A 144,179-nucleotide genomic window follows, 5' to 3' on the forward strand; every position below is an offset into this window, starting at 1 on the left:
GCCCTGTCCTGGCACCCATGTCCCTGCTCCCAGCCCATCAGCCCCCGGCACAGCGTGGCTTGTTCCCGGAAGTGACCCATCCTAGAGCACTGTGGCTGCGAGCATCTGTGCTGTTCTCCAAGAATACGTGCATCTTCATCAGAGAGTTCTAGGATCTTCCCATTCCTTGGGTCAAGCTCCCAGCACGTAAGGAAGAGTCGGGTCTGGAGTGGTCCCATCTCATCCGTGGGTGGGAATTCTGCCTCTTCCCGATCTTTAAGATATCCTTCCCACCCCCCACTAGCTCAACTGTCCTCTCCCTTCCATGCCTCCAGACAGCAGCCATATAGGGATGTTGGCCAAAGTCATGCAAGGAAAGGACCCGTAATTCACAGGTATCCAAATGCCTGGTCAAATCCGATTGCTTATGGGACACCCGGTTCTGACAGTGTTGCTGTGCCGACACCATTTCTAGGCCTGAGGCCCTTTTCCTGGGTGTGGGAGGTGATTTTCTACTGGTCCCCTCGCAGGGCCGCATCACTGAATGCGCCTCTCTGGGATTAACACCGCTTAGAGTTTACACCCTATTGTTTTTGCAAAATCCCTTTGGTGTGGGAGATTTGGTATGGGGGAGGACAAGAAGATTCTGCCTGAGTGAAGGTTTGCCAAAGGGCTGAATGATCTGTGTCGAGCTGTGCCTCATGCCAGGGGAGAGGTCGAGAGGGAGAATGGCACGTGACATAGGAGAGGAAGCAGGCTTCATGTCTGAGGTGGGCGCAGATCCCTGGAGAACACCCAGCATTAAGAGTTTACGTATCTGACCTGCCCAAAGAAGTTTTGCAGGCAAAGTCTGCAAAGGATTCTGAGAGGATTCTGGCGGCAGAGACGACATCTGCTTTCTGGGGGGGCTGCCCCTGTGTGCCCCCACCCCTCAGACAAGCCAACAGCAGGGGAGCCAGACTCTTCTGCTTCCCTTCTTTTGCCTCACGGATGTGGCAGAGACTAGAAATACTGGTTTGGCAATGCAAAACGTGTTCATCTAACCACAAGCGAACCGGATTTCAGATGACCTTGAGCTTCTTTCCCTTCTCTATGGTCTTGTTTGAATGCATGTTATCTTTCTAATCAGATAAAAAAAGCAAAGCTACATTTGGAGGAGAAATTGGGAAGGCATCACCCAAAGAGGAATGTGTGGGGGACTCTGGTCATATCGGGCTCTCTGCTCAGTGGGGAGCCTGCTTCCCCCTCTCTCTGCCTGCCTCTTTGCCTACTTGTGATCTGTCAAATAAATGCATAAAAATCTTAAAAAAAAAAGAAAGAAATGTCTTGAGGCACTTGCCCAAAAGGGTGATGGGAGGCCTGACCTGAGTGAGTGGCAAGAAGTCTTTACGAGAGGCCCTGGGGACACTGAGCCCCCCGGAGACCTGGGCCTCCTGTTTGAGGTCGCCCAGCAACCTCACCTGTGTGGGGCCTGGTAAGCCCAGCGAAAGGTACGGAGAAGGGCTTGTGCTACTGAAATGGAAGCCTCAGCCCCTTTGCTCCTCTGCCCTAGTCTTCAGTTTGACTCTGGAGTGGTTTTCTGGGCCAGAGCTGAGGCCTGGGACCAAGCGTGTGTGACGGTGCCCGGGAGCTCAGGGCTGTGGTCCAGCTGATCCTTCCTCAAGGCCACAAGGGACTGCTCCTGCCATTGCCTGGGCCACTCCCACTGGTGCTGCTGCTCCTGGCACCTACCACCGGGGGATGGCCCGGGGACATCTCAGAAGAGCTCTTCAGCGTTTGGTCCCTGTCCCCTGACCAGGTGGGCGTCCACAGGGTCTGAGTTGGCTGGTGTGTGGGGCAGACCCTCGGTAGGGTGTTCAGCCCCCCTTCCACGTGGCTCTGACCCACTCCTCGTTAGCCGTTGGTGTTTACCGCAGCTTGTTCTTCCCTTCGGATGAGTGTTTCCCCGGCAACACAGGCCCCACTGGGCCCACCCCAGCAGCTCCTTCCTCACTCTGGGACCAAAGAAGTCCTGGTTTCAGGAATGACCCAGTTCAAGCATCCAGGTGGGACGCCTGTCACCCCACAGTGTCCTCAGCAGCATTCTATGAGCAGAATTCAGGTTCTCTGCAGAACAGGAGGATCTCCTTGGTAGAACTGTTGTGAGGAAAACACGAGTTCATGTCAAGGGCCTAGAACAATGCAATTGATGTTCCCGCCGTGGGTTAGTGCCCCGCAGATCGGCGCTCACACGGCCCTCACTTTGGATCACAGCCTTGCAGGGGAGCTGGGTGGGGGTTTCCACATTCTGAGGGGCATCCAAGGGCCACACCCCTGCCACTTCGCGGGCTCACCCTGACATCGCTGCAACTTAATGAAGAGGAAGAAGAGCTCCCAGTCCATGGGGGCACTGGGATTGGATGACCCTTTGACCAAAGTTCTAGTAAGAACTCTGGAGAGTGCTCAAGGTTTGTGAGCCACACGGCACACAGATAGGACGTTTGCAGAAGTCCCTTCCGGGAACCGTGTGAAAAGGCAAACTTTAAATGGAGAGTTGGTGTCTGTTCACTCATCACATTTGCTGTGAGAAACAGCATGGAACCACTTAGCAGGGAGTATTTGTCTTTTTCGGGCAAATATCCACAGACAGAGAGATGTGAAGAAGCAAAGTGATAACTTTCAGCTGTTGCTCGGCTGTCGGCCAGTCTTACTTTTTATTTCCTCCTTCGATGGGAGATCGCTACTCCCCCTTCATAAAGGAGAACGTGGCGGCCCAGGGAGAGAATGGGAAAGGACATGCTCTTGGCTGGTGCAGGGAGGCCTGAGAGGCAGGCTGCGTGGATGGCTCACAGACCCTGCCCCAGGACACGGCATGCGGTGGGGCTTGCCTCAGCCTCAGGAGGGGAAGGTGGTGACGGGGACAGTTCTGTAAGTGCAGCTCTTTCCCTGAGCACCTCTGGCTCCTGTGCCACCAGTCTCAGTCGGGCAGGGAATGAAGCTCACTGATCACTATGGGGAAAGTGGGAAGGAGGACATTCCGAGCAGGGTTTACCTTCCTTCTTGGAAAATAGTCTTGAGCCGTGATTTCAAATAAGAAATGCTCTTTGAGGATTAGTTGTAAATTTCAAAAACTGTACCAGATGGGAAACCCACAACCACAGAAACTCTGGGCTTAGCTTTGAGTTGAAAGATGTTGCAATGACGTGAAGCAACGGTGACCCAACAGGAGGTGGCAGAGGGTGTCACCTGAGCCCCCAAGGGGAGGCCAGAGAGGGGACACCAGACACCCAAAGGCTCAGCCTGACTCCCAAGTCCATGAGTCCCCCGAACTCAGGAAGTTCTCACACATGCCTCTTTGGAAGGTAGGCTGGCATGAACCTGGAACCGGAAACTTACAAACTGGCTTGACTCAGAGCACCTAAGGGCAGCTTAGAACCCTACACTGGTACTGATGGGATTTTAAGGAATAGTTTTCTGCTATTTGACTTGGTTTTATAATTTATCAGAAGGACGCATGGGTGTGGAGGGACAGGCCGTTTCTATCATCTGATGGCAAATCAGGGTTGCTTGCCTCGCCGCAAGGATGCTTTGGGAAGGCAACGGGCTCTCTGGAGTCTGAAAGGTGAGGATGAGAGCTCTGGAGACAGGTGAACCCCAAGGGGGCTCTGTCCAGTGCCACACTTAGTAGCATGGACCCGTGGGATGGGTCTACACATTCATGATGTCCTCCTATAGACAAAGTGACCCCATGGCCTGTTCCTCCACCATCCTAGGGGGTGGTGATCCTTACACTTGCCCATGTGGTCTCTGAAGCACTTTGCTTGCATCCTCCCAGACTCTGACCACCTAGAGGAAAGTGAAACAGCACATGGATGGTGCGTTACCTACTACGGTTGGACATCTGCGTACTCACGGCCCTGTGATCCCTGCGTGGGGAGAAGTCTGTCTCCGCCTGCTCTGTTAGGCTTTGCCGGGCCGAGGGAAGTTGAGATACCCCAGGCTGGCATGGCTCAGAGAAGATGGGGGTGTAAGGTCCAGATCAGCAGGAAAGGAAGGAAGGAGGCCCAGCCAGAGCTGGCTGGCGGGAGGGAGTTTTCTTTGGCAGCAGAAGGGAGAGGAGGGATAAAGATGGCGGTCACTCCATGCCTGGCCAGGGACACCGAATGATGGGCCACAGAATCCTAAAAGTTTTGCTCTCAGTCATGAATGAGACCTCCCTTTGCCGTTTTCCCTAAGATTGCCATGAAGCTTGAAATTGCTTGCTGGAGCCTGTTTTGTTGGTGGTGTTTGTTCTGAATAGGATGGCGAGCAGAGTCTGGCTCCAGGACGGGGCAAGCAAGAGTCACCGTGCAGCATCCGCCTCTGCAGTGATGGAAGATTCCAGAAGGAAGTTGCCCCTCACCGCTGCATTCTAAAAGGGGCTACATGGTCTGGTTTGCCCGCTCTAGATGTGCATGCCTTAGCAAACGATTGTGAGCCAAGGCCACTTGGGCTGTTTAGTATGTAAAACAATATTTTAATAAAGGCTGTTTAACTCAGGCCTGATTCTTCTCTCTCTCTTTTAATTGTGGTAAAATACACAGAACATAAAGTCACCATCTTAGCCGTCTACAGGTCCGTAGTGGTAAATTCCATTCATGCTATTGTACACCATCACGACCAGTCATCTCCAGAATTCTTTTCATCTTGCAAAACGGGAACTCTGTACTCATTAAATAACAACTTCCCATTCCCTCCTCCCCAGCCCCCAGCGACCATCATTCTGCTTTTTGTTTTTATGAATCTGGCTACTCAAGGGATCTCACAGAAGGTTTTTTTTTTTTTTTTTTTTAATTATTTATTTATGTTAGGGGAGAGGGAGAGAGGGAGGGAGAGAATCTCAAGCAGACTCCCCACTGAGCGAGGAGCTGGACATGGGGCTGGATCCCATGACCCTGAGGTTGTGACCTGAGCTGAAATCAAGAGTCAGATGTTTAATCCCCTGAGCCACCCAGATGCCCCTCCATTCATCTTTTGATGGACACTGGGTTGATTCTATCCTTTGGCTAATTGTGAGTAATGCTGCTGTGAACATCGGTGTGAAAATCTCTCTTCAAGTCCCCGCTTTTAATTCTTTTGCATTTATTCCCGGAAGCAGAATTGTTGGATCCTATGGTAATTTTGTTTTTAATTCTTTTTGAGGAGCTGCCGTACTGTTTTCCATAGTGGCTGTACCAGTTTATATTCCCACCAACAGTGAACAAGGATTCAAATTTCTCCACATCCTGGCCAACACTTGTTATTTTGTTTCTGTTCCCTGCCCTCACCCCCACCCCCCAATGATGGCAGCCATTTTAAAGGGTGTGAGATGCTTATCTTATAGTCTCTTAGTCTCTTTGGACAGAAAGTCAGATCATGCTGTTTCTCCACTGAAAACCTCTAACCGGTAAAAGCCACAGTCCTCCTTATGACCTGGTGACCCCTGCCTCGTGTCCTACTGATGCCTCCCTTACCTCCGATACTGATTTTCCCACCCTCCAGTGGGACCCCAATGCCCTCCCCTGCTTCCTCTCCCCTGGTATCTGCTGGAGATAATTCGTCTGCCTGGCTGGGTCGAGGGAAATGGAAGCAGCCCAGATTTCAGTTTCAAAGATTGGTGCCCCCACTTCTTTCAGGATGTCACCTAAGATCAGTTCTGCAGAGAGGGTGTCTCTTTTTCTCCTAAAAACCAGCAGCCTCTTGACATGTCCCTCACATGGCCTTACTTTCAGCACCGACTGTCTTACCGCTGGGTTGTTTCGTATCTATCGATGTCCCTTATCCTGTCCATCCCTCCAGGAGGTAAGCTGCAGGATGGAGGGGTACACGGCTCTGTTCTCTGCTGGCTCTCAGGCACCTGGACCCCCGCTAGCATATGAGAGGAGCTCAGTGGTTGTCAAAGGAATGAAGAAAACTGCTTACATTGAACCATAAATTAAGATCTCATAGAGTTACTGGCTTTTAGGTACCAATATATGGCCAGGTCTTTACTTCGTTCTATCAGTTCCTAATGGATTTTTCTGGGTTTTCCTGTAGAGAATCAGAGTCTCCACAAACAACGACCATTTTGCTTTCTCTCTCTCTTCTTTCTCTCTCTCCCTCTTTTCTAGCACGATTCCCGAGCATTCCACTACTGGAGAGCCGAGGCCAGCTTTGGCTCTGCAGTAGGCATTTTGTCACATTCAAGAAGGACCATCTGTTCGATTTCACTAAGGACTTCGGTTAAAGTCAGGATCGAAGGGTTAATGCTCTGCAAAGCTTCTTCGGCATCTGGTGGGCATTACGTTTTCTCTTGGGCTCCTTGATGTGGCAGTCATGTTTAAGGGCGTCCTAAAAATCGGCCCATTCGTTCTCTCTAGGTCTGCACCCCCAAAATGCTCCTGGGTGGGGCGGCGGTGCCAAGCCCCGCCCGATGCGCCTGGGAACAGGGCCTGCCGAGGCCGTGGCAGGCTTCCCGGGGAGGGCTCAGGATGGCTTATTGTTTCTGAATTAAACAAATGAAGAATGTGATTCAATTAGAGGCAGCATAATGTAAACCAAGACGGATTTATATTTAGCCGGGCAGAGACATGTGGGAAAGAATGGAACTTCCCTCGGCACGGGCTTGGAAAGTTGGCTTTGAAGGGAGGGAGCTCCGCTCTTCACGCTGTCTTCGCCTCCCCCGGACTCGCCCCCAGATGTTTCCCTCTAGATAGTTCCACGTCTTGGGAAAGCATCATGCTTCAGTGGAAAGCAAAGCTCTAAGATGTTCATCTAGGAGCCTGGCTGTCTCTGCCGGAGCCTCCTGCAAGGACAGAGGCCACTTTGTCCTGGTTTTCCCTGTTCCCAAATGGGAGGACGCACCTCCAAGTCATCCAATGAGACTTTCAAGAATAGATTAAAACATGGCGAAGGTGTTAATACCCTGCATTTACGATTCCTAGAGAGCATTAGACAGAGAAGCAAAATCCTCTTTGTTACAATTCTCCGTGGGTTTCCTTTTGGCAGGAAAATGAGATGGGAGGAAAGTTTGGTGAATTTCTCTTCGGTGAGGCGGGTGAATGAGTGTGGAACCAACCACAGAGTGAGGACCACCGTCCTATGCCTGTCTGCATCTGATTCAGCGCTAAGCTTTACGTGCTTTATTCTGATCCCTGCCATAGACTCTGCTCCTGGGGGTGGGTGTTGTCACTGTATAAGGTTGTGTGGCTACTATGTTCCCAGCTGGGGTGGGCCAGGAGTCCAGATCTCTCTCTTACCAATGGGAGGGAGACAGGCAGACTTGGTTCTTTCTTTTCCACACCTGTTTCTTTGGGGTGGTGCATAATGTCCTGGTTTGCTTGTGAAAGGGTCGCCCCCGCCTTCAAACTATTGAGAACACTTTGTGTTTATTCTAGGACAGAGCAAAGAAGTGAATATATTGTAGATAATGAGAGCCACGTTTTTCACTTTTGGAGAACAGAGTTATAAATAAGCTAAGGGGGCAGGCCGGAATGCACCCTAGGGTGTTGGACTGGAATTGAAGGTCCCAGAAGGAACTCCTGTCTTTAATATGCATATATGTAGACAGATGCACGTGTGTGGAAACTTGATAAATGACAGATTTCGTTGCACACCACTGAGAAAAGGATGGACTATGGCATAAATGCAGCTGAGACAAATAGTTATCTGTATGAAAACAAAAAGGATGTCCTACCTCACGTCATAACAAAGACCTCATTGTAATTGCATTAAAAACTTAAATACAAAATTAAAAGAATATTAAGACACCGGAAAACATTATAACACTGTATCATTATGCCATTTGGGCAGGGGAAGAAGATTTTTTTTTTATAAACGAAGACACAAAAAAGCACAAGCAAGAAATAAATAATGCTAGATTTGACTCCCATTAAAATGAGAAATTTGGTTTATCAAAAGACACTAAAAAAAAAGTGAAGATTAAGTCACCAAAACTGGAGGAAAATGATTGTACTACATTCAAGTCCCAAAAGACTTGTGTCTAGAATATGTACAGATCACTGGGTCTGACCTTTCTGAAGAGGCAGTTTGTTCCTGGAACAGCCCTTCGTCTTGCGGGAGCTGCTCTAGGGGAAATGAATCAGGAGGGATTATTGACACAGAGCCGCAGGGTGACTTTACCGAGCGAGGGGCACCTCAGAGTTTACATTAGCAGGAAAGCAAATGCAAGTTCAGGGCCTTGGTCGCTTAAGAAACATGAAGACTGGTTCGTGCTTCCGGACTCGTGGGAAGTGGCCAAGCGGTGACAGGAAGGTCTCCTCTGAAACAGGGAGCAGCCGTGTGGGAGGGAGGGAGCCCAGCCCACGAAGATGCCCGGACACTTTCCTGGAGGGAAGCCAGATACGGAGACCACCTTCTAGGTAAAAAGAAAGTTTTGGATGGGGTGAGATAGTTAAGTCTTCCTGGAAAAATACTTCGGTCTCAGGACTCTGGATTTTTATCATTCCTTTCCTGCAAGAACAAACATTATGTTACTTCCGAAAAGAAGAAACTTGTTGAAATATATATGATTTTCCCTACTAATTTTGCTTTTCTAAAAACAAAAAAAGACAGCATCCTCCCTTTGCTTCCATTTCCCCTCTGTTTCCCCCCTTCTGGTTTCCCCCTTCCCTCTCTTCCAGAAGGCGCACCCAGGAGGGCTCGGCAGCTTCCACTGGGCACTGCTCACAGGGGCAGCTGCGTGAGAACACAGGTTGTCTCAAGGGGCTTCCGCGACCACCCTGTTTCGTGAAGATTAGGAAAAATGAATAACTTCCTTTAAAAAAATTGGCACCGAGGCTTGTTTTCTTTTCTAGACCTCTGGAAAAAACTCGGTGGTACTATGTGAAGGAAAAATGAGTTAATAAAACTCTTCCTAGCTTGTCCTTATTTTTGTACCCAGGAGTGAGTGGAAAAATCAGACCTTTTCAAGATCACGGACCCCGTGGCAGCTCGGGCGTGCTCTTGTCTGTGTATACAAAGCATGTCAAGACTGATTAAATTATCTAATTAAAATAATGATCTCCAAGAGCCTGCTTGTTTTGGCCAGAGGAAGGTCAGCTCAGCCAGCCCCTTCTCTGTGCTGCTGGGGAACCCCTTCCCTGTCGCAGGCTCACACAAGCCCCGCAAGGGCTGGGGGCCCCAAGCCTGTTCCCGGAAGAGTAAGGGTGGGACCCACGCTCGCCAGTGGGGATAGGACTCCCTCTAGCTGGGACCGAAGAACACTCAGACCCTTTCTTTGTCAATATCTATTCACTACAGAGACTTCAAATATGACAAATTTAGGCAATGAGTGATTTTAGTTTGTGCACAGCTTGACAATTTGATGGACTTGAGCTCATTGTCATTTTGTTTGGGTGCTCTTTGCATTGGGAAGATACAACCCAAGATCCAGAGAGTGTCCACAAGTAATAAGTAAAGGAAAATGCCAGAAAAGTTTCTGTTGTTTTGAGACGACTAAGGGGACTGTTGGACTATTGGGCATGAAGTCGCTGGGTAGCCTTGACATTTTGTGGTACCAGCCCAAAGAGAGACATTACTGGAGGCTGTGGTTGTTCCTTTGACCCCCAGGCTCCCAGGAGAGGGCATAAAGATGGCTCGTTATATTCAAGTCAGAGCAGTTTTTTTTTTTTTTTTTTTTTTTTTTGGCTAGGAGTAAACTTTGGGGCACGGAATATAAATCTGCTATGCATAATTTAATTCAAATTTAAGTGCATCAAGGAATGCATTGAGCCCGTCCTCTGCTCTACTCTAAGCTCTGCACAAGATATACAAACAGATCTGTGGACATTAGCAACATTCTGTTTGTCTTGCTGTTAAGGAGTCAAGGGCTTCCTTTGGGGGAGTTGGTCTAGTAGCCTGCAAGTCCTTAGAATGGGGGTCATGACCTTTGAAAACTAGAGTGCTGGTCTTTTTTTTTTTTTTTTTTAAGATTTTATTTATTTATTTGAGAGAGAGAGAGATTGTGTGAGAGAGAGGCAGAAAGAGAGGGAGGAGTAGACTCCCTGCTGAGCAGGGAGCCTGATTTGGGTCTCGTCCTGGGATCATGACCTGAGCCAAAGGCAGAGGCTTAACTGACTGAGCCACCCAAGCATCCTGCTAAGGCTTATTCTTATTTCTTCCCATCGTACCCAGGAGACAAGGGACTGGTGAGGGAACCCTTTGCAGAAGGAAAGCCAGGTTTCTGCTGGGCCCTGAAGGGCATGGTAGTTCTTACAAGCCAAGGGGAGATGTTATAACAGCCGTCATATCACATGATGGAAGCAACTACCTCCAATGCTAAGTGGGTGTTTCTTCCTTCTCCCTCCCCCACGTCTCGATCCATTTTCCTTCCTCCAACATTCGGTAAGTTCCGTCTATGAGGGATCCGTGATGGCTCACTAAATATATGTTTTTAATATTCAGTAATAATAGTTGGTTAATATTTTCATGAAATTTCTTAAAGCTCTGTGTGCAACCATCTTACTTGGAGATATGAGAAGAGAGAAAAGAGCAAAATGTCAGCGTCTGCTGGGAAATTGTTTACAAAATGTTATCATGATTATCTTTCCATTCTGGGTGCTCTTCATTCCTTCGTGTAGATCTAGATTTCCATCTGGTATCATTTTTCCCCTGCCCAAAGGATTTCCTTTAACATTTCTTGCTGTGCCGTTCTGCTGGGAATGAATTCATTCAGCCTTTATATGTCTGAAAAAAAAATTATTTTGTCTTTATTTCTAAAAGATTTTTTTTTTTTTCTTTTTTTACTCTGGCTACAGAGCTCCAGGTTGACGGTTTTCCCCCAGTATTTTCAGGATGCCGAACCGCTGACTTGTGTTGTTTCTGAAGAGAATGGGGCAGTAATATTTATAATTTTTCCTCTGTATGTAATGTGTCCATTTTCTCTGTTATTAAGATTTTTCTTTTTTTTTACCACTGGTTTTAGGCAATTTGATGATGATGTGCTTTGTTTTCTTCATATTTCTTGTGTTTGGGGTTTGTTGGATTTCTTGGATCTGTGGATATAGAGTTTTCATCAGATTTGGAAAAAAGTGGGGCCAGCAGATCTTTGATATTTTTTCCATGCCTACCATTGAGGATTCCAATTATGTATATTAAGACTCTGGGCTTCACAACATAGTGATGTTCTAGTCTTTATTTTTTAGCTTTTTTTTAAAGTCATCATTCCATGTTAGATTTTATTGCTAGAGTTCAACTTCCCTGCAGTCGGGCTCCTAATTTCAACCAGTGTATTTTTCACAGCAGATAATATATGTTTTACTTCTAGGCGTTTGATTTGAGTCTTTATTATATAGTCCATGTCTTTCTTGAACACATTCATACCTTCCTCCACCTTTTGGAATTATAATAGGAAATTACAATAATTGCTTTATTGTTCTTGCCTGCTAATTTTATCCTTTGTGTCAATTTTTTTTTCTTTTCTGTTCTTTCTTCCTTTTTTTTTCCTAGAAAGAGAGAGAGAGAGAGCGAGCAAGATGTTAGCAGGGGTGGGGGAGAGGGAGAGAGAGAATCTTAAGCAGGTTTCATACCCATTATGTAGCCTGATCAGGGCTTGATCCCAGGACCTTGAGATTGTGGCCTGTGCCCAAATTAAGAGTCAGATGCTTAACTGACTGAGCCACCCAGGCTCCCCAATCCGTTGGGTTGTTCCTTAGTCTGGGTATACTGTTTGATTTTTTTTCACTATGGGTTTTATTTTCTTGCTTATTTGCATGGGTGGTAATTTTTGGTTGGATGCTAGACATTTTATCTGTATATTTTACCTTATAAAGTGCTAGAGTTTTGGTATTCATTTCAGTAGTTCAGGGTTTGGCTCTGGGATAAGTTATGCTACTTGCTTGGAAGTCATTTGACCATAATGAAAACTGCTTTTAAGCTTTGTTAGATGGTGTCAGAGTAGTCCCTGGTCTAAGACTTACTTTTCCTTCCTCTTCACATGCCTTACCTGATGGTCTGTATCATATGACATGGCCCACTCTGGCTGGAGTCTCTCCAGGAGTCTCTCTGCTACTCTGCCTTGTGAACTACGGCTGTTGTCATGGCTTTCCTGATTCCTCAGCTCTCTCTTCTTAGCTCCATGAAACCACAGGGCTCTCTTTGGGCTTCCCACCCATGCCTTGAAGCCTGGAAGCTCTCTCTAGGCAGGAAGCTGGAACAATCAATCATAGGGCTCATTTGTTGGTTTCCCTCATCTCCGGGATCATTATCTTGTCTGTTGTCCAATGTCTGGAAACCCTTGTTTTTGCTATGTTGTCAAGGGTTTCAGGTTTTTAAGATGAGAAGGTAAATCTGGTTCTTTTTATTCCATTGTGGCAGGCTAAGCATTGTTTTAGGCCCTGGAATATAAGAAACACTAAGACTGAATTAGCTTCTGCTCATACAGAACTTATAAGGAAGTACAAAGGAATTTTTATATATTCACTCATTCATTCATTCACCAAACTTGCTTGGTTCCTTACTATGTGCTATTCTAGGTTCTTAAATTGTAATGGGAGAAGGAGGCAGACAGAAGTTGAGTATAATGTGCTTTAAAGAAAGGTAAGGGGGGTTGTGATGATGATGGGGTGGGTGGATATCGGTATTTTAAACGGAGCAATAAAGGATAGCATCTCGGTGGAGGTGGAAATTGACTGGAGACATGAATTAGGTGAGATTTCTGGCCAGAGGAAGATGCTTTCAGGCTGAGGGAAGAACAAGTATAAAGATCCTTAAGCAAGAGTTTGCTTAGCCTGTTTTAGAAACAGAGAGGAGGTCAGTGTGGCTGGGACTAAGTGAGCAAATGGGTGGGGTTTGGGGTCAAAAAGATCAGGGGCTTGATCTTGCAGGCTGTGTAATAACAACAAATACGGGAGCATTGTGAAAGGGGACCAGCCACGTAGTGGGGGTCCTGACTTTGTTGTCTGCCAGCTCTTTCTTAAGTGAACCACTTGATTTTTTTAAAAGATATTATTTATTTTTTGAGAGAGAGAGCGAGCAAGCACATTGGGGTGGAGGGGCAGAAGAAAAGAGAAAAACAGACTTCCTGCTGAGCAAGGAGTTCAGTCCCAGGATCCTGAGATCATGACCTGAGCCGAAGGCAGATGCTTAACCGACTGAGCCACCTAGGCGCCCCTTTAGTGAGCCACTTTTAAGGATAACTCAGTAAACTGAATTTATAATCTCCTGGTTCTGTTAATTAATTAATATTTTGTGATTTTTTTACTATTGTTTATTACTATGTTTCTCCATCCTTTATTCTGACAGAGACTCTTGATAATCCTTACTTTTTTGAAAGGTGTAACTGGTTCGTAGGGAGGGTATGTGATATAAGGCCAAATACCAAAGCAATATGGCCTTGTTAGAATTATACATCAGATCCCCTGAATTTCAGAGGATCTGCTATGCCTGCCATACTAGGATGCTCCCAGGTAATATGTGAGTGGTATTTGAGCTAGTTTTCTTTATGGTAGGAGTATTCTTTATTCATTAAAAAAATAAAACTAGGAGCACCTGGGTGGCTCAGTGGGTTAAGCCTCTACCTTCAGCTCAGGTCATGATCTCAGAGTCCTGTGATCGAGCCCCGGATCAGGCTCTCTGCTCAGCAGGGAGTCTGCTTCCTCCTCTCTCTCTCTGCCTGCTGCCCTGCCTACTGATCTCTCTCTCTTTCTCTGTCAAATAAATAAAAAAAAGCTTAAAAAAATAAAACTAATATATTTTCATGGTAAAAAATGTAATGGAAGTTCCATTCCGCAAAGATAACCACTGTGAGCCGTTTTTTTATCTTTCCAGAAACTTTCATTGCATTTGAAAGCGCAGACTTGAATCTGTATAAGTTTTTTGTTAAACAAATATGAGCTGACATTTGCTCTCCACTATGTATTTTTTTTTTTTTTTTGCAAAGCTTTTTATAGGGATCTTTGCATTTCAGTGCAGAAATAGAACAAATAAAATTTGTATGGACTTTCAAAAACCCTGAATATCCAAAGTGATCTGGAGAAAGAAGAACAAAGCTGGAGGCATCCTACTTCCTGATTTTAAATGATACAATAAAGCTACAATAATCAAAACAGTATGGTACTGGCATAAAAATAGGTCAATAGCATGGAATAGTGAGCCCAGAAAGAAACACACACATATATGGTCAGTTAATCTATGACAAAGGAGGCAAGACTGTACAATGGGTGAAGGACAGTCTCCAATAAATGGTGTTGGGAAAACTGGATGTCTACACACAAAAGAATGAGGCTGGACCACTATCCTAGCTTGTAGACAAAAATAGACTCAGAACAGATTAAGAACTTAAATAGAAGACTTGAAACCACAAAGGGTCAATATCCAAAACACATAAAGAACTTATAAAACTCAGTGTAAGAAAAAACCAACAATCCAAGTAAAAATGTGCAGAGACTTTGAACATTTTTCCCCCCCAAAAAGATATACGTATGGCCAAAAAGTGCACACAAAAGATGTGCAGCTTCAGTAACCATCAGGCAAATGCAGATCAAAATCACAATGAGATATCACCTCCTACCTGTTGGAATGGCTATTATCAAAAAGACAGAAAATAAGAAGCGTTGGTGAAGATGTAGAGAACAGGGAACCCTTGTGCACTGTTGGTGGGAATGTAGATTGGGGAAACCACTGTGGAAAACAGTATAGATGTTCCTCAAAAAATTAACAGTGGAAAATAAACAGTGGAATAATCATACAAGCCAGCAATTCTGCTTCTAGGCACTTGTCCCCTCCCAAAAATGAAAACATGAATTTGCAAAGACATATGTACCCCTATGTTCACCACTGCATTATTTACAATAGGTAAGATATGGCAGCCACCTGAATGTCCATCACTAGATAAGAGGATAAAGAAAATGTGGTGTGTATGTACAAAGGAATATTACTCAGTTGTGAAAAAGAATGAGGTTTGTCATGTGCAATGATGCAGATAAATCTAGAAGGTATTATGCTAAGTGAAATAAGTCAGACAGAGAAAGACAAATACCTTATGACTTTCCTTAGGTGATATCTGGAAAACAAAACAGGTGAACAAAACAGAAACAGACTCATAGACACAAAGAACAAACTGATGGTTACCAGAGGGGAAGAGGTGAGGGGGAGGGACAAAATAGGTGAAAGGTATTAAGAGGTACAATCCTCCAGCTACAAAATAATTAAGACATGGGAGGTACTATACAGCGTAGGGAAAATAGATGATAATATGTAACAACTTTGTATGGTGACAAATGGTAACTATTCTTACTGAGGTGAGCATTTTGTAACCGTTATAAATATGGAATAATTATTGTACCTCTGAAATGAATACAATATTGTGTGTCAATTATTCTTCAATAAGGAAATTAAAAAGTGAGCTAATTTCATTCCATTATGTCTTTTTTCTTTTCTTTTTTTCCCTAATTCTGTTTTAGGGATCTTTGCGTATCACGGCTGAAGAGACTTCTCTAAAATGGCTCCCATGTGCGCATTTTCTTGGTTTCATCCCCTGAACCCACTCTTGGTGGAGAATTAGCTATCTTTTTCAGCTTTTTTGGACAGCAATATTCTTGTTGGTGTATCTTTATGAGTGTGTTTCCTGAAGAGCTTCATCACTTCTTTGTGGGAGCAGACCTGCGTTGACTCTCTCCTGGCCTAGAGTTGACTACTTCTCCAGGCTCCTCCTTGTGTCCAGCCTTTCTTCTCAAGTGTCCACCTCCTTCACCGTATGCTCTGCTCTGTGGAGATACCCATAGTATCTTCCGTGTTGCCTCAGTGAATAATCGAGTGAGGGAATGAAGAGTGAGCTGAGGAAAATGCAAGGCATTTCTCATGGTGGCTCTTGCTCAGGTTCCTGTCCTTGGAATACGAGGGGACCAGCTGAAGGAAGTAGGCCTGCCAGAAAACTGAGGGGGCTTCAGCAAAGCCACATCCCAAGCTGCGTTCCACCATTTTTTGGTTTTTACACTCAATAGCTGTCTTCTGAAGGTGAAATCATTCTTAGAGTCGATTTAGAGTAACTAACTAATAGAATTAACTAATTCTAACTAATAAAGTTAGTATTAAGATGCTAACCAGTTCTCTAGGGAGCCCTGGTTGGTCTTAGCATGGTGCCTGCTGCTAAAGGGGGTGGGGAGAGAGGCACGGGACAGGCCAACTGTAGAAAGAGATAAAACTGTTAGGAAACCCGTCCTACTTTGCACTGTCAGCTTCTGAAATGATAGCGTATCACTGTGCGCACCAAAAGAGGGACAAAATCAACAGTGTTAATGGAAAACTTGTGTCTATTATGTACAAAGGAGTATCCCGTACTTCAGGCTTTCAGTCCTTTGTGCCGAAGAGAAGTCTGGTGAAGCACTGTTGTCAGAACAAAGATCAAAGCATGGCCACCCTGCCTTTCTACCTCACATTCCTCTCCTGCTTGGCTGTCTGCAAAGAGAGAATGTAGCATGAGCTAGAGAGCAAGCCCTTCAGGCTGTTTCTTCTCCACCTGTGGGCTCTGCCCCAGGGTCTGGCTCCCTGCTGGGCAAGTGGTCCAACCAAGATCCTTGTGTAATTAATTCAGTGATGGCTTTATCATTTAGCCTCCAATGGTTGGAGGGGCTTGACAGAATGCCACAGAGTGGGAAGCTGGGAGAAAGGAAACACCAAGCTACTTGGTTGACCTCGTCAGTTTTTATTAGGATGCTTGGGGATCATCTTGGTGGAATTTGTGTATGTAAAACACATGTGCACACACACACATTTGTGTGTGTGTGTGTGTGTGTGTACACAGAAAGTGGAGCAATGTTTCTTGCCTAAAAGTAGATGTGAACAAAATAGCTTTCTTTGGATTTCTTAACCTCTATAGCCAATTTAACCTCTATGATTTTTTTTTTTTTTTTCATTTTGGAAAGGAGGAAAGATGACTTTCTTTCAATTTTTTATTTTTATTTTTTAAAGATTTTATTTATTTATTTGACAGAGATTAGAAGTAGGCAGAGAGAGAGAGAGGAGGAAGCAGGCTCTCCGCAGAGCAGACAGCCCTATGCGGGGCTCGATCCCAGGACCCTGGGATCATGACCTGAGCCGAAGGCAGAGGCTTTAACCCACTGAGCCACCCAGGCGCCCCTCTTTCCATTTTTTAAAAAAGGTTTTATTTATTCATTTGAGAGAGAGAGAAAGAGAGAGAACACAAGCAGGGGGAGAGGCAGTAGGAGGGAGAAACAGACCACCAAGCAGGGAACCTGATGTGGGGCTCGATCCCAGGACTCTGGGATCATGACCTGAGTGGAAAATAGACATTTAACTGATTGAGCCACCCGGGCGTCCCAAAAGATGGCTTGCTTCTCTATATGCAGGGCGTGTATCTTTTGGTTGATCTGCAGATGCCACTGAACGCTGTTTAATGGGATGTTCTTTTTTTTTTTTTTTTTAAAGATTTTATTTATTTATTTGACAGAGAGAGATCACAAGTAGGCAGAGAGGCAGGCAGAGAGAGAGGAGGAAGCAGGCTCCCTGCTGAGCAGAGAGCCCGATGCGGGACTCGATCCCAGGACCCTGAGATCATGACCTGAGCCGAAGGCAGTGGCTTAACCCACTGAGCCACCCAGGCGCCCTTAATGGGATGTTCTATTGAGAGAGGCCGAGATGGTGGGTTGGTGGCATTAGCATTTGGGGTGAAAAGAAAAGATGGGATGATTGTCACAGAGGTTTCAGTATGTTTGTGTGTGTCAAGGGCATTCAAGCACCAGTCTTTCTCTTGGCATGGGACTGGTTGGTTTGGGTAATCCGGGGCTCTGATCTCAGCTGGTCCTGCAGCTAACAGAGATCTAACTCAGTTTACCCTACGGTTCTTGTCATTGACGGGATGAGGGAATGAAGTTGGCCAGGCATTGCATGACAAGCCAAGTTCTCTTTGTTTGACCTGGGATTCTCTAATCATATTTGTCCATAAAACTTTTTTTTTCCCTTTTCTTTTTAACATAAAACATATCAACAGCCCATGGAACCCTGTGTCCAGTGCCAGGCTCCCAAGGAACGATCCCTATTGCCCCAAGGGCACCAGGAAGTTTCTTGCAGATGGAGGCTTTATTGCACAGCTGTTGGGAACCCATTGCCTACAGAGCAGCTGTATGGAAACGTTCACTCAGTGTGGTAGTGGCTCATTTTTATGTCCTATACTTCTGAGTAGTGGGTACATAGTACATAGCGCTGTGATCACAAATTTCCATCAGGTAGCCTCCAAGATGAGTATATTCAGTTAGATACGAATATATATATGATGTTACAATGTTTCATGTTTACTTGTTGCTACCTTTATAAATGTTCTATAACTTGTAGTTATTCTAAAAATTAGATTGATAGTTAATTTCATTTTCAAGTGACTTGAGATGATTTTTTTAAAAAAATCCCTTACCAAGTTAGAATGAGAAGAAAGAACATGTACAACTGGGAGTCCCTGACTCACTCATTCACTCAGATTGGTTGGTCTAAATGGACTTCCAGATGATCGAGAAGACTGATCAGCATCTGCCTATTGGGTCTAAAATCACACAGACATTTGTATTTTCTGTGGATCAAGACACACAAATCCATGCACTCTACAAATTCCGTGGAGGTTAAGCTCTGCCTCATAAATAGAGGTAGCCTTTTAAAACAGACAATCAGACATTCCAGCTACGCGCCGATAAAACTGCCATTTCTCCCTATTTTTCTTAGAATCTTGTGGGTATTAAAAAATAATAATGTCCTGCCTTCTTGAGCTATCAAGTCAGAAAATCTGTCTCACCCGGGTGAGGGTGAGGTGCCTGAGCTCCAGGCATCCAGGCAGTAGCCTGTAAATCTTATAACCTCATGCAGCTGGAGGTCCCGAAGGAAATACAATCCTCTTGGCTGGCGTCCACCGTCAGGGATAAGGGACACCTGCAGCACAGTCACTGTGGTCCCTTTCAGCCTGAGGTCCTGAGACAGACATAGGATGCTGGGATAGTTTGATGTGGAGAACAAGACCTTCAACCCTTGTCCCTAACTTACCATTCATTTCTCATGGATGGTGAAATTAACCAACCCGGAAGTGTCACAATCCTTTTGTTTTCATGCTCCTTATATATGTTCTGTGTGGTCCAGGCTGGGACCTGCGTCCCGCCACCCCTCCTCCTGAACCCTTCTGCTCGGACCCTTTACACCTGTGCCCCTCCTCCTGTACCCTTTTTTATACATGTACCCCTCCTGCATCCGCCTCCCACACCCTTCCTGCTGCATTTCCTTCTCTGGTACCTCTCCTGTACTTAATCACACACCCCTCACTCATGTAGGTCTTGCCAGTGAGATGGAGGTACTGCTTGGGATATGTGGGGGACAGTCAGTGAAGCAGAGGTCCCCCTCCCCCCTCCCCCACCATTTGTACGATGGAGAGAAGAAGGTGGAGAGGAGACAAGAGAGAGGAAGCCAGGGTGCATCATCAGGAGAAATGATAAGGTTATGGAAGGACAACCCCCAAGGGTTGAAACAGGACTGACAAAGCATTGGTTTGCACTCACTTTTTCTATTGATGGTTGAAGATACTACATGTTTGCAGATCAGAAACGCAAATACTTGAGTCCTGGTCTCAGCTCTGCCAACACCTTCCAGGGGGATCTTAGGCTGATCACTTCCCTCCCCCTGCCTTCAGGGTCCTTCTCTATAAAATGATGGAACATGCCAGATAACCTTCAAGGTTTCTGCTGGTTCTGGAACTCTGTGCATCCCTTCCTTACCCAGGGCCCCCAAGGAAGAGCCTTCCTTAGCTTTTGCCAAAATGTGATCTGCAAGGGCCAGCCCAGACTTATGCTGATAGCTGCAGTTGTAACCACACAGGGGAGCGAACCTCTGTTCCAGATACAGCTAGTACGTGACCAAGGTGCGAGGAGGCCACGCCCCCTCCTCCCAGCACCCACCCTGGTATTCTTTATGGGAGGGCACGGGAGTATGTTATGAGATGGCTTCATTCATAAACACAGGCTCCCTTCCCATTCCCCACTAACCTTCAAATTCTGGCTCGTCTGGGCTGCACACCTTTGTTCTTTCTATGGGGGGATTTCCATTTGTTGGATATGCTCAAATCTTTTTTTTTTTTTTTAAAGGGGTTGCCCTTCTTAATATTTTGGTTTTAACTTTTGAGGGTGTTTCTGCTTTTAATAAGGTGGTTTCCTTTTTCCTTGCCCGACTCTTTTGCTGGGAAAGATCAGAGTAACGACCTGAGCCTGTGGGATTTCAGGTCTTCCCCCGATAATGAAAGCCACAGTCGTAGCTGGGGAAAAAAAGTACTGCAAAAAACCCCATCAGTCCCCTTTCCCTGCCCTGTTCTTATAAACAGAGGGCAAATGTTACTGTGGAAACCATAATATTGCCCAACTAATAAAACCATCTGGGGTTTGACTCCTTTTTTTTCTGTCTTCAGACGGCATTTATTACTGTCTTGGGATTCAACATACCTATTTTTGCCAGGCAAGCGGTGTGCCAGTAGCGAGCAAGGTCTTTACTACTCTTCTCCCCCCTTGAACTTCTGTTGAACCTCAGTCCACATGAGTCAGGCCAACGAGGACTTGGTTAGCCTCCTCTGCTGGTTTTACCTATCTTCGAGGTGTTTTTCTCACTGGAGTATCAGTTTCTGTGAACTTTGGGCTTCTCTCATCATGCGCTGTGTTTGAATGAATGGTGGGCACAAAATGTCTTCATATCCTTTGGGTTTGAGTGTCCTGGTGTTTGAGGAAGACATCTGCACAGAGGGGGTGCCATTCTGATGGACATGTGTCCTCAGGCCCACGTTGTTCCTGGGGACGCAGGGGGTTACAAGCCGGACAGAGCCCCCGTGTTCTCATTTATACAAAGAGAACATCTGTGTATGTGTTATCTCCTGGGGCTGCAGCCAAGACTAGGTGGAGAGCTTCCCAGACACATTCAGAGCTGTCCTAGTCAACGAGGATGGTGCTTCCAGAGAGCAGGGCTGGGGCTCACGGGACTGCGTGTTCCTCTGTTCTCCTTGCCTCATGTCTCTAATCCAATTAAGGCTCAGGTAGAAAGTGCGAGAGCCCAGAACCCAGCAGCCATCCCCTGCCACCCTTGACAAGAGTGGGAGGGCCCTGTGAAGTGTGTAAACCGAGAGCCCATCAATCATGGTGATTCAAGGAGCCTCAAGGGGTCTGGTGTGTAGCACCCATGGGGAGGTGGTCTTGGCAGGTGGGTGGGGGATGGCCACCACCTGCTCCTTCCTTCCAGCCCGGAGCCTCCCTTGCCTCTCACATGACACTTGGTGCATTGGGAAGGGGGAATCTTATCATAGACCTGGGGTTCCTTCATTCCAGCAGAACAAATTAAATGAGAGTCTTCAGCCAAAATCCTTCTGTATTTCTATTTTACGCATGACACGTAGCTAACCCCACAAGGCTTTTTGCCCTTAGTCCTGGGTGTCGGGCATAGGAAAGGCTTTAAACTTCAGTTCGTTTACATGTGAGGGGAATGAAGTCCAGAGATGTCAAATAACTTGCCTGTGGTCACACAGCTTGTTACTCGCAGACTGGGGACCAGAGTTTAGCTCCCCGGCCTCTCAGCCAGCTCTTCCCACTTCTAGGTGCTACCATAGGAAGTGCTATGCTTGTGGAGTATAACTTGTCATATAATACACCCACACGTACGTGTTTATCAGTTTCTAAGCATTGCTTTGCCGGCATTGCCGTCGGAGGCCCCTTGGTGCGATGGAGGGGGGGCCAACACCAGAGCTTCTGTTCTCTGAACTCACTCATGGGGGCTCCTGGGCAAGTCACCCCACCTCCCAGGATCTCATTTTCCTTGCTTTGGAATAAAAGTTCCTATTTCAAGTCCCCTTCCAGCTACACCAATCTGAATTTCCTGCTAAATGGAACCATGTTTCAAGAATGCTTGTTGGTTAAAGATGTTTTATAATAAATACAGATCTTGTTGAAAAGGGAGTAGCTACTCCGTGGGTTGCGTTGGTCCTTTGAGACTACGTGGCAGTCCTTTCAGACTCTTAACTGTGCACAGCTTGAATGACATGAGCAAAGGGCTCTGGCCGAGTATGGACAGAGGTCTGTAACTTTGGTCTCTGGGCAAGACAGCCCTGTTGGCCTCATCGAGGAGCCAGGTACACATCCCGTTGGATGCCTGTCTTCCTGCCGGTGCCTCTGCCCTGGGTGTCCTGGCAGAAAGATGTAGCCCTGGGGCCTGAGGGATCCATGACAGCAGTCCCAGGTCTTACTCTGCTGGAAGGGGACTCAGCTTCAGTCTGGATCTCCACCTACCTATGCAGTGGACGGGCTACTTCACCACCAGACCCAAACACAGCCCTTTGAGGTTCTTCAGGGTACACCGTCTGCACGAATGCTGACCTGAGCAAAGGCCCGGATGTGGTCAATTCTGTTATTCATATTAATCAGGGGGGAGGGCACTGCCTCATAAATAATTCAAAGATGCTACAGATCCTCAAATCTTTTTCACATGGTCTGCTTGCTGTAAGCTTTCTGCAAATGTTTATTGAATGACTGCATATACATTAACATACAAATGAATATTTTGCAATAGGTTTTGGTATTCGTGTTTGCACATCTGTCTGTTGAATGTTCCGAGGATTTGCAGCTGCTCTCACAAAATGATGAAGGACACCGCCAAAATAAACCCCAGAGACCAGGAAAACCAGAGGGTGCTGAGGTCCGCCTGCTCGTTGCTCGGTGGCAGGGAATGGGGCCATCCCTTCTGCCGATACAAGCCTCCAGCCAGAAACCTGTCCAGCCTGGAGCTTTGAGGCTCCCGCCACACAGTATGCTTGACCTGGGGGGGAGGGGGCTGAACACCTATTCTGGGTTTCTAACTGACTGCATGGCCAGAAGATGTTCATGTCCTTATTCCTAGACCATGTGATCATGTCCTAGCAAAAGGACTTTGCAGATTTCATTAAGCACTTTATCAGAGGGAGATGATCCTGAATGGTCTCGGTGGGCCCAACTGAATCACACAAGCCCTCGGAAGCAGAGCACTTTCTCCAGCTGTAGTCTGAGGGATGAGGCAGAAAGAGGATTTGGAGAGAGTCACATCAAGAGAAGGGTTCCATATGTCTTGCTGGTTTCAGGAGGGAAGGGCAGTGAGACAGGAATGTAGGTGGGCCTCGGATGACAGACTACAAAGAAATGGGGACTCTGGGCCTAGAACCATGAGGACCTGAATTCTGTCAAGGCACTCAATGAGCTTGAGAAGGAGTCTTCCCAGAGCTTCTCGAAAGGTCTGCAGCCCTGCTGACACCTTGATTTGGGCCCATAAGACCTTCAACAGAGATCCAGCTGAGCCATGCCTCACCGAGCTTCTGACCTGGGGAAATGGAGTGATAAGTGGGTGTCCATTTAAGGCATCGGGTTGTGGTGATTTGTTGCTACAGTAGCCTGTGAGTAATGGAGCACCGCCTTCAGCTCTTGGGACCCTGTTTTCCTCTGAGGAGTGGAAGGGGTTGGGCTAGGTCTCTGACACCTCGCCCAGCTTGTGAGTTCTGGGATCCATGATCGTAAATTGATCAGGTTGATAAATATACCAGGATTTTGTGAAGTAAGGAGGTGGACCCCACCTGACGGGGTTCAGAGAGGAGATTTCGAGTTGCAAACTGCACTTACAACCTTTCTGTGCTTGGCTCCTTTTCTATAGATAGGAAGAGCAGCATGGCTGCACATGGACTTGAGGGTCAAGCAGGAAGATGTGGGGCACATATCGTTTTAAGAGTCCTGCCACGGTGAGTGGGGCGGCCCAGAGAAATGCAAGAGCACGTCTCAGCCGCTTTCCAGTTTCTGTCCTCCTTGTCCTTGCGATGGGGGCCAGAACTCGAGGGGCAAGACACTGACCAGGACTTACAGTTTCGAAGAACCTGGCCAGCCTGCAGAGCTGCTTCCCTGGTACTCTTTCCTTTTCAGTCCAGCAGCTGGCTGGGAGCCTGGGCCAGCTTGCCTGCCAGTGAGGGCAGCCCCCAGAATGGGGCAGTGCCCTTCAGCCTGGGCCAGGGGCCCTTCTCTTTCTTTTCCAGGTACTCAGAATTCAGTTGGCAGGTTGGAGACATTATTTCTGACATTTGGGATGTCAGAAATATGGCTTCAGTTCCATGGCTTCAGTTAGGAGGTTGGAGACATTATTTCTGACATTTGGGATAGTTCTAGAACTTTCTGGGCCCTCTGGTATGTATATTTCCTGGGATTTTCCATCTTGAGTTCAGAAAGCTTACTGCTCCAGGGAGAGACATTTTTCAGGGGTATCATTGATCTCATGCAGGTGGAGTTTATCATATTTTACCAGTCTTGTTGACATCCCCTCTAGTAGGAGGTCAGTCCTTTCTCCAGGGTGATAAGACCCAAGCACAGGGATGAAAAGCATAATAGGTCCTCATAGACCTCCTGTTTCCACAACTCCTGGCCCTCTCTGCAGAGCTCCCTAGTTTTTGTGATGTCCTGCTTCCCTGGCTCCTTCTGGAAGCAGCCAGAACTAGAACCAAATTAACACACTGAGATAGATGGGACTAATGACCAATGAACACCACCAATTGTCCATCTGGATAGGCCCACCTTTGGAAATTGTAGCAAGAAGCCCCTTCTTCACATGTGAGTAAGACCTTGACCTTTAAAATGGCATCTATATATCCATTAGGTAGGTACATAGGTTGGAATTTTGGCTTTGGAAGAGCTGAGGGACTTTTTCTTAATTGGGTCAGTCCCTTCTCACTGGGCCCAGTGGGCTTTAAAGTGCAAGAACAGTCCGGAGAAGAGTTGGGTTGAAGGGAGGCACCTGGGATTAGCAGGTACTTTGTAGACTGAGAGTCAGCTTGGTCGCATGCTGGGCCTTGACAGCTGTGTGACTTTGGGAAAGCCAATTAACCTTTCTGTGCCTATAAGGGCTATTGTGAGGAGAAAAGGAATTTAAATATGTATATATGTGAAGCATTTAGAACTTTGCTTGGCCCTCAAAAGTATTAGCTGTTCCTGTAGAGTCGTAAAATGGGCTTTGTACAGACCTGGCATCGCCCATCCCCTGAGCCAGTCCTCTTCATGCAAACAAATGGGCACGACCCTATGGGGGGCAATGAACACTGAGATTAACCTTCTCACCTGTGGTTTTCCTTCTGGTGCTTGCCATTGTGGCCCAAAGAGTCTCTCTCATGCAGAGGTTTTGGAACTGGAGAGCAGCGGGGTTCTGTAAAGCAGGTGAGGCTACTGCCTTCTTTCTTGTGTACTGGGATTGTTATTCCAGATGGGCAAACTTAAAAAAAATATGTTTCTGGTAATCAGTTAAAAAAATTATGTCAATAGCTTTATTGGCTCAAGATCAGCAAGAGTAAAAAGGGGGAAAAAAAAAACCCCTCTGCCTTTCAACAGCGCAATCAAAAATGCTGAACAGTCTTCCCCCCGTAAGACTTATTTATGGCTTTCTTTTCAGAATTCCTTCCTTTGGTGGTTAAGACATGCACGACGTCTTTGAAGTGGGCTAGACATGTTTTCTGCATGTGCGAGCAGATGTTTGCCTTTCTGCCGAGCTGGTTCAGAGGAACCATTTTTCCTTACGATTTCCAGGCATTGACAGAGGGATCTTGCCTGGGACTTTGCACATGATTTGGCCACAGGGGGACAGACGAGGGAATTTTATAGGTGGATCCTTGGCTCCACCAAGAACGGCCATCTTCATGTGTTCCTTGCAGGCAACATTTTCGCCACAGTTTGTAACCCTGGGGGATGGCACTGCACCGGGACAGAGACTCGGGATCCTGTCTCTTCTTCTTCCTGCTTTTCCCATCCTGCTTCCCAGTCAGAAGCTGCTTTGTGGGGGTTGTACATACGGGCAAGCAAGAGTCCACCGTGTGAAAGAGTATGTCAGTGTAACTGGGACCCTTTTCCTTTTGACTCGGAGATCCAAATGCTAGCATATTCCTCGGGGATTATGTTCTGATTATGATTATGTGTCAGTTCCAACTGATTTAACAGTGATCGTTCCAGGCTCTGCTTCTCTTCTCAATGCAAACTCTACGATTCTGTAATTACATGTTGATTAAATGTGATAATACATGAGACGCGCATGACCAACTCATGGGAAACGTTCAGTAAACTTGATTGTATGACTATCATTACCACAGGGATTTCAGAGAAATAAAGTCTCAAAGATTGCCTTCATTATCCACCAATACCGCAACGTCTCTCTCGGTATTGCTTCTTTCTCCAGGCCCGCCAGTATTCCTGAAACTCTCCTGTCTCACCAAACAATAATCCAAGGTCCTGTGGTTCTGCATTCACTGTGGTTACTCTACTTTCTCCTTCTCTTCGAAGTCAATATCCAAGAAATATACTTTGATTCTCTACTTTTCTTCAGTTTTCCTTCATCCTTGACCCTCCACTCCCTGGCTATGGCACCAATAGCCGCTGACACCATTGCTTCTTTCCACCATGTGCAGTGGTCTCTGGCCCAGGGTGCCCATGGACTGCTGTGTGTCATTGGATTCCATGGCCCTGCACGGTCATAAGTGGTGTCTGGAGGAGTGGCCAGCTGGCCAGAGGGTTATGTCAAGAACACTGGAAATGTGGCAGTGCCTTAAGCAACTGAATTGTTCATTTAATCTTAATTATTTAAAATTTAAATTCAAAAGCAGATACTTGATTCAGTTATTGAGAAAAATTTTTTAAAGATTTATTGTTTAATTTGAGAGAGAGAGTGCGTATATGTGAGCCGGGGTTGGGGCAATGGGAGAGGGAAAGAGGGACTCCTGGGAAGATTCCCTGTTGAGTGGGGAGCCTAATCCAGGGCTCGATCCCAGAACCCCAAGATCATGACCTGAGCAGAAACCAAGAGTCAGATACCCAACCGATTGAGCTGCCCAGGTGCCCCTTGAAAACCTCTTAAGTATGATTGGAACAACTTGGGCCTGTGAATGTAGTTTTCTCCACTGTACCTGCTCCTAGGTCCCTCTGTGCCAACAGGTGACCCCCAGTGCCAGGCTGTTCCATGCTTTACCCAATGGGTTTCCTCTGCCCAGAGACTCCCAAACCCAGTTATCTCTCTGGTAAGACAGATACGGCTCTTGTCCAGTGCCTTTACTGATATGTCCCCCTCCAGGGGGTAGATCATTCTCCTTTTGGGCCCCTTTGAACTGCTGGAAACTTCTGTCCTGCTCCCTGATTTTTGCCATGACTTTCCAACTCAGCCACAAATGACTTCATAGGAAGATTAATGTCCCAATTATGGCCAGATGACAATGGATTTAATCTGAAAACTCAGTTGCCCCAGAAGTCCTTGTTAGCTCTCTGAGGGATGGTCTCTGAGGAGCTGGGACTCATGTTTGCCCATGTTTTCTCCTCTCCTGCTCTGTGAGTTTACTTTCCTGGCCCATTGCCAATCAGGGGCCATTGGGGAAGAGGGGTGGCCTGGAAGCAGGAAATAAGAGGTGCATGGTCTGCAGAGAATTTTAAGAGAATGATAAAATTGACTGGAAGTCAATTTGTCATCTCTTACTAGCAATTCTAAACAGTGGCAGGAATAGACTATCCCTTTCCACCAGGGTGGCCCTCTCCCACTATAGCCCCTCTCCTACCTAAAGCGTTTGTTATTTTGACTTATCCCACTATCTTGTAATTCCTGGTTTATTTCAGTTCTCTACATCATCAATTAGATTTTTTAATATATATTTTGTTTGTTTTTAGTTAGCATTCTTTTTTTGTTGCTTAATTAAAAAAAATTCAAATATAATTAACATATAGTGTTATAGTAGTTTCAGGTGTGCAATATGATGATTTAACAATTCTATACATTACTCAGTGTTCATCTAGACACATGTACTCTTAATCCCCCTCACCCATGTCTCCCATCCGCCCCACTTCCCTTCTGGTGACCACCAGTTGTTCTTTATATTTAAGAATCTGTTTTTTGTTTGTCTTTGTTTTGTTTCTTAAATTTCACATATGAGTGAAATAATGTGGTATTTGTATATCTCTAACTTATTTCACTTAGCCTTATACCCTCTAGATCCATTCATGTTGTTGCAAATGGCAATATTTCCTTCTTTTTTATGACTGAGTAATATTCCATTGTGTTTATATCTATATCTATCTCTATCTATCTACCTATATCTATCTATACCTATCTATCTATAAAACATATCTTCTTTTTTTTAAAATTTTTTATTTTTTATAAACATATATTTTTATCCCCAGGGGTACAGGTCCATGAATCACCAGGTTTACACACTTCACAGCACTCACCAAAGCACATACCCTCCCCAATGTCCATAATCCCACCCCCTTCTCCCAAACCCCCTCCCCCCAGCAACCCTCAGTTTGTTTTGTGAGATTAAGAGTCACTTATGGTTTGTCTCCCTCCCAATCCCATCTTGTTTCATTTATTCTTCTCCTACCCCCTTAACCCCCCCACGTTGTGTCTCCACTTCCTCATATCAGGGAGATCATATGATAGTAAAAACATATCTCTTTATCCATGTATCTATGGATGGACAGTTGGGTTGGATTTCTTCCATATCTTGGTTGCTATAAATAATATTGCAATAAACACAGGAGTGTATATCTTATCTTTTAAATTTATGTTTTCATTTCCTTTGGGTAAATACCCCTTAGTGAAATTACTGAATCATATGGTATTTCTATTTTTAAGGTTTTTAGGAAACTGCATACTGTCTTCCACAGTGGGTGCACCAGTTTTCATTCCCACTGACAGTGCATGAGGGTTCCTTTTCCTCCACATCCTCACCAACACTTGTTGACACTTGTATTTTTAATTTTAGTCATTCAGACAGCCATGAGGTGATATCTCCTTGTGGTCTTGATTTGCATTTCCCTGCTGGTGAGTGATGATGAGCGTCTCTTCATGTGTCTGTTGGTCATCTGTATGTCTTCTTTGGAAAAATGTCTGTTTATGTCTTCTGCCCATTTTTAATTAGATGATGATGATGATGATGATTATTATTATTGGTGTTGAGTTGTATAAGTTCTGTATATATTTCAGATATTATCCCTTTATCAAATATATGATTTACAAATATCTTCTCCCATTTGGTGGGTTGTCTTTTCTTTTGTTGATGGTTTTGTTCACTATGCAAAAGCTTTTGATTTTGGTATTATCCTAATAGTTTAATTTTGCTTTTGTTTCTCTTGCCAAGGGACATATACCTAGAAAAGTGTTTACTATGGCTGAATGTCAAAGAGATTACTGACTATGTTTTCTTCTAGGAATTTTATGGTTTCAGATCTCATATTTATGTCTTCAATCCATTTTGAGTTTATTTTTGTTTATGTTGTAAGAAAGTGATCTAATTTCATTCTTTTGCTTGTAGCTGTCCAGTATTCCCCCATATCATTTGTTGGAAAAAACTCTCTTTTTTCCATTGTATGTTCTTGCTTTCTTTATTGAATATTAACTGACCATATAAATGTGGGTTTATTTCTGGAATTTCTGTTCTGCTCCGTTGATCTGTGAGCCCTTTTTGTGCCAGTACCATACTGTTTTGATCACTATAGCTTTGTAGTATATCTTGAAATCTAGACCATATGTTTTTGGGGTTGAGGCTGAATTCTATATTTACTGTTTTTCAAGGCCAACATAGAGTGTATAACAAAGGAAGTGTAAAAAATCTACTGAATTGATAAATCAATGGCTGTCCTCAGTTTAACAGAATAACCTTTGCAGGAAATTCTTTGTCCAAAAAGCAAGAGGTAAGAAGAAAAATTCATAGTAGGGATTTATTTAAAATAATCTTGTAAAGCATATTATAAGTTTATTGGATATCCAGCCAGTAATTGATATGTAGCTTTTGTTTTTATGGTATGGGAAAAGAATTCTTGTGTATAGAGTATAAATTTGAAGCCCTCCAAAATATTAGATCAATAATGGAAAACATATTAATTATTTCCTTTATTACTATTTATTGCTTAGCATGTGCTAGGCCTGTGTTATAGAGCAGGAAAGTGGACTAATCTGTTTCATTGAAATTTTCAACAATGACAGTAAACCTGATCTAGTGAATTTTGAACTTACAAGAAAGCTCATTTAATCAGGGGATATTGCAAGGGTTTCCTGGGATCATGGGACATACTCCCCCAGTACAGTGAAACTCCAGCTTCATTCATCATGGTGGCTTGGACACTTCAATCAACTAATGGAAATTAAAACCACCACACCCGCAGGCAATCTATTGATTTCTGGGTCCTTTTGTTATTCATAACACAGATCAGAAAGTTTTTACCCATCTGGACAGACTTTATTCATCATTGTGTGTGTTTCATGTATATGCACAGAAGAAAGTCTTGCCAGATTTCATCAACCAGAACCTTTAAGGACCACATGAGAGGTCTTGTCTTCTTTTTAGGGAAAGCTCTGGTGTGTGCTGTCTTTGATCTGAGCCTGAGATGGCCCTGCATTGTGCACAGTGGGATGGATCACCATTTAAGTTACGTAGATTAACTATGGAGGGGTCAGTAGTTACTTTGTTTATATATACATACATATATATAATATTATACATAATATTATATATTTTATATATTATAAAATATAATTTAAAAATTATAAAATATATAATTTTGTATGAGAATAATAGATATTTTATGTTTTAATTATATATAAATTTTATATAATATATATTTTAATCTTTAAATTAATAATTTTAATAATATACACGTATATTATTAAATGTATATTAATAAATACATTAAATATTTATTTATTTATTTATTTAAGGGGCGAGGGGTAGAGGAAGAGAGAGAATCCTAAGTAGGTTCCATGCCCAGTGCAGAGTCCAACACAGGTCTCTATCTCATAATCCTGAGGTTTTAATCTGACCTGAAATCAAGAGACAGACACTTAACTGATTAAACCGGGCCTCCCAGGTGCCCCGGTTTAATCATTTAAAGCCACGCTTTGTAATAGAAGGCGGTGATTTGTTTTGAAAGCCTGTCTAGAGTTTGTAGATGAGTGACAAAATGTGACTCTCAGTGTGTCAATAGTATTTGCATATTTTGGGGTGAGATTTGCTGCCTGAGCAAGAAATAAGGGTATCTTACTCATGATTACATGTCTCCAAAAAGTTTCATGTAAGTTTGTGTGAAATAGTACACAGTAGAAAATATTAAAGAAAAGTCCCTTCAAAATAGGTTTTGACGTACAGATTGGACATTAACCTAAGTCTGGGGTCAGCCTCCTTGGAATCAGGCTTCCTTTTGGGGCTCTGTCTATGCGATGTGAGCTACAGAGAGCAAGTGTTTGAAGTCACGTCCAACCACTTATGGGGTAGATTGGGTGAAAGAATAAACCGTTCGCCACAGGAGAAATTTGTATGGGATTTGGAAGGTGCGAACTAGTGGCCAAATGGTCAAATGCTCAGGGGGTCACAGCGGGTCAGGCACCACCCAGTGTGGAGAGAGCCCCAAGTCCCTGACCTGCTGGCTGACCTTGCTGGGTGGGGCAGCAGTGAGATCTGAACAGATCTGGCTTCCCCTGCATCTCTTCATCTGTCTCTAATTTACTCTGCAGGTCACCCCCGTCATCACGGCTGGAGGACGCAGTGAGAGGCAGATGCATTCTCATCGGTTGCTGGTCTCCCCAGCTTCTGTCCTTCTTTCCCTCCTGGGGGTTGGCCTGCTGACTTCCGGCCGGTTGCACACCAGGCCCAGAGGTGGCCAGCTTGCTCGGATGCCTCACCTAGCTCCTGCAATGATGGGGGAAGGGCCAGCCCCACCATAAAGCCTATATACCCCACCACTCCACATGGTCTGCTGCTCCAGCTGCACTTGGCCTGAAACACGTGTTAGTTGAAGGAGGCAGAGAAGAGAAGGACTTGGAAGAAGAAGGCGGCTGCTCTCTTCCATCCCAAAGATGACTGAATGCGAGTGTCGCTCTGGGACACAGCGAAGTAATGACATCAAGCCTGCGCTGCAGTCCCTGGGGGGCTTTGTGGGCATCTGCTTTGGAGAATTTGGGGAATAGGCGGGCTCTGCTCTTTCTGCAAGTGTGGCATTGCTGGAGGGCAGAAGAATGAAAGCCTCCCAGCGGCTACTGTGGGGAGATAGCTCTGGTTGAAGAGCAGGGACCAAGGGGACAGAAGCCCCTGTTCCAGCCCCAGCCCCTTCTACCACGGTGAAGGGTTTGACCTCTGGCAGCTTGTTTACTCTCTCTTCCACCCAGGGAGGGACCAAAATATTGGGGAAATAGCAATTCCGATGTTGTTTGCTGTTTGAACAAAAAGCAACCCAATTTTTATTTAAACACCCTGTAATCCACAGGGTTACGCAAGTTTTTTTTAAATTTTTTATTTATTTTATTTTATTTTATTTTTTTAAATTGGTGGGTCCGTTAAAATAGGAAACTGGATTTGTATTTCTCTATCTCTAACAATGCTGCGGAAGGAAAGAAATCAGTGAGTTGAAAGTCAAACTGTCGTCAAAACAACTCATGAAAGTGATGCCTTTGTCAGCTGGTGACCCTATGACAGGTCTGGTGGGCATGACCCTGTCCCCTTCCCAGCCTGGCCAGGCCAGGCCAGGCCATGCAGCTGCTAGACTGTGTACCAGCAGGAATCTGCGGAAACCAGCAGGCAGGGATGAACGTAAATAGATCCTTGGGGAGGCAGGAGAGACCTTCATCACCTTAAAGTCCCAGAAACTATTCCCACACTGTCTGTCACTCCCACGGCAGGAAGAATGGGATTTGTTCTTTTTAAATCTCTTAAAGAATTTAAAGGCCAAACTCAACTGGGCTCTGGCATGGAAATTTCTACCAGGATATATTTCTCAAAGACTCCTTCTCATTGCATGCCCATTTCAAAGTAGCTGAGTTCATCAGCCTCTGCTGTGCAGTCTTGAACTCGTCTCATTTTGGAGGTGTTCTGGAAAGAGTTTGACATTTAATGGCGGGTAGCTGTGATCAGAAGGCTTTAGGTCAGAACCCTGGAGTGTGGAATTGTTTTTTGGTGACTGTTTTGGAGACAAGGTCTAGTAAAAATCATTCATCTTCTTAAAGGCCCATCTGTTTGGGGGCAGGAACACTTTTCATCTGCATTGCACACAATGATGTCCCAGGTGGCATGGCAGTCATGGGACAAGCTGGCTTACAAAATGCTGAGACTGGGGAGAGAGAGAGAACACGAGATCGAGAGCAAGAGAGAGAGTGCGCACAGGTGAGGGCAATGGCTCCAAAGTCTTCTGGGGGGTGGAGGAGAGGCTCGGGCCATGGCAAGAGGTCCCTGGAGGTGGGTCAGGAGGTGACGGAAGTTGCTGGTTTGGACCCATCTCATTTGGCAAGTTGTCACCCGCCCTGTTAGAACCAGACCCCGTGGGCCCACACCAGGGCTCTGATATCGTTGTGGCCACTTCTCCGCTGGTAGGGGAGGAGTTCTGATGGGTGGGTGGGGGGGGTGGGTTGGTGGTGGTGGGTCAGGCAGGTGGATGCCCTTGATTGCCGGGGGTTGGGTACGGTGGGGGATGGGGCTCTATCCAGAGCTGTCCTGCTGAGCTGTTCCTCAGGAACATCTAAATAGAGTCTGGGGCAGAAACTCTGAAGACCTCCTATACTTCACTGGTCGTAGTAAATATTTATCATCGGATTTGTTTACTCCTCTATGAGGCCAGTCCTGTTTCACCCCCATGCCGTTCTCATGGCTTTTAGTTTACTTCTCATAACAGAAAGGCAAATGGTCACCAGATTCACTGGTTATTTTCAGTTACTCCAGACGCATTTCACTTTACAAGTTTAAAAAATAAGCTCTCAAGTTCAGTTTAGGGAGACTTTCATTCCAACGTGCACAATAAAATGAAATGAAATTGCTTGACCTACTGCAGATGTATGTGAACATAGTCTGATATGGTGAGAAGGAGCTGGAAAGTCTCCCTTTTTCCCACCCCCCCCAACCAATAACCATCAACCCTCTGCCCAGAGTGGTCCCACGGGGTGTGGGTGTAGGGAGGGATGAAACGGGAGGAGGGTAACAAGGAAGAAGAAAGGGAAGAGGCAACAAGGAATAGGGAAGTAGAAATAGATGACAACACAGGGGTGGGGGGAAACAGGCGGGAAGGGGGCAAATATGGGTGAGTGTGGCAGAGGCTTATGGACCCGGTTCTTGAATGTTTTCAGCGCCCTAAAGAGATTTGGCACACCATGAAATTCTTCTTTCTCTCTCCAAAAGCAATCGAATCAACAGACGAGCACAGGAGAGCATGACTCCCCCATAGCCATACTCCCTATGGCCACTCCAAATACAGAGTGGTGGGGAAGAAGGGGTAGCAGAGGGACGTGGGGCTTTGGAGGCTGTTAGCCCCTTGCCCGGGAACTTAAGGCTCTCGCAGAGCCCACAGGGTGGTGGGAGAGGGGAGAAAAGTTCTGAGCCAGCCTCCGTGCATCAGAGCTGGACTCTCAGCCAAGAACTAGCTTTCTTCTCAGGTTGCTTCTTAAAAAGAACTGGGTCCTGGGACCAGTGGCTGCAAAGGACAGTTGACCAGAATGTAGACTGGCTCTTGAGGAACCCCATGAGCAGATGTGGATTGCCTTGGTCATCTTGAGGAACCCCATGAGCAGATGTGGATTCCCTTGGTCATCGAGCCCTTGCCACGTGCCTGGCAGGGTTGCAAGGGCTTTGTGTGTTTTATCTCTTTAAACCCCCACCTCCCGCCCTCAACACTGCAACCCTCTGGCAGTGTCTACTGCCTCATGTGGAGCTCAAATGCCACTGAGCCCGGTGTCTGCCTGATTTGGACCCTCCTGGTTGCTAAATGGACACCATGACTGCAGAGCTGCTGACCCAGACGGCAGGCTTTGGGGCTGCCTGAGGCTTGTAGTGCTTGACATACAAGGGTGAACCAGCAAAATGGTGTCCCCAGCAGGAGAACCAGGGCAACACGGCTGCTTGCTGTCCAGAGAGCAGGAATGAGTGGCCTTGGCCCAGTTGTTGGCCCCCTCCGAACTGGATTTGCCATCAAATCCCTGAGGGGGCAAAATATTATCAGAAGTTCAAGTGGCGTGTCCCCTCTACTCTGGCCAAAGCGGAAAACCCCAGCTCTTGCAACATCCTTATTCCTTCCTCGAATTGCAGGAGGAGAAGGTGGGTGCTTTGCTTAGTCTCCCTCTGATGTGATGGGCTGGGGTCCCTGCCATAAACGAAATGGCTGGGAATGGTCTTGTTGTGTTTTCTTGACAGTATGGCACAGGCCAGGTGACGGCCTTTGTCCACCAGTCCGCTATCCGTCCCTCACTGAGATGCCAAGGGGCCAGACCTCGGGTCTCCAATGGGCCTGGTTCTGGGTCTGAACTTCCACTGTACTTGAGCTCCCTGCTCCCAATAACGGTGTGAGGAACCTTTCCAGTGTTCAGCTACAGGGGCCTCTGATTAAGCCAAGCTGCTTGCTACCTAGCTCATGTTCACCTGCAGAGGGTTTTTCTTACTCTACAAGTCAGTGCTTATCCCTCTGGGCAGTAAGAAACCAAAGAGATCGTCTCTGTATGAGTGGCCCGGAGCCACCAGCGTTGTTGTCCTCCATCTGAATCACTGGGTGTTTGTGACATGGAACTTTGAACCTCACTGGGGTTCCACGCATTCCCTGCTTGGAGAACACAATCTCCCATCCCTGGGCATGAGGCCATCTGGGGAGTACGTGCATAGAACATTCCGTGGGACAGTGGGAAAGATGAGGACCCTGGATTCTCTCTCCCATGGCTGCTAGAGAGGGGTCTTGGCAGCTGGGAGATGTGGGGCAGGTCTGAGCAGCCAGCCTCCCCTCTCAGCCCTTCTCCACCTTACCGTCCCCTGTCCACCCCTGCTCATCTGCGTCTCTTTCCTCCTCCTCCTCCTCTTTTCTGGGCTTTCTCCAACTTTCACGGCATGTGATTTCAGTATGCTCCTCTTCCCGTGCTCAGCCCTGCTCTGGGACCTCAGGGCCTGTCCCCCTGCCAGCTTCTGGTCTCAGGGGGCCCGTAGACCAGCCCCACTGCCAGGTGCCCTCTCTTTGGCTTTGGGCAGGCCATTTGCTAGCTGAGAGGGCCTTCCAAGGACCCGTCGCTTCTTTGGAACTCTCGACAAAACAGGTTCTGTAAGGATTAGTGAGGCACCAGCTTTTATGCAATAACAGCTAATCCCTTGTTTTCATAACAAGGTTGGGAGAATCTGTTTCTTATTTCTCCAGATTGTTTGTTGTTTCTAAATAGCTGCAGTGCCCCTGGCGGTGACGGTTAAGCTCCATCCATGACTCATCCGTCCCCCTGTGTCTGCCTTGCAGGTGTCACTGCTGCCTGCGGAGCTGGGGAGCTGACTGTCCTCTGACACTCAGCTGTCCTCAGTCCTGGATGCATGTGGAAATCACCAGGAGCTTAAAAAATTACCAATGTCTGGTCCCACCCCAAGTCTTCCGATTTAAGTGGTTTGGATGGTGGCCTGGGCATTGAGATTTTTAAAATATCTCCTGGTGTTTCTCTCATGCATGCAGAAAACCACTGCTTTATGGGAATTCAGGAAAGGCTGGAGGCCACAGCTGGGCAGGGGCCCAGCACGGGGTGGGCAATCAGATCCTTTGCAGTGTTCTCGAATGGTTTCACAAGAGTCCTTCCCGTCTTCCTTGGAGAGCCCATCTTGTTCCTCCTCTCATTTTTTCACTCAGCAAACGTGAGTTGGGACACTAATAAGTGTCAAGCATCAGGGAGACCCATGGAGAAGACATGGAGGTAGCTATCACAGAGCTTACCAGGTGGAAAGAGATAATTGGACCATCTTGCTGTAACTATTTTAATAGAGATCATGTATGAGCTCAGTGGAAAGAAGGGCTAACTCAGCATGCATGTGTTGGGGTTAGGGTGATAAAATGCTTTTTAGAAGCCATAATCCTTATTTGACAGAGAAAGAAGCTGAGAAGTTCAACACGAGCTGAGTGTTCTCTGTGACCTGAGGTCAAAAGCAACAAGGGTGGGTTCCCCCAAGCTCTGTCTTGATAGACCTAGATAGAGGGATCTAGATAGTCTTCTCCCTCCACAGCTAAGGAGGTGTCCTAGCATTGCATTGTGAGATATTAGATATTACCTGGAGAATTAAAATATTTCTACCAACTGTCCCATGGATCTGATGCTCAGTACCTTGGAGTATGATGTGGCTCTTTGTGACCAGATGTGCGGCGTGGGGATCGGCAGGGACAGCATCACCTGGGAGTTTGTTAGAAATGTAAATCCTCAGGCTCCACCCCAGACCTACTGAACCGGAATCTTTGATGAGCTCTGGAGGCCATTCTTAGGAGTCTCAGTGTCTGAGAAGCCCTACCCGAGGCCACTGACTCGCTTCCCAATGGGGTGATGTGATAGACTGCATTGTTATTTCCAATTTTTCACCCTCTCCATATCCGTACACTTTGCCAGGTGACTCTGCAGTTCTCGCTACTGGAGTAGAAGTGTGCTCCTCTGCCCTGATGGTGCCGGGTTGGCCAGTGACAGTCTTCAGCAATAGAACGTGGAAGGGACTGACAGTGTGCTAGCCTTGAGCCCAAGCTTTAGAAGGAATCATGTGTTTCTGCTTGCTCCTCTGGAAGCTTCCAACTTCTGTATGGGAAAAAAAATGTCCTCAGGGAGCTGCTGTGTCTTCAGGCTAGGCTGCAAAGTAATCACATGGAGCAGAGCTTCCCCAGCTGACCTGTTGACCGTAGCCCAGAGCAAATTTTCCTCGCTGAACTGAGAATGGATGCACAGTATTGTTTGCTACTGAATTCGGGGATTTTTTTTTTTTTTTTTTTTTTTTTTTCAGCAATAGCTGACTGATACAGCTGATTGAAGCAGGATATCTACAAAGACAAGGTTCGGCATCCTGGAGATGAGGTTATTGCTACCAGGAAGTCAGGTCAGCACTCTGGTCAATATTAGGGGACAGGGGATCCTGTTTGCCTCATGCGTTCTCCGTGGCTGTCCCTGAAGTTCTAAGCTTCATTCTCCTGGTACGATCTGCTCAGATCCCTAAGAGAATTTGACGAATTATGCCATAGACCATAGGACCCACTGTGACCCGTCACCTGAGTTATTGTGATACTTCCCAACGGATCTCTCCTTGCTCTTACACGTTCTCCCACTGTCTTCTCTGTCTTCTCTCAACAGAAGAACCAGATCTCTCCTTTTTCAAATCTAAGCGAGATGGCATCACTCCTCTGCTCCAAACTTTGAGAGGACTTCCCATTCTACTCTAAGTCAGAGTCCTTGCCATGCCTACCTACATAGTCCCGTGTGTTCTGGACCCCAGTTCCCCACAGATTTTTTCCCTCTTACCATTCCTTTGTTCGTCCCCTGGCCCTTCCAGCTTCCTGAGGTTTCTTGACCAAACAAGCACGCTCCACCTGAAGATTTTTGCAGCTGTTGTTCCCTTCACATCCACTCTTATCCTTTGTTCCGCGGAATGCCTACACAGCCATCTCCCGAATTGCTTCAGTGTCTTGCTCAAATATCAGAGTAATCTTTCCCTTGAAACATAGAAAAGGCAATCTCACCCTTTGCCCTAGATCACACTCCTATCCTGCTCACCCTACTTTATTTTTCTGCTGAGCACTTGTATCCATCTGATATGTGATCTTTATCTATTTTCATAGTTAGCAGCTGCCTCCTACCCTCTAGAATATAATATTCATGAGAACAGGGAGTTTGCTTGTTTACTGCTCTATCCCCAGTGCACAGAGTAGGTGCTTAATAAGTACTTGTTGAGTGAATGAATGGATAACTGAATGAATCAATCATAAGCTGGACTGTGGTTTGGGAACCCTTGGGTTCAAACATGGCTATCTATGTTGGCCCTTGGGCCTAGCCTCTGGGCAGGGACATTTCCCCTTCAAGGAGCTAGAAGTGTGCCAGCAGCTGTAACTGACTATCTCTAATTAGACTCTGTCACAGGAATGTCTTGACTCAAAGTTCCTCTGATGTGGTATCCTCTCCCTGTCAACAAAGCTGCATTGAATGCCGAATCATAATTAGAAGGTTTTTCGGTGAGCAGTGAATAAGAACAAGGGGCTTGGGTTGACCTGGTCACCTAATAGTTTCAGATGATGAAGCATGTGACTGAATAACCTTCTCCGTTTCTATCTCATGGAAGACTTGGCCAGTGGGAGCCAGAAAAACTCCCAAGACCAAGACCCCCACCTCAACCCCACTTCTAGGACAGCACTCGGCAGGGCAGTGGCTGATGGTCTTGGGGACTCCTTCTCTGCTTTTGGGATGGGCCTGTTGAAGTACCAGGATCGGGTAGGCTTTGCTGGCGTCACAAAGCCTCACATATCAGTGGCTTAATACAAACATATTGATTTCTTGCTCATACCACCTTCTGAGGTGATCAGACGTCCCTCTTCGAGACCCTTCTCCCATCGGGACTCGGGGACCCACAATGATTCCAGCCACAGCTCAGAGTTCTCTGCTCCCGGCTGTGCAGATGCCAGTGGGCATGGAAAATCCACACCTGCTCCTCCCTGCCTTGGTCTGGGGGTGGCGTTACTCCTACTCACAGTGCTCGCGAGGAAGACTTGGGCATGCGGTTCAATCCCAACTTAAAGGGAGGCTGAGGAAAGTGTCTTTCTGCCTTTCTGGACAAAGGAGCTGGTGTGGGAATGTATTCTGGTGTGTAAGGTAACACGTCTCTGCTGTGGGCCCATGACAAGTTTATGTCATAGATTAGCTCTTACGGGGCAACCTTCTTTCTCGTGAGGCAAATAGCAACCAGAGATAAAGAAAAGCGGAGACCCCGGAGGGAGGGTGCCCGGTGAAACAACGGATAGGCACAAACTTCCTATTTGTGCAAATCTTTTTCATGTGTATGCGAGTCACTGAGACCTTTATTATTAAATACATGTCAGCAATTTGGTCTACAAGGCTAGAACAGAGGCTGGGGAGCGCTCATTTTTATTGGCTGTTTGCCTTGCCTCAGGCTATCAGATCATTAGATATTGAAAGGACGTGAGAGACCCCTAAATCTGAATTATTTACTGTTAAATATGGGGTAATTGAGTCATGGGGGGCGAGGGGGCGGAGTGCCATCCTCAAAATACAGCTGGCCAGCAGAGGGGGCCGGCTGACCAGATCACCTGACTCCTCCCATCCCCCATTCCGGGCTCCCTCTGGAACCTCTGTTCTTCAGGTGCAAGAATTCCAGCCAGTGTCAATGACGCCCCAGGGCACCGGTGAGCCCGAGGATTTGTGCTTCCCCCGATCTTTAGCCAGTGAGTGGAGGCAAAGCTAGAAGGAGTGAAGGTGTTTGCATGCTCCATTTCCATTAGGGTCAGAGAGCTGTCATCTTATTCTGCCACAGCTCCCTTCCAGGTGGCACCAGAGGAAGCCGCGGGAGACTTTGAATGGCCTTGGGGAAAAACACGTGAGCAAGGTTTCTTTGTGTCCTTTTCTGGGCATTTGATTAGCTTCCTTTGCTTTATATAGTTTTCCAGGAATAGGCAGATGTGCTTCTCACCGCACAGATATTAATACCCCAAGCAGAGCGTTTGAAGGAAAACAGCCAGGGATAGAAACAACAAGTGGGGTGGCAGCAGGGTGGAGAGAGAGAGAGAGAGAGAGAATTTCACTGCTGTGGAGGGAAGTACAAACAGAAATAAGCCGGGGGCACTTTACTGTGTAATCGAACGATCCATTTTATAAGAATCGTGTCCTCACTGGAATTTTCTATGGCATGCTAGGTAATGGGAAACATAGCTTATTATTATTATTGTATTACATAAGGTATATGAAATTATTATTACCCATTTTATTATCTGATACTAAACTTGTCAGGATTAGCTGATCATTCCGGGAAGAGTGTTGGGAATAATCCGTCATCATCCTCTAATCACTGGACAAGTTGGGCCTCCCTCCCTGCCTCTCGGCCACCATAGTGGCACCGAGAGAAGAAGAAACAATAACCAGCCCCAACAAGAAGGCATTCCAGAGTCAGAGCAGTCCTTTGATGAACAAAGCACCGTTTTAGGAAGACAATTTAGGGGGCAACTCTAAGATGGAAAATCCCGGTTCTATGCGCATTCAGGGTTGAAATAAATGTAGATTTATTTCATCTAGGGAGCTTAATTACCAAGAGAAAAACACAGCCTTTCTTCTGCAACTGGAAAATTTTGCTCACAGGGAACAAAGGAGAATTGCTTTTTTTCGAAGCCAGCAAGGAAAACTACTAGGGTTTGGGTTTGGGGAAGCCAGTCTTTGATTTCATCCTAAATGGAACCTGTCCGAGCATAGCCACAGACCTGCCAACGTATTTTTGTGTGTGTTAATGTAAGTGCACAGTATTGGGTTAAGGGTGTTGTGTAAATACCAGGGGAGACAAGAATGTCGGCTGTTACATAGGGCTAGGCCAGAAGGAACTTAGGTACATGTGTTCAGATTGGGAAAGAGAAAGGCAGGCCAAGGGGACTGTTCCACCCTGCAGGGACCGTCCCACCCTCCAGAGACTTCCTAACCTACAATAGATGGTCTGCTGGGGGAGCAGCAGGAGTAAGAGGAGTTGCATTTTCTGAGGTTACTGTGCATCTTGGGTGCATGGTGTGGGAAGATGTTGACTAACTGAGAAGTGCCATAGCTTCCTGGAAATACACTGCCTGGGGTGTTGTAGAGGACAACATAGAAGAGAAGCCCAACGTGAAAAATGGTGCCAGAATGCAGTAGACCTGAGTGGAAGTCTGACCATGTGGATGCAATGTCCTGTGTTTGTTTGTTTTTTTTTAAGCAGAAGTTTGGATGGCGACTGTAGATCTTGTAGGATCCCTCTGGGCTAGACAGGTGGCTGTCAGCAGTGACTGGGAGCCGGGCAGGGATCTTGGCTCTCCTTGGATATAGGTTGGCTGGAAAGCATCATGCACCCTATGGACCACTGGGCTACAGTCAGTAAAGCTCACCTGGGGAACTTTCAAAAGTACTGATACCTGGATCCCATCCCAGCAAGACTATGGCAGAATTTCAGGAGGTAGGGATGGGAACCTAGGCTGCATGGGTCTCAAGGGAGCCACCAAGGGCATGCAAGGCAGTTAAGGTTGAGAAACACTATTAGAGGAATTGGGGGATTGAAGAGTGTTTCCTTCCCAAGTTCATGTTTACCCTGAACCAGAGTATATGACCTTATTTGGAACCAGGATCCTTGCAGAGGTAATTGGCTGAGTTCATGCTAGAGCAGGGTGGGCCCTGACTCCAATGACTAGGGTCCTTATAAGAAGAGGGGAGGCTATGCAGAGGTGCACATAGAGGAGGGGGTCATGTGAAGATGGAAAGAGAATTGGCATGATGCCACCATGAACCAGAGAATGCCTGGGGTCTCCAGAGGCTGGAGAGGTAAGGCAGGCTCCTGTCCTAGAGACTTCAAAGGGAGCCTGGCCCAGCTGACACTTTGATTTCTGGCTTCTGGCCTCGAGGACTATGAGAAAATAAATTTCTGTCATTTTAAGTCACCTAGTTTCCTGGTAATTCCAACAGGCCTCAGAAATGAATATAGGGGGAATTTATAATACCTGACTTATAGGGCCTTTTTTATGAAGGGGCAAACGGATTTATATGCAGAGAATCTCATTAGGGGTTCATGTTCTCATAAGCGGGGAAGCAGAGTTGAGGCTGCCTTTTTCCCTCTGGGTAGCTGCAGAGACTTAACCTCCCCAAAGCAGGGGCATTGTGTGTCGGGGGTGGTGTAGTTGTACAGCACCTAGTAGAAGGTGCCCTGGGTGTATAAGGGAACATGTGTGCACAAGAGTCCATTGGCATGGGGAGTGGGCCTACCGTTTAGTTTCTCAGAGCAGAGGCAGGCACAACTGCACTCATCTGAAGTGGGCTGGCCCTGAAGTACAGTCACAAGTATATAGTGTAAATCTCCTTGACCTTCTCCAGAGGTTGTGCTACCACTTTGCAGGTGATTGTCATTAAGGAAAGGGGGACTAGTGAGCCTTTGGGGGGACTGTTGGATACTGGCTGTGAGATGACACTACCTCCTGGGGTCTCAAAATGCTACAATGGCCCATCAGCCAGAGTAGGAGATTGTTGCGGTGAAGTGGTTAATAGGGTTTTGCATCAGGTCCATTTCACAGTGGGCCAAGCGTGTCTCTGAACCTATCCTATGCTTATATCCCCAGTACTGGGGTGCATAACTGGAACATAGACATACTCAGCATCTGGCAGAGCCCCCACCTGTTTCCCTGACCCCTGGAATGACCTAAAGACTACTTTGGTGGGAAAGGCCAAGTTGAAGGTTCTAGAATGGCCTCAGAAGAATTATGGCATTTCTGGAGTGACTGCAGAGGTTAGTACTACTATTAAGGACTTGTAAGTTAGAGAATCCTACCATATTTCCATTGAACTTGCCGATTTGGCCTTCACTGAACTAACTCATCTCTAGTCCTCTGTCATAATCTAATCCACAAGGCCCTTACTTGTCCCTCTGTTCCATGGGACATCATGCTGATCTACTACACTGATGCCCATTGATGATATCACGCTGATTGGACCCAGTGACAAAAAAGTGAGTTAGAGGAAACTGATCTAGACACTTCAAGGGTGTATCAGAGGGTGGACATAGTTGCCACAAAAATTTAGGAACCCTTATCTCAGTGAAAATTTCTAGAGGTTCAATCCTCTATGACATGCTGAAAGTTTCTGCATCTAGCACTTCTGCTGCTAAGAAGACACAAAGTCTAGTAGACCTTTATGGATCTTGAAGGCAGTCTGCCCTTCATTTGGTCATGTCATCTGAATCATTTGTTGCATAAGCCCCCCAAATTGCCAGTTTTGAGCTGGTCCCATAACAAAAGAAGGCTCTGTGGTAGATGGCTTTGCAAACTGTGCTGTCACTTTGGCCTTGGAATCAAGGATATTTTATGACACCTGATGTGTCTCTAGACTATGGCTTTGACATACTCTTATAAATGAGTCATAGGGAAGGTCTTTAGGATTTGGGAACATTGCTATGCCATTCTGTAGATAACTGTTCATTTGAAAAATAGCTTTTGTCTCATTACAGGCCATAGAGACTGAGTCCCTATGTCTGTATGGAGCAGAGACCGAGCACTTGACCTTGGACTCCATACCACCCATTGAGAACTGAGAGTTTTCTGACAGATCAAGCCATAAAGTTGGGCAGGCACAGGTCCTAAAGATACACGCAAGATCTACAAACAAGTGGCTCAGATTCTCATGGCTCCTAGTTCTTCTGTTTTGCCTTCTCTCTCTCAGCTTTTACTTTTGGCATCACTGAGAGTCCTTCTGACCAGTTTCTGAGAAGAAAAAACTTTAGTCTTAATTTAGAAATGGTTTTGCATGACATGGCCATCCCAAGATGACTAAAGTAACACATGGGCCTTAGTATGCTACTTTAGGGAGAGACTTAGTATGTCTTTGGTTGTGTGATGGTAGTTGCACCACATTCGGTGAAAACATCCTTTTACTGTCATCCTTACTTGGGAATAAACATGACTGAACAAGGTGTATATGGATGTCTCGTTGAAAAGGGGTAGACTGTGGTGGTTTTGTACTGTGTCGGCTTGGCTAAGCTCGAACGACGTTCTCAAGAATCGGTGTGTGGGTGTGAGTTAGACCCACTCAAGGAGAGATTACGTGATGTTTGAAAGGTGGAAAGAAAGCAGCCATTACTCTCTGAAGATAGTTGTGTAAGATATGGTGAGAGACAAATGTGGAGACACGAGTGGGTTCCAGACTATGCTTTCTGCTTCTAGTGAAAGCCTGTCAGGGTATTGCCAGCGGGGCCTACCTTGCCCTTCCTTTGCCTCACTCTGCATCCAGCTCATCTTCCTGATGACTAGCCCTGCCGGCTACCAGCGAACCATGCCTGCTTTCCACAGGCTTCTCCACTAGCTCCTCTCTGCCACACCATCTCCACAGATAGACGTCCCTGGTCTCTGGACAATGTTAACTTGTCCATTGGGGCCGTGTCTCTGCAGTTCTGATCAATGACTGCCTCTTTTGGAGTCTTATTTCTCTAGCTTTCCCACAGCTGTGTGAGGTTTTATTTCTCTAATCAATAAGAATTTGGTATCCTGAGCTTGGGAGAAGGGAGAAAAATCACCAAATCCTTGAAGAAAAGACAGCAAATCTGGCCATTGTCACAGGAGGACCAGGACACCAGTGACCTGGAACCAGGTCACTGAGCTGTCTGTCTTTACTGCATTTGCTACCTTGCAGGTGCACAGCAGCACCCATCTCAGTAAAGTCTTAAGTGTGAGGTTTCCATCTCAGTGATCTGAACCTTCATATGTCTTCTGAGGCTGACGGAGCCTTGTGAATCCAGACAGATTCACAGCCCCGCCTTCGCAGACAGTAGGAGCCCTACACACCAGTCTTGGCAATCCGAATTTGAGGAAAGTTATGTAATAATGTCAACAGTGAAATCTTGTGCGTGGGATGGAGAAAGGAAGCTTCCAGAGCATGTCTGTGGGTGGAATGTTGAGGTCTAAATCTCAAGCGGTCATATTAACTCGAAGTTTAGCAATAAGCAACATGTGAGTTGGGAACCTCAGAGAAAACTGTTGAAACATGTGTCTGGAGTCTCCAAATGGCATGAGGTAACCATTTTAAAACCTTTTATCCCCCCTAAACCCCTAAATATATGCTCATGGAACTGGAATCAGAAAAAAACAGACTTCTAAGATAAGTCTGGAAAGATTTCTTATCTAGACTCCTCAAATGAGCAGACAAAAACCCAGGACCGTGTAAGGGCACACACTGGGATTTTGGAAGGTCTTAGTTGCAGAGATCCTCAAACCCAGAAGTTTTAGGAAATTAAGTGAGCGCCATCGAATGTGGCTATCTTTCCAGGACAAAGGGGACTTTTTAGTGTTTAAATCAGAAAGAGCTTAGTTACTAAACCAGAAATGTGGTGCTTTGGTAAGAACTCTGACAAAATCAGGAAATCTAAGTTCTCATCTGGGTGTTCCCAGAAGAGTCACTTAATTCTCTTTAGGTCAAAGTTTATTCATCTGTAAAACAAACAGGTTGGGCTAGATCAGAGGAGAGATTAATCTCCCGATTCAGCTCTAATCAACTGGAGACTTCAGGGCCAAGGGGAAGTGTTCTGGGAATGACGTCTGCCTTGGCTGGGCAGGAGCTTGTGATTTAACAAGAACCACCAACCCCTTAGACCAGGATCTTGAATGTTTGGCCTCACCACTTACCATCTTTGTGATTCAGCTTCCATTTCCTCAGTTTTAAAAGGGAGATGCCGTAGTACCTCCGTGGTACGGTGCTGGTCAAGGCTAAATCAGGTGCCTGTCAAGTACATGGCAGGAGTTCAATGAAAGCTGGCCATGATAGTGTTAGTATTAGTTTATATGTCCCTGATTCTCTGCATCCTAAATGCCCTTCTGTGCTCTGATGACCAAACCAACTGGTTACATTTAAAAATACTGATTTCTGAATTTAAAAACTGGAGATTTTGTTCTATAGGTCCAGTTTGGGGGGCGCCTGGGTGGCTCAGTGGGTTAAGCCTCTGCCTTCGGCTCAGGTCATGAACTCAAGGTCCTGGGAACAAGCCCCACATCGGGTTCTCTGCTCAGCAGGGATCCTGCTTCCCCCTCTCTCTCTGCCTGCCTCTCTGCCTACTTGTGAACTCTGTCTGTCAAATAAATAAATAAAATCTTTAAAAAAATAGGTCCAGTTTGGGAACAGGGATCCATATTTCTAGAAAGATTTTCAGGTAATGATGACTGGTAGCCTTGTTTTAAAATCCCTGCTCTAGCCAACACACACACACACACACACACACACACTCACACTCCATCTAGGTAACGAAGTCTATTTAAACACAGAACTGCAATCTGAAAAAGAAAGAATTCCTTAGTCTCATAATAAAATGAGTTTCCTTATTTATACCTCTATGTCTTTGAAAGGATTTGAAGTGGTATAAAGTGCTCTCTACCACACCGCGTAAACCTCAGCGAGAATTTCTTCATCTGACTTTCAAAAAGACTGCGGGAAATGCTTGCTTGGAGGAATGCGGTGGAGACGTTCGGCATCTGGACATTCCTTCCGCGTGATGGCACACATCTGGCTCTTTGGAATGAGCAGAACATTTCCCTTCCAGTTTCCCTCCAGATGTCTGAGGATGTGAGGCTACAGCCCACGAGGTGAGCCATTTATCAAGCTTTACTGACTAATTAAAAGCCAGAGCTGGGCAGAGGCCTCGCGGGATTCTTTATCCTTATCGTGCATGAATGTGCAGGGTTTTTCACTCCGACGCGCGCCGCAGGACCCACCTTCCATCAAGCAGACAGTGGACTTTTTTGCGCCCTGCACTTCAGATGTACGTGCCCAAGAGGCCCAGACTGAAATGAGGGATTGGTGCGCGAGTGTAAACGGACGTCCTGGCAGACAGATGGGTGGACGGTTAACTGGCTTCCATTGAATCCAAATGAAGCTAACACCATTCAAATTCCGGCCCAGCTATGTTGTACCCAGCTCAAGGTTGCTGAAATTGAATTCAAAAGCCGAAAACACATGCTGGCCCGGCTCAAGAGCAGCTGCCGATTGCAAACACATCGCTTAGCAATGCATAAGATGCTCTGGGGTGACATTTGGGGTTCCTGATTAAGTGGGATAATCAAAGAAACATCATTCAAAACCCTTGCCCTTGCACACAAGCACACATCCAGAATATTTTTTTTTAAAGAAAGCATTAAGAAAAAACAAAACAACAACAACAACAAAAACACTAAGTAAAATAAAGATCTCTGATGAAAATACTTAATGGTCCCAAAGATGGAAACTAAACTTTGAGTTTGAGTTTCACAGATGGCAGTGGAAAATGCCGCCTAAAGCAAGATGCTGTGCAGTTAGGAGATTTTGAAGCCTTAGGTACAATTTCTGAAACAAGGGAGGTTAAGATCCGTGGCCAGGAAGGATCCAGTACAGGTATCCTTATCTGACAGCAAGAGAAAAAAAAAAAAAATTCATGCTGGAGACATGTCTTTTTCTTCATCAGTCAAGAGTGCAAGTCGACAAGAGGCTAAGGCCAAACCAAACTCCTGCATTTGGAAAATACCCACTGGGCTTCGAAGGGGAAAGGGAGGAGGTGGTCGAAGATAGCCTGTAGGTCTCCTCCAAAATCCCAGCTTGGAAACACTTTGTTACAGCAAGTGTCCATGGATTAGGGTCTTGCGGGTGAAATCGGAACAAAGAAGGTGGTCCTGCCATGTGGAGGAAATGAAAATGTGCTGCGCTGAAATCCTTATAAAGACTGCTGGCGCTCTGGCAATTTCACTTTTTAAGTGCATGTTATTAAAAGAACCCCCGGCTGTGAGAGGTAGTGCGGTTGGGCAGAGTGTAACCCGGCTCAGCTCCTGGAGGCTGTGCGCTCAGCCTTGCTGCTAACTCCCTGCAACTTTGGGGATTCACCCCATCACCCTAGTCTCTGTTTCTCCTCATCTTCTCTAGCAGATTCGCGTTGTGAGATGAATTGCTGGCTGGGGCTCTGCGTCTTTCCCCTCTTCCTTTTTTCTTGTCTGTAACCACATTCCCACGGAAGAAATCAATCCGCATATCCTCATTGACGCTTCCCTGAAACCCTTTGAAATGTATTAGCAGTAGGCGAAGTGCGTGTTTGAGGACCGATGCATGGGTTACACTGCTGCCTATAGATCGCCACCGGGAGAGAAAACTTGTAGACAGATGTTTCTCTCTACTTTTCTCTTGTGTAGCTTTTTCTGCGGTTTGGTCTGGTTGGAGCAGAGCTGAGCATCAGGATGTTCTGAATTCAGGAGGCAAAGAAGTAAAGGCAAGCAGCAAGGATTTCTCTTGCTCCCACCTCATCCTGAGTGCCGGGCGGGCCCTGGTGCTGGTGACTGTTGTCTGAAGCAGCATTTTTGGAAGTGTGCCCCATCCCAGAAGGCGCCTGTAAGGTGGCCAGGCTCTGGGCTGTACCTGGGTCATTTCTCAGAGTCACTGTGCCCGTTGGTGGGTCCTGCAGCAGAGGGATGAGCTGGACAGCATGTAACTAAGAATTCTCCAAATAGACCCTCCAAGACTCTTCCTTTTTGGAAACATACATATAAACTTACGTGCGTGTGAAGAGTGCATTTATACTCTTGCAAGCTATTAGGAAGGTTGGAAAAGGCCCTCCACCAGGTTAGCAGCCAACATTGCCCAGATTTGGAGAAGGAATGTGGGTGCAGGTTGGGCCCCTGGGGCCATTCTCAATCTTGGTTGATTTCCCGGTGGAATCTCAACCACTTTTTTCCATTAGCATCTCCCTTAGGAGAAAAATTCTCCCTATTGAGGGAGATGAAATATTGAGAAATAAGCTTTTGATGGTAGCATTGAGCTTTGCAGGGCCACAAACAATTATGGTATTGTGTTCTTTGGCTCCAAAGAATTAATTTGTGTCTCCATAGAGGTGGTGTCTCCTCTCTTGAGAATTCATGTCTGGAGGTCCAAGCAATGGGTTCCAACAAATTTACCTCGTTTAGAGGGGTTATACCTGGTGTCTTCTATTTCTTTTGCTGGGACAGGTGGGAGTAGGGTATTGGAGGGATGGGAAGAAGAGAGGATGTGCCCATTGTTGCCATGGCTTCCAAGCAAATTAGGAACGAATTTCCTGGTTCCTGATAGAGATAACAGATAACAAGAATTATTACTGCATGGAGGGGATATGGAATAGGTTTTAAGAGGAAGGGTTCAAATTTTAGTTCTACCTATTGTTGGCTGCCTAACCTTAGGCAAATTACTTAACCTCCTAGACTTCACTTTCTCAATCTGTACGTTGGGGATAGTATGACCTCATTGGGTTTTTGTGAATATTTAATGATAAAATACATGAGATGCGCTAAGGATAGTGCCTGGGATCCAGTTAGCTTCTACTGGAGTCCCCATTTATTCATTTTTTTGTAATTAATTTTTAACCTGATTACCTAATTTCAGGCATGTCAAGTAGTAATAAGTAAGTGTTCCTAAGTAACAATTTTATATTTTAGCTTATTTGGGTGGCGGTGCTGATTTCTCCTTTAAGGAATGGTTGATAGCAGGAATTCTTGGTTCCCGCCATTAGTTATATTGGAGAGTTAGTTATATTGGGGTAACACTTTTCTACAAACTCCCAGTTAGGTCATTTTGCCAGCCATGAAGTTATTAGGAAACCAAGTTTCAAATCTTGGCTCTATTGCTAAAAACCTGTGCCTCAGTTTCCTCTTCAGTGAAGTGGGAGCAATCAAGCCTCACTCACAACCTGGTGATTCGATGAGGTAATGCATGTTAGAACATTCTGATTTCCTTTCTAGCCCCGGTAGGGACTTGGATTATCTATCAAGCATCAATTACCACCACCCTTTCTCTTCTAACAAAACGTGTTAACAAGTGTGTCTATCTAGTCCCATTAGAAAACCAGCAGGGGCAGTCCACGTGTCTGCAGTGGCACTGGCCTCACCCCCAATGAGTAGTCCAAGCTGGTTGGCCCACGGCGCTACCCTGGGACGCATGTAGGGAGGCGTGCTGTCTCCTGCCAGATGCGAACAAAAACACACAAAGTTTGCTCTTCTTTTAACTCTCTGATGATTTATCTCTTAAGTAGAATTTGGACTTCTGGCTTTGGTCCTCTTTCTGAGGACCTGAAGATATAACCCCAGCTGGTTTATATCCTGAAGGTATAACCCTAGCTGGTTTATACCATCTTGTGTGCTCGTGACTCCCACATATGTCTCTCCAGGCTGGAGATCTGTCCTCTGCCCCTACTCCACCCCAGGAGCCACTTCTCAGTCTCTATCTGAAAAATGAAGCCATTGTCTTCCCCAAATCTCCTCTCTTCATGTATTTTCACCCTGGCTAATGGAGCTCATCACCAAAGTCAGCTGACCCACCATAGGGTATGTCCATGGGACAGATGCTGCAGAAGACTCTCCCACCTCTGGTAACTCGTCTCTACTGAATGGGGGTGGGGGGTGAACAACAGAGGTGTTCAGACTAAAATGCTGAATGTTGATCTTTTCTTATATGTAAGAATGGTGGTTCCTGGAGAACAAGTCTTCTTAGCTTGGGGATCTTTCTGGATTGACAGAAAAAGGATGGAGTGAAGGAAGGCCACTTTGTCATCAGTGTATGGGGTGTTTGGCTTCTTTGAGTGACCTCTGCCCTCAATGTCCAGAAAGAGGAAAGTTCGGGAACCAGTCCTATTTTGGCTGTTCCCGTGAGTTTACTTGGATTAAGGACAGTTAGCAGATGGCAATGGTGGATTTCCAGGAGAGTTCCTGTCCCCATGGCCTCATCTGCAGGTCCCCTGGTGGAGCCATTTCTAATGGCTTCTGGCGGCACAGAGTTTCCCAGGGTGGTGCTATGCCTTGGTGCCTTTATACCAATTGGTGTCTCTGCTGAAAATGTTTACTCATTTGTTCATCCATCAACTAGAAATGGAAAGGTGCCTCAGTGGTCCCACTCTTAGTTAGATACCTGAAAGAACTGAAAGAGAGACTCAAACAGATATTTACACACCCGTGTTCCTAGCAACATTATTCATAACAGTTAAAAACATGGAAGTGACCCAAGTGTCCACAGATGGAATGAATGGATAAACAGAATGGGGGATATACACCCAATAGGAAGTTCTTCAGCCTTAAAAAAGAATGAAAATCTGATACACACCAACATGGATGAACCTGAAAACATTACGCTGAAAAGAAGCCAGATATGAAAGGAAAAATATTGTATGACTCCACTTACAGGGAATATATATAGAATCCGCAAATTCAGAGAGATAGAAAATGTGGCGAGGTGGCCAGGGACTGGCGGAGGGGAGAATGAGGAGGGAGCTCTTGCATAATGGGTACAGAGTTTCTGCTTGGGATGATGAAAAGTTTCGAAAACAGTGGTGATGATTGCCCAATACTGTGAATATAATTAATGCCACTGAATAGAACACTCAAAAATGGTTAAAAAGGCAAATTTGTTATATGCATTTCACCACGACAAGAAAATATGTAAATAGAGAAATGGCATTTACCATGATGGTTCTTAGAGTATTTGTAGACCTATGTGAATGTCAAGGGCGGGAGCCTTGCTTTATTTAACTTTGTATCCTCTGAGTCCAGCCAGCAAGAACAAATGAGAAGCTTGAGGCTGGGTCTTAAAAAGCTCAAGAGAGGAGAGGCAGTGACATCTAAGTACATCTAATCTTTTTATTTTATTATTCTGGAACTTAGGTACAGTATTGATGGGGTCCCTTTTTGCTCTAAAATTGTTCCTTTCTGGGGTGGAAGGGGTGGAAAGAAGGGTTGACTAGGGCTCAGTGAAGTGTCCTCTGGTGACAATCTTTGGGTGAACCTGGAGGCCACAGGGCATGGTTTATTGAGGGCACCTGTGGGGGCTGGGCTTGGAAAGCCAAGGAAAGAGGGGTTGGAGATGCCTTGATTCTCAGCTCAGAGCTTTGAGCTGCAGACGTGAAGGTTCCTGAGCCGGGGATTGCCCCAGGAGAGTGTGGTTTGAGACAGGTGGCCTCTGGGGACCAGACGCACTCTTCCAAGCAGCCTCCAGCAGCCACACGTGGCCTGGTGGCTTCAGTGTGTGTCTAGGCTCTGCCCGCTGAAAGGTTGTGATTATGTTGATCAGAACTATCTTTTTCCCTGGGGGGGGGGGGGAAGAATGTTTCTTCTTTTGTTTATTCTTTTTTTTTTTTGCTAAAAAACAAAACAAAAACAAAAACAAGGAAGTCCTCCTCCCCATGTCCTTCAAAGCGCTGTGGCATCTTCAGATCTGGGTACTTGAAAGCTAAAGCTGGTCATAATTTCCGACGGACATAATGTGCATTTGAAATTCTTTTCCACATCAAATTAAATCTGTCTTGGACTGATTTCCTGGAAGTGTTTTTCATTAGAATAATAGTCCTCAGCTGAGAGATCAGATACCACAGAAGGGGAAGCAGGAACGGAACCATCAAGTGCCTCCTTGAGGAAGACATCCCGCCATTATGTCTGAGGGGCTACTTGGAGGAGACCATCCCTTCTCTAGGCCTGCCCTAGAGAGGTGCTAGGTCTGGTGAACCTCCACCTATTTTAGTGATAAAATCTTTTTTTTTTTTTCATTCAAAATAAAAAGAAAAAAAGAAACTAGTTTCCACCAGGAAATCATCCACCTACCCATCCACCCAACCCAAATCTATCGCCTACCGACTGGCTGGGTATCCCTCTGAGATGCCAGGAATATAATGGTTAGGAAGACAAAGTCCTTGATAAAAAGAGGATAGCTCCGAGGAGAAAACCTCAGGGACCAAGACAAAGCTCCAGTAGTATTTGATGACTTTTTTTTTTTTTTTTTCTGGTCTTAAATAGGTCCTTCTGTGTAAGGCACATAGACATGCTCTGCCTTACCTACAGAGGGTTCCAGAAGGACTAATGGAGGAAATCCTTCTGAAATTCTTTTCTCCTCCTCCTCTCTGAAACATGACTTGTTTACTGCAGGCTGTTAACGGCCTTGAGAGCGTCTTTAATCCTTAGCCAGGGTCTTTAAATATAATACATCAATAACAGGTAATTATTTGCTTTGAACTTTCTGCTCCTTTCCCCCATACCCTGCGGGCTGAGCTTGGAACTTTTAAGCACTGTAACAGATTCTTCCTATCAAAGTGTCAAAACTCATAAGGCATATGTCAAAGAATTCATTTGCTTACTTTCATCTCTCTTCCCTCCTCTCTCCTTTTACTTCTAAGTCTCACCACAGCTTTACGGATTCTCGCGCTGAGGGCCCGTTTGCAGCCTCGTGGCTTTTCTCTAAGTCTGGACCACCTCAGACCCTGAAGAATTTGCCCCTATGCACCCAGCCTTGTTGCATTTAAGAGGCTCAGGCGGTTGAGTTTGTTACTCCTGGCCTGTCACGTTATTCCTGTTTTGAACGTGTCCAGGAAAATCCTGTCAAATTCAAAACTTCCTTTTGCCCCAAACTGATCTTTGATCTGAGGGGCCTGGACACGACGGACTCTGAGCAGCTTGCTCTGGGCTCCGTGGGGCCCAGGAGCTCTTTTGCAAGCCTTTTGAGGCAACAAAAAATGGTTTATTTTTTCTGTCAGCTGGGGTTGATGATGGATGGCCTGGTGGTTCGATCTTGTGAGCTCCTGGACCAGCCCTGTCCTGAAGACAGCTTCCTCACCAGGGAGTTCCTCCCATCTTCTTCAGCTCTGTCTGTGGGCTGTAGATCCGTCTGCTCTGTGGAAGCCACAGGCACAGTTTCCCATGGTTTTTTTCTAGCAGGTTCCAGTAGCCAACTGACGGCTCTAACCTTATTGCTATATCATTGTGTTCAGTGGTGCCAGTTTGGTCCTCTGTTTAAATAAAATCATTATTGCCCACCCAAGACTCTCTTGTATGTATGAAAGGGTTTTCCAGGAGCACCTGGGTGGCTCAGTGGGTTAAAGCCTCTGCCTTCAGCTCAGGTCATGATCCCAGGGTCCTGGGATCGAACCCCCCATCGGGCTCTCTGCTCAACAGGGAGCCTGCTTCCTCCTCTCTCTGCCTGTTTCTCTGCCCACTTGTGAACTCTGTCTGTCAAATAAATAAATAAAATCTTTGAAAAATAAAAGGGTTTTCTAGACATCAGCTGAAGTGGTACACAAATTAATAGAAATGCCGGTCCCTCAGAAAATCGAAGGCTTAGTAGGTGTGCAGAACAGATGGTCAGGGAGTTTCTTACCTCAGGCTCTCAAGGGAACAAAATCAATGGTGGAATAGGAACTCATTTTAAATCTAAGGAGTTAGTCAGATTTAACCAAAGAGAAACATCAAGGGTGTTACTTGACACTGATAAAGTTATCCACATTTCTATACCCCAAACAATCAAATTGGATAATTGGATTCTGTGATGTTACTCAGATGATTTCCTTACTCGCTATGTATAGAAATTCACTTTGAATGTAGACATAACGAGACCTAACAGGATGTTCTGGAGTCTCACTGGGGAATAAAGACTAACAAAGTGGAAACTTTCACTCTTAAATCTGATTTCATCCTTGACCCTGCTAGTGACCTTTGGCCTATTACCCCCTCTTTCAATATCTGTTTCCCCATGATTATGATGGTTATACAGTATCAAAGGAGCTTTTCCATGTCATGAAGGACTCCTGTGATAAGCAATATGTTTATATTGAAGAACATTGAAGAATTTAGATTCTATCTAGGATGTCAAAATGTTATTTATATCAATGTGTTTTTTTTAAAAAATTAGTGTTTAGATATCATGAAGATCAATGAACTAGTGGGCTGACTCTATTTTTCTTTTATCCAACAGTTATTTTGGCAACATATGATAGAGCTTGAGTGTGCCATGTGCATAATTAACAATGGCAGAAAAACAAGGATAACATTGTGCTAGTAACCGTCAGGGAAGGGCTGTCTGTTTGCCCCAGAATGAGCTCAGCAGGGAGGGTGGGCTGAGTTCTGTAAGAAAAGAAGTCAGATTTAGAGCTCCTGTGTTTTTGCAACTTCAGTGAGCAGAGGGACATCTGGTAGAGAAGATATCCACAGTTTCCTGTTCTCTGCTTTGTTATCCACCCCCCCCCCCAACATTCTGATTACAGGTTTGGCTTTCACGGGCTGCCCTGTCCAGGGGCTGGGAGATATAGAGTTATAGGAGCGGGTAGTTGATCACTTTAATTACAGGCCCAGGGGTGTTTGAGGGGTATTTCTTTCCTTGGGATAATCTTCTGCAGCTTTGTGAACATCTCAGGGACCCGTGGATCCTTGTCAACACCACACTGGGTTCCCACCACTGGCTAGCTTTCTAGCTGAGGAACTGTCAAAAATGTGGAATTTGTCAGCATGAATTCCTAAACAAGCAGGAAGAGCAGCCATAAATATTGATGGGTTGTTAGCTTACTGTCAAAATGAATTCTTTATCACATTCGAATAATCGGACCACAGGGTATTAAATCAAGTAGATACTTGGGTAGATTTTGATCATTAAAGTTAATTTGTTGCTATAAAATTAATATAAAATATAATTCAATATAAGCAGAGGATGGCAGGATTTTCTTTGGATAAAAATTGAATGAAAGGGATTACGAACTGCTTTAAAATGAAAGATTTGGGCGCCTGGGTGTCTCAGTGGGTTAAGCCTCTGCCTTTGGCTCAGGTCATGATCTCAAGGTCTTGGGATCAAGTCCCACTTCAGGCTCTCTACTCAGCAGGGAGCCTGCTTCCTTCTCTCTCTCTCTCTGCCTGCCTCTCTGCCTACTTGTGATCTCTCTCTGTCAAATAAATAAATAAAATCTTAAAAAAAATAAAATGAAAGATTTTGATGACTCTGGCTAGAAATAAGTAAGTATGTGTGTTAACAAGAAACTTCTACTCTTCATAGTGAATATACATCGAAAGCAAAATGGACTGATACCTGTTTCATGATATAAAGAAATTTTAGCAAATCATAGGCACACTCCGTATTATAAACATGGGGCTTTTTATTTATTTATTTATTTTTAAAGATTTTATTTATTTATCGACACACACAGGGTGGGGGGGAGAGAGAGAGAGAGGTCACATGTAGGCAGATATGCAGGCAGAGAGAGAGGGGAAAGCAGGCTCCTCGCCGAGCAGAGAGCCCGATGTGGGACTCGATCCCAGGACCCAGAGATCACCTGAGCCGAAGGCAGAGGCTTAACCTACTGAGCCACCCAGATGCCCCAATATGTGGCTTTTTAGCATCCTACACATTTCTAGGACTCAGATCATGGGAACTGTGGCTCAGAATGTTGTTTCCAACTCTAGGTGCCATGTTTCTGGGCAGGAAGGGAGTTGAAATGAAGTGCAACAAGAAGGCACAAGATGGTAAGAAGGCCTTGAAAGCATCACAGATAAGGAGCAGGTTAATGTATTTCACGCAGGAGAAGAGACTGGGGATATCATCTATTTGCCTTCAAACAGTTAAAAGACTCCTTTGTAGAGAAAGGAGTAGACATTTTTCATAGGAGCTTGGCTAACATTTCAGAATGTTTCAATCTCAGAAATATCTGCCAGAGAATATAGTTTTCCAACCTGGGAGTGGATTGCCTTCTAACCAAGTTCCTGTACACTGGAGACTTATATACACTGGGGAGAGGAACTGTCATGTATTGTAATGTGATTACTGATCACATTGTAAGGGATTAGTAAAGCTCCTTCCTTTGAAACTATGTACCAGTTGGTGGTTCACTGTCTTCTTGTCTCTACTTGCTGGAAGTCCCCCATCAACCCTGGTCCCATTATTCACAGTATTATTCCAAAGTGGAGATGAGGGCTAAAGGCCAAATCTTAAAAGAAAGAATCTTCTTACTTCAGAATGAACTTGTGTCAAAGATTGTACTTAATTCCTAGATTAACAAGCAATTCACTGGACATTGACGATGGTCCAAGGAGCGCACATCTAGAATCAGATAAAGATCGAAGACATTAATTTACAAATGGATACAAAGCTGGTAGAGCTGGTCAATGGCCATAGGGCAGCAGTCCATGGGATTCCATTGGATACATTCCACATTTCTATGGACAGGAATAAGTTATATTACCTTCAGTTTTCAAGCTAATCTTTATCTCTACAGAGTTGCAAAACAGTCTAGTCAAAGGCAAACATCAGCAGAGGAGTGTCTGGCATTCCAATGAAAAGGTGTCCAGTAATCTCTTCTGCCCATTTCAAAATCTTCCACGTTTTTTTCCTAGATGAGTTAACATAGAGAAAGTTCTCCCAGAGTGGCTGGCAAATAGTAAGTGCTCAATCAATGTTATGTACAATTATCATTGCTGTTATTTTTAGCCAAGGTCTATGTAGATGAATCACCTGGTGGTTGATGTGAGACTCTTTGACCAAGGTCTTGATCACCATTTTTCCTCTTTCCCTTTTGAAATATACACACATCAGACTACCGTCTTTCATCCCTCACAGATCAATGCCTTCTATGCTAGGAAATCTTTTTTCCAATGTGCACACAAAAACATCCTTGTCTTTGGTTCCTTCCAGTTCCTCATTACCCAGTGTAGGAAAATTTCTCTTGGATTCAAATGTGTAGTGATGTGTAAGAAAAATTCTGATGATATACCTCAGTTAGGGAAAGAAAGATGAAGTTTTTACTAAAGTTACAAACGACAAATGTTAGATTCAGTTATCTCTGCAAACAGAAGTCAAATATCCATTGCTTACAGTCAATGAGTATTCAAACAAACATTGACATAGAAATAAGGTAAGTTGGACAATTGGTACATACAGTTGACCCCTGAACCATGTGGAGGTTAGAGATGTTGAGCACCTACTCAGTCAAAAATCTTCGTATAACTTTTGACTCCCCCAAAACTTAACTACTAATAGCTCACTGTTGATCAGAGAAGCGTTGCCAATAACAGAAACCATTGATTAACACATATTTTATATGTTATATGTATTATATTCTTACAATAGAAGTTAGAGAAAAAATGTTAAGAAATCAAAGGAAGAGAAAATACATTTACAGTACTGTAGTATATATACTGATAAAAAAAGTGTTTAAGTGGATCTGTGTAGTTCAAACTCATGTTGTTCAAGGGCCAATGGCATGTATATATGTATTTAACTTGCCTTTATGTCTGTCTATGTATCTAGTATCTATCTACCTATCATCTTTCATCATATGTAGCCACATGAATATTGAGCTCATCTATAGGTGATTACATAGCTATGACTTGGAGCTTTTGTTTGCCATACGGGTGGAAAACTCAGCTTTCCATTCTTGCAGAACAATAGAATGGAAACCTACATTTTCTGATATTCATAACCATTTTGTGTGCCTTTGATGGTTCTATCCCATTCCTGACCATTATGTATGTTTTTCTCCTCACAGGTCGAAAGCACAGCCCTGCTCCCCTCAGGCCCTACATGTCACAGGTTTGTGGCCGGTCTCATTGTTTACAAAGGCAGAGACAGAGTCCTTTCCTCAGCAGCCTCAGTGATACATTGGGAAGATCCTAGAAATATCTCTAGGATCAGTAGGAACAGTATATAATTCTATCTCATAATGTTTAAAATGCTCGGTGATGAAACTCTTACCTCAACCACCGACTTTTGCTTTAGGATGTATCTAACATTTGAGAGTATTTTAATAATGCTCAATATGTTGAAAATTTCCACTGAACATTTTCAGTCCAAAACTTGCACATAAAATTTCTTGGGTCCAAGTCTAAACATAAACACGATTGCTACTCATGCGTGGAATAAAGATCTGTTTATGGAGGACTCTATGTTCATGTACTTGCAGTGAGGATAAGGATATGTGTGTTTGGCTTGGGGTTTATTTTATATAATCCCCCTCCCAACTCCACTCAATTGCGTATGAAAAAATCACAGGATTAACTTCTGGGTGTGGAAGAGGGCCAACTCAAAGGCCAGTCCACCTATAAATCAGGGAACTAGAGGGCTTTATTAGATTTACCCAAACCTCTCCCGGAGAGATGATGTGTTCATGCACACAGAGCAGACACTGAAGGCCAAAAATCTTTCCTGAAGTGCTTTGGGACTTTGCCATCTCCTGAAGAATTCTAGACATCTATGTATTCTTTATTGAACTGTGTTTATTTACTTTTCCATGGCAGTGAAATCTCTTTCAATACCTTTAATGGCCTCAGCACCCTCTGTCCGGTGAGCATTACGTGTCATCCCGGCTGTGACCCGCTGAGCCCAGAGGACTCGGGTCACAGAACTGTTTCTGGTGCCAACACACGTTTTCTTTCACGTTGCTATGAACTCGGCAGTAAAGAAGCAAGACTGGCTGGTGAAAGTGTCCTGGGTGCTTCAAGTTTTACTCGGGTTTCACAGTCCCTGTAACGCGAGCTGCCTGTGCCGAATGGGTTAGTGGTTATGATCAGATGACGGGTTTATTCTGACCTGTCAGCTGGACAGTCATGTTTGGGGTGTGTGTGTGTGTGTGTTTGCACAATGCTCTCATTGCTCTGGGGAGCCCAGAAAGTTCCAGGAGGATGCCTCTGCGGGGATAGGCACATATAGCCAGAATGTCTGTCTACCCCTACTGGCCTTCCACATGCTGCCCAGGCTGCTGGTCACCCTGAGTGCCACCCCCCCACCGCCCAAGACTGACAGCTCAGCGTGCCCACGGCAGAAGTTATGCTTACATGAGCCACGGTCTCGATGTGGTCTGAAACGTGGTCATAGCTATCACAGGGACATTGAAGGGTGTCTAAGACAAATAACGGAATTAGGGACCTCCCCTCTCCAGGCCTGGTGGCTGTGGAAGAAGCAGAGTCGGTCTGACATTTACGGTGGCAGCTCTTGTCCCTCCTGCGGGCCACGGGTTGGGCAGGAATCAGAGTCCACAGAAGGACTTGCATTCTTTTGAAGTAGTGTGTATATGCACATTTTTGGCGGAGTTATTTATAAGTACACTTATGTCTCCGTCACTGTGCTTATTAAAGACATAAATACTTTACCTCTTAGCAAAGAAGAAAATAGTTTCCACAGATCTCCTGGCAGGCAGCAGTGCAACCTAGCCAACCCTTTTCATCTGCCGGTTTCAACCTAATAAAGGACTGATCTAGGGAACAGGACCTGTTTCCATGTCACACTCCCAACAAGTGTAAAACCAGGTTGGCCCGGGGAAGGGGGGTTTGCCTCCACCTTAGGATATTTTAAAAGTTCCTGGGGCTTCGATGAGAGATGCTGAAATAGAAAGCAGAGCTCGAATAAAGCAGATTACATTTCCCCAAGGTGTGAGAACGCTTGAGTGACGGGAAGACATCTTTCTTGAGGGTAGCTGGTTACTCGTCTTAAGTAGGTATTGTGCCGCATGACAAAACTCTTCAGGCTCCAAAGTCCTGTATTGGTTTAGTGCCATGTCCAAGCCTCAGAGTGAAAACTCTCCCGGGAGTGTAGACACCTGAGGCCGATGGTTGGAAGGGATTGGGGTCCAAAGTTCAGAATATCCTGTTTAAAGCCAGATTCTGCCGGGGGAGCAAGGAGGGGACAAAGATGAGAGGAGGAAAGCCTGGGGGTGGATGCACTGAAGAGGAATCTTTAGCCAGCTGGGACTTAGTAAAATGGGAGAAACAAGAGGATGCTACTTTAAGAGCAAGCAAGGTCACAGTCACTCCATTTTCTTGACAAGGTTTCAGCCCCTAGGCTGGCACATGTCCTGCGTCTTTTCACCTCGTCCCCTCCACGACCCAGGAATGTGGACTGGCAGGCTGAGAGTGCTTTAGGGACCTCTTCCCAGGGCAGGTGCACAGCCGCCCTTCCCGCCTGCCCTCACTCACTGTCCTGCGGTGACATGGTTCTCTTCCTCTTGCCTCCACTATCCACTGGCTCCTTTATCTTCTGCGGGCTCCCCCTGCCCCTGTGGAACTGGAATTCCCTCTTCCAGGCACTGCTGCACAGGGTATTGGGTGTAATGGGCTTTGATCACCAATTTGCAGGTAATGCCAACACTCTCGCATAGCACGGAGCCTACTTAGACAGCAGACCACCCCCCCCCCCCCCCAGCTCTTAGAACTCCTGGGGCTTCTGCTTTTGCAGACAGGGCTATAGACTCTTGTGTTTGATCGGCTTGTTTCATTCTCCCTTTTGCTGCCTCCTTGTCAACTCTCCCACCCCAGCTTCCCTCCCTGTGTTATAGAGAGCCATCTAGGTCCACTAGCCCTTCTCCCTAAAAGCCCGGATTCACATCCCTGAAAACCCCAAATTCCCTGTGTTCCTCTGTAGGGTCTGGGGGCTCTACTTTCCTATCCAGTAGGAGCAACACTTTTCACTGTGTGTCAAGGACACTTTCCACACCAAGTCCTGGAGGCAGGGTCAGCAGTCAGCTAAAGAAGGTCTTGGACCCCAAGTCTCTACCTTGGATAACAGCCAGTTCGATTTCAAGGAACCAGGTTGCCCTCCCATTGTCTCTTCCTCACCAGATCTGGCCAGCTGAAGATCCAAACAAATTCACAGCAGAGTTCACACCTTGGTAATTTGAGGTCATTAACTCGGGTGTTCGACTGTTCATTTAGGAAACGAATTCCAGAAAGTGGTGTAGGGGGGCCAAGGCCATCCTTTGCCATGCCAGCAGGTGCAATTATTATTGTTTTTTTTTTTTTTTCCCCCTTTAACTTGCCGGATGTTGCAATTCAATCAAATTAATGCTTCATTGACCAGAGAATGTGATTTTGTAACACAAACAGGGCAGAGCTCTCTCTAAGTCTCTGGCTTTTTGCCACCACCTACTGGGTACTGTGCACTTTCCTTAACCTGCGTCTGATCTGCTACCCTAGGACCTTGCATTGGCCTGAGTGTTAGTGACAGTCATGATCCCAGACTGAGAAGGTGGGTCTGGGAAGTGCCCGAGAATGTGGAATTCCTGAACACCCATGGCCCTGGGAGAACAGACCATCCCAGGTATCCCCTTGGTCCCGAATTCTGAGAAAGACACAAATTCTCAGAGATGCTTCCTCTTACAGGATAGGGTAGACTTACTGAAAAGAAACTTTTTATTTAGGTTAAAGAAAGACCTCGACACAGGAAAGTGCCTGGTGGAGAGGTGTCTAGCCCAAGGACATTTTACAACTGAACTTACCTGTAAATTCCCAGATTAAGGAACAGAGACTCCCAGAAACCCCTTTTTAGTCACCACGGCCTTACTCCAAGGTGACCACCATCCTGTTTCTCTCCCATCATGCTTCTGTGATTCAGTTTGGTCATAGGGTACATGTATGTTCAACTTTGGTGCCTATTACCACACAGCTTTTAAGGTTTTGTGCCAACACATGTGCTCACTCAGCAGGCTATGGGAATTCTGTTTGCTCCAATCTTTGTCAACACTTGGCATTGTCTGTTTATTTTACTTTTAGCCTTTAAATGGGGTATGTACTTAGAGCCTTCCTGATAACGAATAAAATTCAGTACCTTTGATAGGTCTATTGATCATCTGGATATTTCTGATAGAGGGTCTGTTTAAGATTTTGCCCATTAAAAAAAAATCATACTGTCTTCCTTTTTTCATTTACTTGTAGAAGTTCTTTCTTATTCCAACTTTGAGAGTCCTTTGTCAGAAAGATGTATGAAAAATATCTTCTTCCACTCTATACCTTGACTTCTTCTTTCCTAAAGCATGGGTACGATGATTATTTTCTTTTAGGCAAATTACTATGAAATTCTTCTTTGTCTCTGGGAATGTTTCTTGCCTTAAAGTGGATAGCATTAGGACAGATACATCAGCTTTCCCTTACTTATTGTTTGCATGCTGTATCTTTCCCATTCTTCCAATCTTTCTTTACTTTTAGACTTAAATCATGGCTCTTGTAAGCATCAGTTTATTTCCCCCATTCCAGCCTGTAATCTTTGTCTTTTTTTTTTTTCTTTCAAAAGTTTGTCTTTTTTTTCTTTCAAAAGTTTTATTTATTTATTTGACAGAGAGTGGGGGAGAGAGAATGAGCATAAGTGAGGGGAGTGGCAGGTAGAGGGAGAGGGAGAAACAGGCTCCTTGTGAAGCAGAAATTCAGAGGTGGGGCTCAATCCCAGGACCCTGAGATTAAGACCTGAGCAGAAGGTAGATGCTTAACTGACTGAGCCCACCCAGGTGCCCCAATCCAGTTTTTGTCTTTTAATTGAATTGTACGTTTATATTTAGTGTAATTACTGATATAATTGGGTTGCAAACTGCCCTCTATTTATTTTCTACTTATCTTTCTGTTTATGTTCCTTTTTTTCTTTTGTTGCTTTTCTTTAGGTATATATATATATATATATATATATATATATATATATATATATATATTAAAGATTTTATTTATTTATTTGACAGACAAAGATCACGAGTAGGCAGAGAGGCAGGCAGAGAGAAAGAGGAGGAAGCAGGCTCCCTGCTTTAACCCACTGAGCCACCCAGGCACCCTTAGGTTCATATATTTTTAAAAAATTCATCCTTCTCTCCTCCTGGTTTGTTAGTTACATATGGTTTTAGTGTTCTTTTAGTGGTTATCATAGATATGATAATATTTTTCCTTGACTCACTAAAGTCTACTATAAATGCTTTTACCACTTTCTGAAAGAAGGGTACTTAGGACACTTTAACTCCATTGTCACGTGAGTCTCAGTCTATTGATGGTGATGTTCCTGGTTAGGAATGCCATAGGTGCTCACCTGGGCCGGTAAGTCTTGTGGGAGCCCTCACACACATTTCCCCAGCAGAAGCCAGTGTTGTGGCTAGACTGGCTCCTCATTCTTATTATGATTCCAAGATACACTCCAGCAACAACCATCAGAAAACTTTGAAACTTTATTACTCAGAAGACCTGGAAGATGCGTGACATGCCCTGGGTCCATGGGTCACAGTGAAGTCACAGGGGGAAAAAGAAAAAAGAGAGAAAAAAGAGAAAGAGAGAGAGCGGAGACTCAGAGCTCTGCCTTTATTGAGATTGAGGTTGGGGTTCTCAGAGTTTTGCAGGTTCACTCTTGATCAGCAAATGTAAAAAATAAGAGTGGGAGTTAGGCTGTGGAAAGGGAAAAGCAGGGTCATTCAAGTGGCTGGTTATCTAGGTACCCAGAGTTTTCGGAGAGAACTTCACAGGTGGGGGCATCCTGGTTCCATACCCAGTTGGCTTGCTAGCAGCTGGGTCACGCAACAGGCTCTATGTTTACTCCACACAAGTGGTTTTGCAGTGGAGGCCCAGGCTGTCAAAAGCCTGATGCCAGGTACTTATATCACAATTAACAAGTTGAGTATCAGACATTCATGCCACATCTATTTACTCATCTCTCTCCTCTTATGCTAGTGTTGTGTGTGCTTTAATTTTACATATATTTAAGCCTTCAGGGAAGGATTATTGTATTATATAGTTAGAATTAATTTCTGGGGATCTCCATGCACATTGCTCCTTGTGTCTTCCTGCATCTCTGGGTTCCCACCTGGAACTCTTTCTTACTGCCTGAAGGATTTACTTTTGCTTTGGTAGAGGCCACTGAACACCTTGATCCATTCAAAGACAGGTGATTCAGGGGCCCAGCTTGCTGGCAGTCCTTGTGAGGCTGGTCCATTTCTGGGTCCCTCTTGTTCCTTGGGGGTCACTTTGTAGGATTCAGATGGAGAACCTGAGATGCTTCCCAGGGCCTGTTCTCTTTGCTGAGTGGGAACTCTAGGTTTTGCACTGTAAGTTTGCAAAACGTTCTGCTCAGCTTTTCAGCCTTGCCTTTGCTTTTGCAATTGGCATCTATCCCATGAGAAAAAGGGCTCCCAAACTCAGGCTCCTCTCTGGTATCTTCTCTCTTCCTTGGATGCGCAAATTCTTATTACTCTGGTAGCTCATAGCATCCTTGAAGCACGTTTCTTATATGCAGTTTTCCCAAGGTCACCTTGCTGGGACCCCCTGACTCTCAATGGCAAGCTCCTTCTGATGCTGTGTCTGTAGGGTTGGAGGTAGGAGGGGCAGACTTTCAAGGAGGGAAGGGGGACTAGATCTGGAGGAAGCAGGAGAAGGAACCGGAGGGGAGGAGGTCTCTGGGTATGAGTGTGTTGACCTTGGGAACACCTAACTATCAGCCAGGCCCCCGTACTAGATATATACCTCTCAGAGGACAAATGACAGTTAACAAACATCAAATCTGTATTTTCACTTGGAATCCCCAACTCCCCAGGCCACCAGGCCCCATTCTGTGAGTGCTCATGTCTCTCAGGTTGAAGGTCTGGGCCTCCTTGGAGGACAAATATTCAGATTCTTGCTGTGTGCATCACCTGTCATCCTCCAGGGCCACACACGTGTACTGTTAGCCATGTCCTCTGTCTTGCATTACTTGCCAGATCGACTTCTCTTGGAGAAGAAAAGGGAAATGATGACTCTTAACCCCTGAGTCATATCCTGTTTCATTTTATTCTTTCTCAACCCTCTGACAGTCACCTCTGATCCCCAGTGCAATCTGCTTTTGCTTCCACAGAACATCTCCCAAGAGATTCCTTCCAGAGTCCATTGGAATCCTGACCTGTGTCCTCCATCCATCATTCCTGCGCTGGGGAGGCAGGATGGCCGGATGCTAAGATATACATTCTGGTATCAGAGAGACCCAGTTCTGCTCCAGTTCTGCCATGTGTGGCGGAATGAACACAGGCAACTTACCTACCTCCCTCGGTCTCAGTTTCCTCATCTGTTAAATGGGGATCTGATCAGAATTCAGTATTCCTGGAAGGTCTGATGAGATAACTGCTGCAAAAGACTTACAACAGTGTCTGGCACAGGGTAAACACTCAGTCAGTGGAGCTGTTGTCGTTGGTGTGGTATTGTGGGCTTCATGATGGGGCTTATTGCCATAGACCTAAACTCAGATACAATTACCACCATGCAAATAACTCTTTTCCTCTTAAGTTTTGCCAAGAACACGTAGAGGTGTTTTAAGACTAGCTCCTCTCATCTTCTAACCTACTCGGAACTTGCAGGAACACTTAGCCTGGGCTGCCTTCTAGACTTCTCTCCAGGTATCATCACTGGAAAGTCAGCTCAAGCGCTCTCTCTTTGGAAACTCTCTTGGGAATTCAAGTGGACGGTGTCATACTCCTCTTGAGTGCTGCAGTGCTCTTTTTCCATCCCATCGCAAGGAGCTGAGAATTCATATGTGGAGCTTACTACATAAACAGACCATAAGCTCATAGCAGACCAAGAGATTTCCCTGTGGGATGGTAGTAGCATGCGATAGGTTCTTTTGTAGACCTGGAGTCAAATCCTATCTGCATTCAGTACTGTGCCTTTAACACAAGTGAGCATAACAGCCCCTCCCTACTTCTCAGAGAGATGCTGTGAGGCTAAAACAGTAGCTTGCAGTGCTGTACCCACTAAGTAGTACAGTACGTACCCCCTAAGTAGTAATTCTAGTTAATAAGTATTGATGAATTAATTGCATTAACAAATTAATAGGGACACGTGACATTTTGGACCACTCCCTTCAGAGTTTGTAGTCTAAATGCCAGCTTCCCTTTCACCAGACCCTTAGGCTCCAGTGCCTAAGTGAGCATGTGTTTAGCTGAGTGCCATTCAAGAAGACCTCCATCGACCTGGCCTTTCTCTGCAGCCCTCATAGTCATTAAGCAAGTGCAAATGAATTACCAAGGCACACTTATGAAAAACAGGCCGGCCAAGAGGAGCCTCTCATGTTTAATACATTGCAGACCCAGTGAATTGTAAAAATAAATTAAGACTTATGATGCTATTGTTTTTTGAAGCCCTTAAAAAATTCCTTCTCTTTTTACTATGGGGTGAGGACATATGTTTTTAAAACCATGTGATGCTTTAAACATCATGGCACCTTCTTGCAATTTTTCTGATGACTTGTACTCATCTTGAGAACATCCCAGGCATGTTCTTTTGTCTTTTCAACAAGATGGCCATTTAAAAGAGAAATCCGGATGGTTATAAATAGCTTTCATTGTTAAATGCATCTTAGATCATATGTATGCTCAGAAATAGAACATTATAGTGGTTAGGGTGGAAATCTCCTGCAGGGATGATGGTGGGCAAAGGCTTGGGGTTGCAGCACAGAGCTGGGAGGCAATTGTAAACTTTCCCTCTGGCAGCCTTGGGCATGGAGGGTCTCAGTCTAGTCAGGCACTTCCCTTCAAGGGACAAGTGGCCCAAGATGGTTGGCAATGCTGATACGTTCCCAGACTTGGAACACAGTGGTGAGGAGTTCTGTCTGCTTCCCTACAATAATAAAGGGCACTAAGTTTTGCTGCTTCTGAATTGGCCATTTTAACCTTGACTCATCTCACCCCTGCCCCCGCCCTTCATAATCTATGTATCCCCGCTGCCCACACCCAGATAGATTAGTGCTATATAATGGTGGAAACCCATTCCAGTTTTAGCCTCATTTAGACATAGCTAGTGAGATATGTTTGCCATCAAATCAGATGAGTAGATTTGCTCTGCTCCTACACTTCCGGTCTCAGGGACCTCCTCCTCTCTCCCTCTTCATGCATCCTTACCACTTCCACTCCTCTCCAAATCACTGGACTAACAGATGATGGACTAGAGGAGAATAGGAGAATAAAGTTAACCTTGAACAACATGGGTGTGGATTGCACTGGTCCACTAATACATGGATTATTTTCAATAAACATTTCAATAAAGTGCTATAAATGTATTTCTTTTCCTTATAACATTTTCTTTTTTCTAGCTTTTTACTTTACTGTAGGAATACAGTCTATAATACATATAAGACATAAAATATCTGTTAATCAGCTGTTTATGTTCATAAAATATCTGTTAATCGGCTTCTGGTCAACAGTGGGCTATTAATAGTTTAGTTTTTGGAGCGTCAAAAGTTAGATGCAGATTTTTGGCAAGCAGGTTTGTGCCCCTGACTCCTGCATGGTTCAAGGGTTAAGTATAGTTAGAATCCTCCAGGTTATGTTTGTTCTCTGGTTACTGGAAAAAGGAGTGATACAAGGGGGAACTTCCTAAATCCTCTGGTCAAGTCTGGTCTCACTTTTGTGTCTTTATAGCTGTTTCCTAGAGATAGGTCCCTGCTTCTCCTCTGTAGTACTCTCCCAGACCCACTTCATAGCCTATGAGTGTCATCTTGAGTGAACGCCACTCTTTCTCCATTCCATCCAGTTCAATCCTATCTAGTTCAATTAATCCAAAACCATGTGCTCTCAGCATCAGGAATCAGCCACTGGGGCCATTTGGTCTCTATATTCAAGAGCTCAATTAACTGTTGTGGTAATTTGTTATTATAAATTTAACCCATGTTAATTTAGAAAACCTGAAAGCTAGAGCAAAGCATACAAAAAATGGAAACCCAAATCACCTTTAGTCATATTCAGAGATAACACCTTGATAATTTTGCTTTAAACAGATAGGTATGTATATAGTACATATACCCAAATTTAGATTCTGATGTTTTAATTACAGGTTAATTACACATTGCCTTGCATCATTTACTCTTGCTTTATTCGTAAGAGTTCTGCCTGGGCTGGGAGGCACTTCTCTGAGTCTCAGTTTCTTCATCAGCCGTTGGAGTTAGATGGCCTGGTTGACTCTCTCCTTGTGAATGTGTTGCAAGGCTGATGTGAAAGTACATTGTTGTTTGTAAGTAATGAATATTACTTTATCTTTACTTCTAAGACTGAGTCCATAATAGGATCCTAATAAGAAGGTCTGGGTCTGTGTTGATTATGCGTTTAGGTCCCAGACGTGTTGTCTGTCCACATAACCTCACACGGGAGACTCAGCATCTCTCACAGCCTGGTTTGCTGGAAGAATCATCCTGGGCTCTGAAGATAAAGGGTTAACCAGAGCAAAGTGTCAAAGAGCTCTCAAAAATGCAGCCCCTTTGCACAGAGGCCTTGAAGACTCTCCCAAGGAAGAGAAGCCTTATCTGTGAGAGCAATCATCAGGAAAAGTAAGTTTTCTGCACTACAAAGGCGGGGCTTTCTTCTCTGGCTTTGACTGGAGCTCTTGAGATCGAAGAAAACTTGGCCACAGTTCTGAAAACTCCAGATAAAGGCTTTGATTTGTTAATTAAATTTTTACTATCCGCATTTGATATCTTGGCCAAATTGTATCCGCCGGCCGCAGGAACAAGAAAGTCCCTCACTTCAAAGGGGCGCCCACTCGGTGACCTGTAATTATGGAATTTACTGCAGGGTGAAGCGCTGTCTGGGGTGCACCTGCCATCCTCGCGCCCCCCACGCTCCCGAAGACAGCCGCTCCCCCTGGCCAATTCCAAAAGGCCCAGGCTCCGCGCAAGCGCACGGGGACACGGCCAGCACACCTGCCCCGCCCGGCGGGACCCAAGGGCCGCCCAGGTGGGAGCGTCCGCTCCTCCCACCCGCCTCGGTCCCGCCCACAGGCCTCGCCCACCGCGAAAGGAGGCCTCCTGGATGTCAGGGTGAAAAATGGTTTCTTTAATGAAAAAGTTGAAAGGCCGGAGCCCCGCTGGGTGAGGTCACTTGCTGACTGCTGGGTCTTACCCTTTCTTGTAAGCTTGACCAGATTCTCCTGCTACTTGGCAGGGGCCACGCCACCCTCTGGCCCTTTCATTCCGTCTGGGGCGTGGGTATTATTAAAGGATATTTAGAGGTCTCTAGACAGGGTTGCTTCCCCAGAACAACACATTCACCAATCAGCACTGGTCATTTTTTACATGAATATAATCGAAACCTGCAGACTGTCTATAGGCGTCCATCTCTGCTGTTTGGCAGAAGCTTTGCCTTGTCCATACGCAGAGCAAACCAAGTTTTGAGATACCTTAGGCAACTCCGTAGGACTTTCCAGTGGGCTAATTCCAACACAGACTTTGGTTTTGTTAGCATTTCTTATTTCCTTCATTTTTATTTTGAAAATTTCATGTTGTTACTATTGTTTTAAATAATAATAAATGGCCCTCCAAACCCTTTAAGAAAGATGCAGAAGTATGAACAAACTAATCACAAAGTCCAAAATTCAATTAAAAAAAAATTGGGGGCCCATCCAATTTTTACACAATAAGTAGGGATAGTTTTTTTTTTTTTTTTTTTTTTTTTTCAGACAAAAGGCCTCATTGTTTTGACTCTGGGTGGACCCAATTATGACTCTAGAGCTGGTCTGCATAAAGGGGAGTGTAAGCCTACAAGAGGAAGTCAGGGAGAGAAAAGAACACTTTCTTGTAACCATATGCTGCGTTAAAGGGTGCAGTCCAACATGACATAAATAGATGTTGAGTTGTTGACCTGAATTTAAAAATGCAGGCTCGATGCTCATCAGATTAGATCCTTCCTCTTGTTTCTCTATTACCATCTGTTGCCTGGATTCTCTGTGGAGCAGGAATCTCCTTCCGTTTGCTCTTGCCAGGCTCTTTCTCAACAGTGGTGTCTGGGTATCACCGGAGACATTTCCCCAAAGGGATATCAATGTGGTGTCAGCATGTTCTGATACAGACCTTGTCACCTGAAGTTAGAATCTTTTTAGAAACTACAAACTATTATAGCCTTGTCTGGAAGCTTAAAAGAGAGCTCACAGCACCAGGCCAGAGGACAATAATATTTAAGAATTTACCATGGAGAAGAGAAACTGATGGCAGATGGCAATAGTAGCACTGAGAAGGATGTGTGTGTGTGTGTGTGTGTGTGTGTGTGTGTGTGTGACTGTGACATCATGATACTCAATGTCTTGAGCTAAATAACTTATTTCGGAACATTAGAATGGATACTACTACTCCAGTGTTCAATAACACTTAAATGTTTCAGGGTCCCTGCTGAGTAAACTCTTCCTGTCTATTATCCCACTTAATTCTGACAATAACTTGTGAGTCAGGTGATATTATTGCCAATGAACAAACTAAGATTTAAAGAAAAGCCAACTTCTGACAAGGTCCCATTGTGCCAAGATTTATTCCAGGTGTCTGTACCTTTCTCTTCCATATTCCACTATTCCCTAAAATGGAGGTAATAGCTTTCATAGGAAATGAGGGTATCTCTTGGGTGCAAGAAAATGTCAGAGGATTGAATTTCTCTTTGCTGGATACTTTCTGAAGTGATACAGAGTAGAGTAGCCGCGAAGGTCACAGTTGACCAAATATTTTCCAACACATAAACTTCATAATCCCAGAAATTTTGGGTCCTCTCCCCCAGATAATAAGAATACTGCTTATAATTTGGCTGTAACCTGTGAGAGATTTCTTTTGCCAAGTTCAAGAAATAATAGGTGACTTCAGATCTTGAACAATGGAAATTGGAGAAGGACCTCTTATAGGAATGAAGGGAGAAGAAGACAACAACTCCAAATTCAAAGTTCAAGAGAGAGATAAATGCGTCTTTTAAAAAAATGTGCATAGGGGTGCCTGGGTGGCTCAGTGGTTTAAAGCCTCTGCCTTCAGCTCAGGTCATGATCCTAGGATCCTAGGATCGAGACCCGTATCAGGTTCTCCGCTCAGCGGGGAGCCTGCTTCCTCCTCTCTCTCTGTCTGCCTCTCTGCCTACTTGTGATCTCTGTCTGTCAAAAAATTAAATAAAATCTTTTTTAAAAAAGTGCATAAAATTAAGATGCCCTAACGTGGAGAAATAAATACCATACTATAATATTTAGTCTCTTGGCAGACCCCAAATGTATTCCTATAATAGTTGGAATGAAATGAAGAGCCCCTTCAAAATCACATAGGTAAAAGATGCTTCTGGGGTGCTTTGCATAAGAACTTGTTGTGTGACTCCGAATCCAGAGGTGGGTTAAATGACCATGGCTGTTGTGAGCTAAATGTAAATGTTACAGATGCGTTCACCCAAAGCCTGCCAATGTGCTCTTAAATACCACCCTGCGTGATTCAACAAGGATGAATGACACACAGGCAAGGTCAAGGATGCAGGGACTCCGTATGACTTCATCCAGTGAAAAGGACAGACCGCTTTTCCTGGGGTCCCTTTCCCTTCCATTTACCCCTGAAACAACTGTGAATAAAAAAATTCATAAAATGAAAATTGTCACATCTTTGGACAGGAGTGGTGCTTTATGGAAATTGACCCCATCTCCCATATTATTTGGTGACCCCGTGAGGGCAATTAGTCACACATTCATATTATTTCTAATTTATGACCTGATGTGACCTTGTCATTTCAGAGGAATAAGGAATCAGAGCTGTTGCTGAGTTAAAGTATAATCACAACGATTATTCCCATATTCTCTCTGTGATTTCCATATTCTATTTCCCGCTCAACCCAGGGGGATTGAGGAGGTCTCAGAATCACGGGATCCTCTCCTGCCCCATCAGAGAAAAATCTGTCTGAACTGCTGACCTTCACGTTTCACAAACCATCATGAAAACTTCAGGGTTATTTGACATGAGTTTGGTTTCTTATCTCTCTGCAGCTCAGAGGTAACAATAAATGAATATGATTAAAATTTGTATCCCCCAGAAGTCAAGTAAACAAAGTTAAAAGTCATTTGATGTCTGTCTAGTCCAGGCATTGAAAAGCTGGGATGACAAATTAAGATGGATACAGATGGGTTAGGATCAGTGTCCATGGGACTGATAACTTTCATCTGCTCTCTGTGTCTCCAGAGTCTTTCACGAGGTGATCTGAATGTTCTAATAAATTGTGGCAGTGGACTGCTTCCAGATGCTGTTGTTTCCCATTAAAGAAAAGCTGGAGGTTCTATCCTGCAGAGGACGTACCCAGCAAAGGACTTCTCAGCTCTCTTTTTCCTTCTAGGCAACAAGTTAATGAAAACTGCATATGCGTGTTTTGACAGGTTTTTGCAAATCACATCAGTTTGGCATATATGGACTGGAGGTGACTCAAAGCTTCTCAGACACGAGGCTGGGACAACTCCCCATCTTTAGCCTTCATTCCTGATGACTTTATGAAGACAATTAGCCAGTTGGACAGGAAATTCCTGGAAAGACCATCTTAATGGGTCAGTGCAAATGGAGGGAAAAGGCAAACTTGGTTTCCTCATAAAAAGAGAGAACAGATCACAGGGGAGGCATCCATCTAGAGAAGCCTGGCCTGTGCTGATGGGAAAAAGCATGAGGCAGCACAGCTCTGAGCATCCAGGGGAAAGAGGAGGAAAGCAGAAAGGCATGGAAGATGAGCTAAGCAAGTTCTGCCTTCCTGGATCAGCAGTAACCCCAGGCCAGTGTCCAGGAGAGGTCATGTGCTGCGGACACCCTCTGCAACCAGATGTCTGGGTAGGAATCCCTGCCCTGTCACTTAGGTATCAGATGAATCTTGGACAAAGTCATCAATGGTCAGATTGAGTTATTTCCCTTTCTGATAAAAGGGAGCTGGTTATTAAGAGGATTATTTGAATTAATATATATATGTCCATAGAAGAAACTTCTACTGTATACTTGTCACTTATGTGTTCATTATTATTACTAGACGGAGATTGAATTTATTCTCATGAACTTTTAATATGCCCTTAGCATGTCCCTTAGTAGATCTGAGAATCAGTAGGGTAAAAGCAGGCCTCTATGGCAATCAGCCAAACACACCAGTGTTGTCCCTTCTGGACTTGAACTGGGGAGGGAATCACCCTCCCTTGCTTCCAGGGGACAGGTGCACTGCATGTTGGGAAAATATGGGGTATGGAGTGTCTCCACCACAGGGTCTATGTGTGGACCCTGAGGGGCCATTAGGCTGTAGCCCTTGGTTCTCTCTAGAGAGAGTCTGTGTCTCAGCTCTGCCACTTACTAGCTGTGTAACCTGGCTCTTTACCAAATCAGGGCTCTAGGTTCCTCATTAGGAAAATAAGAATAATAAAGAGTGCTTCCCTCTCGGGGCTGTTAGGAGGATTATGTGAGTTCATACATGTGAAACACTTAGAATAGTACTTGACAATACTGTAAGTGCCATATAAATGTTAAGTATCTCTATTAATATTATTTTTTATTAACAGCAAATAGGGACATAGGTATCTATGAATGCCAAGTAGAAGAGCTCATTCATTTACTGATTAGCTAATAAACATTTTAAAATACTCTGTCAGACACTCTGCCAGACTGTGATGTTTCGGAAGTGAATCAGGCTCAGGACGTTGGGTAGGGGAGAAGGTAGAACTGGCTTCTCTGAGGGGAAATTGAGATGGTGCTTACACAATAAACAGGTGTGGACCAGGTGGGGATTCTGGGAGGAAAGTAGAGAAACCATGGAAGGTATTTTCCAGTGCACTGGGGTTTGGGGAACAACAATTGTTTGTTATGGCTAATGCATGGAGTGGGCGGGAGAGGTGATGTTGAGGTTGGGGAAAGAGAGGAGCCCACTCATGGAACATCTTTATGCAATGTGGAGGTTGACTTTGTATTGAGGCAATGGAAAGTCACTGAGGGCATTAAGAGGAGATGCAACATGTTCAAGATTCTGATTTGATTTGAAGTTGGTGTCGAAAATGAAAGAGATGAAGCAGGAAGCAGGAGAAGCGATGAGTCTAGGAGAGAAGGCAGCTTGACTTGACCAAAGCAGCTGCCTTAGGGGAAAGGGGCAAATTCAAGAGACATTTATGAGAAAGGGGTGATGTGTTTTTGTGCATAAGATGAATAGGAAGAAGAGAGACAGAGATGGAGAGGGAGGGAGAAATCAAAAGTCAATTTCAGGTTTATAACATCGAGGCAGAGAACTTTCAGAATGTTGAGGTTGATTAAAGTAGATATTAACATTGGCTCATCCTAGACTGGAGGGTTACTTCTCGGCTCCTGAGCTCCTGGTTCTTATTCTATCCTCTTGAAATGTGCGTGGCCATGTGACTTCTTCAGGTTAAAGAAAGAGCATTTCATTGCTGGTGCTCATGGGTGCTACTTTCTCTTCCCCTGGCATGGGAATGGTGCGAGCCAAAAAGAGATGGAATGCTCTAAAATTGGATCACTGAGCCAACCTAGGGGGGCAGCTGTCATGGAGAGTCACCTGCACCTGCAGAGGACTTTGAGTCAGTGAGAAATAAGATTTTGTTGTGTTGGGCCATTGAATGGGAAGAGGAGAGAAGATTTCACTGTGGACTCAGAACTGGCCCTGAGTCATTGGTTATTTTTCTCTCCGCATAGAATAAATGAATTTAAGAATCAGTGGGATTTCTTGAGTTTGTCTTGTAAAGTTACAGTATATTAAAAAATCCTCAGAAACTAAAGTCCCTATCCCTAGGAATAGTAGCCACGTGGTAGAAAAATCTGGAAAATAACAGATCCTCAATAAATGTATTTTCCCTTTTTCTTTCTTTTTCCATATTCCAACTAACACTTCTCTGTTCTGACCAAAGAGAACTGCCTCTCTTCCCTCCACCCAGACATAACAAGTTCTGGTTTATATAGTCAATCTTAATTTGTATGTATCCATATATTTACTGTTTACTATTTCTAGCCTTCTATCTGGGAATATTTCCTTCTGCAGGAAGAAAGCCTCTCAATATTTCGTTGAGTGTGGATCTACATGCCACTTGCATACTTTGGCTTTAGTTGGTGTAAAACTGTCTTTATTTAACTTTCACTCCTGGAGAATATTTTCACCAGGTACAGTGTGTTACTAGGTTGGCAGCTAATTTTCTTCTTCTTCTTCTTTTTTTTTTTTTAAATAGATCATTCTCTTGTTCTCTGTCTTCCATTGTTTTTCTGTCAAAAAAAAAAAAAAAATCAGATGTAAGTCTAGCTCCTGCCCATTGAAAATCATTTTGTCTTTTTTCTCTGGCTGCCTATGAGATTTTCTTTTTGTCTTTTTCTTTTAGCATCTCTGTGTTGATAAATGATTAATAATTAAGTAATTCATTGTTCATTTACTTAACAGATATTTACTGAGCTCACCCCCCTAGACATTGGAGGCTAGTAGTGAGAAAAGACAGGCCAGCTCACTGTTAAGGATCACTCTGACTCCACAGGCAAGCCCAGGTGCTTGGGGAACATATGCTGCTGGGGTTGTATTTAAGCCAAGCTCTGAAGGATAAGTAGGGGATCAGCAGGCAATGATCAGCAGGCGATGAGCAGAGGTGAGAGAGAGAGAGAGAGAGAGAGAAAGAGAGAGAGAGAGATGTTTTCAATGTAGGGTCTGCATATGCAAGGCTCCAAAACAGAGGGCACAAAGGGTTTTGTGGAATGGCAGGTGGGTCCGTGTGTCTGCAAAGGAAGATCTTGTGGGCTGTGAAGGACAGTGGCCATGGATGAGCTTTGTCAAATGCCTGTCTCCAGCTACACTGTCTCTTTAGCTTTAGACATGACATACTTTCTACATGACATCTTGCCTAGGATTCAAACCTCCTTGAACTCACCTTGTCCAAGGATCTCGCTTGTATTTTCCTGGTCTCCAGCTCATCTGGAAGCCCAGCCACAATGATTCAATTGCATATACTGGAGAAGAGGGAGGACATGGTTCTCTGCACGGCCTGATGATCGTCCCTGTGTGACTTCACCCCTCCTTACCGAAGGGGTCTCATTCCACATGGAACACACTTGCCCTCTCCACTCCAGCGAAGGGTCCTTCTTTTCAGTTTCTGAAGCATATGCTCCCTCCTATAAGGTAGATTTTATAATTAGTGTTCCCTTTTTCTAGAAAACTCCTCCCCCCACCTCATCACTTCCTTGGGGGAAGCCTTTCAAACCTCCCCTCCCCCATTACTCATTCCCATTCCATATCACATTTCCTCTCACAGAGCCAGCCACAGCTTGCAATTAGGAGTTGACTGGTGTGGTTATGTGTGTGGTGCTGGCTCCCCCGCGAGCATAGTTCCATGAGGGCAGAGACCATATGTGCTCTGTTTACGTTTATTCTAAAGACCTGGCACAGAGGGCCTGCTCAATAAATCCTTGTTGAATGAGTGCCTCGTAGCTCTATTAAGGAGTGTGGGTGTTATCTTGAGGGCATGGAGGAACCACCAATGCTGTAAAAGAGAGGAAGATTTCACAAGACTTTTTGCACTGGAAACTCACTTCCGACGAGAGTGGACGGAGCATGGGTGGCGCCAAACCGGAAGGGGAGGAGCCTTAGGGGATTGTGGTACAGGGCGGGTAGCAGGGCGGGTGGCCATCTTGGCTACCCACCCATCTGTCGCAGTAGAAGTGGTGGTGGAGAGGAGGCTGGCAGGTGTGGGAAGTGTTAGCAATTCAGATGCGATGAGATCTGGGGACTGAATGGAGGAGGAGGGATGATGGCTGGATCTCGAGCTTGCATCACTGAGCCAATGGTGGTTCCATTTATAAAAGGGGGAGTAAAGGGCAGGAGCAAGAGGGGTAGGAAAGGAAGACGATTAATTTGGCTTTTGGCTTGTGGAATTGAAATAGGGGTGCTTGGAGGCAGGTGATCTTTGTCTCCGGTGAGAAATTGGCCCTGAAGGTATGCAGTTGGGATTTGCTATAAAATCCATCATAAAATGCTTCATTTATGGTATGCCTTAGCTCTGAAGAACTGAGTAACCCCGAGGACTTACTCAAGTGTCACTTTATAAATCCCGACAGTCATAGAAAATTTATTCTTTCTTTTCATTTTTTATAGGGAAATAGCAGCAAAAATAGGTCGGAGATCAGTCTTAATGTAGTACTTCCTGAAACGATTTGAGACTGAGAGCTCATTTGGCTTTGACTGAACCTGTCAGTTGAATGTAGAATTTTCACCAAAGTTGGAGAGGGGCTGACAGTGGAGGTCAGAGAAAACTGGATTGGCCAAGTTGGCAAACATCATTCCCGCCTGGCAGGGCCCCAACCTCCTGCTGAGAGCTGTCCACTTAGCCTCCTTCATTTTGCAAATAATTTCTGTTTGGTTTTCAGCTCTCAGGAAGAAAGCATGTAAAAAGATCAGCCATAGGGCAGATTCAGCAGGATAAACATTAACTAGATATTGACCTGGATTCCCTTCAGGTCTGGTTTAAGTATGCTACTGAACACTCAAACTGGACTGTAACCAACCTGGAAAGTTGATATTGACTTTGGGGAGCAAATAAATGAAAAAACAAAGGTGTCCTAAATGGTAACTGTTTTCCCATGTGTGGGTGGGCTAAAGTCCCGTGGGCCAACGGACATTGTGACACTGTGACGCCCGCCCTGATTGGTTTGCATTGAGCAAGGTGAAGGGCGCAGAGGCGTTTGCTTGGGAACAGCCAGACTCACTTCCTGACTCAGTTTATCCAGCTGGTGCGACTGCTCACATCTAGAGCCCTTGCTCTGTGGGAGAGCGTTTGGCTGATGCTTGGGTTGAGGGAGAGATGTTCACATCTTGCAGGGTGACAGAAACCCCAACAACAGACAGAATTCTCAGTGAGGGCGACAGCATCATCTAGCCACTGTCAACATGGGCACCAGCCGTGCTCCTGGGAAAGCAGCAAGTCACTTTGATTTCAGAGTTAGATTTATCAGAGAAAGCCATGCCAAGGAATCATTTGCATGCTCCGGGAGCCTCCTGAGACTTGGTTCTCCTCCTTGGGATTTTGGTCTACTCAGTCCCTTAGAAGACCACCACATGCACCTTCTCTGACTCTCCCACTTCGTGACATTGCAAGAAGTGTTAGCATTTTAAGTCCGTGTATTGAACATGTGAAAATTTCCCCCTTTTTCTCATGAACCTTCTGAAAGTCACAAACTGATTTTATGACAAGATTCCTTGATCTACTGTCCTTTTCTTAGTTCTCAATTCTTCACTTTTATCCCTGTGATTTGACAAACTCAAGTTAGCGGCAGCCATCGTATTTGGGGAGCTTAGAGAATTCTCACATTCAGACTGTTCATGAGCATTGTGTGCTTGTTGGGGGGAATAAGCCTCAAAGCCCAGCGTGACTGATGTTCTGGTAGTTTCCTAATAGTGAAATGGGAGGAAATAAGCAAGTCTACCCATTGCTCTGAGGCTCTCCCGGACTGGCAATGACCTTGTGAAGGTTATTATGATTCAATTCCACTGCCCAATATTGGGATGTTGTGTTCAGAATCAAACTTGCTTTGCCCTTGATTGCATGATTGAGAAATTTGAAAACAAGTTGCAAATTAGAATTTGTCTACCTAGCATCTATCTACCTCTTCATCTGTGAAAGAGCTCTGAGTTGTTAGATTTAAATAGAAACTAATTTGTGTTCTTTTCCTTGTTTCAGGGGACTAGTCATTTAAATGCCTGGCTTCAGTTTCTATGAAATGTCAAATGAAAATCAAGCCATGTGATTTTTCAAACTGACTTCCATCCTCCTCCGCTTCCCCTAGTTTTGTGATTCTCGAACATTCTTGCCACATAAGCTTTATTCCCTGGGCCTCTGGTCCTCTTGCCTGCACTGGTTCAGCCTTTAGGGCTGCGCTTTGCCTGGTGGCTCTCTTTCCTTGGAGTCTGTCCATTGAGGCAGCCTAGAGCCTTCTCCCCTTTATAATGCGCACACTCTCTCCTGAGCCCAGGCTGTTGGCTGAGGCCCAGTTGCTGTGTTCCCATCACCCTTCCTTCTGTAGTCACTGCCTCCAACTCCCTACTCAACCAGCACAAAAAAAAGACTTAGAGTAAGCCAAGTTGGTGTTCCACACCCCTGTCCCTCCCCTGCTATGTTGTCCCCTTCCTGCCACCCCAGCCTGTCTTCTAGGCCCTGAGCAGTGTTCTCATTCTGCACAGACCCTCTTGTCAGAGAAGAATGTCATCTGATGAGCACATTCACACGGAAATACTCATGACAGTGCTATTTCCTTCTTAGGAAGATCTCCTATTTAATGTGCTTTTCATGACTTACCAGGCCTACATTCATTCCCCCTCTCCTTGTGTGATGAGGTCAGTATTCTTGTCATTCCCATGTATAGTTGATGAGATCCAAGCCCTGAGCAGACCAACCAATTACCAGTAGTAATTGGACAGTATTTTAAGATGAACTGCAGACAAAAGTTCGTGCAAGGTATTCCTGGAGCCTATGGCCCTTTGGTCCTTGGAGCTGTGCAGTCCTAATATTATCGTGACACAGAGGTGGCCTTCCTTGTCCTCTTTCTGCCCCTCTTATTGAGCTCAATACTGAGAGACAAGGTTTCCTATAGCATCTTGGGGACCAGCCGGCTGCACAGTTTCCTCCAAGTTCCCTTGACAGTTCTCATGTAGCCCAGGATCTGCTCCCCATAGTCAATCAGTGTCTTTCTGGTATGGTGAGTCCCTTATATGATTTTTAGTGGGGCAGATGGGGAGTGTCATTAGTTTTGCTAGGGGTCATTATGTTAATACTGTGATTCATTTCTGTAAAATGAAGCTGAAGAACAATCAGATGCCAAACATTGATTGGCTTTCGACAATGAGATCTAATATTACCGCAGAATCTAAAAATGTGTGAATCCAAAATGGCAGCCTGCCAAACCGAGAGCATTTGCTGGACCACAGCTTGCTGACATCAAGTCGAGAATGGACTTGGAGGCATCAGTTTTGAGCCGTCTCTCCTCGTATTCAGATCTGAGCAGAGGCTGGTGTGACTTTCCCTTTAGGTGGCTGCATTTTTGTGGGAAAAGTACCCTTAACTCAGGAGGGGACCTTAGGCTTCCAAGGGTGAGAACGACTTTCGCCACTGCTGTCTTTTGCCAGATGGGTTGTTCTTGTCCGGTTTTCGATAGAGGAGATGAAATTGGGTCTGTGCATCTTCAAAGTTATCCTGCATGAAAAACAATTATTTACTTTATTTTATGCTGACTTTTAATCCAGGGTTGGTATTTGAATTAACAGCTCAGGCTTGAGCAATGAATTTGAGAGAAACAAGTAATTTGGGGAATGCTGGGAACTTCTATTAGTAATTTTCATGTTAGAAAAGGACTGTCTGCTTTACTGGTGAGGCCCTTTCTCTCATTTCATCCATTTTCTGAAATGAAAAATGAGATTAAATATTTCTGGGCATTTTAAAATGAAGTCTTATCAAAATGAGGGAGGTAACAGGAATGGAAGGGAGCAAGGAAAAATGTCTGATTTTCTGTATCGCAGTCGTAATTGATATGCGCTCAGATCAGTTGGGTCACAATATTAGATTCCTTTGTGCTTGTTAATATCTTCTGGATCCACTGCCATAGGGGACACTAACCACATGTGGGTAACGTGTGATCAGATTCATCTCAGGCCATAGAAAGTCCAAAAAGCCTCTGACCTGTTTTGTTAGTGAACCTTCTGGAAGGCAATTTGAAAGCTACATTTGATTAGAAAAAGCCCTTTTCTGCTTAGGTACTTCAGTGGGGATTTGAACTTCTATTGGCTTACTTCCATTTTCATAATTAACTCCAATCCTTGGGCGGTCACTTTGTCCCAGCATCTATCTGCAAGGAGCAGCTTTGAAATCGAGCAAGGGACAGAGATGAAGTAGCAGGAGACATGTAAGTCCTGTAAGTCCTGAGCCCCAGCCTGTAAGGATACTCAGGGGAGAGCATCCGGGAGCTTGGGACATGTGCAGCCGTCAAACCCAGAGCAAGCCTCTGGCGGCCTTGAAGTGGAAGGGGAATGCCCTGAGTGTGCACCCGTGGCCAGACAGGTGCACCTCCTGAGCCTGGCTGTGACAGCCACTGTTCTAACTCTTGGTCGTTTGTTCAGACTCAGCCTGGCTTCACAAGGGCAGAGGTGGGGAGAGGACACTTGAGCAAGGAGGCTCTCGAGTCCACGTGAGACTCTGTCATTTGGAGTAGGATCCAAAGGGCTCTCCTAGCCCTTGCGGCCAGGCTCCAGGGACACGCTGCCAGCACATGCTGACATTTAAAGGCAACAGACAGCTTGAGTTAATTATACATGAATGAAATCACAGCAGGACTCAGAGTTGATACCTGAGCTCTCCATTGGCAACTGAAGTCATAAAAAGTCCATTGAAGAGGGGCCAAAGAGAGTGTTAAAAAAACCTAAAAGGAATAAGAAAAGGTTTTGAAGAGGAGTTTTTTGAAAAGGTGCCTTGACAAGGACGGCTGGGTAATGGATAATCCAGTTGGCTCATATGTATCGTTCAAGTGCAGGTTGTGAGCAAATCTGCTTGTAGTTAGTACTATCCCCGGGGATAGCAAATTGGGGGTGATTGCTATAGGCTCGTGGTTCTCAAACTTGACTATGACTTACTCTAAGAAATAATTTTACATCTTCTCTTGATATCATACACACACTCTCTCTTAAACACATGCAACCTCAAAAAGAATTTCATGAAATAATTCTTGCCCTTTCTATCCATTGTGCACTGTGACATTTTCCAGTCCCGTCTAGTCTAGTCTGGTGTATTCTTTTAGTCTTATTTGATCTTTTCATTAAATCATGGCACTGGTTTATCAAATCGATTTCAGATATATTTCATTGCCCGTTAAAGTTTTGAAACCATCATTTGCAAGCTATAGCTTTGAGAGCCCAGACTCATGCAAACTGGGTCTACATCTTCTCCATCCAAGCGATCATTGCAAGAGACAAAGGGGTCCACAGACTGCGGTCCAGGGGCAACATCTGCCTGGCTTCCTCTCTCAGCGTGTGAGTTTCATGGGCTCACAGCCACGCCATGGATTCGCCTGATGTCTATGGCTGCTTTCGAGCTGCAGCTATGGTGGGATAGTTACAACACAGCCCACGTGACCTGCAAAGCTGAAGATATTTACTATCTGGCTGTTCACAGTACAAATGTGCTGACCCTCATCAGGGCCTCAGGATGTCTTCCTGGAAACCACGCAGCGCAGCCCTTCCGCAGATGTATCTCAGGCTGCAGGCTGACCTTTTGTGGTCTCTCATTCCATCCTTGCTGATCAGTTACCTCTGAATGACAATTTTGGGGTCAGTAGGGGATACTGCAGACGAAATTCCCCTGAAGTCCAATAGGTGGCTATTGGAATAACTGGCCCATGAAATCCAGTTGTGTTACAGCGGGGTGATCTGGAAGCTGATGCTGGGAGGAGTCTGGGGCACAGGAGTGACACCCTGGAAAGAAAACTGAAGAAGCAAGACAGGCAGAAGTTGTTGAGCTGCAGAGTAGGTTTGATGAAGCCTCAGCCAACCTGGCAGGGAAGCCGGGAGCCAGAGTTGCCCTGGGGGGGGGGGGCGGAGGACAGGGGGAGGTGCTCATTTCTGTTCCTGCCTTGTACATTCCCAGATGCAGGACCTCGGGATGGGGGTGAGTTCGGGAGCCCGCCCTCTGCAGCCCAAGCTGGTCTGTTAGTTGCCTGCTGACCTTGTAAAGGGGTGCCCTTCTGGAAGGGTGACCTGAGCTGTATATCTGTTGTCTTGCTGTCTATATTTGGCCACTCAGTGGACCTCCCCACTCTTTTGGGGAGCAGCTCTTCCACCATCTGGAGGCACCCCTCTTCCTCAGGTGAAACAGAGCAGGGAGGCATGTGGGACACATTAACAGCACCCACCGCTACTGTGGGTTTTATGGTTTACCTCCTCCATTTGTAGGCTGGGGTCCTCTCACCCTAACCTCTCACTTGGCACCGTGACTCAGACCACCAATTCCTGGGGGAGTCCAAAGTCCTGGTTATTATGTCTGTCTTGCGGCAGACTTTCTATCCTCGTCCATGTACCGTCACATGTAGGCAAGAGCACACACAGAGGGACCAGAGTGGCTAACCCAGAGTCCACACTACCCTCCCGCCCCCCACCCCCATTGTATACCAGCAACCTCACCTCTGCCTGATGCTCAGGCCAGGATGGTGACTCTTGTCCTTGACTCTGCAGGTGGCTGTTGAGACTCTCGTGGTGTCTCCTACTAAAAGTGTGCCCCCTGGAAGACTAAGACCTGTTGCCCTGCAGAGCCCAGTGTTTGGGGCACGGAGACAAAGACTTTCCCAGTGGGTCACTGGGGGTGGTGGCAAGTGGGGCCACTCTTCCTATGATCCCTTGATTCTTGGACCCATATATTCATCCTTTTGGGGGTGCAGTGCCATACGAGGGTCTTTGATTCTGTGTTCATCCTGTGTCCCTGGAGTATGGCATGGTTTCCAGAGTATTGCTTCTGAGCTAGCCCTTCGACTGTGCCTGCTGCAGGCTGTCCTCTGGGAAGTGATATGTGTGATGTGGGCAGCAGATCTCATGGTCATGGGCTCAGTCCCACACCTTCTTGGCTGCAGCGTGAGTCTCTGGGCCCAAAGCTATGGTGGGTCAACTCCTGCATCAAATCTGGCACCGTGAGCTTGTTGAGGATCTTCAGGAAAGGCAAAGCTAAACCCAGAATACAAGTCTGTTGCTGCGAGAACAAGCTTTCTTAGCCTGGGTGCTATTCTACTGACATTTTGGGCTGGGTAATTCCTCGCCGTGTGCCATTATGGGCTGAAGGTTTGCGTTGCCCCAAATTCAGACATTGAAGTCCTCACCTCTGATGTGATGGTATTTGGAAATGGGGCATTTAGAAGGTGATTAGGGCTACGTGAGATGATGAAGATGGGGTTCTTGTGATGGGATTAGTGCCCGTATAACAAAAGACATTAAAGAGGCTGCTCTCCCTCTCTCTGTCTCTCTCCCTCTCTCTCTCTCTGCACTGTGTGAGGACACGGTAAGAAGGCAACTGCCTGCAAGCCAGAAAGAGAGTTTTCGCCAGAAAGCAAACCCTGTGGGTCCTTGATCTTGGACCTTTCAGCCTCCAGAGCTGTGAGAAACTAAGTTTCTCTTGTTTAGGCCCCGCATTCTGGGGACTTGTTGTGGTAGCCTGGGCTAATGTGGCGTGCCTTGTAGGATGTTGGACAGCATCAGCGGTTTCTACACATTAGATGCCCATTAGCATCCTCACAACAGGACAGTTAAACATGTGCCTGGACACTACCGAGTGTCACTGTGGGGGGTGTGGTGAAGCAAAATTGCCTTCGGTTGAGAACAACTGGGGTGCCGAACAGGAGTGTGTCTCTCACTGTGTGTTCTTTAGCCTCTATGAGTTAGGGATTGGCAGATCGGGAATGATTGGAAGGGCAAGTCATTCTGGGATTTGACCCTCACCCGACTTCTGGAATCTCATTTTGTGGCCGAAAAAGAAATGTCTGTGATGAGAATGGGAATGACAACAAAACAGGTCCGGTAGGCCTAGGCCTCAGTGGGGACATTGGGGTTCTACACCCCTTCAGAGGAACAGAGAGCCCTGTGGTCTACCCTGGTCTGCTAGCTCCTGCCTTCCTGAGTGCGTTACCACAATGACTGGCAGAGAGACCAAGCTTGGTATCATGAATGATCTCGTTTGTTCCCAAAGTTTCAAAAACGTTGTCTTGCTTTGGGCCATGATTACCTGGAAACTTCTGACAAATGGATTTTGGAAAAAAAAAAAAATTTTTTTTAAAGACAAGCTTGGATGAGATGAGCTTTGAAATTTGGACTAAAATCAGAGGGAAGACTCTGGTTAATTGCCCTTAGCTTGCTTGGGACTTTTGAGGTGCTGAAGACAGAAAATATTCCATAGACCTATCCTGAGAAATCATTTCCATCTGAGGTGGTTTGGATCAACTGTCTTTCCAAGAAAGTCAGTTCCATGGATGATGTGTCCATTTCCAACTGAACTCGCCCCCAAAATGGACAGAGCGATTGCAATATTTCACAACTTCCCTCTGGTTGTTAGTTTTAAGCATGGCCCCTGCTCTTTTCCAGGCATTTCAGGAACCATGAGAAATAGAAAGTCACATTCAGAGTTTGTAGATGGGAAGACATTTATACAGAGCCCCCCGAAAGGTGATGGGTACCCGAGTGCAGAGCCCACCTGCTCACCGCCTCCGTGAACAGGCATGTTGGACTTAGGGCTATGTGGATCTCGCTGTGCCCAGTTTCTCCAGGTCTTTATGGCATATGTGAAGTTTCAGAAGTGGCTGGGAGTTTTGTTCCACTGTCTCTCCTCTCCACTTCCTAGACTCTGCGGAACCCTCAGTTAGTTACTGTGTTCTCAGTAGCTGTGTCTTGTCTGAGCTACTGATTATCGATGGATCGCACCTTGTCTTGTGTTTGTCATTATCGTTCACTACTGATTTGTATCACATCCTCTCTGGGTCCTCCAGGGACTGCCCCTGATTTTTCCCTCCCCATCTACTGTGCTGTTTCGTCCCATTCTGATGGAATGTCCTGAGATCTTGATGCTTTTGAGAATGGCCCAACACGTCACGACCATCACCGATCAGTGCCTTCCTGCTTTCTGTTCTTTGACCTTTTCCTGCCCTGTGGGGCCTCTTCCTGCTCCAGGGCCTCAGATCTCTTGAATTCTGGTCGTGTTTGCTCTCCATGAGCCGCTGCTTTGACTTGCCTCCTGCTGTGTGTTCATCCAACCCCACTTCCCTTTCCTCCGAGATTTTCTGTTCGGTCATGGCACCGAGTCTGGCCAATGTCGGCAGAAGTGAGGCTTTCCCAAGTGTGATGTGTGCTCGCTCCTTCTTCCTTTTGCTGACCAGCTGCAAAGAACTCTGGGGAAGGCTCTAAGAGATGGAGATCAGGAAGACAGATGGAAGAAGAGAGGGTCCCGGATTCCTGGAAGGCTCTATGCATCAAAGCACTCAGACATGCTTGCCTCCTCTCCTTACCCACATGAGCAGAACATAACCTTCTGTGCGCTGACACCCCAAGATCTGGTGGTTGTTTGTTACAATAGTTAGTCTACCCTATTTCATGCCCCATCACTCCCCAAAGTCACCCCAAGCCACTGATTGTCTTTTCTCCTATGTGGGTCCCAGACCAGCTTCCCTGGGGTTCCCACACACTGAGGGAGTTCTGTCCTCTGTGGCTCATCTCCACGGTGGCTTGGAGCCCAAGTGCTCAGAGGGGCGGTCTCTCCTTCTGCCGCCTTTTTTGGGTTTTGTCTCTGTTTTATATGGTTTGCATTGGTCACATACATAGGTTCCAGAACTATGCCCCGTAATGCAGAGCCTGCCGCCCTTGTTCCCAATGTCTGTTGTGGCTCCAGGCTGCCTGTGGGCCCAGTTGTTGGTTGTTGAGTGTCTGGGAGTCCTGCTGGTCTCCTGGGATCCATGGGCATAAGCTGAACTCCCCAAGGTCTAGTGGGGGCCCAGGCAGCCCCAGCCCCATCCCTGTTCCATCCACTTCTGTAATACCTGCCTTTCACAAGGGCATTCACTCTCAAAGATCAACAATCACCTGTCGCGAGGCGGGGCATTTGAAGTCTTAAAGGCAGGGAGGGGTCTTTTCTGGAAGGGCTGAATCCCTCTGCATGGAAGGTTTGGCATCTGTGCTGAGGTGTCTCTGAGTTCGGTGTTGTGAAAGTGTGTTTGTGTCCATGCGGAAGCATCTTGGAGTGTGCAGACAGGTCCACTGGGGGCCTTCACAGCCACTCTCCCTCCGGGCTCTCCCCTCCATCTGCTGTGAATTACCAGTTTCATTACACCCCAGATTCCTTACAACCCTGCGTCTTCAAAGACATTTCCTTTTGGGCCATAATTCGATTCGGTTATTTTGTAGCTCAACCTTGCTGTGTTGTCAGTGTTGAGCTCCGTGTGGGAGAAAACAGATGAACAGGACCTATGCACTATGTATGAGGAGTTCACTATGGAGTAGAAGGGAGAGACATGTGCCCTAGCAGCCCTCCTGTAATGTGGTTGTTGAAAATTCAGCATGAAATACATACAACAAATGTCATAGGAAAAAGCACAGTTAGGCGTTGAGTATGCCTGGTGGGATCTAGTTGCATGTCCTCATTTTTGGCTCCAATCCTTTTGGGGACTATCTCACTGCTCTCTCTTGGATCGCAGTGGATAGCTTGGCTTCTTTGTCCTTCATTGCTGCCTGGCCTTACTCCTCAATGCATGTTTGTCTCTACACCCAGGCAGGGCTTTCTTAGGAATCACTTCTGTAAATGCTTTTATGAGACTGTGCTTCGTCAGCAAGATCCCAGCCCCGTGACTTCCAATCCTTCTGGGGATGTACCCTTGCTCACTTGCCTTTGATCTTGTCACCTGTTCCCCAGCACACTCGGCTCTGCTTAGATCTGCACGGCGGCTGCCTTCGGTCTTGGTGCCTGCTCAGATCTGTGTTGTGGACGTCTGTTTCGCAGGCAATACACAAGCCTGGCTGTGGGGGTGAGCTGCGGGATTGGACAGGCACACAGAAATACATACAAGTCATGTCAGTAGTAACCATAATAGTAATTAATAGTCTGGATAATAATCATCTAGCTGCAGTGGCAATGCACTTGAAAGAATATTCTTTGGGTGTGTGTGTGTTTTTTTAACATCCTAGATGGGACAGAAGGATTGGGCTTTTGAAGATGCAAAAGGAACCTGAAAAGGACCAGTCTGGGATCAATGTTGATTTCACTCACGTTAATGACTGCCTGGTTTCCAGACTTGGCACCATAGAACTTTCTGGACACTCTCTTTTTTTTTTTTTTTTTTTTTCTGAGATGGTTGAAAAGAAAAATGCAAATGTGGAAAATGGAATGATGAGGACCGATGCAGAGTCTGCTATCTCTTTCCTTTGAGATGGGGGCACACAGTCTCTTCTGGCCCACCTTGGGAAGATTTTATAAAAAATGTTGGCTGTGAACTTTGTGTATATAGAGAGGAATACAATAACGGGAAAACTTTGTCAAGCGTGGACAAAGCTGGCATCACATGCTACAATAGCCAGGGGAATAGGATCTATTTTCATAGTTTACATATTACAGCCACACAAAGGGATTTAGAGCATTATTAACAATAGGAGGGATTACTTGAAAGACAGCCAACAATCACTGTGTAGATTTCTTGTCTGTCTGTCTCTCTTTCCTCCATTTGTTTTATGAGCATTTAGGAGGAAAAAAAAAAGGAACAACAACAACAAAACAGGTGCCTTTTCTCCTTTGTTGCTCCAGGCCTTCTGGAAATGCTTCCCATTGACTCCCTGAGACGACAGAAGCACCACATCTAGAAGCCTCCTCCCACAGTGGAGGTGCTGACGAACAGCAGGGGAACAGGAGTCTTGTCTGCTGGACTGGGTCTGCATGCTGTGAAAAGGAGCTGGGGGGTTTGGGACCCTTGCGGGGGTGAGAACCTGGGGAAATGAGTGGAAGGTTTCAGACTTTGGCTAGCGAACCGAAGGAGGTTGAACGTAACAATGATGCTGTCTGCTCCAACTCTTGGGCCTTTTCCTGGGTGAAGACTGAATGGACATCTCTTTTCTCTAGCTTGTAAGTCACACCCTTGTAGGGCATTTTGCATTGTGAATTATTTAGGCAACTGAAGGGAAATGAGCCATCATGAACCACACACTTCAAAAACAACAAACTATTCTGTTTAGAAGATTCACTTATATTCTAAGATATTTTAATGGATTAGAATGTGCTCAACATAGATTTTTCCTGTGTCTGAAAGCAGTGAAAGCAAGGAACCTGAGTCTCCCACTGCTCTCGCTGGTCAGGGCTAGACACGCAACAACTTACATGTTCTCTCAAGGTGGATTTCAAACCATCCTTGGGTTCCTGCATCAGGTGCAATATTTTTAATAATTTATTCTACTTTTTCATAGTGTGCACTTAATTTGGCAATGTTTTATTTGAGTGTTTTTATCAATGTGACTGGGCTGAAAATGTTTTGTACTGTACTCCCCTGGAAAACCACTGGGGTCTGGTGACTTTTGGGTGTGTGAGGCTTATGATTTCCAGATCAGTTTTTATAATGGTTATGTAGTCCCTTGAGTTTTCTGTTTCTTCTCAGCTAAAATTTGCATTTGTCTTTATATTTACTGTAAATGTTTATGTAATTTTATATTTTTTCTAGAAATTCCCCATTTCTTCTAAGTTTTCAAATTTGTTAGAAGTTTGAAAGCATGAAAAGAATTCAGTTTCTTTCTTTTTTTTTTTTTAATTTTTATGGTATCCACTTATGTATTACTAGTACTAGTGGTTTTGGGTTTTTTCTCTTTGTCTAGATGAGTCCGGCTGGATGTTTGTCCACTTAGTTTTTTCGAAGGGTCAGCTTTGGTTTTTGTTGACTCTCTTGTATATCTGTTCCCTATTTCATTAATATTTACTCTTATCTTTATAGTTTACATCTTATGACTTCTTTAGGTTTCACTTTATTGTTCTTTGTTCAATCTTTTGAACTGAGCATTTAGTTCCCTGACATGGATTCATTCTTTTTGTTCTTGAACACCTACTTGAAGTCAACAAATTTTCCTTTACAGCCCACTTTTAATAGGCACTGACGTACTTTCACTTCCATCCTAAATATTCTATAACTCCTAAATATTTTATAACTCCTTCTTTTAACATGGAGTATCAAAGGGCAATTTTAGTGTTTTCAAATATATTTATTTAAATGATATTTCAATGTGGATTTCTATAATTATTGCAAGTTTGTCAGAAAAAATTCTCTAACATTTATTAACACTTCCTTTGAACTTAATGTGTGGTCTCCCCCCTCAAATCTTTGATGTGTACTTGAAAAGAATTTCTTCTTTGGGTAACTGATATTTACATTTATTTATAACATTAGATCAAGCTCTTAAATTTCATTGCTAAGTCATGTATAGGTAACCCACTTAACTTTTGGTGATTTATTTATTAACTTCTCAGAAAAGCACGTTCCATCTCCTATTACGATTATACATTTGTCCATTGCTCCTCATAAAACACATTTGCTTCTGAGGAGGGCAGATACATTGGTTCATGATTGTTGTATCTTTCTGATGGATCATACTTTATACTTTTTAAAAAATTATTTTATTTTATTTTTATTGTGTTATATTAGTCACCATACAATACCTCATTAGTTTTTGATGCAGTGTTCCACGATTCATGATTTACATATAACACCCAGTGCTCCATGCAATATGTGCCTCCTTAATACCCACCACTAGGCTCACCCATCCCCCCAACCTCCTCCCCTCTAAAACCCTCAGTTTGTTTCTCAGAGTCCACAGTCTTGTGGTTCGTGTTCTCCTCCGATATCCGCCCTCTTCACTTTTCCTTTCCTTCTCCTAATGTCCTCCATTTTATTCCTTATGTTCCACAAGCATGATAATTAACTTTCTATGCTTGACTGATTTCACTCAGCATAATCTCCAGTCCCATCCATGTTGATGTAAAAGTTGGGTATTCATCCTTTATGATGGCTGAATAATACTCTATTGTATATATGGACCACATCTTCTTTATCCATTCATTTGTTGAAGGACATCTCGGCTCTTTCCACAGTTTGGCTATTGTGGACATTGCTGCTATGACCACTGGGGTGCATATGGCCCTTCTTTTCACTACATCTGTATCTTTGGGGTAAATACCCAGTAGTGCAACTGCAGGGTCATAGGGTAGCTCTATTTTTAACTCTTTGAAGAATCTCCACACTATTTTCTAAAACTTCCAAGACTGTAACAGGAAGAAATTAACAACTTGACTAGATCAACATCTAATAAAAAGATTGAAACAGTGATCAAAAATCTCCAAAAAAAACCAAGAGCCCAGGACCTAATGGATTCCCTGGGGAATTCTACCAACGTTCAAAGAAGAAAAAGTACCTATTCTCCTGAAGCTGTTTCAAAAAATAGAAGGAAAACTTCCAGATTCTTTCTATGAAGCCAGCATTACCTTGATCCCCAAACCAGGTAAAGAACCCTCAAAAAGGAGAATTTCAGACCAATATCCCTGATGAAGATGGATGCCAAGATTCTCAACAAGATCCTAGCTAATAGGATCCAAAAGTACATACTTAATGCCTTACAGATATGTACGCTGTCTTTGTCAGAAACGATTTATCTTTCGAACATCACATTTCAATTTCAGTGTGTCTCAGTGCCTGAATGGAAAGGTGAACCCCATGTATTCACGACATTGGGGAGACACATATGGTGGCAGATGCCAGCCAACGTGTGTGTGGGGGGGTGGGCATCTCCTTTTGGCCATGCTGGGCACCACAGATGTGTCCCCAGAGCATCACAAACAGCAGAGTTTGTGGCAGGTGCTGCCACTGAGTCACTTCACTCTGGACATGTGTCTATCTTACTTCAAATGAAGAGACTCCAATAGGTTTCTCAAACAAATCAAAAGTTGAGTGGCTGGTGACCTCATGCCCTTCCAGGATGAGAACAGCCGGGCTAGGTAAGTGAGCTCTTGGCCAGCCCCACGATGTGGCTGCTGCTCACATTCGCTGTTGGGAGAGCCAGAAAGCACCAGGTTTGGTTCGCCTTGCTCACTCCTCCAACCTGTGCTTTTGTGATCAACACTTGGCCTGGTAAAGCATGCATCAGTTTCCCAGGGGGCTGATGAGATTCACCTTGTATGCCTGTCTCTGCCCCTAAAGGAAAGTAAGTCAGCTGGAGACTATCTGATTAATAAGACCAGTGGGGAACGACCCAGGATTTGTTCCTTCCAGTACACATACGTGGAACGTCTCTCAACTTAGCAATGGCTGCTCAGCAAGCTCCTGGAAGAGATGGCTCTGATGGAAACAAGGATACCACCAGTCACATGGCACTTGCAGCACCTTTAAATGAAATCATGCTTTTCTTTTTCCCGCAAACAAAAATAGAACTATTTTTTTCTAAGGTACATTTTGGGCCAAAAAAAGGAAATTTAAGCAAATACTTCATGAGTTACTTGATTTTGGTGTCACGCTGCCTTGCTTTGGGTTGTTCTAAGAACAGACCTGAGAGAAGGTTCTAAGTCCGGGATTTATTTGAGAGGGGTGGGGAGTGCCAGCAGCGAGTGGGGGCGTGATTGTGAGAAAGGGAGGCAGCCCACAGAGGAGGACTAGCAAGCCAGTAGCCACAGCAGACGGCGGGAGCATCATTCCAGGAAAGTGGAGAAGAATCTGGGGACATGGTAAAAAGTTCATGTCTCCTGCCTGTCTGAGAGCAGCCTATGGAGGTAGGCTGGGGCGTTCATTGTTTGACATGAGGACCCTAATGTAAACAGGCTCTCAGGTGCAGACTAAAGCCCTTGGACACAGAGAAGCAGGGACCTACCCTTGGAAGTCCCTGGAAGTGTGCCCCTCAGGGTCCTGGGGGCTGTGCACACATGGTGACCCAGGTCCAGGCTCAGGAGACCAGCAGGCACAGCCTGGATGGCATCGTGGGCTCCTGGAGATTGCTTCCATATCTCTTTTCTTCTCTAAAGGCATAAGGGGTAGGTTTCTGGGCCTAGGCCACATTTATGAAATTCTGCCCAGGACCCATAACCGGGGACCTAACTGCACATGCTCTGTGCTTCCCAGGCAAGGCCCACAGGTGAATGTGCCATGGAGCGTGTGGCCAGAGGGTCACTGTCTAGTGCAGGGTGGGGTAGGAGGGGCCCAGAGGCAGCTACAGAGCACAGTTTCCACTGAGAATGCACAGTACTGAGGGGCCTGGGCCAAGCTGGTAAGGAATCTGGGGCAGTACAAACAGAAGGTTTGTTCGAGGGCCAGGAAGGGCATGAGCAAAAGGGCAGAGGCAGGACAGCACAGGGCAGAGGGGATGGCACGCCTGTCGCCCAGAGCACCTAGAGGGGCGTCAGGGGTGCTCCGATCCGTGCTCAGGAACCTGGCCAGGCCTTGTGGCCTGCAGTGATGTTGAAGGCTCATGGTCAGATTTGCAGGTAAGGATGATTATTTAGGGTTGCCATGTGCAGATAGTGTAGGTGCGCAAGACCATCTGGGCGAGTCAGGTTCACTATTCCTCAGGCCTCCCTTTTCCCCTTGCCCGAGCCCTGCCCATGGGGAAGGTGGGCCTGCCGCAGGGCTCTGGGCAGGAGCCTGCGTGAGTTCCAGCTCTGTTTGCTTGTTCCCCCAACCACGGCTGCGCCCCTCACACCTGCTTTATTCATGGGTTTTGGGGTAAAATACAGTGTGAATAACCACTCTGAGGCGGGGGTGGGGGTTGAAGAAAGCATTTGCAAAACCACTGGCTTAAATAACCTTCCCTGGCTTTTCCAAGTAGAAAATACAATGGGAAAGGGTTTAGCAAGAGCCGAACCGGACGTGTCATCATCAAAGCATCCGCCACCCCTGCATCTCTCCAGCCACGGCCAGGTCTCTAGCAACAAAGTGAGGCTTGTCTCCTCTGAGGTTCTGGAACAGTCTAGGAGCTTTTGATCTCAGGGTCCCCACCTCTCACTCTGATTTCTTGTCCCTTTGAATGCCTGATGGGTTTCACAATCTGCCTTCTGTGGTGATTCTTTGCTTTTTTGTTTTAGTCTTTTTGTTTGTTTGTTTTTTGCCTTTTTTCCCCTCAGCATTGATTTTGATTTGGGACAAAGCCCTTTTTCCTTCCAGTCTCCATGGGTTCTTCACTCCCTGGGTCACCCCAGACACCCCAAAGGGGACTAACCACAATGGACTGCCTCTTCAGGCTCTTGTCTGCCGCCTCATTGCTCGGAAACCCATTCTGCCCCAAACTATTTCATATCTCCTGCCGGTTTGATAGAAAACTCCTAGTTTCTTTCTTGTCTTTTTTATTCTTTAGAACAAACCCCCTATGTTTGACCTTAAACACAAAGGTGATTCCTGTCTGAGAATGACATTGTCTCATCCCTGGAACCTGGTGTATATGATTCTCCACAGAACATTCCTTTCTTCCCACTTCTGAGACCTTCGTCTTCACGCTGACCACAGGGCTGGTTAACCCTCCAGGACCCACTGCCCTCTGCCAGTGCCAGCTCTGCCCAGTCCACAGCACACAGACACCCTTTCCATGGCTCTAGGGACCCGGGGTTCGTAAGTCAAATTCTTTCTCTTCTGCTTAGAAAGGATAATTAAAAATTAAACCTGGTAAAGATAGGAACAGTGGAATATTATTCAGCCATAAAAAGAAGACGATCCTGCCATTTGTGACAACATGGACCTTGAAGGCATTACGCTCAATGACCTAAGTTGGGCAGAGAAAGACAAGTAAGGACTGTATGATCTCACTTACATGAGAAATCCAAAAAATAAACACCACCACCAAACTCAGAAAAAGAGATCGGAGTTGGGGTTGATAGAAGTGGGATGTGAGGTTGGTCAGAAGGTGAAGATTCCAGCTACAAGACAAATACGTCCTGGGTTGTCTTGGACAACATGGCAACTAGAGTTACGCTTCTGTGTGGTGTATTTCAAAGCTGTTAAGAGAACAGATCCTAGAAATTCTCACTGCAAACAGAAAAATATATCTTTTGGGTAACTTTATGGAGACAGATTAAATTTGTTGTGTTGATTATTTTGCAATATACATATATGAAGTCATGGTGCTGTATACCTTAAACTTACCTAGTGCGGTATATCAAGTATGTCTCAATAAAACTGGGGGGAAAAGTTAAACCTAGGGTAGAAGTCCATTATTTTGGGGAACTCTAGGCAATGCATCTGGAAAGGGCCAGAATGACAATGGGACCAGCTGACCTCTAAGCTGGTCAGGAGTGAGGCCCCGGTTCTGAATTTTCAGCCCCTATCAGAATCCCAGCGGGAAAGTTAACTGGAAGGAATCACACATCGCTTGTATAAAGTGCTGGAGGAGCTATCTACTTTTGGCCTTTTCCAGAATCTCTTTTACCTTTCATCTGTTCCTTAAAATCTCCATGTTCCTTCTTCCTTCCAGGGGGAGATGTCCCCTCTACTTGCTCATGCTCACCCACACCAGTACATGTTTGCTATTTGTATATGCGTCCTGAGTGTCACCCATGGCCATCCTGCGTGTTAGCACCCAGCCTGTGGCTCCCCATTCTCTGCAGCTCACACCAGAAACCCCTGGGGCCGCCCTGCATGTCAGCATGATGACGGCCCAGGATGGGGGACAGGCCTGGTCTTCCCGGAGCTCTGCTGCCACATGCTGAGCCCCTGGGGTCTTAGCAATACACACTCATAAGCTCCCGAATCACCACTTCTTTCTTTCCCCCTGAGAACTTGTTTGTTTCAACACAACGCAGGAAACCACAAGGACGTAGCGGGAGGAGGGTACCCTTGGGGTCACTGAGTGGACCCAAAGGCCAGCAGGAAGACTGGTGACACCCACATCACTCCCACGTCTAAGACCTCACAGCTTTGTTCTTGTGCCCTACAAGTCTTCCTTCTCCCCAGGCTCTGCTTCCCACACAACTCTCAGAACTGGTAGCCAGAGCTTGCTTTTGCTTTCTGTGCTTAAACACCGGCCCTGGGAACATGCCTGAAACCATGTCCTCGGACTAACATTCCACTCTCTTCCTCTGGGGTTCCCCTTGACCCCCTTTCCAAGACAACTTTTATGTCACCCTCACTGCTGTTTCTAGCTCCCAGATCTCTCTTCCCCAACCTGTCAGTGGTAAACATCCCACTGACCAGCGACTCTTCCTAAAACACACCTTGGATCACAGACTTGTATTAGGAAGCTATTTTAGAACAAAACAAACCGAAATCTTATGAACCAACTCTTTCTGGCTCAGAAATCTTCAACATCTTCCCCTAGTTAACCAAAAAACCCCCAAATCCTTATAAATCAAACAGGCTATACGATTTCAACGTAACCTCCCCTCTTTGTAAAGTTTTGCTGTGATTAATTTGCCGGGCAAACATGTTTGTTGTAGAAAACTGGACGTGTATGTAAGGCATCTAGAACCATCCCGGCCCAAGTAACGGCTGCCTACATGTTCGTGAGCACAGGTCCACGGTCCCTCATTTGAAAGCCCTCAGGCTGTCTACGGCCATACCACCCTGAACGCGCCCGATCTCGTCTGAAAGCCCTCAGGCTGTCCCCCACAATCCAGCATGTTAATATTTCTGCAGAGGAATGAATGTATGGATAGTCATAGTAAGTAGGCTTCACGAAGATTGCAAATGGCCTCATGCTGATTCAAGGTAGGTTTTGCTGCCAAGGGAAGTATGAAAAATCTCTTGTGATTCAGTGCTCTGTGAATTTCAGACTAGTGGCAAAACCACTGTGGGCGCGTTCTCTGTGACTGTCCCCATGTGCTGGGGTGGCTGGGGCGGGGCGGCCATCAGCTGGGGCTGGCGAGGGTGGCAGGCCCCCGATAATGGAAGGGGGGCAGTCAGAGGACACTCTGGGCGGGGGGCCTGGAGGAGCAGGGGGCTGCACAGCCGCTCACTGGGCCCGAGCCAGATGCTGGCGACCAGGAAGGCGCTCCAGAAGGCACATTGTCCTGGGTTACCAGGGTTACTTTGGGAAGTATAAACATTTGGCACAGCCAGGCCCTGCTGGGAGAGGCCTGCTGTGTAAGAAACAGGTTGCTGCTCAGAGCCGGGATCTTGGAGCGTCCCTTGGCCATTCACCCTTTGATTAATTCACAGAGTGGTTGGAACCTTCCCACTGACATGAAGAGGACCCGGCTGAGGGCGAAGTCACTCACTGCCGAGCCACGGCAAGGCCACAAATGGAGCTGCTGGTGACAGGCCTGGGAAAGCTGCATCTCGCCAGGGGCCAGCCCCTCCCTCCCTCGGTGTCCCACGCCATCTGCGTCTGCTGAGTTTTATGAATGTCCCAGACTGACTTTTCTCTGGTGGTGGGTCACACGGCCCTGACTCTGAATATGGGTTTTGGTTTATTAGGGGATACATCATTTTGAAATAGGAGATGATCAGTTAAAGCCAGTCTTTCCATTTGGATTTCGGTTTTACCTTATTCCCACATTATCTGTCCATGTATTTTCCCATCTCATTCTGGCAGGAAGTTCTAAAGAACAGCTTGCCCTCACTTTCCCCCACTCCCCCACCTTCTTGTCAAAGAGAGGCAAAAAGCCTTTTGTGTTCACAGGGGTCTGGCCGGGCCGCCAGGCTCTCGTGAGGGCCTGTGAGGGGGCGTGGGAGACCGGGAGCCTCTGCCTGGCCTCGCGTGCGCGTACACACACACACATCTGGAAGGTGGGTGGGGTGGGGGAGGGGGAGTGCCAGTCACATCCAATAGATGGTGAGTTTTGGTGACAGTACTGTTCGGTCTCCAGCTCTTTCATCTTATTTGGGTACTTACTAGGCATTTCAAAAAAAAAAAAAATGCATATGCTGCTTCTCGTCAGCAATGGAGCTAGTGGTGCAAATACGTGGGTGGCCAATAAAAACGATTGACACTCATTCCTTTCATGCTAATTACAACCGTAGTCCATGAGCGCACCTGAACTCTCAGCCGCAGTTACAGCAAACGCGTGAGGAGTGCGGTCAGGCGGCCAGAGCACATTCATGGGCGGATTCCCATGCGCTGAATGATTTGGTGGCATGGCCCAGCGGGGACCTCCTGGGAGTAGGGATGGGGCAGAGCTCTAACTTGGGGAGCTCGCTGCGTACTGAATTCCCCAGGGACAAACAACAGCAACAACAACACAACATCGAACAAAACACTCCTGACTGGGTACCAGTTTCCAGAGATTGTCATCAAACAAGGAACAATCATTACACTGTGATTAATAATCGGTTTGGGGCATGTCCCCCCAGATGGAAAAACGTTAGCACTTTCTGGGTAGTTCTAACATGCCACCAACATAGAAAACCCATTCTTTATTCTATTTCCTCGTTCGACAAAGTGAAGTCCAGGTCTGATGTGTTGAAGGGTTGATGAACGAACCTGGGCTTGGAGGGTAAGTTTGGCCTAAATGAGACATTAAAACTCAAGGTTTAATTTTCCAGCATTATTGTAGGGCTGCCAACCAGCTGTGTTCGCCCGAGATGGAGGGGCTTTCCTGGGTTTGAGATCTGTGATTTTCAAAGCAGACCCCCTAACCAGATCTCCTTGAATAGGAGGGATAACCTTACATCCACCCAGTGGGGTGGCTGCTACTAAGAGGGATCTCCTTTTGCGTGGGTGATACCTTGTTGTTCATGAACTTGTGCTCAACTACACGAATTTACAGGATCCCTGCTAGCGCCCAACCAGATTTATAGTGCACATGATGCTTCCCGCATATTCCACTGAAGATCCTACTCTTAAGTGACTCTACCAGGATGGACAGATGGCAAATAGACTCAGGTCTCCTCATTTCTACAGCATTTTCTTTCTCTTGCACCATGGGCTCCGAGACTCTATACCACTAACAGTCTGCTCTTCAATGTATAAAGCATTAAATGTCAGATTCATGCCACCCCCCAATGCCATCTTGTTTCATTTATTCTTCTTCTACCCACTTAAGCCCCCATGTTGCATCACCACTTCTTCATATCAGGGAGATCATATGATAGTCGTCTTTCTCCGCTTGACTTATTTCGCTAAGCATGATACACTCTAGTTCCATCCATGTTGTCGCAAATGGCAAGATTTCATTTCTTTTGATGGCTGCGTAGTATTCCATTGTGTATATATATACCACATCTTCTTGATCCATTCATCAAGATGTCTTGATGGACATCTAGGTTCTTTCCATAGTTTGGCTATTGTGGACATTGCTGCTATAAACATTCGGGTGCACGTGCCCCTTTGGATCACTACGTTTGTATCTTTAGGGTAAATACCCAGTAGTGCAATTGCTGGGTCATAGGGCAGTTCTATTTTCAACATTTTGAGGAACCTCCATGCTGTTTTCCAGAGTGGTTGCACCAGCTCGCATTCCCACCAACAGTGTAGGAGGGTCCCCTTTCTCCGCATCCTCGCCAGCATCTGTCATTTCCTGACTTGTTGATTTTAGCCATTCTGACTGGTGTGAGGTGATATTTCATTGTGGTTTTGATTTGTATTTCCCTGATGCCGAGTGATATGGAGCACGTTTTCATGTGTCTGTTGGCCATCTGGATGTCTTCTTTGCAGAAATGTCTGTTCATGTCCTCTGCCCATTTCTTGATTGGATTATTTGTTCTTTGGGTGTTGAGTTTGCTAAGTTCTTTATAGATTTTGGACACTAGTCCTTTATCTGATATGTTGTTTGCAAATATCTTCTCCCATTCTGTCAGTTGTCTTTTGATTTTGTTAACTGTTTCCTTTGCTGTGCAAACACTTTTGATCTTGATGAAATCCCAATAGTTCATTTTTGCCCTTGCTTCCCTTGCCTTTGGCGATGTTCCTAGGAAGATGTTGCTGTGGCTGAGGTCGAAGAGGTTGCTGCCTGTGTTCTCCTCAAGGATTTTGATGGATTCCTTTCTCACATTGAGGTCCTTCATCCATTTTGAGACTATTTTTGTGTGTGGTGTAAGGAAATGGTCCAATTTCATTTTTCTGCATGTGGCTGTCCAATTTTCCCAACACCATTTATTGAAGAGGTTGTCTTTTTTCCATTGGACATTCTTTCCTGCTTTGTCGAAGATTAGTTGACCATAGAGTTGAGGGTCTATTTCTGGGCTCTCTATTCTGTTCCATTGATCAATGTGTCTGTTTTTGTGCCAGTACCATGCTGTCTTGATGATGACAGCTTTGTAATAGAGCTTGAAATCCAGAATTGTGATACCACCAACTTTGGCTTTCTTTTTCAATATCCCTTTGGCTATTTGAGGTCTTTTCTGGTTCCATATAAATTTTAGGATTATTTGTTCCATTTCTTTGAAAAAGATGGATGGTACTTTGATAGGAATTGTATTAAATATGTAGATTGCTTTAGGTAGCATAGACATTTTCACAATATTTATTCTTCCAGTCCAGGAGCATGGAACATTTTTCCATTTCTTTGTGTCTTCCTCAATTTCTTTCATGAGTACTTTATAGTTTTCTGAGTATAGATTCTTAGCCTCTTTGGTTAGGTTTATTCCTAGGTATCTTATGGTTTGGGGTGCAATTATAAATGGGATTGACTCCTTAATTTCTCTTTCTTCTGTCTTGCTGTTGGTGTAGAGAAATGCAACTGATTTCTGTGCATTGATTTTATATCCTGACACTTTACTGAATTCCTGTACAAGTTTTAGCAGTTTTTCTGATATATTTCTATTATTTTTCTTTGACTCTGATCTCTCCTCTTTTCTACCTGTATTAAATGCCTTAAATGTATTAAATATGCTGCATCAAATCCCTGGGCAGAGTGGCAGAGTATAAAGAAGAAAACAAAGACTCTTCATGTAGGAACAGAAAATGTACAACCAGGATTCTGTTATGTGATCAACTCAGTAGAATTAGCAACACAACTTTGTCTCCCTAGGAGAAAGGCAGTATGGTATGATGGGAGGACCATAGACTTTAAGGTATTTTATTTGAACCCTAACTTTTTAATTAGAGAGACTGGTCATCAGGGGTTGGCAAACTTTCTTTGTAGAGTGCCAGAAAGTAAAGATTTACTGCAATTTGAGCCATGCCATCGCTGTCCAGACCACTCAACACTGCCATTACGGTACTAAAGCAGCCAAAGACAATATATAAATATGTGGGTGTGTCTATGTCAATAAAACTTTATTTGCAAAACCAGGCAGTGGGCCACATTTGGCCCACAAGTTGTAATTTGCCAGCATTGGTTAAAGAGCCTTAGTTTTCTCACCAGATGAACAGAGCATGTTTATAAGACCTTGTCTTCCAGCATTCTCATTAAGATCAATTGAGCTAATGTATATGGAAACCTGACACATTCCCAAATACTATGCCATTGCTAGTTTTTACTTATCTTTGCCCCCTGACCCTTATATTTCAGCTTTTGCCCTAAAATTTATATAATAAAGAGGAACTGCCCACGATAATTCATGGTAGACTGTGGGTACCAATGGGTTACTTGGTCAGTGAGTGGTGGCTTACTCATGGAGTGGTGGATCTTTCTGGGACAAGCGAAGGCTATGTCACCCGTGACTCAAAGCCAGGAGCATGGTAGGTCAAGAGAGATGCTTTGTCTGGGGCAGCTTGGGAAGAGTGACTGTGTAGGTGAAGAAGGGCTGAGGTCGGCTTCATTTTGTGCCAGCTGGCCCAGCCCAGAGGGAGCTAACTTGCTAACTTCAGAGCCATATGGCTCTGAAGGCCAGCAATGGGATGGAGATCCCAGTGTCTTGTGTCTGTGGGCAGGTGTGGCTGTGTCCTCTGGGCATCTGTTCAGTCTGCTGCACTGGTCTGAGCCATAGCTTACTTTCCCTGGGGGGGTCACCCTTGCCTATCTATTTACTTAGTGGGTTAAGCAGAGGTTTTCAGAGTCAGGCCTAAGACGCAGAGATCCTGAGAACTCTTTGATGTTGCAAGAGCCAAAGTGGATGAAGGGGGTCCCACTGGGTTCCTGGAGCTCTGGGTGCTGGGTCCAGCTTGATGTGACAGATTCCTGCAGTCTCAGACAGCTCAGCGCCTCTCCGGGCTGATGTCCCACCCTTGTGATAACAACGTTTTAACGGGACCGGCAGTCAAACACAGGTGGCCCACTCTGGCTTGGAGTCAGCTTTATTTGGTCTGCACAGGATTTAGTATTTTTAAATTTTCATTTCTTTTATTGTGTTAAGAAGGCAAAACACAACATTTGTCATTTCGATTACGTTTCAGGATGCCATTTAGTGGCATTCGGTATATTCAAGTTGTTGTGCGACTATCATCATCATTCATTTCTTGACCCTCCACATCATCTCAGAGGCTCTGTCCCCATTAAACACTAACCCCCACCCATTGGAGTCTCCAGAGCACCACACCCCTCATGGGTCTGCATGAAGGGCTCCCAGCACATGTCTGGCTTCTGTGGGCAGTTCAGTTGATCAGACTGCCCTGTCCTAGCTCAACCACCCAGGGCCACATACAGAATGTATCCACGCCAAGCACGGTCTGCGCCCCACCTGCCATGGATCAGATGGGTTTCCCCATAGTCTGAGTGTGCCACAGGCATACAGGACAGCGTCCTTGGCTTTAGAACAGAACCCGTGGATGTGTTTGGGGGTAAAGTGACGTTATGTCTGCAACCCAGACTCAAACAGTGTAGGAAAATTGTAATAGAGAAGAGGAGAGAGAATGATAGAACAAGTGTGGTCGCATAGTCACAGGTGGTATTTGGGAAATTTGAATGAAGGGGTATCTGGGAATCCTTTGAACTATTTTTTCAACTTGTCTGAAGACTGAATTATTTCAAAGTGAAAAGTTAAAAAATAAACATATGGATGCTGTCCATAGAAAAGCCTACCATGAAAAGCATTTTTTTTTTTAAATAAAGGAATATATGCTGGCATAGAAATAATATCTTTTCTGGAGGGCAGTGTAGAAATTGTCAGCAATGATTATACTGGAGAAGAGAGGTTTTACTTTTTATTTGGTGACTTTCTGTACCTCTTGACTTTTTTGATCATGTGTATCTATTATGCTTTTATCTTAAAAATGTATATCCATTGGGGGTGCCTGGGTGGCTCAGTGGGTTAAAGCCTCTGCCTTCAGCTCAGGTCATGATCCCAGGGTCCTGGGATCGAGCCCCGCATCGGGCTCTGTGCTCCGCAGACAGCCTGCTTCCTTCCTCCACTCTCTCTCTCTGCCTGCTTCTCTGCCTGCTTGTGATCTCTGTCTTTCAAATAAATAAATAAAATTTTAAAAAAATGTATATCCACTGAATAGGTAAAGAAAATATTGCCAATTAAAAATGTTTTTCATATTTCTCTCGAAGAAAAAAATTCCCAGTCAGTGAAGGGGGTTGGTACTGAGCCCAGGTTACACAGCCAGTGAAGAGGGAGGGTTAACAGGGCTGCGGGGAAACAAAGAAGACATAGTGGGGGGATGGGGACAGAATAATTCCAGGCTCGGCGCCTCTCCCTTCCCCATTCAGAGTCCTTGGAGGAGACATTTGACTGGCCAGATCTGGTGGGGGCACCTTGCTCATTCATTAGGGGGCTTAAACCATTCCATCCACTCTGGCTATGGACTAGGTCCGAGCCCTGTGGTATCTGAGGAGACTATTCCAGAGAGAGTAGAAGAGACAGAAACTGTCAAAGAAGCAAGTACCCAACAGAAGTGAGGGGGGCTGCGTGTTTGCATCTCACCATGGCCCCTGGACATTGGCCTCAGAGGTGATCGGTGATCTCACGGATACTGGTAGCCCAGCTGTACCATTCTTTGGAGAAAAGTTGTGAATGTTCTTCCCATCAGAAAGAGGGAAGAGGAGAAAGAGGAGAAGCAGGAGGCAGGCAGGGGGAGAGGGGAAAGAGAAGGGGAAGAAGAGAAAGAAATAAAAAGAAAAAGAAAAGGAAGCCAGCAGGTGTGAGATCCCGTGTCACATGTCCATGTAGATGCTGTGGTCAGTAGGCAATGTAGAAAAGCTCTCAAAATCACAAGTAGGGTTTTCTATGCACAGCTGTCTCTTGCCAGAATTTAAATAATCACCTTACTGGAACTGAAAAGCTCATGATAAACTGTATTTCTGAAATAATGCAGTTCCGGATTTTAATGCTTTCACTGTGGCTGTCAAGTTTTCCATGGTGCCAAACAGATAACGTCAAAATGGATATTTCCATGAGATTGTTTTTGCACGTGCTTAAATTTTTTTTTTTTTTAAAGAATTGCTTCTTACTGTATTACCAGAAAATAGAAAGATTTTAGTGTAATTTAGTATAACAAAACAGTTTGAATTTTCTAAGGCTCTGTGATGTTCTAGCTTCACATTTTCTGTGAACTCAAAAGACGGGGAAGGATGATGAACCGATTGTGTAGTTCTGTGTGGAAAAATGAGTTCTTGACAATGGGAGATGAAAAGCCCAATTAGGTCATTTTGTCCAATGTGGGAGAGAGCGCTCCTGGGCGTTTGTGGACACTTTGTCTGGTTCCATTCTAAATGACTCAGCTAATGATCTTTCCATGACCCGGCTTCGGAAAAGCGTCCACAAATCTACAGGGCTTCCTGATTAGGAAAAATTTTTCCTATTTTGATGAATTTTCTTGTGTTTCTGTGTCATTAGCTGACAATCTCTTTCTGTTCTGTCATAACGGTGAGATCCTCAGACTAGGACATTTTAAAAAATTTTAATTTGTGTCTCTCTAATGTTGCCCTATCATAATTTTTGAAAATATTTTCATATATACCTTATAATTTGACTTACTCATTTTTTCTCCCTCTCCAGAAGTCCTAGAACCAGATTCAGAATTTTAGGGGGTGGTAGCTGAAATTCAGGGCCCAGTGCCCTGCCCAAATCTGAATTACACTTGTGTAACTCTTGATATATTCTGGCGATGAAGGATCTAGGCATCGAGTGTCCTATGGTCAGAGCCTCATCTGATCCTCATGAGCCGCATGATCTTGAGCAGATTACATGACCTCCAAGCCTCAGTTTTCTCATCTGCAAAACAGACATAATGGTGAGTGAAGGCTCATCCCCATACACTGTCACTAGGATAAATGTATAAAGCATCAGTCAATGCTCACTGAATGTTAGCTTCCTCTGTCGTTGGAAATATAAGTCAAGATCTTTTGGAGCCGTGTGGGTATTTAAGATAGTTGGAATTTGAGAGGCACTGGTCATCTTACTTGTCTTGCTCTCTTTCCAGTTCCTGTCAGTCTCTTGTGCAGAGTGGGCTGCTGCTTCTGAAGTAGACATTGATCTGGGCTGGCCCAGAGCATCTCCGCTAAGACTGGGGCTCCTTACGCTGGGTTCTTTTGCCAAATGGGAAGAACACGTAATTTTCTCGGTAACAACTCAGCTCATCAGCTCTGTGGTGTCCAGATTAGACACCTGCCTGGGTCGCTGCTGAGGCTGCCCCCTGGATGGGGGGTCTGCACAGCAGACTCGAAATAACCACTGGTTGTCCCCAGGGACTGGAACCTGCCTTCCTATTGTCTCTGCAGGAAGCAGGCCAGCTGGTCCTCCCTTCCACTGCAGTGGCCTCTGTATCCCCGTGGCTGGGATGGCTGTCCTTCTCTCCTCTCCTCTCTGTGACCTTCTGCCCTTAGACCACCAAGCATGATGCCTACTGACCTCAGTGCTGCGTAAATCCCAATGCCAAATCCCATGCCAACCAGCTATCTCCTGTGCCTCTGCTTTATGATGCCAGCTCCACTCTAAGGAGGACTGGCTGGGGTCCCGGGACACCGAGTGGACTCTCACCTCAACACCGACCTTTGTCCTCATATCAGGAGAGACCCCCTCTGACCCTGTACAAGGTCAAGAAGGACAAAGACTCACCCTGACCTCAGTCGCTAAGTGTTCTTAGACCTGAGCACCTTGTCAGCCCAAGTATCAGCCATTGGTCTTTAATGTGGGGTTTCTGGGTGCTTCCTGGAGCCCCCAGCAGTGCTTGGGCAGATCTGTAGTTGCAGAAAGATCACTTCTGGGTTCACCGGCTCTATTGCTTTCACCTTACAAGGGAACATCTGCTCTCTGTCGCATTCAGGTGCTTGTATCACAAGGTGCTGGGGACAGATTTTTAGATTTTCCTGATTGTGGTGCAAATTAGACAAGCAAGACATACCTGAGTCTGAGTGGATCACTGTAACTGCTGGGCCTCCTTGGGCCAGGCAGCTGGCTGCCATCACTGATTACATTACAGGTATTCTACAGGAGCTGCTCCTGACAGGATCACCAGAGTAACTGCAGTCTTCATACCCTTATCGATGGTCTTTGGCTGTGTTAGGTTAAATCTGTCAGTATTTCCTGCATAATATGCCAGCTTGGCTTTGGGGCCATGATGGTCTTTTGGTCTTTCCCATTTTCTAATGTTTATTCTTGCAAGTGGGGTCATGGTGACAATGTAGTCATCTGACCTGGCCAATGTCCAGTCCCTAGTGGAAATACAGTAGGAGTATCCCTTTTGCATTTGAAAAAGCGAACAAAGTGCAGCTTTCTCATGTTAATCACTACAGGGACCAAAATTTTTCTCTGGAGGAACAAAGCCCTCAAAACAGTGATGGAAGTATAAGGAACGTCTGAGGTGTTTCTCTTATAGAGGCTCATCTGTCCATCTGTCACATGAAGGGCATCTTGACACAAGTACCTTGAGTGTGACAAATGTTGCAAAGTAGGAGCAGGTTTTCACTTGAATGGGGAAGGCAGAGCTTTTCTTCTGCAAAGATGTGCGTGTCTAAGTGACTGGGCTTGGAGGTGCTCAAGGCAGTCCTGAGCAGAAGATGGGGGACAAGAAGCTTTTGATCTCCCTTTAGTCAAGGCAGGTCAGCTCTTGTCTCATCTAGATATGTGCGCATATGTGTGGGTGGGGACATATGTGTACAGGTAGATGTATATGTGTATCCATGTACGTGTGCCGGTCTGTGTGTGTATGTATGCCTATATGTGTGTGTCTGTAGATGTGTGTTTAAAGACAGTTTGAGAACCATATCAGGTTCTATGAAATAACCAGAACTCTATAGACTCAAAATGATGCAGGCGTGCCTCCCATAAATATTCAGTCTTTATGAAGCTTCACGGAAAATGGCAGTGGGCTTAGGGGGATGGATCTTTGTATATACTCCCTTCATTTGGACACTTAAATGATAGTTCTCATCCATATTTCATATGTATGATGATACTTTTGTAACTGATAAATACAAATCTATTTAAAAATTACTGACTCACAACAAATTTCTGTCATGATGAAATCTGCCACGTGCGGAACGCGCAAACATATTTGTTGTTCAAGTGGGACCTCCACTCTCGGAAAGACAGAGAACTCCTCCTGCCTTATCTTTGTTAACTCTCACACCTGTCAAGCAAGCGAGTCATAGTTGTCCTACTGAACAGTCCTCTGCTGTTATTTTGTTCCAATATTCGAGTGGGACACCTCAGCAGCAGCCGTTCCCTGGCAGTCCATCCGAACAGCCTCTCCTGCTGGCCCACAGGGTAACTATATTTGATGAGCAAATATTCCCTGGGCTGTGTGCTAAGGCTCTTGACCAAGCCTTCCTTCCATCTGACAGGCACTTGAACGGATCCAAAATAAAACAGATGAAGGCCATCTTCCCCTCCCTGTCCCGGTTGCCATCCTGGGCCTCCTGGGAGAAGTGGAAGGGTGTTTCCAGGGACCCACACCCTGTGCAGAATTAGATCCACTTCCTTCCCCTCCCTTGGCCTTGGAGTCAGCTGGAATGTGGGTGGGAGGTGTGGACAGAGTTAATATGCCCTCCCCCAAGGCCACTTCACTAATCACGGAACCTTATACAAGCAGGCACTTGGCTAATTTCAAATATGAACCCATTTTCCTGGGCTGCTCTTGAACACTTTTATGGATAGCAAACAAAGCCTTACAGAGGACCTTCACAGGGTCACAGTTAAACCACTGCTCATTTTTCCTCTTTTTTTTTCTATTTTTTTTTTTAAGATTTATTTATTTATGGGGAGGGAAAAGGGAGAGAGTATCTTAAGCAGACTCTATACTGAGGGTGAAGCCTGACACGGGCCTCGATCTCATGTCCCCGTGATCACTACCTGTGCTGAAACCAGGAGTCGAGCGCTTAGCTGACTGTGCCACCCAGACGCCCCAGACCGCTGCTCATTCTAAGTTTATTTCTGTTTCTACAGTATGATAAAGGATCTTCCTGACCATCATTCTTAGCTCATTCTTGGACGCTCTCATGGACAGTTTTCCTTGCCGTGTGCTTGAGAAGACACAGATTCTCTGCTGAAGAGAAATCCGAGTCTGTGAAGCAATATGTTGGCAAGAAGAAGAAGCAGCATAAAGCACCACGTCAATAATCTTAGGTTTTTCCAGAAGGAGGTGGAAGCAAGATATGTTGAGGAAGAAAAAGACGAGAAGTTGGACCTCAGCAAATCATTGAAAATACCTCAGCCCCAAATTTCCTTGGGGAGCAGCCAAGTTCTCTCTTTCTATAAAGCAGGGCTTAAAGCGATAAAGTCCACCACAGGTCGAGATACGGTTTTCTTTCTTTTTAAAAGATTTTATTTATTTATTTACTTAACTTATTACTTATTTAGAGATCAGGCAGGAGCAGGGGCAGGGGCAGAGTGAGAGGGAGCGAGAGAATCTCAAGCAGACTCCGTGCGGAGAGCAGAGCCTGACCCTAGGCTCCGTCCCACAGCCTTGAGATCATGACCCTAGCTGAAGTCAAGAGCTGGAGGCTTAACGGACTAAACCACCCAGGTGCCCCCAGACATGTTTTTATTTCTAATAATTCCTAATGAAACCGTTGCCTCCAGCTGTGAACCCTGATTCATGTCACATTCTCTGGAGAAGGGTTTTCTATTTTGGTTTTTGAAGAAGCAAAGCATGTTCCGTGTATATCCCAGGTCATTCTAGTTTAACATGTATTATGTGTCCACGGTATCTAAATATCTCCAGAAAGGTGTTTTATCTGACAGTAAGTTATAGTATCATCAGAATGATTCGCATCTCATTAGGCAGTTTATTCTAATGAATGATGGAGTTGAGACCCAGAAGAAAGAATCTGAGTGATCCCATTCATAAATACTCAATCTTTCTTTTTTTTTTTTTTTTTAAGATTTTACTTATTTGGGAGAGAGAGAGAAAGCATGAGAGGAGAGAGATCAGAGGGAGAAGCAGACTCTCTGCTGAGCAGGGAGCCTGATGTGGGACTCGATCCTGGGACTGTAGGATCATGACCTGAGCCGAAGGCAGCTGCCTAACCAACTGAGCCACCCAGGCGCCCCATAAATACTCAATCTTTATGAAGCTTCAGAGAGAACGAGACGTGCTGCCATGGAAAACAAAGGAAGGCAGAATGAGCCTCAAACCGGGGAGTTCAGTAGCGACTCCTCCCGAATACTGGGAAACCCTTGGCACAGGACCAACTCCCTAGCTCACTGCTGAAAGCGGCAGCTGCTCAGGGGACCAGGAGGGCACGGTGTCTCAGTCAGCCATCTTCAGCGGGGAAGAACTTATTTCCTTTATTCCGGTATTATGTTTATGCGGACAACTCAGGAAGGGAACAGCATTCTTCTGGAGATCACAGATGAGGATTGAACCCACAGCCAGGTAAAGGATTCAAGTGAAGGTAGCTGGAGCTTGTCCAATGGTGTTTTCTTGGACTAGAAGCAGGCAAGTGGTTCAACCTCATCAGTATTGAGAATCTGTTGTTTCTGCTCAAAAAAATCAATTATGCAACTGTTTCCAGTAAACTGTGGGAGCCAGCCCTAGGGGCTAAAGGAGTCTCTGGTGATGGACCCTGCATTCCTACATCACCTTTAGGGGCAAAAAACAAAAACAAACAAACAAACAAACAGAAAACACGGCTCTAGTCAGGCAAGCAAATAAGAAACTTCCGCTCTGTTTGAGCGATGTGCACTGGATGACATCTGCCCTGGCATGAGGAGTCCTAGAAATCCCCCAGCAGCCCACACACCAAGTGAGGGAGCTTGTGGATGCAGATTTTCCATGGGGAAGGTGGGACCTGTCCTCACCCTTGTGGGGAAATCCCTGTCATTGTCATGAGGTTGGAGACTTGTGGTCTGTCAGACCCTCCGCCCTGGGCTTGGGTGAGCTGAAGGAACTTGGCAGTGGGCTGTGGGGGAGCAAGGCAGGGAATGTTGAAGGTGGGTAACACCTTCTGCTGTCCCATTCAGTCTGCTCCTCTGCGGTCCTGTATCTTTCACTTTGGGAGTGAATCAGGATATCATCACCTGTTTTTGAGTCCTCCTATAAACACGATTCTTCTTCTTCTTCTTTTCTTTTCTTTTCTTTTTTTTTTTTAAAGATTTTATTTATTTGAGAGAGAGAGCATGAGCAGGGGAGGAGGGACGCAGGGAGGGGGAGAAGCACAAGCACAGAGCCTGATGTGCGGCTTGATCCCAGGACCCCAAGACCATGACCTGAACCAAAGACAGACATTTAACGGACTGAGCCGCCCCGGCACTCCCTATCAAAATGATTCTTAAAACAGCTCTCAGACATCATTTACACCTGATGCAAATATAGAAGCGCGGGTTCCCAGCACGAGTCATTTCGGGCTTCGGGCACAGGGAAGGGGGTTGTGGAGAGGGACAGTTTGAATGTCTCAAGTCTCAGAGAACAAGGAGAGGCTTACTTGTCTGGGCAGGTGGGATGAGGCCAACCTCCCTGAGGACCCTGGGTGCCGCCCCCCAAGATGTCCTTGCCGGAGCAAGGCCTCCAAAGAACTCGCTCTTTCCCAAGATGGGGTACAGCCTTGACTCAGGCTGGCTGTAGACCCCTTGACATGTTCTGTTGGATTCACATTTCTAGGGAGGCTCTGGACCTATGGGAATGGTACACGGGGTGTCTGCAGTCTGCCTCCCGAGAGAAAAGCCAAGCATGAACCTACCCTTGGGGGGTGTCAGACCCCAGGGCCCTAAAGCAAAGGGACCCCCGGGGTGGGGGGAGACTGGGAAAGGGCTTTGCCTTCTCTAGTTTCCCCTTCCACATTCCAACACCCTCCACTCAGTTGGCCTTTTCCAGGGAAACAGAAGAATAAACGGAGTTGCTACCTACTCACTTCAAAAGAAAAAGTTTCTTTTATCTTCTGTGGTAAGATTAGGAGGCCAGGCACATTTACTTGGGTCTCAATACTTTAAACACACACTTGGGAAAACATAAACAGGATTTATATGAAATGCTTTAATCCCTCCAAAGAGCAATGAACTCTGTTGAAAGGGCACCAGCCATTCTGGAGTTGGGTGGGATAATGTTGCTTACGTCTCTTTCTCACCTGTGACTGGGTAGTGGCCTAAATTCAACCATAAACGTCTCTGGAATACCTCGTGGGTGTGGGTGCTGCATGAAGAAAACGAAGATGAGCAAAAATGGTCTGCGACTATGAAGAGTTCAAGATCCCAGGGTGCCTGGGCGGCTCAGTCGGTTAAGCCTCTGCCTTTGGCTCAGGTGATGATCCCAGGGTCCTGGGATGGAGCCCCAGGTCAGGATCCTTGCTCAGTGTGGGGGGGGTCTGTTTCTCCTTCTCCCCTCACCCTGCCCGTGCTTTCTCTCCTGCATTCTCTCTCTTGAATAAATAAATAAAATCGTAAAAAAAAAAAAAAAATAGTGCTCAAGATCCCATATGTACAGCAAACCTCAATTTATAATTTTTAATTGATCTTCCTTATCCTGTGAGTCTGATTCTCAGTAAGCTCCTTAGGAGATGAATGCAATCCCATGTTCCTCAAAATATAAGCGTGGATGGAGTTTTGGCTGGTTGAATCACTGACCAGTATGTGCTGGGATGCAGACCCTGCCTCTCAAAATACAACTTTCCTGCAGGCGGTGCTCTGATTATGAATCCTTTGGAAAAGAAATGAGCCCTTCCCACATGTGTCTGAACTAGGACTTTCTCAGCCTCACAGAACTTAATAGGAGAGTGGATTTCAAGATTGTCTCCTGCAATGAGCTTGTTTTATGGATGAGGAAACTAGGACCCAGACAGGTTCAAGTCCTACCCGACAACACACAGCCGCTGTAGTCCTGTCCAGGCTGTGTTTAAAACAGGGTGTGTTTGCGTGTAGACCCAACATTGGGTGTTGTGATTGCATATTGGACTTTCTGTCTCATTTCAAGGGCCAGATTAAGGTCAACTTCATGGTGGGAGAAAAGACACACACACACACACGTGCACATACTCATACATACTGGCACTTCCACATAGAGTTTTATTTTTACAAAGGGAAGGAAAATTAGGAAAAGAAGCCCTAACGCCAGCTCTTACATCTTAGAAGGAAGGGCAGGGACTGCGTTGACTTAAAGTATCTGAAACACTCATTTTGTTTTCTTAACATTACTCAGGTTCTTAAAATAAAGTGCAGATCAGTTTAGAAGTCAGGTGGGACGGAAGAGGAAGGTGGCCTCTCTTCCTCCCTATGAATTAATGTCTCTGTTGCCCGTGTTCTACTATGTCTTTGGAAATAATAACTCTGGAGGTTTATTTTCATTTTATTTATTTATCATTTTATTTTTTTGGCTGCCCCATCTGGCGGCCCGTGGCCTGCGTTCACAGTGGGACCTTGGGACTGGCCAGGCCGGAAGAACTGCCGAGAGAGTGTTGTTTGCTTTCTGCGTATGAATGAACATCTGCCAGAAACTCACAGCCCGAGTCCTTTATTTGTTTTTAGAGTGTGATCATGATTTTTCTGACAACGCGCCCTTCCCCCCACCCCCATGCGAGCCTGGGAGATTTTGGCTTCTTCGTGGGTGGAAAACGATCCAAGGTGCTCCCCAATAGCATTTCTTCCTGTGGCTCGTGGGGCCTCTGAGCAGTTCCTGATGGCGTAGTGGTGGCCGGCAGGAAGTCAGTGCTGCCCTGGTTCCCAGTGATGGAAAGAGAGTAAGAGAACCCTAACCCATCTCCCCCGGATGCAGTTCCTTGGGCCGTGCCCCCCACACTAACATATAAAGCACAACAGGATGAGTTAGTATAACTGGGCAGGCCTTGGAAAGGCTGGCCATAGGGTGCTAGTCTGGCTGAGCCCCTCCAAGTGGGAAGGGCTTATCTGCCTTAGTCCTGGCCTCTGCATCACTTCAAATGGGACTTAAAAGCAATTCTCTAAGTGGATTAGGTCTAGAGATTAACTTGAGTATCCTGTGTTGAAAGGCCTGGGTTTCACTCTCTCTTGAGACCAGTATTTCCAATCCTTCTGTGGCAGCTGCCATACGGGTGACCCCACTGACGAGAGATGGAGACTCGGGCACCATCTTTTCGCTCTGGCTTGTCCACACACTTCATTTCCTTTCGGACCCGCCCGTGGCCTCACACACCCCACCTCACACTGGCTCTGAGCCACATCCCTGCCTTTAAGGGTTGGGGCATTTCCTCGACAGTCACTGGAAATCAAAATATTGGAAGAGGACCTGCTCAGTGTTGGTTGGTAAGGTGTCAGAAGATTCTTCTTTGGGGCACCTGGGTGACTTAGTAGATTAAGCCTCTGCCTTCGGCTTGGGTCGTGGTCTCACGGTCCTGGGATTGAGCCCCACATTGGGCTCTCTGCTCAGCCGGGTACCTGCTTCCCCCACTACGACCCCCCCCCCCCCGCCCCTCTTGTCTCTCTGCCTGCTTATAATCTCTCTGTCAAATAAATAAATAAAATTAAAAAAAAAAAAAGGTTCTTCTTCAAGAAATGTTCAGGGCTCCTAGAATTACTGGCTGAGAAGGTTGGAGGGATTTGTTTGACTGTAGAAGTCATAGCCGAATGTAGAGTTGTGACAGAACCTCAAACTCATAGACTGCTGTTGGTCACACCAGCCCTGATGAGCAGGATGAAGAGGAGGGAAAGGTAGTAGTTAGGGGGCTCTAGGGGTGAGGCTTCCTAGACTTCCTCAGGATCTCTCTGTCCTGGCAAAGACCAGAAGAGGAAGGAAGGGGACTCTTCTCGCCTCGGGGGTGGGCACATCCTTGTCCTCAGATGCCAAGGGAATGGATAAAAACATCACCAAGATGGAAAACGTTTGCTGGGCATCCTCATGTCGAAGGGGCCTTTGTTAATTGTGTGTTGTTTTCATAATTCCTAGTGGAAAGACAAGAAGTGGAAACATTCAGGCACTCGCTGTGATTTACGTCTCATGGGGATTTTCCATGTCGTTCATTTGTACACCTACAGCAACTCTTCAGGTAAAGAAAGTTGACTCTACTGTGCAGATATCAATTTTGAGAACTCCGGGAAATCGCTTTGGATCAAGTCCCTAAGAAGTGACAAGGCAAGGATTTGAACCCAGGACGTCCAGTTTACCCAGGACTGACTGGCGCTGTGATGTCTGCCCTGTGCACTTATCAGATGGAGGATGTGGATTTTCCACTTCAGTTGTGGAATCCACATTTGGCTTAGAGGAAGATCGGCTCCCTCCCCCATTCTTGCCTTTGCACATGGTGACCAGCTGTGGCTCCCGCCTGGGGTAGAGATGGAACAGAGCCAAGACTGCACATCAAAGACTAGCAGGGAAGTGTGCACTGCTTCTTCCTGGCTCTGGCCTCAATTGCATGCTTTCTGGGCTGTATGAAATTAACCATGGCAAAAGGATTGGGGGAATCCTGTTGTGGAGGACAAACACTGTTTTCCCAGCTTTGTCCAATCCAATTACAACTGTTGATAGGTAGGCAGGTAGTGGATGGTGAAAAAAATCTTCAGAGGTTTCTTTATAATAAAGTTCTTACGACTTTCGCCAGGAAGCAAAAGAATTCCTGACGGAACAGTTGAAACTGCTTAAAATGAAAAAAAAAAAAAAAATAAATAAAGCAGAGATCAAAGGAGTGTAAATTCTTAGTCAGTTAGCAGTATCATGGAAGGAGATGATCTTACCAATTTTCCAAAGAATTAGAATAGTGTAAAATATCGTTACTAGAATTCTGTGGGATGTAATGATACAGACACAGAAACCTACTGAGCCCCCACACTGTACTTTGGATAAAGTTGTGCAGGACCCCAGAGAGCTTCTTGTACATTTGGAAGACAGCTATGTGAACCATCACAGTCCCAAACAACTAGGAACACAGTTGAAAGTGAGTGCAAAATGACTTAGAAACAGGGAGAAAGGCATGAATGGTTTTGTTTGGGGTAGCCAGGAAGATCTCAGAGTCTTCGTCAAGATGACAGTATTTTCGCCGAAGGCTAAAGGCTGCCCGAGCAAAGGGAAAGAAGCAGATAGGACTGAGAGAGCCTCCTAAGCAAAAATGTGAACATAAGAAGGGGACTAACAGGACTGGGACCTGGCCTCTGGACCATGATTCGGGAAGTAAAGATGATTATTGTCTGCCATAATGTAGAGTGTAGGATTCCAATTTATTAGAAGATAAAACAAATTTTACTATATGGCTTTTCTGGAGCCCCTGTGAGGGCAGAGGGTAGAATCAATGATAAGAGAGGTTTCCTGGAGGAAATGACCTTTGAGTTTTAAATCTGAATGAAAGTCAGGAAGCCACAAGAGGGTGGGACTGGGGGTGGGGGAGGGGAGAGAGCTCTCCAGACAGAAAGGAATGAATGGAGGTGAGGAGCTTCTGTGTGTAGGAGGACCTAGAAGCAAGTCTGCGTTTATTGGAGTGTGAAACTTGAGCCGCGGTGGGCAGCAAGGACAGGGATGGTGGTGATGTCTTCAGGGCCGAGTGGTAGAAGGATCTGTGTGGCATGAACTCTGTGTTTCACTCTGGCTGCATATTAGAATCACCTAGGGTGCTTTAAAAAGGTAAAATGCTCAGCCCCAGTACAAGAGGTCGTAATTTAATTGGACTCGGCCCTGGCTGTGCTTTTCCAGTCTGGGTGACTGATGTGTACTGGGGAGGAGAAGTGCTGCTGTGGGGGTCTGGGAGCCGCTGCAGGACCTTAGGAAAGGCGTGGCGTCATCAGCCCTGTCACGTAGAAGTCTGGAGGAACCAGCGAAGTAAGAAATAAGGAAAATATTTTGGAAGCGAACATCCTTACTAGAGATGATGGATGCCTGAATGGGGCAGCGGTTATAGGAATAATGACAGATAAGGTATTTCTGAGAAACATTCAGGAGGGAAAACCAGCAGGAGTCAGTCGGTGACATAGAAGTGACAGTGGGGGAGGACATAAGGATGGAGCCCGCTCTCACTGCGGGCTCTCTTGCAGGACGGTCTGCTCACATAGAAGACACCCAGGTAATTTTGCATTTCAGATAAACAAGGACTTAAGTCTGACCATCTTAGTCCCTGGGCTAAGGTAGACACGTCAACTAAACGGAGAATATGGGACTAGGAAAAGCTTTGGAGTTATGTTGATAATGAATCCAGATCTGGACTTGTGACCTTTGCAATGTACAGTGGAGATGTCCACTTGGTTGATGGACATCTGTGTCTGAAGTCTGCACACATTTCCAGGCAGAAATCATCACTGTATTTATGTAGAGGTCCAAACCACAGAATGTGGATAAACTTTCTGAGACGTGTCAGATAGAGTGGGAGAAACCCAGGATGGAACCCTACTTTCTCAGTCCCTTTGAGCAAGTCATGTAACTTCTCTGAGCTTTAGCTAACCTGAGAATAAGAAACTGGAGAATAATCAAACCCCGTGTCATATGTTCATCATATATGTGTATAATACACATCGAAGAAGTCGTTGGCACCTTGGTTGGCTCCTACCATCATCAACTCCATCCTTGCCGTCATCAGTATCATTTAAATAGCTCATACAAACTAATGAGCAAAACCAAACTTGTTTACAAAGACAAGTATGTCAACATATTAGCAAAATAATATTATTAAGGAAGAGATTATTAATGATAAAATTATTAATAAAAATTATTAACAAATTAATAATAAATTATTAACAAAACCATTATTATTAAGAAATGAAAACAAACAAAAAATAACAAAGCCCCAAACTAGAAATTATTTTATGTAGTTCAAATAGTAAAACTCAGAAGGATAAATTCTCTATCCTAGTAATGTCAATTTTTATCACCTCCAGAGGACGGAGTGAAGAACGGTGATTTGCATCCCCCAACACTATCCCACCAGCAGTGTCTTTAGCAAAGAGTTTATTTCCTTTCTCTTTAGCCTTTCTGGGAAGTGAATATTTAAAAATATAAGTAATATTCATTTTCTGTAGCAGGAGGAAGAATGTTAATTGTCTGAACTGGCCCACGAATATATACGGAGCAGGTGTATGCATGCATGAGCACACGCGGACACACACACACACACGCACACACCTGAACGCTCTTCAGATTTTGTCTGGACATGTTAGCCACACAATGAGTCATTGTTTTTTCTGTACATACAGAGAGAAGCAGGACCACCAGGGTTTTTTAATCTTGTACTGAAGGTGGGAAAGTAATGCCTTGATGAAAAGAAAAGGGAATATCGAAAGGCCTGGAAAAAACTCAAAACAGTAATTCCTCAAAGGACTTGGTTTAGCTCCTCTTGCATGCTGCACCTATATTCATATATCTCAAACACTTATTTCAAGCTTCTATTTGATATACATTTTCTGTTTCTATTCCAGTGGGTAGCAGACCAGCATCCTTGCCCATTCCAACTGGCCGTCGAACTGCCAAAATTTATGAAATAATCACGTAGTACCTTGCTCTATTAATGAATTATAATTGGGAAATAAAGAAAACTGCAAGACTCAGACTTAGTCTCTGAGCTTCTGGGGGAGAGAGGTTGACTTAAACATAGGAGAAGAGTTTTAAGTTCCTTCCACCCCACGTGTGGAGAGAAACCTAGAGGAAACAGGTAGCAGCGGCTTCTTTCATTCACTTGTTCATTTTATACCAACGGGCATTAAAGACCAACCAGGAGTTTGGGCTTGTGAGGCAGGAATGGGGGCAGACAGGCAGATAACCAGCTTCTTATTATTACACAGTGTGATAGGGCTGTACTTAATGAGAAGAACAAAGTGCTAAGAGAGAAGACCCTTGGATTAATTCTGCCTGGGTGGGTACCAGAAGGCTTATCCTGAGCTTTCCAGCTGGTTGCTCATACAGTCTTAAATTTAGAGGATTAAAAAAAAAAAACAACAACCCACAAAAAACCATTGCCTGATTTGTTATGGTTCAATACTCTTCTGGCAGAATTAGTCTCTGCCTCCCCTAGGAAACTCCCCAACACATTTCATGCCTCCATGATGGCTGGATTCCTTGGTGTGTGTCTGCATGGTCACTGCCCAAAGCGCAGGCTGGGGCTTTGTTCACTTCGTTCACACACACCTTACCAGCACCCAGGTGTAGGAAACACCCACGTGTTTCTGGCACATGGGATCTTTGCGTGCATGAATGCCAGTGTGGAACCCTGCTAGGGAACAAGAATCCTCTGGAAGAAGGAGTTTTCTCATCCCTGCTCCAACCCACATCTCTTTGCTAAATGGAAGGCGAGGCAGACATCTAGAAGTGTCAGGGGCCAGAGTACCCGATGCTCTTAGCTGCCATTTCTGAGGGCTTGCTGGGGGAATGTCGCCCCTGGGAGAGGCCAGTAGGATGGATTCCAAGAGCAGCAAACAAAATGGTGGGACTAATTGGCTCATCCAGTGAATGACGATTGCCAGGGGCCTTGCCAGGGGGTGTTCCTATCTTCCCAGACTGTCATAAACCACTAACAGGCCCATGAAGAAGACGTCAATCCAACAGACCAACTTTTAGTCCAAGAGCAAGATGAAGAAGTAACCACCATGTTGTGAGCCTGAGAGGCCGTACAGTTGCTCTTCTGCCCTTATTCCTTTGTCTCTTTCTATCCAGAGCTCTAAGTGTTCTTTGGAAACAAACAAACAACTGTAATGAAGTACGCAGCACTCAGCAAGGGCACGTAGAAAATTTAAAAACAGACCAAACAACTGGACTGCCTTTCATACATACTGGTTTAGAAATGTCCAGTCTGAGAAATCCTTTGGGAACTGTAATTATGACAGCAATCATTTCACTTGGTTTAGCGGAGAAGCAAAACCATACCCTTCCAGTTTGACTACTAAAGCCACATGATAGAGAACAGGGAAGAGAGAAAGGGCGATAGGAGAGATCCTGACCGCGCCGCACTTCAGGTCTGTCTGCGTAGACGTCCGGCTTCTCCAGGTCCTCTGACACAGCCACACAACTCTGTGTGGAGCCAACAGCATGTTTCTAAATAGCTTCCGATCCAACGTGTATTCTGAAGTCCAGATGTCATCATCTCTTATGCTCTGTGCTTCTTTCTTAACAAAACTGAGCTGGAGTCTGGCACTTTCTAGACTCAGGGATGCAAACCAGGTGAAGGGAAGAAGGACTTGGGGTCTTCTCCGTGTCCAGCCTTTTCAGACTCACCAGTGGAGATATGGTTTTCATCCTGGACCAGGCTCTCAGCTTCAGCCTTTTATTCCCATCCCACCAGATGAAGGAAGGAAGGAAGGAAGGAAGGAAGGAAGGAAGGAAGGAAGAGGAAGGGAAAGGAAAACCCCAAATATTGATAGTAACTTTACAACTAGAAAGAGGCACCATGGCGAGCCTCTTCCTACCATACTTGTTTTTGCTGTCCTGCCTCCAGGCATCTTTCAGTTTGCCCTCCATGAACTGCCACCATCAAGGGAACATGAGGTTCTTGGTGTCCCTGACCCAGGGCTAAGCCCAGCCCCTTTGTGGGAAGACCCCACTCTCAGACATGGCAACCAGGCTGCTCTGCAAGCTGGCTCTTCCCCGGTGTGTCCTTCTCTCACACTGAATCCTGTTACACATTCTGTTCTGTCTTGTTGAAATGATTTCTCCTTCCTCCTCTCGTGGTAAGTTTTTCTAGAATGTGTGGTGGGGTTTCCGGAAGTCTATCCTTTTACCTCTGCCCTAACATGTGGCAGCCCAGAGAACAACACAATTGTCTTTTTTTATATCTATATATAAAGATTTTATTTATTTATTTGACAGAGTTCACAAGCAGGCAGAGAGACAGGCAGGCAGAGAGAGGAAGGGAAGCAGGCTCCCGACTGAGCAGAGAGCCCAATGCGGGGCTCGATTCCAGGACCCTGAGATCATGACCTGAGCTGAAGGCAGAGGCTTTAACCCACTGAGCCACCCAGGCGCCCAACACAACCGTCTTTAACTGAAGCAATGGGAAACGCGTGTCTTCCTACTGGATTCATTCGGCATGCCTATTCAGAATCCCAGGATTGCAGTGTTCAAGGTCAGAGAGTATCTTCTTTATCCAGGTGTCTATATTACACGTGCCCTGATAGGCTTTGTTAAACTGAGACTTAACTAAGAAAGCCAAGGTGTTTGTTATTCATGAACAGTTGCATGAATGAATGAGTCTTAGTTGAACATGAATTCATGATTAAAGCAGACTCACCTCAAAACCTCTGAAATTTTCCCGAGAAATATATACATTTAATTCAGAATTGAGAATGCCTTTTGCTATTACTAGTAAGAACATAGCCTAATCATCAGAGGAAACATTAATTTATATATCCTCTACATGTATGTATATATGTATATAGTATATATATGTATATATATATTGTAAATGCGTATGTGTGTGTCCGTGTACCTCTCCTTTTAGAAAACAGAAAGCCATTATTTTCAGATTACTTTAAACTTTCTCACTCTTAAGACTTAAAAAAATATACTCTAAATTAAAGTTTAGTAGCTACCAAATCCATTCAAATTATTTATGAAGATTCTGATTAAACAAAATTTATAAGACTGGAGACCATCGTTCATACTTAGAGCAGGAAAATGCAATTCAATTACAGTAGTTCTTTAAGATCTAACTCTTCAGAACTGAGGTTTCCATTTTTATGTTTCAATGAAGAGTTTTGAAGATTTTAACTGGCCAGTGATCTTGTTAGAATACTGCAGAGGATTAAAGTCTTATTAGAATGGATACTAATTCATCAAATGTTTCTATGGACTATTTTCACTTATATGGCAGGAATTCTATAGTAATGATTATTTTTGTTGTTGTTCTTGCAATGACTAATTCAGCATTTCTCAGTTTCTATATGTTCCATAATCATTCAGAAATAATTGCAGATTATGTGCCTTTTATCAAAGGATGACCGGTAAACCCAAGAAAATTACAAATGGAGTTATTTTGTGTGTATGCTTGCTCTAAAATAAGACTATGCCTCAAATTCTCAAATATTTCAGTCAACCCCGCATACCACCCATCAGAAAACACATATTAACTCCAAAGCCACTTACAAAGCACAAAACGTGAAATAATCCTGTTTAGATTATTGTTAAGTTGTTCAGCACTTGTGGAAGGCAGACCTTCTCTGAGCTTTGCCTGTGGCTGCTTCCTCTCCCGGCAGACCATCTTACCTGGGAAGATGCTTCTCATGGCGCAGAATGCAGCAAACAGCTCACCTTCCCCTGTGCCCCTGCTCCCACCACCACCTTCTTCCATCTTTCGGCTGGAGGGTTTTAAGTCTTAACTTATTTCCTATGTGTAACTCCTACTAATTGAGTATATGACAGGTGATTTCGAGCAGAATAATCATTATAATACAGCAAGGAAACCACAGTCTATGAAAGGATGTTGGAGAAAAAACAGTGTGGTTACTCTGTGGAGTTCCCTCTGCTGGAGTTAGCCTTCAGCACCTGGGAAGCAAGAGAAAAGGGCCAACATCCCAAGGATAGAGATAAAAGCTATCTTGATTGATAAAAATGGTCATCTCTCCTTCTTCTCAAAAAAGGAGCTGTAGAAGAACTTAAAATAATAATTAAATAACCTCAGAAAACTTGAGCTAAGTTCAGATCTAGAAAATTCTTATACTCTTACATAGAGAGCCTTTCCGATCTCTTTTCCAAGATGAATAGATCAGTGGTCATCAGTATCCATAAATTAAATTAGGAGTCACATATTCAATAGAATCAATTGCCTTCCACTGAAGTGGACTCTTTCAAAATCTGAGATGGAATGAAACAATTTTTGATGGCATTGAAATGGAAACAATTTGATGTTTCAATTTGATGACTGAAAGACTTTTGGATGGCGCAAAAATCTAAATGGTTTTAATATGAATTTAGTATTGTTCTCCTGCTTTACGATTTTCCTGCCTAAATGTCACTAGGCATTTTTTTAAGGGTCTTAGACATTTTCCTGTAATTTTGCATTTAGAACGACCGAGAGGTTTCATTTTTTTGACACAGAGCTCCTTTTATAACCATTTTCATCAAGCAAATGTTACAGCTGAAGTCTAAGTCACTTAAAAATACTCACGTAGAAGGTGTGTTATAAACGGCCATGAAAAATTTCAGGACTATTTCAGTTTCATGTGTAAGCTTGATAGTTAGAAGATGGCCAGTGGAAATCCTATGAGGTCTGAGGAACAGACCAGCAAAAAATCATTTTCAGGAGGGAAATGACTTTTAAAGTTTATTTTCCAAAGCCAGCAGAAACTCAGGAAACCGGTTTCGAGAAGGAGGACAAGGAAATGCAGTGTCACAGCCTAGAGGAGATGATTCCCAGAAGGTTCTGAGTTAGGAATGAAGTGGGGTCCCCAGATTTCGTTGCCACTCCTGACTCTTACTAGCACGTGACCCTGGCAAAGTCCCTTCGCTTTCCCGGACACAAGAGAGCTGGATTCCTTGTTGCTGCAAAATTCTATGACACTGTGACTCTGCAGCTGGGTGCAGACAAGAGATTGAGGCCGTGCCCTTCCGGGCCAGAGCTCCCCTGGGCTGATGGGAGCCTTCAAGAAGGAGAGACACATGCTTGTTTGATGCTGGAGAAGTAGATGGCTGTTGGGATGAAGATCCTGGCTTTGGGACAGTTGAGTCCAGCGTCTTCACTTTCAGGGTTCTTGGCCATGTTTTAGGGAGTTAGTTGAAGTGTGTAAGGACAGCGACTCTGCAGGAAGCTGTCCTCAAAGAGTAAGGGTGTAGCTTCAGGGACAAGTTGGGGAAGATGGGAGGGAGCTATTTGGACTCAGGGTAGGCAAGAGGAAGGGAAGGGGGGGGAGAAGGGAGGTTCAAGTCGCCCTCTTTCCTCTAATCCCTCCCTCCTTCAGTCCACACTGTCACTAGCAGTTATCACCTTCCTGTTTACAAAGCCTCTATGGCTCCCCACTGCCCATGGGATGAATGAAGTCAAGCCCCTCACTGATCCAGGCTCAGCAGGATCCTGCAGGGTTCTAGCCGTCCTCTGTTATTCAGCCCTTATGAGCATCATCTCTTGGACCAAGTTATTCAGCACTTGTGGAATGCAGACCTTCTATGAGCTTTGCCCATGGCTGCTTCCTGTTCCGGTGGTCCTTCTTACCCGGGAAGATGCTTCTCCTGGTGCAGAATGCAGCAAACAGCTCACCTTCCCCTGTGTCCCTGCTCCCACCACCACCTCCATTTGTGCTGGATTTGTTCTTCCGCACCTGGTTCACGGGAGTTGTTGAGTTCACAAGAGCTGTGACAAGAGGGGTGGTTTTCTCCTCATCTGAGCATAGGGGAGTCTTTAAAGACAAGACCATGACCTTATGCTCTTGTACATCTTCCACTCAGAGCCCGAGCTCGAGAAAGTTAGTGGAAGGGGATGAAAGGAAGCCAGGTGCTGGAGGCCAGGCCTTGACTGAGCAGGTGGATGACGGGACACCACCTTTCCCTTGCAGAACAGGTGTGTGGTGGGGGGGGGGGGGTCAGGCAGGGAGGAAAGTGTGGGCATGGAATCACTAGGATGGACTACTCCAGGCTGCAGCAGGTGTCACTAGACCCTAACGCAGGGACAGACCTGGGGGTAGGGTTACTTGTGAGCAGAAAAGAAGAGAATGAATGAATCCCTTGCAGGGGTCATTGCTGTGGAACATGGCTTGGATGTCTGAGAATCCAATGGATGAACGATGCTCTGAGGGTGTTTCTTTGTCAGTTCCAGCTTCTCTAACAGACTGCCACTGACTGGGAGGTTATAAACAGCAGACATTTATTTCTCACAGTTCTGGAGGCTGGAAATCCGAGATCAGGGTGCCAGCATCTTCAGGTTCTGGGGAAGACCTTCTTCTAGGAGGCAGATGTTGACTTCTCCTTGTGCCCTCACGTGCTGGAGAGCAGAGTCCAGAAGTTGGCTGTCCTGTGACTTGTCTAAGAGCAGTAATCCCATCACAAGCACTCTACTCTCGGATCTCATCCGACCCTGGTCACCTCTCCAAAGCCATCACGTTGAGGAGTAGGGTTTGGGCATATGAATATGGGGGTGGGTGGGGGACTTGGGGAGGGTGGGGGACCCAGGGAGTCCTGAAGAGGAGTCCCGGAAGGAGAGCACCGACTTTCCTCTTGGAGATGACACCTTACTCTAGCCAGCTAAGCCACTGGATGATGAACCTGATCATTCGCCAGGCAGCTTTTACTATAGAAGCAGACTTGTACAGAAAACATCACAATTGATCTCTCCAAAGCGCCTCATTTCAATTTTAATTGTACATCCATCTCCCAGGAGGCTCTCTTGTTTTACCGTTGTTGACTCAAGTGGGTTACAAGCAGTATACATCTTACCAATCTGCTAGAAACTATGATTAATAACCTTTACTCTTTCATTTTCTTGCCCATCAGATTGCAATGACTCTTGGCCTCCAGTCCCCGTGGGCTCGAACTGCTCGTTCTCATTGGAAACCACCAAACCACCAAAAGTTAGGATTGTATGCAAAATGATAACTTTCTTTCTTTTGGGTGGGTGGGGGAACCAAAAGATTAAAGTTCCAGAACATTTAAATAACTTCCCCCTCCTTTTTTAAAAGATTTTATTTATTTATTTGACAGAGAGAGACACAGCGAGAGAGGGAACACAAGCAGGGGGAGTGCGAGAGGGAGAAGCAGGCTACAGAGCTGAGCTTGGAGCCCGATGTGGGGCTGGATCCCAGGACGCTGGGATCATGATTTGAGCCGAAGGCAGAGGCTTAATGACTGAGCCGTGTGGGTGCCCTGACTTGCCCCTTTTTTGTCAGAACATATGGCAGCACGCTGTGGGCAAGCCCACCCCTTCGCTGAGACGCTTGCCCAAGAACGAACCCCAAGGAAGACACAGCTGGGTGTTTTCCCCCTGCATCTGATGTATTCATCATCCCAGACGTGAGGCTTGTCCGGACCCTGAAGGTTTGCCAGAAAACACTTTTTATTTAGTTATTTTGAAACATCAGCTGGCATGGGGCCCCTCACAGGCCATTTTCTCTTTGTCACAGAGAAACAGTTTCCCTGGGGATGGATTGCACATTCCAGGACCCCTGCCCCAGCTCATCGGGCTGAAAAACTTAGGAAATAGGAAATGAGAGAGGAGGGGAGAGAAAGACAGCGACAGATCCCAAGTGTGGCTGCGTGCCCTCTCGTTTCCTCTGTCCTAATAAAGCCAGGCTCACTCCCTGCTATTTGGGATCCCGGTATTAAAGGGAAAGGAGAGCAGGTGCCATCCTTTTTCTGGCTCACAGGGCACCTTGCTGTCACTCTAGCCCCATCAGGTTAAACGGTGGTTGCCGTTGAATTACTGTCCATGGGCTCTCTGTGGCCTGGCATTCTGTGGGTCTGCGTGGCATTCCTGCCTCACACTGGGCTCTCAGCACACCAGACCGCCGACCCTCTGGCACCGTGCCTGATGCCTCCAACCTCCCAGGCCCACCTGAAGGTGCTCCCCACCTGGAATACCCTGGCCGACGCTCCCATTGTTGGAATCCAAACATCTTCGAAGTTTAGATCCCACACTCACTACAGATGTTTGCCCCAAATGCCATGAAAATTCATCTCTCTCTCTTATGTGTTTCTGGACCACTTCCCATGTGCCACTTCTCATCACGTGGGGATCCATGTGAACTTTTTGGTCCTTCTATCCTAAGCCCCTCTTGGGAGGACCCCATGGCCTAACTCTGTTCCCATCTTTAGCACCAAGCACCCTGGCTTTGGGACAGCTGAGTCCAACACCTTCAGGGATCTTGGTCATGTTTTAGGGAGTTAGTTGAAGTATATGAGGACAGCGACTCTGCAGGAAGCTGTTCTCAAAGAGTAAGGGTGGTGGGAGTCATTATTAAAGGTTAGTCATTCCTCCTTACTCCAGAATGGTCTATTTTCATAACTAGCTAATTGTGAGCAGAATTGATTTTGTACGCTGGTTATTGATACGAACGGCAAAGGGCTTATAATTTACCCGTGAAATGTATTAGTTGAATCTGACATTTTCTGCACTTGCTTTCCACTTCTCCCAAACTGAGTTTCAAGACAGGCTACAGAGCTGAGCAAGGGAAGCAAGGGTTTGTTCTGAGCGTGCTGTCTCCAGTGCTACACACAACCATGTTGGGTCTTGGTGGGTCTCCTGGGCCACCATGCAGGCAAGCACCCTGCATCTCTTCCCATTCACTAATTACAACTAAAAGCCCTGGTGAAAAACCCATGAAAACAACAATTTAGCAGTTTGAAAAATAAACAGAAGCAGGCAGAGAGTGGAAAACAGACAAACTTGGAGAAATAATGCCACACAAGAGCAGGTCCTGCTCATGGATTGCAGAAAACTTTAATAGAAACTCCATCTCTGTTTTCAGAGGAACTAGGAAAAGGGGCCCTTCCAATGAAAAAGGGTACAGTTCATCCCAGAGATAGAAACCAAGACAGAAGCTCTCCTAATTCTGTGTACAGATCTACACATGTTTCAGCCTAACCCCTGAGCCACCCGTGCCAAGGACAGACCCAAACCAGCCTAATGAGTGGATCCATTTCCCTAGGCTGCTGTAAAAATCACCAATAGAAATGTGTGTTCTGTCACAGTTCTGGAGGCTAGAAGTCTGAGATCAGTTTTACTTTTTGAGAACTAGATTTCATCAAAATTATTATTATTATTTTTGTTCCCAAAGATACCATAAGAATGTGAAAGAGCAAGCCTCAGACCAGAAGGATTTGTATAAAGAATATATTAATGGGCGCCTGGGTGGCTCAGTGGGTTGGCATCTGCCTTCAGTTCAGGTCATGATCCCAAGGTCCTGGGATCGAGACCTGCATCGGGCTCCCTGCTCGTCAGGGAGTCTTCTTGTCCTTCTCCCTCTGCCCCTACCCTCAACTCATGCTCTATTTCTCAAATAAATAAATACAAACTTTAAAAAAAGAATACATTAAGAACTTATGTACAGCTCAATTACAAACAATCCATCAAAAAAGTGGGAAAAAGATTTGGACACTTACAAAAGAAGATACACAGATGTCTAGTCAGACAGGAAACTGTGCTCAACATCACTTGTATCAGGGAAAGAAAAATGAAATGTAGGACAAAATACCACTATGCACCATTGCATTGGCGACAGTTGGAAATAGGGAGCCTGCCAAGTGTTGGTGAAGAAATGGAGCCAGAACTTTCATACACTGCTGGTGACAATGTAAAATGATGCAACCGTTTTGGAAAATATATTCACAGTTTCTTTTAAGTTAAACATATGCCCACTCTATAACCCAGGCCTGCCTTTCCACTCCTAAGTCTTTACTCAAGAGAAACAGAAACATACATTCCCTAAATGAATGTTCACAGTAACTTTATTTGGAAGAGCCCAAACAGGAAACAACCCAAATATTCATCGTAAAGGTAAATAAAAATTATTTTCTCCTTTTGAAAAAGGTCAAAGAAGTTATTCTCCCTTTCTGTTCTTTTTTAGAGTGTTTCCTTGGAGACATAGCGTATTTGAGTCCTTGCTCTGTTTAGAATAGAGGTACGTGTCTCTAGGGAGTGAGTCCAGTCTCCAGTACTGTGATATAAAGGTATTTCTCTGGCCTGGCCAAGCAGACAGCTCTCAGGAATGAGATCAAGCCTCTCTCACAGGAAATGTGGCAACCAGCAATGGTTTAGTCTCTGGAAGATAAGAGAAATGATTGTTTATCTTTGCTGCATAAAATGTGTCAGATTTCCCCCAAACTTTGCAGTCACTTTTGGGCTGTCTTACATGCATACAAACTCATTAATGTTTGCTCAATAATATTGTGTTCTCTATTCTTCTGTTGGTATGGCGGGGTCTTTTGGAGGAGGTCCGATTGCCTTTTTTTTTTTTTTAAGATTTTATTTATTTATTTGTCAGACAAAAATCACAAGTAGGCAGAGAGGCAGGAGGGGGGGGGGTTGGAAAGCAGGCTCCCTGCTGAGCAGAGAGCCCAATTTGGGGATTGATCCCAGGATCCGGAAATCATGACCTGAGCCAAAGGCAGAGGCTTAACCCACTGAGCCATCCAGGTGTCCCAGTCTGATTGCTTTATATCTCCAACACCACTCACAGCTGAAAATGGGATTGTTGTCTATTCATATGATGGAACACTGTTCAGCAGTAGAAAAGAGTGAATTATTGATTCATGCAACTACATGAATGAATTTCAAAACAATTATACTGGAACCCCAGGGTGAGCCAGGTTTCTACTCCCTGTCCTCTGTACTTTTATTTTAACCTCAGTGTCTTGGTGTATCCCAGGGCAGAGTTCTTGGACCAGGAAGGGCCACACACTCCCCCTCAGTTCTTTGTCTTAATTTAGGATTATTTTTCTTAGCCAAAGTGGAATCTATAACTGGGGGAAAGGAGAGAGACCTCAATTTCATCATTTTAAACACATCAATAAAAACATGCAGGGCTCTCCCTCAACCAAGTACCAGTGATTCTAGGAGCAGTTTCAACATCTGGATTTGCAAACAGGTGCTGGCCACAGATCTGCCTCCCATCACCTGGGGGACTTTCTTAAAAATGACTTCTGGCCCCCTCTGGATATTGTGATCTGAGATGGCAGTGGGAAACCATATCGGTTTTTTTGTTTTGTTTTTTGTTTTTTGTTTTTGTTTTTGTTTTTGGAGGCTATCAGGTTATTCTAATATGTATCCAAGTAGGGTACCATGGCTCTGAGGAGTGCATGGGCAACATCATTGACTGGAAACCCCATCTTTTTCTTCCCCTCCCCCCTTTGCCTTCATCAGCTGGCTGATGCCTGAGAAGCCACCTAAAGCAGCTTCTGGCAGCCTGCAGTCCAAGTGCCAAAATCCGCGGGCATGCTGTCCCCTTATCCTTGCCCTTGGTTTTTATTGCTTTTCACTAAGTCTTTGAAACCCATCAAAATGCAAAATCACTTTGGCAGATGTGGCAGATGAGAGATGGGCCAAAAAGCCTTTGTCATTCCTCCCGTTGAGAGGTGAGGTCTATGTCCCCACTGCCTGGGATTTGACCAAAGAAAATATGGCAGAAACTATGCTCCACCAGTTTCTGGGACCAGGCCTTAAGAAATTGGGAGCTTCCTCTTCCCACCTCTCAAACACTTGCTTTTGGAATCAGCTGCCATGCTGTGAGGAAGCCCAAGAAGCCTGGGGGAGAGGCCCAGGCCCAGGAGAAGAGGAGCTGAGGCTGTGCTCCCAGCCTGTAGCAATCACAGGAAATGAACCGCTAGCCCTGGAAACTCACTCCAGTCAGTGCCTTGCAGATTAAGAACAAGCTGACCCTGCCGGGCCCAGACAGAGGGCAGATTTCTGAGTGTAATAAAGCTTGTTCTGGGGTTGTTTGTTAGGCAGAAATGGGTACCTGGAGGGAGGAGCACTCAGTGGTTGCTTAGTACAACTCTCTGCTGCTAAGCACCTGTGTGACCATGGACCAGCAGCTGATCTTTATGAATCTCAATTTTTTGCCTTGTAAATTGAACTAAATAATCAATATGTGAAAGATTTGCAAGTTTTGTGAGAGTTTATAATTTAATCCTGAATGAAGGGTTGCTGAGTCTGTTTAAATATGATGTGGAGAGAAGAACGAGGCTCTCATTCTTTTAGGAAAATCTTCCCCAACCCTCCATCCCACTGCCTTCGGAACAAGTGTAGGTCCTGACTCTTACCCAGCATGCACCTTACCAGAGAATTTGCTACAGTCTCATAAGATTGTCTCTGTTTATCTTCCTCTAGAGAAAAGCTCATGATTTATTCTACTTCATTTCTCTAGCAGGCAATAAGTACTTAATAAATATTTGCTGAATGAGTAACTGGTTATAGTATAGATGGGTGGATGCTGAGAACAGAAGTGCAAATCATTAAGTAAAGAAAGAGCTAGAAATTCCAGCACAGTAAGTCTTTTTTTTTTTTTTTTAAGATTTTATTTATTTATTTAACAGAGAGAGAGAGATCACAAGTGGTCAGAGAAGCAGGCAGTGGGGGAGGGGGAGGCAGGCTCCCTGCTGTGCAGAGAGCCCTACAAGGGGCTTGATCCCAGGACCCTGAGTTCATGACCCGAGCTGAAGACAGAGGCTTAACCACTGAGCCACCCAGGCACCCCCAGCACAGTAGTCCTTAAAGATGGCTAGTCAGATGGTGTCTAACAGCTCATCTGGGTTTTTGTTTGGATATTTAATAACCCTTAAAGGAGAGTATAAGTGAGTCATTTACAGGCCACATGATTTAAAAAGTTGGGGGACAGTGTTCTAGCTACTTCACTTCTGTCTGAGGCTCACCCAAAATCGCTACCCCTTCCTGCCACTCAGAGACCACAGTTACCTCCAATAAGAACTTCAGGACATCTGGGAGAAAGCCCGGAGCTGTTCATCCCATTTACCGAACTGCCTTGAACTCTCCCTGGCAGACACTGTGGGGGTTGGCCTGGAAAAGGTTTAATTCTTTTATTTAGTGCCATTGAGGGTGTTGGAGGGGTTGTCCTTCTGGCTTCTAACCACGGGGAACCACATAATAAGGCTTTTGGATTCAGGTGCTACTGTTGCCCTAGAAATGAAGTTGGCTCTGACCATCCTGGAAAGAGCAGCCAGAAAGGCTCTCATTCGGTTTGTCGAGGTCGAATGCAGTTAATAGTTGGGGGATTTCCTGTCTTGTGAGTAAAAAGGTGCAGCCATGCCAAGTATAATTAAATACTTACCCTCGGATGCTGTTCAGAATTTATCCATAACACCAACATGTGGTTTGTGTCCTACTGGGAATTTAAGGTTATTGCATTAAGAGAGAGGGCGAGTGCTTTTTGTCCCCCCTAAAAGTTTCTCACTTGCCTTTGAGCTGAACAGTTAGCAAGACCCAGCTTTCAGAATGAGATGCCACTCTGCTCTTCTCTGTTTCTTTTCTTATACATTGAAGGATTCAAGTTCTCAAGGCCACAGGGAGTTTGGCAGTTTCTTTCCAATTTGTCCAAGAAGTCTGTCTTTCTTCTCTTACTCTGACTTGTGTTTCAGACTTATTAAGGCTTTGGAAACTTCTCTTTTCTTATGATTTCTGAGATGAACAAATACATATTCTTTCTCTGTCTTTTATTCTAGATTTAAAGCATTTCAGACCACTGGGCTTAAAGTACTTTTCTTATATCTGGGTTGAACATTCTCTTATTCAAAATTATGTTCTTCCATCTTTGCTGAAAAAAAATATTCCAATCTGTTTATGTTAGTTATGACTACAAATCCATGTCTGTCCTAAAGGTGGTGGTGGTGGGGGGGGGGGGGGGAAGAACCCAGATGAGCTAGAGGGACAGAGAGAGAAAAGGATAGTAAATGGGGATGAGAGTAAAATGATGAAATCAGAGCTGAGACACAGAGATTTAGGATTGAGTGAGACAAAACAAGGAATGTGTATCAGTCAGGATGGGTGAGGTCATGCTGTATAACAAACATCCCCCAGATCTCAGGGCCTTCACACTGTGAAGATTCATTTCTGATGCGTAGAATTCCCCTGTGTTGTGGGTAGGGTGACATTCTAGAGCAATCATTTCCTATGTCACATTTTATCAGACAACATAATATCAAGGCCTAATTTCAACTGTGTGAGGATGTATGTCTTCCTGTGTGCTCAAAGCAGAGGGGAACTGGGTAACAGTGAACAAAAGTAATGGCTGCTGCAGAAAAGAAATAAAGGGAGTCTTGAGAGGTGAAGAGAGGCTGCAGACCAGAGAGGAGACCAATTCAGGGGCATTTTGGGGTGTGGAGTTGAGACTTCTGGGTATGAGGACTTGAGGGGACCTTTGGGAATCTAATGAATTCCAGCCTCATTTACACCCAACTGAGAAATGAGGCAGGAGAGTCTTCTGATGGCAAGCTGAAAGGTTAGCGTCACTTCTGACAAGGCTGATTCTGAGGACCGTCTTAGTGTGCCTGTGTACTGAGCCCTTCCAGGAGGCAGTACATCCTGACTCTGGCAACACTGTGTGGAGAAACCAACCACTGAGCAGAAGAACTAGGGCTACTCCACATGCTTACCCCGCTGGGCCATTCTTTTCCCATGGGGAGGAGCAGTTGGGAAGTCACTCAGAGATCCCTCCAAATGAAGGCACATCAAGAGGAAATGAGAAGCATTCCTTCTCCCCAACTGAGACATGGAAAAGAAGCCACCTATTTTTATTGAGACAGCTCTGCTTAAATGTCGGGGTGACATTGGAACAAGGGAGCCTTGTTCCATCAAGCATGGGGCCCCTGAGAGAGACAAGGTGAGAGAGACAGAAGTAGATACAGAGAAGAACCCCAACAGAAAAAAAAAAAAATAGAAGAAGAGAAAAAGACCCAGAGATACTTTTGAGACAGGAAAAGGGAGAATAAAAGGTGACTCAATGAAAAGCAGGGAGGGAGGGTGAGAGATCGTATCAGAGTTTCTAGGGGAACCAGGAAAATAAATGCAATAATCCTGTCCTGGCTGGGTTAGGAAGAATTCAGGGGAAGGCTAGAAGGCAAACTGAAGTTGTCTGTAGTTTGCCAGCATGCCTGGTTTGTTCTCCAAGATTCTTTGCCTTGTAGTGCTCTCTCTACTGAGCTCTCAGTAGTATGTTGTAGGTGATGCATTGCTCAGGAGATAAAAGCCTCCTAGGTCACCAGTAAGCCCTTCCTTGCTCTGGGGAGTCCAGCTCTGGGGGAGGGAGGTGAGGTAGGGAGGGGGCAGCAGCAGGATCCCTGGGGTTCTGCAGTCACTTTGTCCCTGGGCAATCTGGCTGTGAAGAACAATTCTTTGCATTTCTCTCCCACCCATTTTGACAACCATCTTAAGAAAGATCACTAAAATTTAGCCTGATCAAAGCAGATTCCACTCATAGCTGCACATTTCTAAGGGTTTCATTTGCCTGTTTGTTTGCCAGCCCATATCACATAGCAAACGTTTGCATTGATTTTCCCATTCGCTATTTTTCAAGTCAGAATGTTAAAAAAAGGGGGGGTGTGTGGAGGATGGGGAATGGGAATGTTTTTCTCACAGCAGATACTGAGTTAAATTCTGGTTTCCAATGTTTGATGTTAGTCAGCGTTATTGTCTTCTCTGTGTTAGTCAGCGTTATTGTCTTGTCTGTGTATATTCTTTTTGACTGTACACAAGAAGCACTTTCCACTGGGGCACCTGGGTGGCTCAATGGTTTGGGGCTCTGCCTTCGGCTCAGGCATGATCTCAGGGCCCTGGGATCAAGCCCCGCACTGGGCTCTCTGCTTAGTGGGGAGCCTACTTCCCACCGACCCCCTCTCTGCCTGCCTCTCTCCCTACTTGTGATCACTCCCTTTCTGTCAAATAAATAAATGAAATCTTAAAAAAAAAAAAAAAAAGAAAGAAAGAAAGAATAAGAAGCACTTTCCAGGCCTTAGACGGTACACGGATGCACACCATCTTGGTGAGGTTCCCAAGCTGAGACATTTACACGATCATATATATACACCCCGATAGAGTGCTTGCCTTGAAGTACTTGCTCACATTTGGCATTTAGAGAATATCTGAAGTAGTTTACTTCCTTTTTGGCCTTGACAGAACCCATAATGCATTTTCCCAAGCACTTTGCCCTTCGTTTTTTAAAGTGATCTATTTTCTCAGGGAAATGCAATCCGTATGTTTCTGACTCATTTACACTTAAGTCATCAGACTGCTGTCTGGTAAAGGCTATTGGTGTTCAAGGCGCCCAAGGAGACTATCCCAGAGCCTTCCAGGGTATGTGACACACAGGGGCTATCCCCTCCTGAGTCAGACCACCCCTCCTCCCCTCAGTGTTTCAACCCAGAACCAAAACTGACTTGGGCCAACTTAATGTGTCTTTCCTTTTCCAGAATTTGTGACTGATCTCTCCAACCTTCATAAGGACTTAATAAGAAAAACATGGGCTGATTTCCCACCTCCCACCTCTCCACTTCCCTTTTCCTTAGAAAGTGCTCAGGGTTACACATAAATTGGGGCAGACAGAGGACTTTAAGGAGTTCTGACAGCAGTCTGATTATAAAGGTCCAGCCTGGTCTTGGGTTCAGCTGAAATTGGGCTTCTGCCATTGACAAGTCTTTCCCTCTACTTGGGGAAGACTCATGTGCATCACAAACAAAGAACAAACAAAACTCGGATGAACTAGAAGCTAGGTCTTCCCTGGGAACACAACCAACCTTTACACGTATTTCCCAACCTGCTTGGATAAGTAAAAGGCAAACCCTAGTCAAGGGCTCTGATATCAGAGACTTATTTAAAACAAACAACTGACTAACTCGGAGGGGTTGATGCCCATCCTTGGGTCTGCACGACTTCCCACATCTGCATCTAAGTGCTGAACAATGAGAAGCCTTCGCTCTCAGAATGATTGCCCGGGGCACAGCCAGATCCTTAATCATCACAGAAAAATTCAATTGTGTTCAGTTCTGTGGCAGGAAAGTAAGTGCACGCATATGTTTTAGAAACATCTTCCACATGGAGGATGGAAACAACTAGAATTTTCTGGTTGGAACAAACTGAACCTCCCAAATTCAAGTAACCATTACATACCACTGCCTCCAATATTTAAAAAAAAGATGGGGGTGCCTGGTTGGCTCAGTGGATTAAAGCCTCTGCCTTTGGCTTGGGTCATGATCCCAGGGTCCTGGGATTGAGCCCCGCATGGGGCTTCCTGCTCAGCGGGGAGCCTGCTTCCCTTCCTCTCTCTCTGCCTGCCTCTCTGACTACCTGTGATCTCTGTTTGTCAAATAAATAAATAAATAAAATCTTTAAAAAAAATTAAAAAATTTAAAAAAATGATGATGGCGTGCACAATTTATTGCTTGCTTGCTATGAGCTAGGAACTCTAGGTGAGGGTTCTTTCAATCTCAGTGTCTAGTCCTTTTTAAGAGTTGACATCACCTGCACTGATCCGATGAGGGAACTGAAGTTCAGTTGGCTGGTGATCCAGAGTTTGAGCTTTTTCCCTGAAACCACGCTACATCTCCTGAGATGTTTTTATAGAGACTCGAGTTCCTTCATTTTGTTGGAATGGACATTCTGCTGCTGTCCGAAAAGGGATTCCAAGTTTTCTTCCCAGGTAGCTATATTTTTTGACTCTCTCTCTCTCTCTCTCTTTTTTTTTGTTTTGGTAGATGCAAAGAGTTATCATGGAACAGTAGCCACCACATTTGGAGGACTTTGGAATTTCCCTAATACTTTCTTGAAAAATGATTTTGGAGAGGCAAGGTCAGGAAGCAGGGTTGCTTAATTCTTGGGGCCCTAGAGGAGACCACTAGGTCTTTTGTCCATTCTTGGATGGGAAATAGCCATGTCCATTTCCCTTGCCTACCCTAGGAAGTAAATAAGAAAACATGCGAAATGCCTCACCGTAGTGTATGCTCATGACCATGGGTCCCGTATTAGGTAAATCAGAATCTGTAAGCAGTTCATGTTGGACCAAGGCAATGATTTCCTCATCATGGAATGGCCATTTTGGTTTTCCAGTGTGGCAGTCTAGGGCTGGCTTCAGCAACACATATACCAGTAACGCAATCAAAATTCTAGTCAAGGCTGGTCTGTGGACGGGCTTCTGGACAAGATCATTTGTTTTTCTGTGCTTGATGGATATCAGTGATAGAATTATACTGGATTGAAACACATCCCACTGCACATGGTCTGAAACTGATCTGCAGAGTCAAGCCTACCATACAACCAGATGACCCTGCTGCTGGTCATTCCAGAAACCTTGGAGAGAAGTCCTGTCTATCCTGCTTCTAGCCCTGTGAGAGAAGCAGATGTTCAGATCCACCAGCTTGGAAATGCAGGTCAGAAGAAACTCTTTCTGAACATTTTTCAGACCCCTAAAATGTCTGCGTGTTTTGAAAGGAGGTAAAGAGCTGGTTCTAAGCTCGATTGAACGGAGGGAAACCATTCGGGTTACTTAACCGCCTGATTATTCACCAGTTGTAAAATAACTCAAAGAAAAATTCATGGCCCGTGTAAGGTGCCTGGAGATTGCTAGGTGAATTCTGACTCTGCATTCCCATTTTGAATCCCGTCTGTCTTCATCAACACAAGGCAAGGCCCGAGAATGCTGCATATTCTGTTTCCCGTGTGTGTAGGGTACGTTCTGCTAGAGGCTTATAGTTGGATGCAGGCATTGAGGAGGGAAAGTTGAAATATCAGTTGGATTCTTGACATTCTGTACTAACTGAGAGAGGCTGAGTCAGCTGTAGTGTGTGTGTGTGTGTGTGTGTGTGAGAGAGAGAGAGAGAGAGACAGAGAGACAGCAAGAGACAGAGAGAGACAGAGAAAAGAGACCTGCCTTGCCATCCCCAAATATCCCTGCACATCCACGCGAGAGCCCGTCTCAGAGTCAATCTGTGGCTTCCCCTGACCCACAGTTTTTCAGATGAGACCCAGATGACAAAAGCAAGTGTGGTCTGAATCCTCATAAAAAGCAATATGACCGACTCCCTTGAATGAAGAAATGAAATGGGAGTTAACATTCCCAGAACCCCTGACCTTGCTTGATCAGCGGGAAAGTCCCCGCTCAGCCCGGACTTTACAATATAAATTTGTCGGTGCTCATTTAGCAGGGCTCTGCACACCACTTTGATCTTCTTACATGAGCAGAGTAACTTTAAATTAGAAAAGATGACTTCTGATGACAGGAATAAAATTGATCTCCTTCTACCATGCTGGGCTTTGCAATCCCTCTCACATTCCTGAGCTCCAAGCTGCCCAACTGGGTCTTCCAGAGCTGACAGCTCGCTGGGGCGGGGGAGGGGGAGAGCCATGTGTGGCATGTGTGGAAGACGAGGCCTGGGCAACAGGAGGCAGATAGCTGGTTATTTTTATTTTAGTTTTGAGCAAGCACACGGGAGATGTGTGGGCTCGTTCCTTCCATCCTCAGGGACCGAGGAACAGCACACACTACACTGCACCACCGCAGGCTTGGGTGAGAGAGTCTGCCCCCAAGATGAAGGGAAGCATGCAGGGAGGTGGGGAGGAGGTTAAAACACACCAACTTCTAAGACTCCTTTAAATTGTACCATCTTGAGCAAAGAAAAGCCTGAATTATGTAAAAGCTGGCCAGCTGCCCACATCTGGCAATGGTCAGAGTGTTTTGTAAGCAGGCAGTTTCCACACAGCACGCAGAGCTGGGTCCACTCTGGAAAGAATGATGAGTCTGTGAAGAAGTCCGTGGGACCCGGCCCTCTGATGGATACCCCCGGGGGTGAGGGGAGCCTTTGATCCCCCGGGGCAGCCAGGTGAGGTGAGTTACGTCCTCCCTGCTAGGACTTCAGCAGGACAGCGGGAATTCCTGCTTGAAGTGAAAACCATGCGTCCGTTCTGGTGTCAGACTTTGAAATCCAATTTTCTCCAAGTCTTCCAAAGGTCCTAGAGGAAATAAGACTCTTTCCTGTGTCTGGAACTTTAGTCTTTCTGAATAGACCACTCTCCCACATTCCCTTGGCTCCCCTCAACCGAGATGGTCATTGGGGGGTTCCCAAAAGCTGTACCACCCATTATAGCCCATGTTAACCTCTTTCTGTTCACTGCTGTTAGGCCTGGACTCTGCCAGGGCTCATGGAGCCCGGGACCAGGGATCTGAGAGTACCATCGAGCTGCATGCATACGGGTTTTCCATGTTGGGGAGCGTATCTTACAAATAAGCCCCTCCCTGGCCCACTTTTTGCGGTTCAGCCCCACCAAACCAGTTGAGATAAATGCAGATATGATGATGGGTTTTCTTTTCCTGGAGAAACAAAAGAAGAACATGGTTTAAGTGGACACTTGGGGAGCTGTTTCATTTTTATTTTTTATTTCCTAAAGGAAGTCATTTTGGAATTGACTTAAGCTTTAACACAATAGGCTCACCCTTACAGGGACCATTTTCAGGAGCTCAGGGATGGCATCCTCAGGGAGCATCAGCCCGATAGATATCCTTTGAGCAGGAAGCTGGGTACTGGAATGCAAAATGTGTTTTATACAAAATTGCCCATTTTCTCCATTTTCCTGCAGCTCTGGATTATGGGATTCTATCAACAACCTATGCCAATATAACCTTGCCATTAAGAGTCTTGGAGTCTTGGCCATAGGAAAGCTCTAGCAGATACTTTGCAAGGGACCGTGAAGAGTAGAGCTAGGCGGGTATTTTTTGCTGTGGGCCAGTCTTCCTTGCACATGGCACCGATTGGCGTCGGGAGTGCTATAGGGAATGAAATAATAATATGAATAATAAAAAAAGAAATTCTCTTTGTTCGATGCTTATTTAAACTGGGTTCTCCTTTATGCAAAGCACATTTGTGTCATGTGCCTCCAACCTCCAGGAACACCTTCTCAAACATCACTCTCAGGCAGGCAGAAAAAAAATGCTGCACTATGTTTCGCCAGGACTAATCTGGGCCGTCCTCTGTATTTGCAAATAGCAACCTACAGAGGGGTTTCTACACAGACAAGTAGTAGATGAAGACAGAACTAGACCAGAATTCTGACTCTGTTGGCTATGAGATCCCAGGCAACCCACTTATACTTGTTAAGCCTTCGTTGTCTCCTCCATAAAACAGACACAATAATGTTTAGTTATGAACGTCAATTGATACAGAGCACATAAAAGGTTTTGCATAATGCTTGGTCAATAGTAAATACTTAACAAGCAGTCTTAATGTTACTACTGTGATTTGATCATATTATTAGCTTTCCCCAATATGCTCCCTAAAGGATGAAAATGAATCCAATTTGTCATCTAAAATCTTGCCTTCTCTCAGTCTCACTCACAATTTTAATTCTGACATCGAGCCCCTTGAAAATGGACTTGACTGGCACTACAGTGTCTCCCCAGGCAGAGCTGGTGCCAGCAGTCACGATTTAACATTGAGCACCCCAGTGACTTGCGGATGAAGCATGAGGGACTGTTACACGGAGGGCGCTTCAAACCACATGCGAGGAGTAAATGTGAACCATGGAAATCAGATCTCTGCGCAAAATCACAACTTGGATCTTCGGCAGAAATCTTCTGTGAAGCTTGAGGAGTCTTTCCTTTTAGGTAACCCACAGTGGAGGGGTGCCAATGAACACGCTTTAACTTGGAGCCCCCAAAGGGCAACTGTACGAAACCGAGTCGCCCCAAATGTACGGGGTTGCCCAACACAAACAGGAATCCAACTTGTATATGCCTGACTGATACAGGGAAGGGCCTGGGGGTGTCCTCACGAGCAGCATGACTTTCCTCTAGGAGCTTCTTCAGTCTATATACATGGCATTCCTCCTCTGAAGGAATTGGCGGGGAAAAAAAAAAAAAAAAAAAAGAAAGCCTTGCCTCTAGCTATGATGTAGAAATTATTATGCACAGTCTGGATTAGGATTCCAGGGATGAAGCAATCGTGAGCAGGACTGTCTCACTCCTGTCAGAGAGGCATGTCATGACCGGAAAACCAATTAGGCCCCTGCTAGTTTCTCATGCACCCACAGGAGAGCTTTATTCTTTGGCTTCTAGAGTCCCAAAGATCTACTTCAATGCTGAGCGAGTTTGAAGAATGCTCCAGAAATACCAGCAGTTTTTGTTTGTTTGTTTGTTTGTTTTTTGTTTTTGTTTTTTAGGTAAGGAGAACATTATTTTTGTTATTTTTTCAGTCAGGAGCCAGTCCTATAGAACCATATCGCCTGACTTTTATTATGTGTCAGCATTTTTTAACACATTCATGTGTGCCATCCCATTGGGTCCTCCCTCACAGGCGCCCTGTGAGACCAGCAGGGCACCTTGTTTTTCACAGGTGGGAAAACACGGCGGCACAGGTGAGTCACTCAGCAAGTGACAGAGTGGTGGACGGCCTCTGACCAGACCTGGGGGTCTGTCTCCTCACCTCAGGTCCTCTCCAGCTAGTTCTGAGGACAGGCCGACTAGAAGCTTCTTGTTCAGAAAGAGTCCACAGAGCTGGGACACAATCCTTCAGGTCACTGTAGTCTGGTGCCTTTTTAGATCTCATTATTCCTTATAAGTTCCTAGCTGTCCTGGTCTGCTTTAGAGATCACTTGAAAAAGGTTCATAGGCAGACGCTCCTTTGAAACCTTGTCCTTTGGTTGTTCCGTGCTCACCTCTCCCTCTGGAGTCACAGAGTAAGAGAATGTCCTGGGCCAGAGAAGCTGGTCTGACTCTAGTTTACTGGTGAGTGCCCTTGAATTCTGCTGTTTAATTTGTGTTGGCTTAATGTTTATGGCCCAGAGAAAATGACAAACACGTTTTTCCTTAAAATAATTTTTTTCTGTGAACTACACTGACACCCCCTTCAATAAACTGTGTTGAGTCCATGTCGTGTGCTCCAACTCCAGGAATTTTCCTTTGGCTCAAGGCAGCTCTGTGCAAAGACAGTTCTGATGCCTTCACTCCAGGGGTTCCGTTCTTCTGGCTGCTTCCACAGAGCATCTGGAATTATCCCAGGCCACATTTAAGGGTCCAGAGAGAAGGTTATCCAAGGAGGGCAGGTCTGGCCTGATGGGGACATCCGATGGATTTCTAGTAGGCTGTAGTGCTTGTCCCTCAGGCACATGTATTGAACACACGCTGTGTGCAGAAGACACAGGGACGTCACACTCTACCTGGAGAGACCCACAGGCACCATCACCATGCCGCAGATACTACGCTGGAATAGAAAGTACCCCAGCCAATGACAGCTATGATGAGAGGTGTGGTCTGAAAAGAGAGGGAGCTTGGATGGAAGCCTAAGAAAGTCAGGACACCAGGGCCACCTCTCCCTTTAGCATCAGACTTCGGTTCCTTGTCCAGAAGATTGAGAGGTTGGGCAAGTTCAGGGTTTCCTTCTGGCTCAGAGTCCACAATTGCACCATTCTGCTGGGGAAACAGGCTAAGAAGAGCCCTGGGGTCTAGGCACTAAAGTTAAAAGAGAATTTTTTACATTGTTTCCTCCATATGTAAGTTGTTACTCTAAGTCTAGAGGCGGCTTGGACTGGGGAATGGAGAACACTGGAGAAAGCAGGTGGTCGGAATAAAAGCCCCTCAGGTTCATACCACACTCTGGAGGCTTTGCAGAGGCTTTTCCAGGCTCCCTGCGCACATCCTGGTGGCCAGCCTCCTCTGGCTCCTCCCTCTACCGCCTGAATCCTACCGCCAGCTCCCAGCCTCCTGGGGGAGATTGGAGTCTGGCCGGGGAGGCCTGTCACTCACACACAGGTTGGTGAAGGAGCTCATCCAACAGGCCATGCATGATGTGAGGGAGTTTCACAGGGTGGATGGGTGCCCTGGCAAGAAGGACCCAGGGAAGTGGCCCCAGGGGGTGGAGGGGGAGGGTCTGCCCAGGGGTGCCTGTTTCAAATTCAGGGAGGGGAGGGCTTGGCCAGGGCATAAAGAACAGGCCCAGGGCTCCCATTCACCCAGAATACACATGTGGTTCCATTCAGATCGCTTTTGGATAATAACACAGTTTTCTTTGTTGTTCGGTTTGTTTGTTTGTTTTTTTAAGAGTTCACATTTCCTGTGCCGAGGGTTTTCCAAACACCCCCATGCGCTGCCCTTTCCAGATGGAAAGGCCTTTGAAGGAGGGAGTCTCTCCGCAGCCACCGCCCTCCCTTCCCGGTCTCCCTCAGGCCCCCAGAGCAGAAGCTCCCGGCAGCCTAACAATGGGTTTTCTTTTAGAGCATTTTCTGTTTTGGGGGAGGGGGCTGAAAGCACTTGAGAATTTTCTCCTGGTGGAAGTGCAGTGCTTGAAGGAACTGGGGTTTTGAAAGGGAAAAATCAAACAGGGGAAAAAGAGCAAGTGATGTTTCGGGGCCTCAGAGAGGTCACATTTGGGAAAAAGCCCTTTGGGAAGAGCGAGGTAGAGAAGGACGAGCTTCAGGCCGGCCAGAGGACTACTGCAGAGGGCCTGGCGCTGCCCGCATCTGAGCAGCCCTGATAGAGAAGGAGAGGAGCTCTCTTCCTGAAATGTTCTCTCCTCCTCCCCGAATTTGTTTTGTTCATTAGGGGCTGGATAAGAAGTCTATAGAGAGAAGACATGCTGTCAGGAAATGAGGCATTAGGATCTGATCTTACACTTCCATGCCTGTTCTATGGGAAACCTTATCAGCACACCCCTTCCCCATTTCTGAGGATAAGCACTGCCCCGGGCACACCCCGGGTGCCACCCCCCCTGCCCCGCCCCCCCAGCCATGGTGCCACTCAGAGGCTCCAGGCACTCACCGCACACTCCATCTTTGCTCGCTTCAGAGCTGGAGCATTCTGCAGGACAGAAGTAGGAAGGTGCCGGGAGGATCCCAAGATGGAAGGAGAGGGTTGGGGAAGGCACCCAGGTGACAAGTGCCACTTGTACACGAAGGGACCAGGTCCTACTGACAGCTTCTGGCATCCCTTCCTGAGCATGCATCCCTGGGGGGTTCCTGCATCTGTTTGAGGGAGCTAAAGGCTCTCTTTGTAAGAAGGGCCATTGCGATGTCATTCTCAGCCACAGAGGAGAACAGTGATAAAGACAGCACCGGGAGCAGAAGGAGCTCCTACCCCCTCCCTGCATTCCTGCTCACACGCAGGATGAGAGTTCTGTCTTTTCCATGGGAGGCTGTGTGGCCTGGTTCTCTCTGTCTCTCTTTCACCTTGAACCCACCTTCTGGCAATGAGCCATCCCCTGTCACCTGGGTTTCCAGATGTTGAACAAACCAGGGCACTACCTGAGCCACTGCACTCTGTCCCGGGCTTCTGGGCACTCTTTCCATTACGAAGTGCATGGAGAACGCCAGCTGGCCGTGTGTCTGGTGGGCAATGACCACAAGACACCAGACCCACCCCCCCCCCCCCCCCCCCCCCGCTCCACAGCCCCAACTCTCCCCTTTTCGTGGATCTCAAAGTCTTAGCCCAAGAGAAAGGAGTGGAAAACTGCTTTGATCTCTATCCCAACTTCCCCTACAAATAATCTGATGTTTGGATCTCTATCTGCCTGTGACTATTTGTCACTTGGTTCAGAATGTACAGAAAGACTAAAATCAATAATGGCTAAGATTTCCTGAGGCTTTACTAGGTACCAGGAAAGCACAGGTTTAGAGGATTTTGGTAAAATGTGCCAAGTCACTGGCTGGTCAGTGGTGGAGACTACATGACCCCCAAGCTCATGCTTTCAGGAAGTCTGTGAGGGCATTCAGCACAAGCAGAAAATAAGCAAATGAGACAACATCAAACTAAAAGCTTCTGCACAGCAAAGGAAGTCATCCACGAGATGAAAAGGTGACCTACTGAATGGGACAAGATATTTGTGAATCATATATCTGATAAGAGGTTAGTATTTAAAACATAAAAAATGTATTCAACTTAAAACCAAAAAGAAAGAAAGAAAGAAAAGAGAGAAAGGAAGAAAGAAAGAAGAAAAAACAACCCAACCAAAAATGGGCAGAAGGTCTGAATAGACATTTTCCCAAAGAAAACATACAGATGGCCAACAGACACATGAAAAGATGCTCATCATCACTGATCATCAGGGAAATGTAAATCAAAACCACAATGAATATCACCCCATACCTGTCAGAATGGCTAGTCTTGAAAAGATGGGAAATAAGTGTTGGCAAGTTTGTGGAGGAAAGGGAAGTCTTCTTTTTTTAAAAAGGGTTTATTTATTTATTTGACAGAGAGACACACAGCAGGAGAGGGAATACAAGCAGGGGGAGTGGGAGAGGGAGAAGCAGGCTTCCTGCTGAACAGGGAGCCCAATGCAGGGCTCAATCCCAGGACTCTGAGATCATGACCTGAGCCGAAGGCAGATGCTTAACAACTGAGCCACCCAGGCATCCAGGAAAGGGAAGTCTTGTGTGCTGTTGCTGGGAATGGAAAAGAATGGGGGGTGGGGGAGAATGGGAAGAATGGAAAAGTTTATGGAGTCTCCTCAAAAAAATTAAAAAGAGAAATAACACATAACCCAACAATCCCACCTCTGGGTATTTACCCAAAGCAAATGAACATTCCAACTTGAAAAA

The 144,179-nt window shown here is 45.6% G+C and overlaps 1 long non-coding RNA gene across 2 annotated transcripts; it reads left to right on the forward strand.

Annotated features, from left to right (window-relative positions):
• Nucleotides 1–9,927: 9,927 nt before the first annotated feature.
• LOC131811284 (uncharacterized) lies at nucleotides 9,928–69,382 on the forward strand. 2 transcript variants are annotated; one of them, XR_009345867.1, is made up of 5 exons: nucleotides 9,928–10,299; nucleotides 31,447–33,088; nucleotides 46,782–47,018; nucleotides 58,700–58,743; nucleotides 69,012–69,382. It is a non-coding gene; the product is annotated as an uncharacterized LOC131811284 (long non-coding RNA). The 2 variants fall into 2 exon arrangements; XR_009345866.1 differs by lacking the exons at nucleotides 58,700–58,743; nucleotides 69,012–69,382 and having other exon boundaries at nucleotides 46,782–47,585.
• The last annotated feature ends 74,797 nt before the right edge of the window (nucleotides 69,383–144,179 follow it).

The sequence above is a fragment of the Mustela lutreola genome, chromosome 11 (genome assembly GCF_030435805.1).
Source record: "Mustela lutreola isolate mMusLut2 chromosome 11, mMusLut2.pri, whole genome shotgun sequence".
Lineage (NCBI taxonomy): Eukaryota > Metazoa > Chordata > Mammalia > Carnivora > Mustelidae > Mustela > Mustela lutreola.